At 42.1% G+C, this 143,169-nt stretch overlaps 6 protein-coding genes, 1 long non-coding RNA gene and 1 pseudogene across 8 annotated transcripts in view; 4 read left to right on the top strand and 4 right to left on the bottom strand.

The window, feature by feature from the left end:
- The window catches only part of MARCOL (MARCO like), a 20,536-nt gene extending 10,596 nt beyond the window's left edge, over nucleotides 1-9,940 (top strand). Inside the window, exons 4-5 of the mRNA XM_059416372.1 lie at nucleotides 3,872-3,909; nucleotides 9,831-9,940. Coding sequence (XP_059272355.1) covers nucleotides 3,872-3,909; nucleotides 9,831-9,940 — 148 coding nt within the window. The remainder of the gene's footprint in view (nucleotides 1-3,871; nucleotides 3,910-9,830) is intronic.
- A 9,021-nt stretch (nucleotides 9,941-18,961) lies between these two features.
- Nucleotides 18,962-19,409, bottom strand: LOC132027907 (large ribosomal subunit protein uL15-like; annotated as a pseudogene).
- Nucleotides 19,410-32,933: 13,524 nt separating this feature from the next.
- Nucleotides 32,934-41,897, top strand: GZMA (granzyme A). The gene is made up of 5 exons (XM_059416619.1): nucleotides 32,934-33,055; nucleotides 35,811-35,949; nucleotides 38,296-38,437; nucleotides 38,638-38,907; nucleotides 41,558-41,897. Exons 1-5 carry the CDS (start codon nucleotides 32,986-32,988, stop codon nucleotides 41,717-41,719), a joined length of 783 nt encoding a protein of 260 aa, XP_059272602.1. The 5' UTR covers nucleotides 32,934-32,985; the 3' UTR covers nucleotides 41,720-41,897.
- Nucleotides 41,898-45,672: 3,775 nt separating this feature from the next.
- Nucleotides 45,673-89,230, bottom strand: CDC20B (cell division cycle 20B). The gene is made up of 12 exons (XM_059416373.1): nucleotides 89,168-89,230; nucleotides 88,840-88,902; nucleotides 70,461-70,689; nucleotides 69,351-69,478; nucleotides 64,433-64,526; nucleotides 62,165-62,281; nucleotides 57,736-57,932; nucleotides 56,281-56,375; nucleotides 53,184-53,409; nucleotides 51,196-51,321; nucleotides 50,615-50,732; nucleotides 45,673-45,788 (listed from the first exon to the last, which is right to left on the bottom strand). The coding sequence occupies exons 1-12, from the start codon at nucleotides 89,228-89,230 to the stop codon at nucleotides 45,673-45,675; spliced, it is 1,572 nt and encodes a 523-aa protein (XP_059272356.1).
- On the top strand, nucleotides 76,805-82,167 carry GPX8 (glutathione peroxidase 8 (putative)). 2 transcript variants are annotated; one of them, XM_059416621.1, is made up of 3 exons: nucleotides 76,805-77,026; nucleotides 77,576-77,837; nucleotides 81,539-82,167. In XM_059416621.1, the coding sequence occupies exons 1-3, from the start codon at nucleotides 76,823-76,825 to the stop codon at nucleotides 81,700-81,702; spliced, it is 630 nt and encodes a 209-aa protein (XP_059272604.1). In that variant the 5' UTR covers nucleotides 76,805-76,822; the 3' UTR covers nucleotides 81,703-82,167. The 2 variants fall into 2 exon arrangements, with proteins under 2 accessions (XP_059272604.1, XP_059272605.1); XM_059416622.1 differs by lacking the exon at nucleotides 77,576-77,837 and having other exon boundaries at nucleotides 81,539-81,707.
- A 30,943-nt stretch (nucleotides 89,231-120,173) lies between the features above and the next one.
- MCIDAS (multiciliate differentiation and DNA synthesis associated cell cycle protein) lies at nucleotides 120,174-126,675 on the bottom strand. Its single transcript, XM_059416623.1, has 7 exons — nucleotides 126,559-126,675; nucleotides 126,375-126,471; nucleotides 126,104-126,195; nucleotides 122,813-122,885; nucleotides 122,020-122,243; nucleotides 121,101-121,211; nucleotides 120,174-120,851 (listed from the first exon to the last, which is right to left on the bottom strand). Exons 1-7 carry the CDS (start codon nucleotides 126,673-126,675, stop codon nucleotides 120,411-120,413), a joined length of 1,155 nt encoding a protein of 384 aa, XP_059272606.1. The 3' UTR covers nucleotides 120,174-120,410.
- Nucleotides 126,676-131,037: 4,362 nt separating this feature from the next.
- CCNO (cyclin O) lies at nucleotides 131,038-133,643 on the bottom strand. Its single transcript, XM_059416624.1, has 3 exons — nucleotides 132,990-133,643; nucleotides 132,186-132,371; nucleotides 131,038-131,719 (listed from the first exon to the last, which is right to left on the bottom strand). Exons 1-3 carry the CDS (start codon nucleotides 133,374-133,376, stop codon nucleotides 131,234-131,236), a joined length of 1,059 nt encoding a protein of 352 aa, XP_059272607.1. The 5' UTR covers nucleotides 133,377-133,643; the 3' UTR covers nucleotides 131,038-131,233.
- Nucleotides 133,644-133,776: 133 nt separating this feature from the next.
- Nucleotides 133,777-143,169, top strand: part of LOC132028645 (uncharacterized) — a 41,760-nt gene continuing 32,367 nt past the window's right edge. The window contains exons 1-2 of the long non-coding RNA XR_009407489.1: nucleotides 133,777-133,892; nucleotides 136,580-136,647. This is a non-coding gene — a long non-coding RNA (uncharacterized LOC132028645). The remainder of the gene's footprint in view (nucleotides 133,893-136,579; nucleotides 136,648-143,169) is intronic.

A 143,169-nucleotide genomic window follows, 5' to 3' on the forward strand; every position in this document is an offset into this window, starting at 1 on the left:
TGGGGCAGCGGCACTGAGGCACTTCTCATTTTTTAGAAGTGGCACTTTTCATTTTTTTCCTTCCTTCTCTCTTAATATCTCTATTATTTGAAAGATGCAGTCTTCTTATCTTTCCTCTGAGGCAAGTTGAATAATATCTTCATTTTTTTCTTCATGAAACTTTCATCTCACACATGTAAACACTCATGCTGAATAATTTAAAAAACAGAGAATAAAAATGCATGTGGCCAGCTGGGATTCATAGGCTGCCTCTCCTGCTCGTAGACTCTACTGGTGAGAACAAACAAGAGAAGTCTAGGGTGGGAACTATGGAGGGCTTCTCAGTAATTTCAACTCGAGACTTCAGTTTTCTTCCTCAAACGTCCTGCATCAGAAGAACTGATCTACTACAGAAGCCTCTGATGGTGTCTGTCAATAATTCCAAGAGTTCCTCTAGGAATAATATTCACTGAACTAGAATAATGAAGCGCTTTCTGCACACAACAGATTTTGTATTCTTCCATAAAATTGGAGTTGAATGGTGCTACCCTCCAAGTTTCCCACCTGAGTCCTAGCTGTTCCCACTGCTGGTCAAAGGCAAGTTACATTAGGGCGGCAAAGGTAAGCCCACCACTCAACTGTGAATGCAAACCGCATTTCTATTTTATCCCTGACATCTAAGACACAGGAATTGTTATGCCCACATTTAAAATAAAGAAGTTACATTAGAATATCGAAAGATTGTGTCAATATGTCACTCAGTGGTAGATGAGACTCGAAGTCAAGTCTTTCAATTGCTGAAACTCCAGATATCAGACTGTAAAGGAGGTTAGTTAATTAGGGAGACATAGACTGATGATACCGTACCCTCCTTCAAAGTCTCTAATGTCACCCGCTTATTTAACTTAAGACATTGCCCCATGTGGTCTCAGTCTCGTTTCTGTGAGTCTTCTTTAGTTTTTTCCAGGTTTATTGAGATGGAATTGACATATAACATTCTGTAAATTACAGCCATACAGCGTGATGATTGGATGCACATACGTATCAAGGAAGGATTAACACTATGAGTTGGTCTCTCTCGTGCCTACTATCCTTTAGGCTAGGTTCCAAAGTTGGCTACGCTGATACCCACCTGGGAGTTTTTCCAACATACCACTACCCAGTCTTTGTGTACAAACCACTGATGCACAATCTTGGTAATGAGAGCAGACACGAACCAGAGGTCTCCGCTCATAGCAATTCCTGGCTGGGAATTTGCCCTCTAGTTTTTTTGTTTTTGTTTTTGTTTTTGTTTTTAAGATATTTATTTATTTATTTATTTGACAGACAGAGATCACAAGTAGGCAGAGAAGCAGGCAGAGAGAGAGGAGGAAGCAGGCTCCCTGCTGAGCAGAAAGCCGGATGTGAGGCTCGATCCCAGGACCCTGAGATCACAATCCAAGCTGAAGGCAGAGGCTTTAACCCACTGAGCCACCCAGGCGCCCCTGCCCTCCAGTTTTACAAGATGCTCCCAGTGGGAGAAACTGGCTCAGGGATGCCGGACAGCTCTGTGTCATTTCTTAGAACTACACTGAACCTATAATTATCTCAAAACAAAAAGTTGACATTGAAACTGTAAGGAGAGTTTCAATCTAAAACAAATCTCCGATTGAGTCTCTGCTCTGGCGTTGTGAAGCCCAGGGTCTAGGCCTGTCTCTAATTACACTTCAGCGAACTGCTCTTCTTGGCTGGTTTTGATTCTCTTGTCCTTTCCAACTCAATAGCTTGGAAAGCTTACATACATTTTCCCTATCTTAGGATCTATAGTTACCCTGATTACTCTCTTCCATCTCATTCTTCTGTACTCATCGGATCAAATTGTCCCCAGCCTCCCCCTGACAGAAAAACTGGGACGTCTTTTCCACACATAGCACACGATACCTCAGCTTCTTGTCTGCTGCCGATCATCTGTTTTGTGCCGTCAGGCTCCCCACTGATAGGCCAATAAAGGAGGCACCTCTGCTGGGTGGGAGTGACCAAGAGAGACAGATGAGCAAAACAGACGGAGTCAGTCCCTAAAGCTGAAGGCCTCACTCTCTCCACTGCCATCTCTGTCTCAGGTCAGTGAGGAGGACTGTCACAAAGGTGGCCCTGGCACAGAGCATCACTGTGAGGACTGCTCAAGGTCACTCCTTCCAGAAATAACCATTTCTGTGTTCTGTGGCAAAACGGGGCCTCCAAAAGGCCTATTTCCTTCTGTGCAGCCAGGCTCCTTGTGAGCTGTGCCAAGCCTGGGAGAATGAGCAGCTCCTTCTTGAATGTGCTGAGAGGACTTATCCTGGGATTACTCTCACATCTCTAGGAGCCCTTTTGTTCATATATATGTCCTATTGAATCTGAGAGCTGAGGGAAGAAAAATGAGAATACGTGGTCTACCTTAATTAGTTATCTGTTAAGCACTCTAGGATTTGGGACTTTGCCAGTCAAAAACCCTCATGTGGAAACAGAAAATTTGTACATGTGCCATGTGTTCTAAACACACCAAAATTTCTTTCCACAGACTTGATAAAATGTCTCTCCTTTCGTCGTGGATCAAAACTATTTTCATCATTGCCTTGGTGTTTCCTCTTTATTCTGGTGAGTAAGTTTTCCAGTTCAAGGTGAGATATTTCCTGTCCAAGGCGAAATATATCTTAGAACATGCAGGAAGCCACTGCAGCAATCCAGGAGGGAGGAGCTCCTTTGCAGCTTCTAAACTGGTAAAGTGATAAGAGGCATAGTATGGGTATATTTAAGATTTATTTATTTGTTTTAATGGAGAGAGAACAAAAGAGCATGCCTGAGCTGGGGGAGAGGAGCCCGGGGCGGGGGGTGGGGGGTATCTTAAGCAGACTCCCAGCTGAATGGGGAGTCTGACACAGGGCTCAATCCCAGGACCCTAAGATCTGACCTGAGCTGAAATCAAGAGTCAGTTGCTTAACTGACTGAGCCACTCAGGTGCCCTACAAATGTCTTTTTAAAATTGCATCAGTGGATTGCTTTTTCTCGTTTCCTTTTTTGGACAAGTGGAGACAGAGCAGTGGGTTAGAATGGGCAGCAGAACTTGGTTGTTTGTCCATCTGTGACTAAAGAACATTACTTAAATCCCCCGCCCTTTTTTTTTTCCTCCCCCTTTTTGGAGGTCAGATCCATTGTTGTTAAATACAAACCATGGGGAGGAATGATCTCTTCTGGGTCTGCTGTTGGTTAATATTCTGGCTGCTTGATCACCCAGTGAGGTCCCAAAAACAGGCCTCGAAGGAGAGACACATTGACTCCTCTGACAAAAGTTATCTTTCTTAGAGCTGAAGGGGGACCATGAACTGCAGAATAAGTCATCTGCATCGTATTGGATAGACGTTCCCATTTAGATTAGGGAACTGATTCTCATTGATTTCTTCATATGTAAGCAACGTGCTCAAAAGCATGGTCTTCTCAGTTTTAGATGTCTCACCTACAAAAAGAAGGAGAAAAAAAGAGCCTATCTTCAAAGAAGGGCATTAGGGATGATTAAAAATTATACATCAAATTATATTTCACAGAGTGAGAATAATTGGGATTTCAAAAGATTTCCAAATTTGATAGTATTCAGTGAGTGTTTGGTTTTGTTAATGACACAAAGCCCCACCTCATTACTTGCCAAGTGTTGAGGAACAATTCCCATAGGTTTATTAAGAGATGGGTTCTATTTACCAAAAAGACCATTTTTCCTACTCCTCCCTATCCTACTCCTTTTCTTCGTCTCTCATCTCCTCCCTCATCCCTCCCCCTCTTCCTCCTCCTCCTCCTTCTTTCTTCCTTTCTCTCCTTCTTCTTCTCCTCCTCCTCTTCCTCATCTTCACTTTTAATGATTACATCAATCTGTTGGTTGCAGAGACAGCTTTCGGACCTCCGACTACAACCGATCCTCCGGTAAGTCAATAATGATGGAAGTTGGAAAAAATAAAATACTTGGCTTATTTTATTGTAAATTTTAACAGTGGAATTTACCAAACAAATGTACAACGGAGAAATCTTTCAAAAATTACAACAAAGCAGTGGTATTCTTACACTAAAGTCAAGGAATAGAAACATAGCAGCCTTAAAAAACCATTTGTCATTATCTAGACAACATAAAAATGTACATATCCCATTACACAAAAATGTAGTTAAAGGGCACAAATATGTCATACAAGCATCTGAGAGAGGTCAAATGGTGTTTATAGTGTTCATTTTAGCAAAACAAAAGGAAAAGTGAACCAACAGAAATACACACTTCAAGGATGGATGGAATACGATCATTTCCATATATACACAGAGAGGTATAAATTAAAGTACCTATTTGAGTATCTGAATAAACAGAGTCACAGGGAAATTTCAGAAGCAGATAATATAAGCATGCATACATATTATTTATGAAGATTACCAACACTGTCAACACCAAACAAATTGCATTTATATCTATATGCTTATACTCACACACACACACATATACATTGTGAAATTATCAGGAAAGCTAAGGGAATGATAAACAGAAAAACTTCAGCTTTATAATTTCTTCTCAAGTTTGGAAGTAGAAAGATGTGAAGGGAAGTGAGGATGGTGGTATCAAATTAGAAAAACACAGCTAGTTCTGTGACCTTTTACAAAGTAATAGCAGGTTTGTAAAGACATTTTTATGTCTTATTTTTTAAGGGATATATGAGTTCATTTTCTAGGTGTTAGTGTTATATATATTACCTTTTACAACTACATATAGACTATGTTTCTCCAGTTTGACACGTAGCATTTCAGAGGGAGATTCAAGAAAATTCTAGAGTTACATTCCCTGACGAATTTTGTTGTCTCTCTGTTGAGACGGTGGACTGTACACGATTTCCTCCTGGGAATAAGTTCTGCACCAGAGAATGGGATCCAGTCTGTGCAAGCAATGGAAGAACTTATAGCAACCCATGTACTTTCTGCAGGGGAAGGGGGTAAGCACACAACAGTCTATTTTTATTCTTCAAGAGTATGAGAAACTATCACAAAGTGATGGCAAAATCTGTGTTATAGATAACCTCAGCACAATAGATGGTAATGGTAAGATGTCTGTAAAAACTTAGGGGCCACACTTGCACCTTTCCCCAAAGTTCCTGTTTCTGAAAGTTGTTTTGTGTTTGCACTCTCACTATAATTTTGCTTGATACTGTGCAAAGGCAGAAATCAATTCATTGAACTTAATTGTGAATTACTAAGGGCAGACTAGCAACCAGTGTGACATAATGCCTAAGCCCTGATGCAGAATGATAGTTCTCCATGGTGGCCATGATCCTGACCCCGGCAGACCTCTGTTTGCAGAGGGCCTACTCATGTGTGAACCTGAACTGACCTTTGCAATTTGAAATCCATCATAATGGGCCCATTCATGCTAGAAAGGAACTCCTCTGATAGTCCAGTTTGTCTCATAACATCCATGACAGTCTCCAGATATCCTCCGTGGGCAGTAGGGCATTCTTGAGTACTCCCATCAAATCTCCCTTCCCCTGTCCCCTTCACTCTGAAGGAGTTTGTAGTCTAACTCTTTGGCCAGCCTTCCCACCTCCTTCCTCATTTTCTCTCACAGGTGTTTCCTTTCACAAATCCTTGCACATTGAATCCCCCAAATTGGCCTCTGTTTACAGAGAGCCATTAAGACCATCTCCAATAACTCCTCTCTCAGACTGGGGTGCGTCCCAAGACTGAGTCAGAACTGAGCATGTGGGAAGAGTCATGTAGCCTAATAGGGGACGAGCACAGCACAAGGACATAAGCCACACCCGAGGAGCAAGCTGAGCCCAACTGCTTCCATAGTGGAGGACAGCCTCCCCACCATGCGCCACCTTCAGATCCTCCCTGTTGAGAAGCGCTTTAATATCATCATGTATCTATCCAAATTGTATTCTCCATGCATACTATCTACGTTTCTGCACCACAGAAATGGATCCAATCTGTGCAGCCAACGATCAAATTTATAGCAGTGAATTTACTGTCTACAGTGAGATGAGCCAGGGGTTTAAAAGATCACGTTTTTAAATAAAATTTTTATTTTTAAGATAACTTTGACTTTCAGAAAATCTTAAGAGATAGTACCAATTCTCCGTGTCCTTTATCCAGTTTGCGCTAAGGTTATCACCTTATAGTACTCTGGCACATATCTCAAACCTAAAAAATTAACATTGGTATGTTAACTAACCTATAGAATTCATTTGGATTTCACCGAGTTTTCAACTAACATCTTTCTTAGCTTTTTTTTAAATGTAGCAAACTTTATTTCTTCCCTATAACTCTTTAATTTCCTTTTCTCTCTCTCTCTCTTGCTTTCTTTACAGGGCTCATATATATTTTTCACATTTTGGTACTTGTTGAATATTGATCGAACAGCCCTTCATATGAATGTGTCATCGTATTTTGTAGAAGAGCCCACAGACAATTAGAATATTCTCGATCAGAGCCTGAAATTCATAGATGGCCAGGTACATCCTATGAACAGAAGACAAAATATAGAGAATTTGAAAATTTTTTTCCAACTCGAATTTCCTGTGATTTCAGGTTTTTTAATTCTCTATGTTCAATTATTCAATGGTAATTTGAAACACTAATGTCTTGATTGCATGTTTGATAACATGAAAAGTAATGTGATTTAAATAATAAATATTTCATTCATTAAAATGTTAAATTGTTGTCATCTTTATCAAAATACCCTTTCTTTAACTGGATAGTGAGTTAAGAGATGTGCATACTTTGGGAGAGGATAATCAAAGCAATATATTCAGAAGCAAACAAGTAATATGTTACTGGGGTGTTTAACAAAAGTGCAGATTCTTGGGTCTGCTCCATCCTAAACAATCAAATTTTCCAAGGAAAGGGGTGCGGGAAACTGAATTTTGGAAGTACCCAAGACTAATGTGATAATCATGAAAGCAAGGCAATAAGAACTTAATGAAGTAGTTTATTAGTAAGAGCTTAAATTTTATAATGGAATGAATTAAAGAATGTATTCAAAGATACTGTAAGATTTCAAAGGCTTGGGAAATATTTATTGTATTATTTATTTTCTCACAAATAAGTCAAGAGGTAAGTGGGTGATCTAATGGCAGGTGACAGTAGGATATCTATTTGTGATGAAAGTCTGATGCTCTTCCATTTCTTCCCATTTCCCAACTAACAAGAAGCAGCTTTTAGCTGAGTGGCCAAATGTTCATTTAAAGCTCAATTTTAATGACAGAAATGTAGATTGTCTTACCGGAAGGTAAGTATAAATCTGCCATATATAATATATCAAACATGCTCATTTTTGGTTAAAAAAAATTTTCTCCATTTTTATGGAAGTGTGGGATTGATGTAGGGACTATTTCTTTGCATAAAACTTCTACTCTTGATTCTTAATGAAAATATCCATTGGACTATACATTTTTTGGAGTCATACTGTAAAAAAGCATTCAGCCTGTGTCATGACCTTTATCCTTATAGAAATGTTATATTAAAAATGTTCTCAAAAAGCAGATAAAAATCAAAATGAGATATCACCTCACACCCATTCAGATGTCTACTATCAAAGCAGAAAGTAACAAGTTTTGGCAAAGACATGCAGAAATCGGAAATCTGATGCTATGTTGCTGGAATACAAAATGGTAGGGCCAGTATGGAAAACACTATGCTGATTTCTCAAAAACCTAAGAATAGAATTACCATAGGATCCAGCAGTTCCACTTCTGGATATACACACAAAAGAACTGAAAACAGGGACTCAAACAGATACTTGCTTACCCGTGTTGAGAGCAGCATCGTTCACAAGAGCCAAAAGGTAGGAGCAACCCAAGGAAACACCAATGGACGAAATGAGAAGGGAAATGTGGTATAAGCAGATCAAGGGATATTATTGAGGATGGAAGGTCTGACAGCAGCTACCAAATGGATAATCACTGAAAACAGTAAGCTGAGTGAAATGAGCAAAATTTGTTCGTGATGGAACAAATACTGTGCGATTCCACTTATATGAAGTACCTAGAGTAGTCAGATTCATCAAGACAGAAGGTAGAATGCTCTTTTCCAGAGGCTGAGTGAGGGAGGAATGGGGACTCATTATGCTTAATGAGTATGGAGTTCCAGTTTGGAAAGACAGAAGAAGTCCTGAAGATGGATATTCGTGAAAGTTGCACAACAATGTGAATGTATTTATTACCGCTGAATTGTACACTTAAAAATGGTTGTAATGGCCAAATTTACGCTACATATATTTTCATTTACTGCAATGAAAAAAATCCTGCAATATTTTTCAAATTTTTAAAAATAAAGGAAAGAGGGGCACCTGGGTGGCTCAGTGGGTTGAAGCCTCTGCCTTCGGCTCAGGTCATGATCCCAGGACCCTGGGATCGAGCCCCGCATCGGGCTCTCTGCTCAGCAGGGAGCCTGCTTCCCTTCCTCTCTCTGCCTGCCTCTCTGCCTACCTGTGATCTCTTTCTGTCAAATACATAAATAAAATCTTTAAAAAATAAACAAATAAAGGAAAGAAATCCTGTCCCATGCAACAACATGGATGAATTTTTTCTGAAAAATGTTGTCCATTACGTTGCTCAACGTCCACCCTGCTGTGCAGACTTCGTTACTGGAAAGTAGCATCTAGAACCTGTGAAAACATTTTAGCAATAGCCATCTGGGGATGCCAGTGTTCCCCCCATCCTTCCTCTAAGCTGGCCCACACCCAAGGTCTTCCTCATGCCAGAAGAAAGACAGTGTTAGATCCAAAGAATGGAAAACTTTTGCTTTAGTTCTTCCTCTAAGAAACAGTTCACTTGCAGTTACTTGTTTCTTGTGTTTGTGAAAGGAGTCCACTTAAAAAACCAGGCCTTTCAATGTCCAGAAAGAGTTGGCAGTCTAGGTTTGCCAAGGGTGTTTGTGTTGAGGGTTGGTTCACCAGCCCTTTCCAGAGTGGTTATCAGAATCCATTCAGGAAACCATCAAGGAAGGGAGTCTTCAAGTTGGTCTTTTGACTGACTTCTCTCCTTGGCAGGGTCCCATGGACTCCAGAACCAGAGGTGGTTTGGATCCCTAACTCCTTTTCTCAGTAGTACTAATTGAGGCAAGATTTAGGCCTGATGCTGTCTTCCACATGCCTTATTCTTGAAGGTATGGAGGTGGGGGTGAGAGAAAACTCTTCCATTTGTACCCAGTAACCTCATGTTCCCTGGCCAAACCAAACAGCTTGCTATTCCCCCAAACACTTTCCGCTTTCCCACCTCCCCACTTTGATGCTGGAGGCTTCCTTCCTTCGTGCTCTCTCTCCAATCCCTGCACGTCCAAATCCAACCGTCTCCCCCATGATTCCTTACCTGACCTTCACAGTTGCAGGTACTTTCTTCCTCTTCCAGAACCTGATAGTGTTTAGCAAATGCCATTTTTTGCACTTAGCATTTCCTCCTTGTATTTTAGGTATTGACATTTCTATCTTATCTCCTTTTGTAAACTCCTTCCAAAAAAGGTCTCTTTCTAATATGCTTTGGTACCCACTCCAGCCCCATAGAATGTGAGGTCGGTGTCTTTCTCATCATGGGAAAGTCAGTAAATAGCTCACAAATGAATGAATACATGAATAAACCAATGAATGGATGCGTGAAATCCTGCAAGAGAAGCCCAGCAAGACTGGGAAAAAACTGTGCCTCCAACCATTCGTTTTCAAATGCTTCTGGCCCTGCGCCTGTCACCTCTGCGGGAAAGAGAGGCTATCACGGGAGGATATGTCATCAACTTTAAATCCCAGTCTCTATCCCTTGAGCCTTGGAAGCAATAAGAAGGTCCATGGCCCCTCTCTGAACATCCATCCCCATGCCTTCCAGTCACTTCAAACATGAAAGTCCGGATTCCACCAGTGAAGGAGCCTGAATATGGATCACAACTTTTCCAGGTCCCTGGGGCCCTGTGGTTCCAGAAGGTGAAGAGACTATGAAGAGGAAACTGGGATGGCAAGGTCTTGGAAACACACACACACACACACACACACACTCCCGCACGCCACAGATGCTGGAATCCAAAGGACTAAAGTTCTGTGTCTTTCGCAAAACAAACACTAGATGTCTCCGTCACCCGGAGCTATCAGCCATACCCAGCCTCAGAAGCTCTGTCAAGTGCCCTCCCTCAGGGTAATTAGCCCAGGAGGTCCATCGTTGTCACTCTGCATGAAACTCCCCTACAAACCAGTCTACTGGCCAGTTTCCCCACAAGACAGAAAGTCAGGCTACTCACGGCTCTCCAACCTCAGGCAGCTGCTAGCCAGTTGCCTCAAGCAGTTCCTCCCTGTCCCTGTGCCCCGGATCCCCTCCACACTTTCTCAGAGATCCCTTCACTACGACCAGAACAAAGTCCCCAAGAAAATAGTGGTCAGTATATATTTGCCCCAAACTACATTTCAAAGTTAATTTTGCAAGGCATTCTCCTAGCCTCTGAGGTGGTACAAGTACTTTAATTCTAACTATTCTCTTACCTAAGAGACAGAAATAGTAGCTGCCAAGGAAAATAAATGCATCACAGGGGGGCAATCCCCAGGGACTGGGAGAGTCAGGGCTGGAGTCCAGACTCTGCAGCTCTCTGCCCACCAAACTCGGCTAATGGTGGTTAACCAGCTCTTTCGTTAGAGGGACATAGTTCCAGACGTCACTGCTGTGTGGACAGGCACTCCCTTATGGACATCACCCTGGCCCAGACTCCACTGTCACGCATCCGTCAGCTTTGCATACACCTCTCTGTGGCATGGATATCCCTGCTACCCCGTGGAGAAGAAAATGGGCTCTGGAGTCCATCTGGATTTGCATTCCAAGTGCACAATTAACAAGGTTTGTCAAGTTCCTTAACCTCCCTAATCATCAGTCTCCCCATGTATAAAACTGGTAGTTGAGAAAATGCTAAGAGATCATCACAGCGGTAGCCTTCTACACATACAGTAGCTTTGTTTTTGTTGTTGTTGTTGTTGTTTAAGATTGACTGATTGATTTCAGAGAGAGAAAGCACTAGCAGGAGGGGCAGGGAGAGAGAGAGAGGGAATCTTAAGCAGACTCCACCCTGAGCGGGATGGGAGGCTTGATCTCACAACCCTGAGCTCATGACCCTGAGCTCATGACCTGAGCAGAAACTGAGAGTCCACCAGTTTAACTGGTGAGCCACCAAGGTGCCTCCATATAGTAAGCCTTGTTAAAGGTGAGTTCTTTCTCACAGCTCAGCTATATGATAACTGCTGTTCCATCTTACTCTTAACAAATAGTGCGATGCTAGAGATGTGCCCATTTCACATCCAAGTAAAACTACCTCATTGGTTATTTTCTCAGCTTCGCTGACATTTTTTCATTTTAACTAAAGACATCTTAATCAAGTCTTTGCATTCATACTTGGTCAGCCTATTGCACACACATACACATACTCACACTCTTCTCCTCCTACTGTGCCCCTGCCCCCTCTGCCCTGAGCACTCTTTCCAGATGTCAGTTAAGGAGAGAAAGAAGTCTCATCCTCCACCCACCCTCAAATACCTCTGGAGAGGTAACTGAATCTAACCTAATAAAGTAGCCTGGTAGACAAAGAAAAAACTATCACCCAAACTGCTTAGTGCCCACAGGAGCCCTGCCCCCCGTAATTAGCTCTATTCCCCACAACAGAAGATGTGGTTTTCAGCCTCCAAACACCTACTCTAGTAAAGTGAGGTGTGCCTAACTTAAAAAGCTGGGGAGCCACCTCTTTCTGCCCAGCAGCTGTGCTTTCAAACAGTCCAGTATACAACCACAGAACTGTGTCTGTCTTGCTCTCTGTAATGCTATAAAAAGTTGGACATACATATAGATTTCTTCAAATTCACGCAGACCAAAACAAAACATAACAAAAAATCAGCTATCTCACAGACGATCAGTAAAACAAATCAAAAAAGGCCAAAGAAAAACCATAAGCATTTAAAATATGCCAAAATGAAATTTAAAGATTTGTTTTTTACATTATAACTCATTGTGATTAGCCAAATCCTTTTGCGATGTTCATATGTGCTAGTTGTTCTCTGGTCAAGTTCAACAATCTGATGGTAAGAATATACCACCAGGTCACTCTTCTGCCAAGGTACAAGTAACACAGACAGCACAGTAAAGCCATCAAGGACTCTAGTTTTGAAAGTCCCCACATGTAGAGAATACTAGGCTGAATGTATACTCTGGGAATGGGTCCATCACCCAGCCCCTTCACCAATTATCAAATTTTGCTAATTCAAGGACTTTTGCAGAGTAGATTTATGTCTTATACCATCACCTACAGTGTGTGTATTCACAGCAACAACGTGGCATTTGGCAGTCATGAGGCAGAGGAAAGACAAGACTGGGTCTCAGAGGACTGAGCGGAGGGCACTCTCTAATCAGGCCAAGTGTAAACTGCAGGAAATGTTTTGTCTTGAGCTGAAGTTGCTAGTGGTGGTGGGGGGTTGCTGAGCTGAGAGAAGCTGGTGAGAAAGGATTCTCCAGTTATACCCTTCCCCTTACACTCCCCAGTATGAGCCTGGGGCAGCTGTAGCCCATCCCACCTCCCCTCAGACTCACTCTCAGGGGACCTTCTTCCTCCTGTCAACACCCACTCTCCCCTCTCCCTCCCCATCTCTAATAAAGAGGAAACCAGCCTTCCCTTTAGGGCTGCATCTGCCAAGACTGTGATTTGGTGGCGATTCCAGGTAGGTACAGGGGGCCTACGAACATTTGCTAAGTGCCTGTTATGGGGGGGGGGGGGGGGTCCACTTCACAGCGGCAATTCTCTGTCCTCACTGGGGTTTTATAACTACCTGGGAAGCTGGGGGAGAAATGCCTGCCATCACCCCAGACCGAGTAGTTCAGTCGTTCATAGAAGCAACCCCTTACAGCAGTCCTTTCGACAGCCCCCTGACTCCCCACACCACTGTGCTCAGACACCGTGCACGTGGTCAGTGTCAGGCACAGGATTTAGAGGCAGGGCTGTCGCACTTCCAAAGCCCTGTCTGTCTTCCCACTGGCCAGAGCCCCAGTGTCTCCTGGGTCTATTTAGGCCACTAGATCCCTTGTGGCCCTGCCTCCCAGATCTAGCCCATAGTGGGTAATTTCTAAGTATCTTAAGTTGAATGGATAAGGGGAGGAATATAGCAGCTTCTAGAAATTTAATTAGAGAGGTAAATATGTCCAGGTAGCTCAGATTAGTGAAATAATCAGATTGCAAATGTCATCTCAGTCTGCTGAAGAAAAGAGCAGTCTTACATGCTTTCAGGAGGGATAAAAGGCTCACCCTATTATCGTTGCCAATGTTTCTTCTGCCACCCTGTCCCTCTCTTCTAACGGAGATTCCATTTTATGATGGTGAGTTCGGTATTGTCCCACAGCTCTTGGATGATCTGCTCTGGCTTTCTTAGTTCCATCCATCCTTCCTTCCATCTTTTCTTCTTTGTCTTTGTGCTTCAGTCTGGACAATTACTGCTGACCCATCTCTAAGTTTCCTGTTGAATAAAGTCCCCTGATGAGCCATTCAAGTTATTAGTCTTTCACTATGGTTTTCATCTCTAGCATTTCTATTTGGTCCCTTCTAGTAGTTTCTGTATATCTGCTGATATCCTTCATAGGGTCATGCCTGTTGTCTGTCTTTTCCACTAGAGATTTTAACATAGTTATCATAATTATTTAAGTTCTCTTTCTGAGGATTCTGACATTTTAGGCATCTATGAGCTCAAGTCTATTGAGTGCTTTGTCTCTTGACTGTGTGATGTTTTTCTTTGCTTCTTGTGAGCATCATAATTTTCAAGACAGTAGACATTGAGGTAAATGGTTTCATGTCTGGCTGTGTGAATAACCCTTCATTATCTAGACTTCTACTGGGAGGAATTGAGTCAACCTATTCAGGAGTTAACCTGCTTTTGTATTTATTGTTGCTAGTTACTATCAATATACCTCAGGCTTTAAATTCCCCTGGCATTAGCTTGTACTTAGGGCTGGGGTTGGGTTAGCACAAAAGGTTTCTCAGTGTTCCGATCCACTTCAGCCTTTGGCTTTGCCTGTGAGCCTGAACCTCAATGAGATTCTTTCCCCTCACTTTTGTCTCCTCCTGCCAGAAGTAGACTGCTGTTATTTTTTACTCCATTCTTGCTATCCCAGAGGGGGGAAGTAAAGAGACGCTTTCTGTTGTCCATATTCAGCCCCATCTGAAGGAGGCATTGTGGTCCTTGATTTCAGGTGTGGGGCCATGGCAGTGACCCTGCCCACAATCCCGGGGATTGTAAAATTGTTGCTTAATGGTTACAAAGTTTCTATTTAAAGCAGCTGAAAATTTTTGGAAATAGATACTAGCACAAAACTGTGAATATGATTGATGCCACTGAACTGTGCACCGCAAACAGCTAAAAAGGCAAATTTTATGTGATGTACGTTTTACCACAATTTTAAAAAATTAGTAGTTTTATATAAAAAACCATTGAATTGTACACTTTTTATTTTCATTGTTTGTATTTCATAAGTGACTTTCTTATTTTATAACTGGATGCTTGTACCTCTTAATCCCCTCCACCTATTCACCATCCTCCTAGTTCCCTCCCCTCTGACAACCATCAATTTGTTCCCTGTATTTATGATCCTTTTTAGTTTTTTGTTTGTCTATAATAAAGGTGTATGAGATATGCACACACACACACACACACACACATACAGTGGGATATTCTGCCATCAAAAAGGATGCAATCATGCCATTTGTGACAATATGAATTATACATTTTAAATGGGTGAATTGCATGTTATGCAAATTATATACCTCAGTAAAGTGGTTGTAAAGAAGACAGAAAGAAAATGAGCGGGACTGTCCTAGTGGTAGCTGTAGCTATAATGGCAGCGAGGTAGTTAGTGACCTAGCAGGGTGACATGAGATGCAGAGCCAGGGGTTGGGGAAGTGGGGGAGGACAGTGGTCTGATAGTTTCATTGCCTAGAAAACCCACCACATAGAAAGCTCTGTCCCTCAACCATAACTAACCAACTGAATTATGACCAGAAAGTTGGGGTGAATACCTCATAAAAGTCTCTTCTCATACCAAAGTTCACTCTAAGCCCCAAATTCAGAAAAATCAAAGTTGTTACAATTACCCCTCTCCCAACATGCCCCACTTCAGGGAAACCCTATTCTCCCACTTGTGAGACAGGGGCTGGGGGTGCCCACGTACTGCACCATGGGGCAGTAGAAATGTAGGCACCCACAGCCATCTCTTCTCTCCAATCTTCTCTCCAGCCCCCTCTTCTCTGGCCTTGTCTCTTTGTAGAGAACTCATTATCACAAATAAACTAATTTTTTTAAATAAACTAATTTTAATGCCTCTTATCTGTCCTTCCATTCCATCCCCACAGTTTCAATTAATTCCAACTGGACAAGCATTTCCTAGCCAGTGGCCCTGTCAACTCCCTCCCTCTTCCATCACTGACGGCATTCAGTCTCACACCCCAGCACGAGTTTATGCCAATTTTTTCACATTAAGCACCGCCCCCCCTTCAATAAGCACTCACTCTAGGTAAAAACTGGGTCTTGCTATGGAAACATGACTCCAAGGCAATTTGCAAATCGCCACCTTTCAACAAATTGCTATTTCTTAATCCTTTCATATATAGACATTCTGGAGCTGTCATTAGTAACCCCATTGGTCCCAGAGTGGCGTCTCTTTAATGAGGACAGAATCCTGAGCCTCTTCTGATTAAAACCCTTCACTGACTTCCCATCATCCCTGGCTTAGTCCACATACTTTATCATCGTGCTAAGGTTTCTCCATAAAGTTCCTCTTTACCCTCATCTCCCACCACTTCCACACTCAGATTCCTGAAAATCTGAACTACTAATAGTTCCCTAAGAAATCAAGGTTGTGAGGGCCAGGATTTATTATGCATCTAGCACAGTGCCCAGCATGTAAGAAACAATTAAAGATGTATCCAGTGAACGCGTTTATTAAAATCATACTCTTTATCAATTCCATAGGTTAGGAAAATTATCCCACGTCAGCATCAAATATCCAGGAAGTGCCATATTTATCCTACCATGCCAACTAGGACAATAGCCACTTTTCATGCCTCTTCCAGTTCCTAGAACACAGTGGCCCCTCATTAAATATTAGATGGGTGGATGGATGGGTAGATGGATGGTTGAATGTATGGGTGGATGGAAGGAACTGAAGAACTATGAGAGAAGACAAGTAACATGAGGAGAAGTCCCACTCTGGATGGTTAAGTTCTTGAGTGCTGAGAAGATGTCCTTGTTCATCTCTGCATTTTTCGAGCCAGAGCACGGTTTAATGGAAAGTTTTTGACAAATACATGAAGAATTAGTGAATGTGCAATTACATGAATTATATAAATAGTATTTCCATTGTAGGGGCTTAACGTTTAGAAACACAGTTGAGGGGCGCCTGGGTGGCTCAGTGGGTTACGCTGCTGCCTTCGGCTCAGGTCATGATCTTAGGGTCCTGGGATCGAGCCCTGCATCGGGTTCTCTGCTCAGTGGGGAGCCTGCTTCCTCCTCTCTCTCTGCCTGCCTCTCTGCCTACTTGGATCTCTGTCTGTCAAATAAATAAATAAAATCTTAAAAAAAAAAAATGAAAGAAACACAGTTGAGATAAATGTGTGGAAATCCAATCTTATTTTGCATTGATCTAATTTACAAGACCACTCCCCACCCCGAGTGCCGCTCCCAATTGTTTTGCCTGAGCTCTCAGAGAGGAGAGATTATGTGCTACCACTTTCTTAGAGATCATAATGCTTGAGAAGGGAGTGGGGCTTGTATGGAGGGAGAAGAGGAGTATCAAGGAGAAGTACCAGTGCAAGGGTGCATAGCTGGACTGGAAAACCTCTTGGTAATAAGAGCAGCTGATTGCTCAGACCGTCTTCCAAGAACCCTGGGAATTATGGCTTCAAAGAATACCCCTTGGGAGGAGGACAAAGGAGAATAGACTTTATCCACTGGATTCCATCTCCCACTAATCAATAGATTTCCCAAAAGGCTTGATTTCCCTGAATTTCTGCACCATGAACCTCCTAGGTCTCAGCAGTAGAGAAAGAATTCAGGGATGAGAAACATAAGCTGTATCATGTGAGCATGAGGCAAGGTGCTCTCACATGGTGCCCAGGAAAGACAATCCCACACCATACAGAATGGGTCTCCACAGAGTAGCTGAAGAACAAGTGGCCAACATCCATGGACTTGCTGGAGGCCAAGAGGATCTGTGGTGACACCAACATGTTGTTTGATACAGCAACATTTTGTGATCACTGTTGCCTAGAATAGTTATATAGAAGAATTATAACTTACAAACAATAGCATCCAAAATATGATCCCCATCCACGTACAGATGCCCACATCCCACTCCCTGGAGCCTGTGAATATGTTTACTACGCAAAGGGGGATGGAGGTTGCAGATGAAATTAAAGAATTAAGATCGCTAATCAGCTCACCCTAAAATACAGAGATTATCTGGATGGGGCAATGTAATCACAGGCATTTTTAAATGTGGAAGCAGCTGGCAGATGAGTCCATGTCAGAGCCGTGCACTGTGAGAAAGACCTCACCAGCCGTCATTGGCTTTGGAGTGACCTCTAGAAACCAGAAATGACAAGAAAATCGATTCTCCTCTAGAACTTCCAGAAAGGAATGGAGCCTTGCAGAGTCTTGATTTTAGCCCAGTAGACCCTGCATCAGACTTCTGACCTACAGAGCTACAAAATAAGAAATTTGTGTTGTTTTAAGCCACAATGTTTTTGATAGTTTGTTGCAATAGCAATGGGAAACTCATAGCCTTACTTAATTACTTGGGGGCATTTAGATTACTTGCAACTTTTTCTCATGAGAGGATGAGAAGGCAATGGAACTCCTTATAGCTAAATCTTTCTGCATCTCCACAATTTTTTTAAATTTATAGAAATCATTTGTTGGGTCAAAGATCATGCATAACTTAATAACCCTTACAGTATTGCCTTCCAAAAAGATAGTAACAATTTGAAATAACTGTCAACACATGAGAATTCCCAACAAGAGAAAATACTCTTTCTGTTTTTTAATTTTTAACTGAATCGTACCTAAATGTTTTAAATTGCATTTTTATTATCAATAATTCGTGTGCATGTTTATGCATTCCTCCATAATCTAGGAATATAGCAGCCATCCTTATATTTTCTTTGGAAATTACTTGTTCAGATTCTCCAATCATTTTTTTTTTCAGGTGTTCATTCTCCCTTCGAATTTTGCTTGATGATCACCCAACAACCTCAACAATGAATGCATCACGGATCTAACCTTTCACCACCAGACTAGGCTTAAAGATGTTATTTCCAAACAATTTCTAATGGACACTTGAATGCTCGGCATTCAAGTAAACTCCTATTTGAAAGTAAACTCGTATTTGAAAGTGAAAAAGTTGCCAAAAGAAGAGCAATTTTCTCTCACATGCTCTCAGTTTGTCACACTCTCCATGGCTTCACATTTACCCTTAAAGGTAGGAGAGGTCTAAGCCCAAAGGAAATGACCTTACCTGTGAGACAAATAAGTAACCACACCATCGCTAAAATTAGGTTATGTTTCCTAGTAATAAGACACCGAGATCTTCAGCAGCATTGCAGAGAAAGAAAAAGAAAGAAAAAAAACCACATATTTTGTGTTTCATTATGCATCACAAATGTCAAAACCTGAAATGAAACCGTCTCCCTATGTGGGTAACAGCACCATGAAAATTCCTTTCCTTTCTCTTCCTATTTCCATAGATTTCCAAATTCCTGGAAGGAAGACATACTCTCAAATGCTTTTTAGTTTTACTCAGAGAAAATAAAATTCTGTATTGTTTTCATTCATGTTTAACATAGTGAAGAAAAAAGAAAGAAAGAAACAAAGAAGCCAAAACTTAATTTCCAATAGTCTTGGGTTTGAGGGGTTCTTTTGCTTGTTAGCATACAATGAACCTCCCTCCACATGGCTTCAAGCTACCAGACCACAGGCCCCCCACATGCCCTTAATCCTCTCCTCAGCTCTTCTACTGAAGAATCTGGCCTTCATAATGCCAGATTGTTTGGGGAGAATTCCCTCTCCCAGAACTCTGTAGTACCCCATCACACCCCATCAATGACAGGAGCAGCTCCAGTCCTGTTTTGGGCAGCATGTCCCTGGGTCTGCTCACTGACTGACAAGGGACTACAGTATAACAAGGTTGACAGTTGGGCAGAAGCTCTGGTTCCTCTTTAAGTGTTAATGGCTCATACCAGTTTTTCCAAAGTCACCTGAGTGATCTTTGTCAAAGTTGATCCTGTGGTGATGCATGCCACCAGCATTACCCTGGCCTCTGGGGTGCTTCTTTCTTGCCTAAGTGGCCTTGGCCATGGCTCACGTGACCCCAAAATTTCCAGGTCATCCTCAGTCTAGAGGGCATGCTGGCTGTCCAGATGAAAGAGAGCTGATTTCCAATAGTTTCTAATGTGACCATTTGTCTTTGTTATCGAAAAGGCATATTGACTTTTTAAGATGAGAACACTCCCTTCTTGTCTACAGTAAAATATGAACGCATTAACTCTATCTGGTGACTCTCCGAGATTCAGGCCAGGTCTACAGAGCAAAACCTTTCAGGGAACAATCAACAAAGCCACTAAGTTGAAGATGGATAGATGACTTACTAACTGGACCTCTCAGTTATACAAATACCACTGAATCGTCAGAGCTCTCAGGTAAATCTTTAAGCTTTTGGTTTCAGAATGTGTTTGTGTCTGCTTCCAGTGGTGGGGCTGGTGAAGAAAGCAGTAATATCAGTGATAAATAATCCAGTCCAAATATCCATATATTTGCCAATATTTAATAAAACTTACAATTAGCATGGTAGTATTCTAAATTACTTATATATGTTAATATTTAATCTTGTTATGTACCTTTGTTATCAGCTTCATTTTACACATGAGGATACTAAGAGGCACAGAGAAGTTAATTAAATTTACTGAAGTCATCTACTAGTAGGGCTGGGTTTGAACCCAGAGTTAATGTTCTTGACCACACACTATGCGCTCTTATAGCTCAATTATATCTTCAGAGCTGAAATTCTTAATGTGGGATCCATGAGCTCCTTCAAGGCCATGAATGGACATCAGGAAGTCTGTGAATTTGCCAAAAATAGTATGCAAGTGTTTGGGTGCATATGTGTGTCTCTGCTTCATCAGATTCTCAAATGGCTCTACACTTCAAAAAAAGAAAAAAAGAAAGATGGTAAAGGACCACTACTTTCAGAAAACAGTGTTATTGTGAACATTGAGAAGTCACGCTTCACAATGAAAAGTTAGTGGTTTTTACATGATGTGGAATTGGGTTAGAACCTTGTGTGGCCATCTATTTATTGTATAAACTTGGGCACTTTAATTGCCCAATCTAAACTCCATGGTCCTTATCTCTCCACGAGAATTATAACACCTACCTTGCATTATAGTTAACATTGAAACCAGTGTCTGGAACTCACCAGTGTCTGGAAAATCATAGACAGTGTTATTACTATTGTTTCTATAGTGGTTGATTTTTGTTCTTTAATATAACATACTAAATTATCAGTCCAAATTATAATCTTGCCATGAAATACTGAGAGGTTTTTAACATCAATAACATAGTGTTATTACAACCTGAAAGTGAGACAATGCAGCCCTGGAATAGGAAATGAACAGACTAGGAATGGCCATAGCAGGAGAATGGGATCTTCCCCACTCTGCTCTGTGCGATATAGTCTTTAATCTTCTTGTTTTGTGAGATTTAAGAAAAGAGATTCTATTGCCTGACGCTTCCTTCCTCCCCTGGGTAAGAAGCAGATAGATAATACTTTAAAGGTGCTTTGAATTCTTAGTGAGGAGAAGCACTGCTTAAATTCAAGATTCTGTTATCCAGAGACATCATAGAAAATTGTAAAAGCTAGAAAAAGGTGTACCTGAACAATTAAAGAACAATAGAAACTCAAGTCGGAGCTTAAAAAAAAGAGCACTTTGCGAACAGTTTTCATTTTAAGGAATAGGTGAGTGTCAAGTCTGGATTCCAAAGACACTGAAAGGTGATGAATCATTAATAAGCTCTGTTTACCATTTCTCAGTGAGCCACCTGTGTCAGTCTCATATTGCTCAACTGTCTGCCTTTTACTTACATCTACCTGAACCTGAAGTCTTCTCCCGTCCTGGCTGCTAACGTCTCATCCTTTCAATCTCTTTCAAGAAGGAAATAAGCAAATAGGTCTGCATTCTTTGTGAAGACCTCTCAGGCTCCCTATGGACAGTATCTGCTGTCTCTGAATTCTTTCTATTCCTCATTTCTATTCCCCAGGCACTCAGCACACTGTCTAGCGCTGTGATCATTTGCATGTTTGTCTACAGTGTTGTTTTGTGTCTTCCTACTACTCAGATCTTTAAACGTAAGAACTATGTTTTATTCATCTTTGCAGAACTCCTCCAAAAACATCTATGGAGTAATAGCACAGATAGGAAATGAATGAATGTGTAAATTGCTCAGGAAAAAGGTCCTGCCATAATTTCATACTCTGGAATTAGAAGTACAAGCAAAAAAAAAAAGTGTACTTAACGAATTTGCTATGTGCCCTTCCCTGCTGGGGACTTTAGTCAACATGCGATCCTGGGCTACAACATATATTTTATAGCTGCACCCCTATTTTAGCTCATCTGCCTTGCCTCGTTTTCCATATACATAATAACAAATAAAGGGGAAAGAGAAAAATAAATAAAAGCCACTAAAAACCTTTAGCTTTATTATATACAAGGTGTACCATCGTATTTATGCAGAAACAGATGGTTCTGTGAGCTTGGCTCCCATGAGGTTCAAGAAACCAAGGCAGTGGTTTTTATTTCTTTACAGATCACTCAGGCTCTCCTGGGAGGAAATATGACCTCTCCAGCCGTGTTAGCAACCATGCCCAGGAATCACCTAGAAGGAGGGAGGTGGAGGGAGGAAGAAAAAGAAGGGAAACTGAGTCTCTCCATGAGCCTTCTTTTCCCAGGCAGAATACCCAGGATGTAATCAATCGCCCCAAAGACCACTTTCTCTTCTTCCAGGGGTTAAGATGCAAAGGTCCCTTTATTTACGTGAGTACCTGTGTAACTAATAAGGCATTTTTTCAACTGGAACTGTTAGGGTCCGTGATCAAAGGAGCAAGACTGATACAAAGCGAAGCTTTATTTCACGCCACGCATGGAGAATCAAACCGACCAGTCGGGGCCACCTCTTACAGAGAGAGCGACGCCTCCCAGCCTCACAGACTAACTCAACCTATGCGGTTGAGCCTGGCCACACACAGGTGGCCAATGAGATTGTAAAACACAGAGAAAGTTGCATAGTCATACTAGGTCACAAATGGGTGGCCAATTGAATTACAATTCATCCTATAGTAGCTATTTGAACTAGCCTATCACCTTGGTAAGAATCGGTGTCCAAAAAGCCCAAAAGGGGTCCACATTCTTTAGGGAGATAGTGATTGGATGTCTCCACCGGGTCTGACTCATCCCTGCATTTGGGCTCTGTTATCTCTACCTGACCTGACCTGCCTTTGTATTTGGGCTCTGTTATCAGGGACTGGTCCACCATATTTTACTGGTTTCCCAGACTTGCTTTTAAGTAAGTTCCCCCCCCGGGGGGGGGGGGTGTCAGTTTAAGTTTTACTGCATAAACAACAAACAACAAAGTCACTGTTTAACCCAGATGAAATTGCTCTAAGTAGGCCCTTACAGAACAATGGAAGTAGGCTCTCCCTGACCTAGCTGCTGAATCTGAGGATGAAGAATGGTCCTCATGCAAGCCAAGGAGCAGGAGGTTTGTCTGGGACCAGAGCCAAGTTGTGTGTGTCCTGCCAGGAACGTTGCAGCCCTGCGCTACCCTACTCCAACACTTTAGCTCTGATCACACAGTCCTCCTGGTGATCTCTGCACACCTATGATCAAATGGTGAGCTGGGAAAACGCCCTCTGTTAGGAATGTCAGCACAAAGAGGCAAAAGTAGTTTAACTCACTGCTTTCCAAGACTTGGTCACAGTCTTATAAATTCAGAACTGCTCTGGGGACGAGCTGCATCAGAATCACCTGAAGTGTTTATTTAAATGCAGGTTGCCAAGTTCTCCCTCTAGGACTCTGACCCACTGTCCCTGCAGTGGGCCTGGAAAATCTACCTTTTAAGTAGGCACTCTGAGTGGTTACCCTGACATTAGAGAACCATTCCTTAAAAAAGTAAAAAAAAAAAAAGAGGGGGGGGGACACCTGGGTGGCTCAGTGGGTTAAAGTCTCTGCCTTCAGCTCAGGTCATGATCCCAGGGTCCTGGAATCGAGTCCCGCATTGGGCTTTCTGCTCAGCAGGGAGCCTGCTTCCTCCTCTCTCTTTCTCTCTGCCTGCCTCTCTGCCTACTTGTGACCTCTCTCTGTCTGTCAAATAAATAAAATCTTTAAAAAAAAAAAAAAGAAAAAGAAAAAGAAAGAAAGAAAAAGGAGCATGTCTAGATATTTCTCATTTTTGCCCTAACCATTTCAAAACAAAGATAAATCAATTGAGACATGTGGACAAAAAAATAATTTCAAAGCCTAACATAATAATAGGAAATTCACTTGTAGTAAAACTTAACCGAATATATAGTAAAATTTACCCAAATCATCATAAGAAAACACTAACAAATGTGTGAGCATCACAGAGGGCGGTAATTACTGTCGATAACACCACCACAGAGACAGGTGGGAAGCCTCACGCCATCCACACTGCTTTGACCGTCTCTTTCTGACAGAGTGCCTGTCTATGTACTCGAACCAGGTCATTAAGGCCAACTTGCCCTGCACCACATGTGGCGGGGGGAAGATGGGACTTCATTCTGGATTGCTTTCAGTTTTTCCAGAATCCTGTGCAGGATTACATGAGGAGATGAAATGTCATCTTACGCAAGATGCTACCCAGCTCTAATCAAAGCGCTGGAAATCTGTGTAGGAGATTTAGTCAAAGGAAACTGGCTATTGCCCCCTGCTCACTGTGACCTGTAAGTATTCTGAGCTCCTCTCATTCTCAAGATACTTTGGCCACCGGGGGCGGTTCTGTGAAAAGGACTCTGAAGTCCAAAACCAAAAATAGGGATGGAGAAAAAAGTGAGCGAGCACATTCAGTGTTATGTTCTGTTATAATACTTCTTTATCATATCTCTTTCTTTTAATATCTATAATATACTATATCTTTTAATATTTATGATATCTATAATATTAAAATATTATCTGTATAAGCAAAGACCAGATCCTATAGAATAAGATTGAAATGCATGACCATATTTGCATATTATTTTTAAATGTTTTTTCACTGTAAATAGCAACATTATTAAATTTTTGAAAAACAGGAAAGGTAAAAATAGCACTCATAATGTTGTCAACCCGACACAAGCACTGTTAAGATTTTGGTATATTTTGTTGCAAGTAGGCTTTATTCATAAGCACGGTTAACATAGTCAAGCAAATTATGTGTCCTCTGCGATTGCAAGTGATTCGCTTACTGTAGAATTAGTGTTAGCCCATGCTGCTATGTGTTACATTGAACCATATGAAATTACTGATATTTGACTATTTGATATTAAAAATATAGCCACTTCCTGTGGTCCAAACCAGTGTTTTCCTAATTGTGATTTGAAAGTCAGAATGATTATCATATAGATAGGCTGCTCCTTCTTCTTGGTACCTGCTGTTGGTAATGAGTACCTGTTATTTCCCTGTTCACCTTAGTGTAAATTGCATGCATAAAAGAAGGACATAAAGACTAGCTCTCACAAGAAGATCCAACAGATTTGCATTATATTGTTGTGCTGAATGAGAATTAATCAAGTAGGAACAATGTACATTGTAAATGAAGCTAGCCACTGGCATGCTTAATTAATAGGCCCACTTGCTTGGAAAGTGTGCCCAGCAAATCAAGAAAAGTTTGCGCCCGCCTTTCCCAGACTATCCATCAGTAGGTTCACAAACTAGACTCCCAGCTAGCCCTCTTTGCTTGTTGACTTCTGCTGTGTCTGTGTATGTGTGCGCATACGCGTATGTGGCTGTATGCATGTGTTTGTTTTAGATTTAGCTTTAAAATGCACTGTAAAATCAAAGATGCATTTCCGTAAGTCTACCTATGAAAAGCTTGACTCTTGTCAATCTTTGCCACGTTTAAATGTTAAAGCGAGTTACACAGTTTCCCTGAAGCACAGAAAAGCAAAGCGGTTACTTCCACTCTAGTTCTTGGGTTTAGTGTCTTGGTTTTGGGGTTTGGTTTCTTCCTTTAGGTGTTTATTCCACAAATCCAAAGCAGGTGGAGGTACCCACGGCCTCTCTGTCTGGTGCTGTCTGGTCAGCGCCCAAGCATACCTCTCCAGGCCTTTGACACTAAATACTCTTGGCTTTGCCAGAGCCTGGGATTCCGGGATTCCCTTCTGGGTGCTTCTTCCATGAAACAATGGGAAATAGAAGCAATTTGTGGTAACACACATTGTGGGAGTTTTAGGTAAACAAAATACCAAAAGAAAACCCTATAAATTCTCCTGTCTCTCTGTGCTTGTTTATAAATAGGTAGCCCTCTGAAAGAACTGATCAGATTTGAATAAATTAAGTTCATGGCTTAATTTCCTCCAGTCTCTGACATAAATGATATGTTGTCCTTTCTTCCAAGAAGGGCAAACCTTGAGTTTTTCTTGGGGACTACCCCAATGTCCCATAAAGAGAAACATGACCAAATATTTTCCTTTAAAAAGGCAGTTTCTGGGGCACCTGGGTGGCTCAGTGGCTTTAACCTCTGTCTTCAGCTCCAGTCATGATCTCAGGGTCCTGGGATCGAGCCCCGTGAGGGGCTCTCTGCTCAGCAGGGAGCCTGCTTCCTCCTCTCTCTCTGCCTGCCTCTCTGCCTACTTGTGATCTCTGTCTGTCAAATAAATAAATAAATAAAAATCTAAAAAAAAAAAAAAGGCCATTTCTTTTTTTTTTTTTTTTAAAGATTTTATTTGTTTATTTGACAGACAGAGATCACAAATAGAGAGGCAGGCAGAGAGAGAGGGGGAAGCAGGCTCCCCGCTGAGCAGAGAGCCCGATGCGGGACCCGATCCCAGGACTCTGGGATCACGACCTGAGCCGAAGGCAGCGGCCCAACCCACTGAGCCACCCAGGCGCCATAAATAAATGCATGAGAGAGTGAGTCAATGAACGAATGGCAATTTCCCATCCATGCTGTGACCCACAACCAGTTGAAGTGATCTACAACTCTTTCCAGTAAATATATTTTTTTCTTTTTTCTGTTTTTTTTTTAAGATTTTATTTATTTATTTGACAGAGAGAAATCACAAGCAGGCAGAGAGGCAGGCAGAGAGAGAGAGGAGGAAGCAGGCTCCCCGCTGAGCAGAGAGCCCGATGCAGGACTCCATCCCAGGACCCTGAGATCATGACCCAAGCCGAAGGCAGAGGCTTAACCCACTGAGACAACAGGTGCCCCAAGTATGTTTTTTTCAATAGCAATTTTACTTTGGTCAGCTTAAGCTGAAACTAGTTTTTACACAAAAGTCCTCACAGCCAAAGTTGGCCAGTGTCGGTATAGGTAAGGAGGACAGCTGTGACCCAGCACTCTTGCCTCAGATGTTCTCAGCAAATACTGAGAAAAGTCCTAGTGTGAGAGGACCTAGCACTCCCAAGCGCTGAACTCCCCTGCAGTCAGACCAGACTTAGCTAACTGAAGTTCACTCAGCAAGGGAGACTGTACACCTAGGACCCACAGAACAGCTCGGTAAGTGTGTGTTGGATGGGTCTTATGGGATTTAGGCTTGTGTCAGCAGTATTCGGGGAGGATTCAAAGAGCAGGAGTTTGCCCTGACCTGAGTGTTGTCAAGAAGTGGGGTGATTACTGGGCATCCTAATGGATCTCACTTACCTAGAAGGCAGAAAGAATAGAGAGACCATGTTTAAGCAGCAGCAGTGACTAAGCGGTGACAGCCAGTAGGGGGTGTTTGGTCACTTTTGGGGTGCATTCAATGACCTTGTTTTTGCCTTTGCTCAGACATGACTGCAGAGTGGACTTGGTTTGCTCCCCTTGTTTGATACTGGTGACCTTTGAAGTATTTATGATCAACAGGAAAAATCAGGGTCCAGCTGTGAGTGCCAGTCTGCTTTTTTCTTTCTCAGAAGAGAGAGTCCTCAGATCCAGCCCTAAAGGCACTTCCAGGCTAGTGAGAGATAAAGAAGTCCACAGCCCTGATTTTCTTCTCTTTTTTATAAGGAGGTGGGATGGAATAGGGGAGGCGAGGGGTTTGTGTTCTCACAATAAAGTCAGAAAACTCCATCTCCTCTCTGCCACCTCTGTGGCCAGCAGGGTGATGTTGCTCAAGAAACCACAAAGGAGGTGAGAGGACTTCAACATGGTTAACCTTCCAGGGTTCAGTGTAGTGGTGTGCTCAGTGCCGTTCTGTGTGCTTGTGCGTAAGAGAGCTTGAGAGGACTGTGCCTTACACACACAGGCTCCCCAGACTCCAGGTATAATCCATTCATTAAGATCAAAATCCCGGGACGCCTGGGTGGCTCAGTTGGTTAAGCGGCTGCCTTCGGCTCAGGTCATGATCCCAGCGTCCTGGGATCGAGTCCCACAGCGGGCTCCTTGCTTGGCAGGGAGCCTGCTTCTCCCTCTGCCTCTGCCTGCCACTCTGTCTGCCTGTGCTTGCTCTCGCTTCTCTCTCTATGACAAATAAATAAATAAAATCTTTAAAAAAAAAAATCAAAATCCCTTTAAGGGTTCTCCTTCCTCCTTGTCCATCCAACCAGATAACAGGCATGAAGACTGGGAGAAAGCAAGAGCAGGAGAGAAGAAAGGAAGGTGTGCGTGGGCATGTGTGACTCTGTGTTCTATGGAAAAGCTCGCCCTTGTGACCATTTCAGCTTCTAAATCTTAGCAAGGTGAGGGCTGGGAGCATCAGCTACTCAGAGGAGCCTCTGAAGAAGGGGGGACAGTCAAAGGTGAGAACGTGAGGGCTGAAAACAATGCAGGGATAGGCAAGTGACAGCGGCCACTACTGTTGTGTCCTTTGTTTTTAGAAGATCCATAAGACCAAGACCCTCTGCAGTTTCAAACTGAGCTTAAGGCAACATGAAAAGAAAGCACTAGAATTGTCTCCCTCTACTACTGTGTATTCAACCTTGAGCACACTCCCTACTTTCCTTGCCTTGACTTTTTGAAAAGAGAGCAAGGTGGTTAGCCTAGAAGAGGCCTGGGGAAAGAAAGAGAAGAGCAGAGTGTGGGCAAGCCTCAAAGGCAGGTGAGAGCCTCAGGCTGGTTTGCACATGCTCAGAAGTGGGGAAACCACATTTCCACTGAGGTGGCTAATGAAGACTCTGGCCCCACTTCCGCCCAGCCCCACCGCTGGGGAAAACCTGGAACCCTGGTTTCCTTCCACCTGTCCATTCACAGACCTAAGACCATCTGAATAATGACTGAGTTCTCCACTGCAGCTTTTCAAACACAGAACTGTCATCCACCACCAATATAATTTTATCACTGACAGGCCAATGGAACTAAAGTTAACCTAGACTTGCGTAACAGTACAGGCCTATAAACGTATGCTGTGACTTTTTAGAAATCAGTTGCTGAAAACAGATGTATAAAGGAGAAAGGGGGGAAAATGAGAGGGAGGCACACCAAAAGACACTCTTTTAACTGTAGAAAACAAACTGAGGGGTGCTGGGGAGAGGTGGGGTGGAGGATGGATTAAATGGGTGATGGGCATTAAGGAGGGCTCTTGTTAGGATGAGCCCTGGGTATTATATCTAAGTGATGAATCACTGAATTCTCCTGAAACTAATATTACACCATATGTTTACTAACTGAAGTTTAAGTAAAAATTTGAGACATTGAAAAAATAATCAGTTGCTGATTGTCAATTATCAGAATATGTCTTCAGCCAAGTCCTTCGTTAGAGCATACTAAATAAACAAGACATATATTTTAATCAGAGCTGCTTTCTGGGTTGTGTTATTGTTGTCCTTGACTAAAACTGTGTTTCCCATTTTCTAACTGGAAGGTAAAGCTGCTATAAAACTGTGGGAATACTTAAGCTACAAAAAATAGGAGGAAATGGCACACCCCACGCCAGGTATCAAGCGGCAGGATGGGCAAGCACCAAAAAGGACTCGTGAACAATTTCAAATACCTTGAGAGAAGTCAGTGTCGCTGTAATAGACTGAAAAATACGCAAGTGACACAGACCACATTCTAGAAAAGGAAGAAAAATGATGAATCATTTCTGAGTGTCAATTATTGCAAGGATGGCTGATTCTGGGGACCGATTCCATTCCTTTGATAAAGACACCAATAGATTAGAAAGGGAAAATCTCACTATAAGGAATTGTGACTTCAATTCAGAGTGAGAGTAAGGAGAGTTATATATTCTTGTGTAATCAGTAATCTTCTACCTGTAAATTAATGTGCTCTTTGAGATGAAAGAGGATGTGATTTCTTAGATATGACAACAACTACACGAGGCAAAAGAGGTTGGTGAACTGGGCTTCATCAAAATTTAAAACTTCTCTGCTTTGAAAAACACCATCAAGAAAAATAAAAGACAACCCCAAGACTAGGAGACAATGTTGTGCCTGAGTTTTCGCGTCCGAGAGACCACTACAGAGCCAACACCGATGCAATCACACGAGGGTTTATTCGACAAGCTTAAGCTTGAGCCCAAGTATACCTGACACAGCAGAGTAGGGACTTGGACCCCGAGCTTAGTTAAGGCAGGGGTATTTATGGGTTCCTGTTACTAAAGCAGGCTGGGGGTCTCTGGAACCAAAGTAGGGTGGGGGTCTTTAGAACTAAAGTAGGGTGGGGCTTCTTAGAACTAAAGTAAAGTAGGGGAAAGTTCAGCCCTTGGGCACAGGGGTCTGAGATGGCTGTACTTCTGCTAAGGCTAAACCTGAGGTGGGATGGCCTTGATTTTTCTCAGCCTCCACAAGAGTATTTGCAAATCATGTATCTGATAAGGGAATAATATCCAGGATATATAAAAAGCACTTACAACTCAATAATAAAAAGATAAATAACCCCATTTTTTAGAAGGCAAAATATTTGAATAAACATTTCTCCAACAAAGAGAGATAAATGGCTCCTAAGCATTTGAAAAGAAGCTCCTAGCTAGTCATTCATAAACTGCTAATGGGATACTACTTCATACCCTCTAGAATAGCAATTACCAAACAACAGCAGCAACAACAAGAAGTAGTGGCAATGATGTAGAAACCGCCTATAGTGTTGAAGAGTGGAACTTTCATACAATGTTGATGGCAATGTAAAATAGTGCAATCACTTTGGAAAACAGTTTAGAAGTTCCTCAAAATGTTAAACACATAATTAGCATACAACCCAGTAACCTGGGCCTTATGGGAATTCTAACGGGTTATATGGTGACTACTAATGGGTACAAATCTTCTTTGGGAATGATGAACATGACCTATAATTATTTATGGTGATAGTTGCACAACTCAGTAAATATACTGAAAACCATTCAATTATAAACTTCAGATGGGTAAAATTAATGGTATGTAAAATATATTTCATAAAGCTCTTAAGAGTCAACACGAGGGACGCCTGGGTGGCTCAGTTGGTTAAGCAGCTGCCTTCAGCTCAGGTCATGATCCCAGCGTCCTGGGATTGAGTCCCATGTAGGGCTCCTTGCTTGGCAGGGAGCCTGCTTCTCCCTCTGCCTGCCATTCTGTCTGCCTGTGTTCGCTCTCTCTCCCTCTCTCTCTCTGACAAATAAATAAAATCTTAAAAAAAAAAAAAAAAGAGTCAACACGAAATGAGGAAATACCAACAATATTCACATTAAAAAAAAACAAAAAAAAAAAACAAAAAAAACAGCAGAATTGTCACTGTTTCCATTAGGAAATTTTTAGTAGCCATAGTCAGTAAAGACTTGACTTTAAGTTTGCACTAAAATTACTTGTCAGAACTAGAGACTGGTATCCCACTGCTATTTACTGAAAATGATTAACTTTTGATGCATTAGTAATATCTAGGGAAAAGGAAACATAGGGGTCTCAGTAGGGTTCCCTTAGAAGGTCATGTGATTTCTGAGAAACAAACCACTAGGTCTGAAGTTGTCAGTATGTTAACTCTGGGGATGGTTGGTGTAACACCAAACATCCTGAAAGAACATATGATCATGTGTATTAAGACCACATCCTCAGCTCAGAAAGGATCATAAAACAGTTCTAATAGAGAGTGTACTGAATATTGTTCCTTGACGGACCGAGGTTCATCTGTCTTATACAAAGAAGTTTCTCAATATTAGAACAAAATAGCCATGTCTGACTACATTTTCCTTCTTTAGCTAAATCCAGAAAGAAGGAAGAAAGGAAAGGAGACAGTGGGTGGGGGGAGGAAAGGAGAGAGGAGAGCATGAAGGGGCGGGGAGGGGAAACTCAGTATCTTTCCTGTATCTCAAGGTGTATAATCAACTACACCTGTCTGTGGAAACCCCGACAGCCAACACTCCCTATCCCCACTCCCTCTGTCTTCACACCTGCCACAGACTTCAGGTAGGAGCACAATAAATAATCTTCCACAAAGTGGGGAAGGAAAAATCTAGGCAGGAGCTTACTAATAAATAAGACTTCCTTCTGCATTTCCACTTGCCCTATTAGTCCTTAGATTGTAAGGACCTATTTTACTGTCCCTGCTCCACTCCCCCCCCCCCAGGGGAGCCTTCACACCCAGCTCCAGGTGTGAAGGCCAAGAAAAACAAGGCTGTACCCACCTCGAGTCTAGCCCTGACATAAGTACAGCCATCTTGGCAAAGCAAAAGCTGGCACCTTGCACTGTAAGAGTGGGTTAGCATAAGAATGGCCATCCTGAAGGCTGGGAAGCCATTTTACTGAGCGTCCCTAACCAGCCCACACTGCGAACGTAACGAGTTAAGAGAAAGTAGCTAAAACCTGGAAAAACAACTTAATCATATACCACCAGGGTGGTTAGGTGGTGGTGCCACAGGGACCAAATGTTAGAGAAAAGCAAATAGTTAACTTGCAGAGATCACAATCCTGCAAGACAGGAATCTCCCTTGGTTTGCAAATGTCCTGGTAATTTACAACAAAAAGGGCTATCTCTTCAATGGCCCAATTTCCAGAGACAAATGGCTCAGTTCCTCAAGACCTAAGGTCACACCATAAAACTGAAGGAGGCTAAGGCAGAAGGAAATGTAAATAAAGTTAAATTTCTTCTAAACTTAAATCTCACTTAAGTGCCAGGATGGCTCCAGGGTGACGCCGGGGTGGAAAAAGGTTAAACAAAGTTAAACTGTCAAAGTGGGGTGCAAGATATGTATGTAGCTATGAAGAAGTGCCTTGAAAATACTATATAAACCCTTGGCTTTGAGTGCTCGGGGTCCTTGTTGAAACCCGCTGTGCCAGGCGGATACTTGGACCCCAGCTAGCTGGAAATAAACCTCGCTGTGTGACTTGCATTATCGAGAGTGTTCTCTGTCTAATTGAGGGGTGGTCGACTTCGTACCCTAACAATATAACCCAAGGAGATAACCAGGAAAAAATTTGGTTGCTGACCAATTTTTTTCAAAGCTCTAATTTAAGTCTTAATAGATTCCATTAGTGGAAGCAGAAGATAGTATTGCTGCTGATGAGAACTAGAATCCTCCAAATTCCTGTGAAAACACATTAGAGTCTCCCCTTTTGTACTACGTTCTGAGGGCAACAGGGTCCTCTCATCCCCACCCACACTATCGAGTTGCCCTCCCCTCCCTCAGCAGTCCTAGCAAAGGAAAGCATGACCACTCGTAATGAGTAATTGTTCACTGTTCTCACTTGGGTTTCAGTTCTGAATGTTCAAGTTTGAACTTGGAAAGAGAGAAAACCACATCCTTTGTACTCTCAATATATAGATGGAGTCAGTCAAGAGCTAACACAGATTTTCGTGCCGATTGATGTGGGTACAGGACAGCAGCCACAATGAGGATCTCCTGTATGTTTCTGGCATCCTCTCTCTCAATTGCCGTTTTTCTCCTGCTGATTCCTGGAGGTAAGACTGCTTCTCATCATTTCCAGCATAACCATTAAGCAAATGGAGCAGACTTTCAGCAAACTTTTGGCAAGATTAGCTATGTATAAGAGGAGATATTTGTTCCCCATGCTTTAATACTCTCCCTTGAATTCTATGTCTTTATTTTATTTTATTTTATTTTATTTTATTTTATTTTATTTTTTTAAAGATTTTATTTATTTATTTGACAGAGAACACAAGTAGGTAGAGAGGCAGGCAGAGAGAGAGAGAGAGAAGCAGGCTCTGCACTGAGCAGAGAGCCTGATGCGAGGCTCAATCCCAGGGTCCTGGGATCATGACCTGGGCCGAAGGCAGAGGCTTTAACCCACTGAGCCACCCAGGCGCCCCGTATGTCTTTATTTTAGAAGGAAAAACATCCTTTCTTCCTCTTTAAAATTTCCTCACAAAAAATAATGGAACCACCAGTGTTTATTTCTGCCAATTTATAAATTTTCAAATTTATAAATGGATAAACAAAATAAGTGAATAAACAAAGATGCTTGAGTTAGGAAAATAAATAGTATCTTTCAGGAAGGGAATAGTGGTGTTCAGCCTTTCTTGCTGCAGAAAGTACATGGATGGTTTTAAATGGAAGTTTAAAAAAAAAACCCTGATTTTGTCACCCAAAACAGATCAGGAATGACTTGAATTTATATCATTTCTCTAGTGTGTCCCTAGGAATGTCCCCACATTGACTGGGGGTATTGAGTGACTTCTCTGGCATTCCAAGTAGTAACCAACATGACTGGTTTTATATGAGCTGCATGGGCATCAGTTTCAAATGCTATGAAGCTCATGGCATTATCACAAGACAGGTTATACCCCCTGAGGGGCTTTAGACTTTTCCTTGAAAACCTTCAGGAGAGTGAGGACTGGTCTAGGACTGCCTCAAGTATGTTGACAGGTAGGCACTAGCCATGGCTCTAGCCCAAGGTCTGTCAGCTTTTGTACACGGGAGCAGTGGCCAGGGGCTGATGCAAAAACCTGTCTTGCCAGGAATCCGCAAGGAAGTTTATCTTGCACCTAAAAATGAGAAGAAATTTTTAAAATAACAAGGTTGCTACACTTATGGGTCAAAAGCGTGGGCAGACCATCAGCCTGGCATAGTAGGACTGTGTTCAGGCATGTTAGAGCCTCTGTAACATTGAAAACAGAGCAGATATTAAAAAAAAAAAAAAAAAAAAAAAAATCCAGTGATATCTTTCCTTCAAAGGAAACAACAGAGAGGCTTGCTCCACTCTTCTTTGTTGCCTGTGGTCAGAGAGAGCAATGTGGGCACATAAAGGGAACAGATAAAGTAAAGCAAGACTTGATGCTCTGGACCAGTGGTCTTAACTGTCCTACACATTAGAATACTCTGAAGGGCTTTTTAAACAGTGCTTGTATCCAGCCCCAACTCCCAAGATTCGGATTTATTTTGATTCTGGGGAGGGATCAAGAATTGCTAGGTTCCAGAAGCTTCTCACCTGCTCTAAACTCTACCCCTGACCCTTTTAGGAGTGGTTGGTTGCAGATGTTGACTTTTTTTTTTTTTTTTTTTTTTTTTTGGGCTGTTTTTTTCCCCTGCCCCTTTTTGGTTTTTTTGGTTACAAATGTTGTTTTTTTTTTTTTTTTTTTTTTTTTTTGGAAGCTGTGTCTGTGCTCACCAAACAGATGATTTTGAAAAATAAAAATGAAGTTATTCTGCTGAGTTTATGATTTCTGCAGCTCAGAAGGTTCAAAGACATACCGTTGGGATCTTTACATACACGACTCACCCAAGGAAAATTTGAGATGGGGGTGAAATTGTCAGCGTTTCTCTAAATTCCTTATCTTCTAACTTCTAGAGTCTAGTATATCCACTTCCCAACACACTTCTGGAAATGAGAGCCCTTAGAACCACTCTCTTCCCCTTCCCTCACTTTCACCATCTGCATCTGATTGTGAACTTGGCAGCAAGTTGGCTCTATTAAAGGGGAAACGGGTACTCTGCCCTAAAGGAGAAACCACTGAATCTCAGCCAGTGGTCAGAAGTATTTTAGAAGAGTCCAACAGCATCTGGCACAGGGGTGGAGGACTGAAAGCGTATCACAAAGGCAAAGGCACAAGATGGCTAAACCAGCATGAATGGGGTTTCTTGTGCGTAAGACTATTTTCTGTAATCATGAAACCCTACTCCTGCTCTGTCATCATGGAAATTTGATTAAGGCAGAGCTCTTTCCTTCCTTCTCCTACCTCTTTGGAAAAGGCCTTTGGTTTGACCATGCGTTTCAGTCCTCCGGTTGAAAGGGAGCTTCAGGTGCAACAGATACTCTTCCGTCCACTTAGGAACAAGGAGAATACCAGTGTCAATTAAACAGAAGTCTGACCAAAGAACTCATAGGTGGGACACAGCTAAAAGGCACTCTATCAGTTTATAAGCCCTGTGTTTTGGCAAGGACGGAAGGGCAATCTCAGGCTTCTGAAAGCAGCTCTGCTTCCCCAGATCAGTACTTAGCCAGAAGGGAGGAGGGTGGAGTGCCCTCAAGGTGGTCATCATCACTAGCATCTCTTGGAGCAACGGAGACCTACCCGATGGAGTGGGATTTACATTCCAATATCCAAACATCTCCATGGAGGGCGAGGGCTTGGGGGGGACCTGTCACCTAGGTTTCCTCTCCCAAGAGGGAAAACCATGTTTGGTCTCAGGAACATGGCTTTAGGGAGAGCTCTTTGGGGTGGGAGCTGAGAGGATTTGTCTTTTTCTTTTTAACAGATTTCTGTGTAGAAATTATTGGAGGAAATCAAGTGACTCCTCATTCAAGACCCTACATGGTGCTACTTAAAGGAAAAAAAGTCTGTGCTGGGGCTCTGGTTGCAAAAGACTGGGTATTGACTGCAGCTCACTGTGTCCTGTAAGTGCTCGGGTTCTATAAATGTTTGTACAGATGTTCTTATTTGGGGGAATATTAATAAAGAGAATAAATATTCACTAAAACACAGGAAGCTCACATTAGTATCTTCACATCACTTAAGTCTCTGGGAAATTGCTTTAACCCAGCAGGGAGTTTAGCCCAGACTCAGCCCCAAAGGATCAGACCCAGGCGGGATCCACACTGGGCACCCACATGCTTGCTGTCATACTCGGCTAGAGCTTCCGGCTCTGAGTGCTGCAAGGCTTTGCTTCTGGTCTTGACTTCATGACTAGAGAGAATTAACCACAGTATGAAAAGGTAAAACTAAAGTGTCCCCTTGGGAGCCTGAGCTCAACAGTCAAGTAGAAATCTTGTTTCTTTTTTTCTTTGTATATTTTTAAATAACATTTAGCATATTATTTTTTTTCAGGGGTACAGGTCTATGAATCATCAGTCTTACACAATTCATAGCATTCACCATAGCACATACCCTCCCCAATGTCCATCACCCAACCACCCCTCCCCTCTTACCCCCATCCCTCCAGCAACCCTCAGTTTTTTTTCCTGATATTAAGCGTCTCTTATGGTTTGTCTCCATCTCTGGCTTCATTTTGTTCCATTTTTCCCACCCTTCCCATATGATCCTGTCTTGTTTCTTGAATTCCTCATATCAGTGAGATCATATGATAATTGTCTTGCTTTGATTGACTTATTTTGCTCAGCATAATACCCTCTAGTTCCATCCACTTTGTTGCAAATGGCAAGATTTCATTTCTTTTGATGGCTGCATAGTATTCCATTATATATATATGCCACACCTTCTTTATCCATTCATCTGTTGATGGACATCTAGGCTCTTTCCATAGTTTGGCTATTGTGGACATTGCTGCTATAAACATTCGGGTGCCTGTGCCCCTTCGGATCACTACATTTGTATCTTTGGGTTAAATACCCAGTAGTGTGATTGCTGGGTCATAGGGTAGCTCTATTTTCAACTTTTTGAGGAACCTCCATACTATTTCCCAGAGTGCCTGCACCAGCTTGCATTCCCACCAACAGTGTAGGAGGGTTCCCCTTTCTCTGCATCTTTGCCATCTGTCGTTTCTGGACTTGTTCATTTTAGCCATTCTGACTGGTGTGAGGTGGTATCTCATTGAGGCTTTGATTTGTAGAGAAAGTTTGCTCCTAATACTTTCCCTCTTCCTTTTCTGACCATCTCTCACATCACAGCCATCTCTTAACCCCCACTGACTACTACCTTCAGAGCTCTTCCAGGCCTGGTCTTTCCTCCATTCTCATAATCGAGCCTCTAAACTTGGGCTGTCCAATATGGTAGCCACTGTCATATGGTTACATGAATTTACATGTGGATCTATGAATTTTAATTAAAGCTCAATAAAATTACAAATTTATTTCCTTGGTGGCATTAGCCACATTTCAGGTCCTTGCTAGCCACAGGTGGCTAGTGGCTACCATTTTGAATGAGGCAGATGTATAGAACATTTCATCATTCAGTTGTGCTCTACTGAAACCAGTTCTAGTTTCTTAAGTGATACTCACATCAACTGATGTAATGGAAAAATGACAGTGAGACCATCTGGTTGGTTTCATTTAGACTACGCTGTGAATGATGATAACCTTAATCATTAATACACCAGAGAGCATTTTTTTAAGTAGGACCAGTCCCCACAAGGGGCTTGAGTTTATACTCAAGGGGAGTATAAGGGGCACAGGCTCTACTGAACCAGCCAGGCGCCTCCTGGGTATTTTGATTTTATGAATCAAAATGAACCTTTTGCAGGGAGTAAAAAAACAGAAAGGATCCTGGGTCCCTGCTTCAGATCACCATCCCTGCAATATACACACACTCAGTGCCATGCAAATAGGGTTCATGGAACAATCTATTCTGAAAGTTTTCCCTTTTAATTTTGTTGTTCTCTTACAAAGATCCCTTCAGTGCATTCCTCTACAATTACTGAGTGCCTTTTGCTTCCATCTCTAGACCCCTGAGATCTTTGTTTTCCAGCATTCCGCAACCTGATTCTGCAACTTGATTCTCTACCACAGCTCAAGGAGGGTGAGGGGGCACTAAAACCCTAACCCCTAAGATCCCAAGCCTTGGCTTAGCTGCTGTGGAGTTCTCTTGTTGTTTTTCAGCAGACCTAGTTTAGTGTGTTGCAAAGAAGCTGGTGATGATGATGACAGATTCATAAACAATTTTTGCACACACACAAGTATTGCCACAGAAAGTAGATTGACAAATGAGACAGTTAAGCGGATCATATGATATGCTGAGCTCCTAATAGAAAGAGTAAACCCAGTTAACAGTGTCGTGTCTGTTTCCAGGAACAAAAATTCCCAGGTCATTCTTGGAGCCCACTCAATAACCAAGAGGGAGTCAGAAAAACAGATAATGTATATTAAGAAAGAGTTTCCTTATCCGTGCTTTGACCCGCACACACATGAGGGGGATCTGAAACTTTTACAGGTATGTACCTCTGATAGACTTCACAGTCACAGAACATCCCACCATCTGGCTGACTTCATGGAAGTTTTTTCCTTGGTGCTCTGTGGCTATAGACAAGAGTTACATAATGGGGTCCTTGAAGGTGGGGCTAGAATTTAAGTAAAAATAGGACCATTTAAATTATCTTATTTTGTTAAGTCTTCATGCTTGTCTTCTAACAGCTGAACAAAAAAGCAAAAATTAATAAAAATGTGAGGATCCTCCCTCTCCCTAAGAAGGGGGATGATGTCAAACCCGAAACCACGTGTCAAGTTGCAGGCTGGGGGAGCATCCGCAATAACTCCCCTCAGTCTGACACCCTCAGAGAAGTCAATATCACCGTCATAAATCGAAGAATCTGCAATGATGAAAAGCACTATAATTATAATCCTGTGATTGGACTGAATATGATCTGTGCTGGCAGCCTCAAAGGTGGAAAAGACTCGTGCAATGTAAGTAAAATAAGGTCCCACGTGTTAGTTGTTGGAGTAAGTCCCGCAGATAGAGAACCTGTAACATCAGGCTTTGTCTTGTCATGGCGTTGGCTTCTGCAAGGTCCTAGTGTTTTGTTTTGTTTTGTTTTGTTTTGTTTTTAAACAGAAATTTGATAAAATCCCAAATAAATTAATGTAAGCTCATGTAAGTCATTCATCAGAGACTTGTTCTCATTTTTCATATAAACATATTCAGTTCTCAATTCGAAAATATGTAATATCCAGGAAAGCTGAAGTCAGGGCTCCTCTAAGGACTTCAATGCCCTTTTTCCCCACCTCAGTCCTCCCCCCACCAAAATTTGCTGTCACTTAACCTAGCAAGTCTGACATGCCTGTCCTTTCCAAGCCTGACTAAGGATCTCTGGCCAGACTCTGCTGCTTTCTGGAGTCAAGCTGAGTCCCCAGGAAGCAAATTCCAAATGTGACCCATACAGAGACTGTGCAAGTCTCCATCCCAGAGTCCCCTGAGAGGCAGTGGGACAGGGCTCTGCTTAAAGATATAAGTAGCAGAGACACCTTAGAAAGTTTTAAGCTCTGAGTTTATCATTTCTCACTTTTCCCAAAGACCCTGTAGAACCTCCTCTGAAGAGAAGCAGTTGCAGTGTAGGTGGTCTGGGAGTTTGAATCAGAGACTGAAAGATCCAGGTGTCTCCGTTCTTTCCAGAAGCTTGGCTAAACATCTAAAGAATCTGAATGGCTTCATTTTGGGACCATGGCTAGGCACATCCCAGGAAGAGATGACATTGGCCCTCTGCTCTTTTCCACTTTCTCTCCTTTGCTCTCTCTCCTCTCCTCCCCTCATCCACCATCTTGGCAATCCAGAAACCCAGAACCTTCCCACCCTTGGAAACACATGCAGAATCCTGAGGCCACAGCCATGTCCCAGCGTGCCTGTCCTCTCTCCACTGCCACCCTAGGGTCAAAGCTTAACCATCCTTTTGCCTTTCTCTTAGTGCCCAAGACTCTTTAGAATTGGCTATGATGGACTCATGATGAAAATTTCAGACCCTATGTGAAATATACCTGTCCAGGAGGAGTCCCAGGCTCTCACACACTTCCCTTAGTTCATGTACTCATAAGCCCAGTTTTTGCCTGAAAAGGAGGGATCATTGATGCCTTCACTTGGCTGGGAAGGTGTTGAGCACTCAGAGCCTGGCGTTTACAGAGCCCTATACACATGCCTCTGTGGCTTTCTGTCTAGCACTGAAATGCCAATTGAATATTACCCCCACCTTAAAAGACCACCAGAGACGTGAGTCAAAGCCAATCAGCAAGGGTCGTTTATTGCAGGTTCGAACCTGGACCTCTGCAGCGCTCGTTGCCGATAACGCCGAGAGGTCCAGAGCTGGGTTGGTGCAGGGTTTTTATAGACAGGTACAAACAAGTTTCGGGTGGGGCTGAGCTGACTGATTGACAGTTTGAACAGGCATACTTGGCGTCAGTGAATTGGGTAACTTCTTTGTTGTAAATCTCAAGGACATTTGCAAACCAAGGGAGACTCCTACCTTGCAGGACTGTGATCTCTGCAAGTTAACTATTTATCGTTTTATGGCAGTCAGGGGTGCCTGAGGAATGCTACACCTATGGAGGGGAGCGGGTGAAGGGGGGGGTGCAAGGCGCCAGCTTTTGCTTTGTCCTCAGCCAGCCTCCTGCTCCTTCAGCGCCAACTCTCCCTAAAGCAAGAGTAGTGAATTGACCACTTCAGGCTCTAGACCTCAATACATTTAAATATGCTGATTCTAGATTTCCATGAGAGAATATAGGGTCATACACTGGGTAGCACAGTCAGGAGGCATAAAGCAGTGACCTCAGCTAACTAAAGCCTCTCTGTTGGCAGAGTTCATTAACTTTGAAGTGTGACCACTGGTTTCTGGGATTTCCCATCTAGTGTCAGATGCTCCAAAGAGACTTGAGGGAGCAATTTCTGTCTATTTGACAGGGCGAAGGGGAAAGTTGCTTTGGTTTTGTTCCTTTAGGAAAACAGTTACATGCTAGAGAATCTAGAAGATATGATGCCTTATAAAACTAGAAGATATGATGCCTCTTTGCCTCAATATCCCGTCTGCATTTGACTGTTTTGCCCTTTGCGTTATTAAGCATTTTAAGAAAATGACAAACAGGAGGGCTTCCCTTCTAAAGCAGAATCAGTCTTAAAATTGGTGGATAACATGAGCAGTAATACAAGTTTTATTGCATGTTCACTGGTTTATAAATAAATTGAACGAGCCAATTTAAAAATATTGAAACATTTCCAAACATTTGGGACTTTTTAAAAAAAATTTTTTAAAGATTTTAGATTTGACAGAGAGAGAGAGGGAACACAAGCAGAGGGAGTGGGAGAGGGAGAAGCAGGCCTCCCGCCAAGCAGAGAGCCGGACGCAGGGCTTGATCCTAGGACCCTGGGACCATGCCCTGAGCTGAAGGCATATGTTTAACAACTGAGCCACCCAGGTGCCCCAACATTTAGGACTTTTAAGCACAAATTTTCATTTAAGTCAAGATTGGTCTTAACTTCACATTGAATGTTCCGCATTGAATGGAATTTTTTCCATCTCACTAGTGAACATATTCCATGCTGATCCCCATTACCTTTCTTGTTTTCCTCCAGGGAGACTCTGGAAGCCCTTTGATATGTGAGGGTATTTTTAGAGGCATTACTGCCTTTGGCCTTCCAGGAAAATGTGGAGACCCTCGAGGACCTGGCGTCTATACTCTTCTCTCACAGAAGCATCTCAACTGGACAATTGCGACTATGAAGGGGTTTGTTTAGCTAATTGTACTTCAGTGCATTTGTTGTCACTTCTTTTTTCATTGTTTGTTTCGAAGTAGTTAACATATAGTGTAGTATTGGTTTCAGGAGTGGAATTATGTGATTCACCATTTATGGGGTGGGCACTTGCTGTGACTTCTTAATCTTATCATAAATAAAATCAATTTGTGGAACTGTATCCATTTCTCCTATACCTTCAGTGAGCAGATCTGCACTGGCAAGGGGAAAGAGAGGAATATGACAACCTTACAGATATTGCAACAGAGAGGAGAGAGCCAAGGTCACCAGGGTCAACCATGAGTCAAGTGACATACATACTTTCCTCGAATTATCCACTGTCTAAATGGGGCCCAGCAGGAGTGACAATAAGGTCAGGTCTGTCTAGTGACAGGCTCAGCAATTCTACAGGAAACAGGAACAGCCAGTGGAGCATTTGGGTTTAAAAGGAAATGCTTTTGGCCTTCTAAGGCCATTGCTCCACATCAACACATGCTATCTATCAATCTATCCATCTCTCTGCAAGAACCTGAGTCCAAGAAAGAAGTAGAAGGGGCAGTGTCTCACCGTGTTTTCCAAAGGCAGGTGAGAAATAGAAAATAAAATTCAATGGGCAGAAATGATGCACTTGGCAGACAAGAAAAGTATACAACAGAGAGTCAGCCTCCTCTCTCATGGGTTTGCATAGAAGCCTTTGATTATCTAGGTGATTTCTTGGTTCTCCTTAACCCTGAGCCTGGGCGGATCCAGCCAACACAATGGTTACAGGAGCTGCCATCACATACTAGGCAGTAAGTGCTCAAAGTCTTCCTTGAAAAACCCCTATGTTGTTATTTAGCACATTGAACTCACTGGGGAGTCGTCAGTTCAACAGCCACTTCAAAATGTGATTATGTGAATGGATTCCTGCAATTTCCATCAGTTCCTTTAGAAGTGTACATGCACATGCACACACACACAATGTATACCCAAGCCAAGAACATACATCAACACCAAGAGTTGTCTCTTTTTTTTTTTTTTTTTTTAAGATTTTATTTATTTATTTGACAGAGAGAGATCACAAGTAGGCAGAGAGGCAGGCAGAGAGACAGAGAGAGGAGGAAGCAGGCTCCCTGCTGAGCAGAGAGCCTGATGCGGGACTCGATCCCAGGACCCTGAGATCATGACCTGAGCCGAAGGCAGCGGCTTAACCCACTGAGGCACCCAGGCGCCCCAAGAGACAGTCTCTTAAAACAAAGAAGGAGCATAGCTCAATTACAAATCCTTAGCCCCACCTCTAGAAATTTTTATTTAATTGCATTCAATGAGACCAAGGACATAATATTCTTTATATAATCTCCCCAGTGATTTCAATATACAGCTGGTGATGGGAGGCCTTATACTAAAAAATGAAGTCTGGTGCTAACATCTAAAACAGGGCTCTAAGAGAGTCCCTAGGATGATATTGCAGATGCCTGCTATAATCCCTAATTCATAGTTAGAATTTTAATAGCAATAAGAGGATAGACTCTTCCCTACTGGCAACATTATAGATTTCGAAGTCCAATTAAAAAGTAGTTGCATAGAACCCTCAGTCATTACTGATGGAAGCGTAAACTGATACTTCTTAGGCAAGTTGGTAGTGACTACTTAAAACTCAATATCCTCGATGCCTTCGGCTCAGGTCATGATCTCAGGGTCCTGGGATCGAGTCCCGCATCGGGCTCTCTGCTCAGCAGGGAGCCTGCTTCCTTCTCTCTCTCTCTGCCTGCCTCTCAGTGTACTTGTAATTTCTCTCTGCCAAATAAATAAATAAAATCTAAAAAAAAAAAAAAAAAAAAAACTCAATATCCTATGACCAAGCAGTTCCACACCTGGGTATATGCCGAACAGAAATGTGTGCTTTTGTCCACCAAAGAATGATTAAGAGTGTGCATAGTAACTTTATTCTTTTTCTAAAAAATTTATTTATTTTTAGAGGACACATGAGCAGGGGGAGGGGCAAAGGGACACTCTCAAACAGACTCCCAACTGAGTACAGGGCCTGACAAAGGGCTTGATTTCACGACCTTGAGATCATAACCTGAGCCAAAATCAACAGTCAGATGCTTAACCAACTGAGCCACCCAGGTGCCCCAAACTTTATTCTTAAAGTCAAAATGGAAAATAGCTCAAATATTTATCCACAGTAAGATGGATTGACGATTGTCATACATTTATATGTGAGAATATTACACAGCAATGAAAAAGAAAATCCTACAGTTACATGTAACAACATGAATTAATATTATAAGCTTAGTAGCGAGTGAAAGAAGTCAAAAAGAATATAAAAGATGTGATTCCATTTATCTGCAGAATGGCATAAAACAAAAGTATAGTGCAGAGGTCAGAATAATGGAAAGGTGTTGACAAAGAGTAGGTACAGGGAAGTGTTTAGGGTACAAGAAATGTTCAAGTGGATGGTATAGACTGATGCCAAGAATTCAAACCCAAGTAACATCATCTCAAAACACTTCCTAGAGAGGTTAAGACTTTGATGAACAAAGAAAAGGAAGAGAGTAGTAGAAATTCCAGACTAGAAGAAAAGCTCTGACAAAAGCACAAAGGCAGGAAATCAAAATACCTAGCCCAGGGTTAACACGGGAAATGAGCAAGGATTAACATTAAAAGATGGGGCACCTGGGTGGCTCAGAGGGTTAAGCCTCTGCCTTCGGCTCAGGTCATGATCTCAGGGTCCTGGGATTGAGCACCGCTTCGGGCTCTCTGCTCAGCAGGGAGCCTGCTTCCCTTCCTCTCTCTCTGCCTGCCTCTCTGCCTACTTGTGATCTCTCTCTGTCAAATAAATAAATTAAATCTTTTTTTAAAAAGTTTTTTAAAGAACATGTGCGCTGGGTGGCCCAGTCCATTAAGAGTCTGACTCTTGATCTCAGTTCTGGTTTTGATCTCAAAGTTGTGGAGTTCAGGCCCCACATTGTGTTCCACACTGGGCATGGAGCCTACTTTAAAAAAGAGAGAGAGAGAACAGTGGCCTGATCGAGACTTAAAAAAAACTTAGCAATTATCAAATCCAAAGTCCTATTCTTGTAAGTGTTATGACCACATGCAAGTTTGCTCAGTAGGTCTATGGCAGTTCTAGGGCTCAGGACCCTAAGGTTGAGGTGAGGGCTCTATGTAATAGGGAGTCATTGGGAGTTTCTGAGCAGGGGCTGAGAAGATCACCACCATACTTTTAGAAATGTAGCCTAACTGTGTGGTGGAGACCCATGAAGAATAAAGAGAGAAAAACAGAAGGAATTACAATGAAGTGGTCATCAGGTATTCAGGACATGACTAGAATGAAACAGAAGAGAACAAGGTGTGAGCAGATTAAGCATGGAATGGAATAATCAGGAGGTTCCCTGGATGATGGGTTGACCAAGATAGGGATGAGAGCAGGGAGAGGGACAAGGGAGTTATACAGGGGATCTCATTTTGAGAGGAAATAATGGGCATGCTTAACATACTGCTTAGCATATAGTGGGATTTTAACCATATTTTTCAAGTGAATAAGGGATATTTTTAATGTATTTGGTTTAAGCTAAAACAGAAAAGGATCTCAGAAAGGAAATATCCAGAGTCAGAAAGAAATATGAGACTGGAGATTGGGAGAAAAGTCAAGAGGGGAAAAGGTGTTTGGAAATCTCTGCTGTAGAAATCTCTGCTATCACAGTGGAAATGCATCCCTAACCAGGAAGAGATAGAAAACAAGAAAAAGAAGGAAGAAGAAGAGGAGAATGAGGGAGGGGAAAATAGAGAAGAGGCAAAGATAGTATCAGGGAATGGAACAGGAGGAAGCAGAGCAAATAAGCCTGAGAAGAAAGGTCACGAGAACATTCACCTCAGGAAAAGCACGTCATCCCGTTTGATAGTCACAACAAACCCGTGGAGAAGAGAAGGCCACTGTCATTATTCCCACTTTGAAGTGAGGAAGCTGGAGCTCATGGAGTTGCTGAGTGACAGCAGCTCCATACACAGGCTGTGCCATCTGCTGAAGCAGAAACCACTCGGGTCTGGTCTGGACTCAAAGCCAGGTGCAGCACTCTGCCTCTGTGGCCTGTGGGGAGAAGGGAAGACAGCTCATGTCCCACATTACAAGGGCTGTTGCTGAGGTGGAGGGCCCCGTATCCCCTCCCAGGATGAAGGCTTCCCTGAAACCTGCCATATATGAAGCTGGCACTCCCACTGTGCCTTTGCTGTGGTAAACACCAGTCCGAGCTAACTGTAGGCAGCAACCTCAGGTGGCTGAGGTTTTGCTTCACTGGGTTTCCCTTTCAGAGCTCTCCCCCACTTTATTATTTTCCTAGGGCTGCCATAACAAATTACCACACACTGCTGGAAATAAGACAAATTTATGTTCTCATAGCTCTGGTGACCAGAGGTCCAGAATCAAGGTGTCGGCTGGACTGGTTCCCTCTGGAGGTTCTGGGGGAGCTTCCAACCCTTGCCCCCTATCTTTGATTTGTGGCCATATCACTCTGTTCTCTGCTTCTGTGGTCACATGGCCCTTTGTTCCATGTGCCTGTTCTCTTCTGTGTGTCTCTTTGAAGGATACTTGTCATTGGATTTAGGGTTCATCCAGGATGATCTCATCTCACAATCCTTGACTTAATTTCATCAGTTTTTTGCTAAAGAAAATCACAATCACAGCTTCCAGGGATTTGACAAGCGGCGGGATCATTTCTAGCCCACCACGCCCCTCATGCCCCAAACCATTGTCAGCTCTATCTTCTCTACTCCACAAGCACCCAGGAATTGCTACTGCTGTGCTCCAGCCACCCATCCCATCCTCCTGATCCCCGCCAAAAAGCCATCCTTTGGGACCTAAGTTTCAAGGAGATAATCAAATAAATTGAGGCAGATTAATAGGAAAGGACCCAAAAAGCTCTACCCCAAAACAAACTTGAGTCGTAGTTATGTAATTCTGGAGACAATCCACCTTTTTCTGTTATCTACCTGATCGTCTCCCAAAGAACATTTTGTGGAACAGTAATTCCATATGAAGTTGGTTAATAGGTATTAAAAAAGAAAACAGTGTTTCATGTTCACATTAGTTTGGGATCTCCAGGTTAAAAAAAAATTAAACAGGATTCCTTATTTCAAGACTACTTTATTTGGGAGAAGAGATTATAATAAGCAGCATTTCTGAAACTTAGTTGACCAAAGTCATGTCCTTTTTTTTTTTTTTTTAAGATTTTATTTATTTGACAGACAGAAATCACAAGTAGGCAGGAAGGCAGGCAGAGAGAGAGAGGAGGAAGCAGGCTCCCCACTGAGCAGAGAGCCCGATATGGGGCTTGATCCCAGGACCCTGGGATCATGACCCAAGCTAAAGGCAGAGGCTTTAACCCACTGAGCCACCCAGGCACCCCAGTCATGTCCTTTTGACATGAACTTCTCACGTAGCTCATGTTTCTTGGAAAATACTTGGCAAAATCTATCCTAACCCAACAGTGACGGCTAACAATCAAACGTTTAGGCCAAAGCAGACAAAACTGACTCCATGAAAGAAGGCTGGGGCCAGGAGGATGGAGGGAAGGAAAGAGGTTGTGTAAGTTTTTGGCTGAGGAGGTATTTGCGGACACACATAAAATATAGGTAGGTTGGTAGTCATCTCATAGAACTAGTACAGTTTTCAATTCAAATGAGATCTGGAATTTCAGAAATAATCTTGTGTTCTGACATCAGATTCTCAGGAGCAAAGAGTATGTATATATATTCCACTGTTGAAGGAGACATTTCTTAGACATGGGAATTTTTTTATCCACACACATCATGCCCAATGGTCTCCTGGATGCTCACGCACACGTACACACACGGGCACAGGCACCCATGCCCCCCAAAGAGACGTGGGTTTGACTCTGGGTGTGTGAGTGCATTAAAAAAAAATCTAGATTCATAGATACAAAGCAGCTCCCTTATTTTATAGATGAAAAAAAAATCCCGTAACATCAACTGCCTTGTCCCAGGTCACAGAGCTAATTGATGGCAGAGCCAGAACTAGAATCGAATTCAGTGCTTTAACCCTTTAGCCCATTCTCCAGTCCCACAGCAAAGAAGAATCTCTTTTCCTAGAGAATACCACTGCTCCTTATTTTTTAATTAAACATTTATAAATTAAAGCAATATAAATGAAAACCACTTAATTTAGTTAGGATAAATATAGACTATTACATGAATGTTTTTAAATTAAACTTAAGAAAAGTGAATTCAATAAATACAGTAGGTGATAAATATGCCTTCATTTTTTTATTACAATGTGTTGAGATGAAGAGAAAGAAAGGGAAAAAAGTAGAAAAGGAGTAATAAAGAAAAAAAAATCCAAATCTTTTCCAAAGCAGGTTTTGAAAAATGTCTTTACTTTTAAAAAAAATGGAGAACTGCTTCCAAAATTTGTTAGGAAAATGGAGTTTGGATTAGAAGCAGAAGCATTCTTTTTTTTTTTTTTTTTTAACATACCCTCTAGTTCCATCCACATTGTCACAAATGGCAGGATTTCATTTCTTTTGATGGCTACATAGTATTCCATAGTATATATTATATTCCATATATATATATGTATATATATATTCCATAGTGTATACACACACACACACACACACACACTACATCTTCTTTATCCATTCATCTGTTGATGGACATCTAGGCTCTTTCCATAGTTTGGCTATTATGGACATTGCTGCTATAAACATTCAGGTGCACATGCCCCTTCAGATCACTACATTTGTATCTTTAAGGTAAATACCCAGTAGTGCTGGGTCGTGGCTCTATTTTCAACTTTTTGAGGAGCCTCCATAGTTGCACCAGCTTGCATCCCCACCAACAGTGTAGGAGTGTTCCCCTTTCTCCGAATCCTCACCAGCAAGAAGCAGAAGCATTCTTGAAACACTTCTCTCCTATTAGTGAAAATCTTAATTTACTAGATTTAGTGGGAAATGCCATCTTTACCTCAGACCAAGGCCATCCTTTAGGATTCACATCCCTAAATTCCAAGAGTATTATCACTGAAAGGATTTTGTTTGAAAGTTTTGTGTTCTTCATGCAACAATCATTATAAAGGAGACCACCTATCAATGCCTGTGCTAAGGACTATGAAACCAAATCAAAGGCCAGACCTCACCTACAGGTTAGAAAGTTACATATTGCTGCTTCAAAGCTTGTAAATTACAACTTTTGGAAGGTGATGGGAAGAATGATCTTAAGTTATCTTCCTTCTCCAGTTAGATGGGGAAAACCTCTTTAATAGAATTCTTCCCCCAGAGAATCATGAGTGTGGTTAACAGGGTGAGACAAAGGAAAGGCGTGGCCGTAATCTAGAATAGTTTTTTTCTAAGCTTTATGACCACAATCCACCTTTCAAAACTACATTTTATGTTGCCACCCCATATTTAAACACGCATATGGTATTGAACAACTGTAACAAAAGTTTCACAAAATAATGCCTTCTTCTACATTGTTTCCATTCTCTGCTATTCTATTTCACCTGTTTAATGCTAACCACCTGATGTATGTTTATATAACAATCACCCTGCTAAACACTGGGAAATATGCCCGTGGGAGAGACTACTGGGTCAGAGATGAGCATTAGTGTCTGAAAGCTGGAAAGTAACTGCATCTTCTTTAATCATAAACACTAAGGGAAGAAAAGGTTAAATGTACTCTTTGGAATTTTGTCTAATATCAATGAAAAAAAGCACAAGACATGACGACTGAAGAATTCATAACTCGTCAAGGCTAGAAAAGAAAGAAAATGTACCAGTTAAGTTCATTCTTTATTGCCAGTATCAACAAATTGACTCCAGGATCTTTCAGAGGTCCCTACCTCACTGAAAGATCTAACTATCTACTGGAATTGCAGTTTTGTAAAGAACCAGGTTTAAGGCTTCATTAAAAATATTTCTCTAGGGCGCCTGGGAGAGCTCAGTCAGTTGAGCATCTGCCTTCGGCTTAGATCATGATCTCAGGGTCCTGGGATCAAGTCCCATGTCGGCCTCCCTGCTCAGCGGGGAGTCTGCTTCTCCCTGTCCCTCTGCCCCTCCCCACCTCTCATGCTTTCTCTCAAATAAGTAGAATCTTTAAAAAAATAAAATAAAATAATTTCCCTAATCAGAAAACATATCCCATGAATTACATATCTTATGATTTAAAATATACAAAGGATCAATTCATGTCCTTCGTACATTCAGGCATGGCCACCCAGGTAGCTCTGTCAAGAGCTGTCTACATTTTTATTTACCAAATCACACAGTCTAACAGCTTAAGGATATCAAAGTCGTTCTGAGGTCAGACAGGCCAGCAGAAGCAGGAAGTCTTTCTGTTAAGTGTGTTTTGTTGTTGCCAAATAACATTCTCACAATCTACAAAGAGAGTCACGGTATTATCACTATGGAACTCTGTATACATTTGGTGTTTTCAGTCTGTTTCTTCCCACTAAAGTATGGGCTCCCTGAGGGCAAAGATGATGTCTGTCTTGTTTACATGTATGTCCTCCCCACCCCCAAAAGTGCTTCACACACGGTAGATGTGTATTGAATAAACCCACGCATTGTAGCACTCCTGGGTTTTCTGCAAAATAAGGAAAGATGAGTTATGATGCTAACTCCAGAGTTCAAAAAGCATTTGGAAACTCTCCCTGACCATCACTCTTCACCCATGCATGTATGCAAGAAGGAGAAGACAGGACCATTGTAAGCAATGAACAGTCTGAGTCAAATTCAGAAATACTCATCTATGGACACCCTGAGGTGGGGTGGATGTAGGTCTTTTTTCCTGATAAAATAAATACTTTAAAAAGCCAGAAGAGACCTTTTACTCAGGGCTTTTCCTGCCAGTGACAGCTCACTTAGCAATGGGAACATGCATTTTAGTCATCTGTGTGCTTACCCAAAAATCCACGTGACCTGGTCAGACCAGGACAGGCCCACACAGTCACATCATTCTTGGGACTACCTTGGCCGCTTGCAATCTCCCTTGTCTTAGGTAGCCATATTAGGGAACAAATCTGTAATAATGGCCAAAAAAAAAAAAATACAGAATTATGGCAATGTCTGATGCATTATGAATATATTTCAAATGGATACCAGGTGATATGTTCTGTCCACATCCCTCCTCCAGTCCACAGCTGGGGTTCAGGTGTGAGAGGAACTATTTTAGTTTTAGGAAAGTTGATCCCAAGCCAACAGAAGACTAAGCATACAAATAGGTTTGGGTGCAATGAACCTACGAATTTGAGCACAGTCAAAGCAGGGCTGAGAAAGAAGGAAAGTGTGGGAAATAGAGGGGGAAGGAAAAGACACACACATCAACCCATAGAGAAAGGTTCTACAAAAACAAACTGCCAAGAACTGAAGTCTTTAGACTCACAAGTACAGAGAGATGTGTTTGGGTCCTATGCTCTAACAGCAATCATTTTCACACAGGTCTAGAAGATCAAAGAGAAGGCAGACTCCAGCAGAGATATTTACCTGTGAGTCTGTGCTTGGGGTCTGGATGCTTTGCCCAGTATTTATGTCCAAGACACGTAAGTGTCCATCTTCCATGCCGCCTCCAACAGCAAGGACTGCAGACTGCCAGGGACACCAATCCATGGCCTTGAAAGTTCAAATAATCACACAGGCTGCTCAGGCTTGGAGGAAGTGAACTTGTGAAGGTGACACACTTCACACCATATACCACGGCTCTCCTGGAGCTCTGATCTAAAGGCAGGAGCAAAGGCACTCTCTAGAGATTACTTCTAAGGGACTGGAAATCACCTATTAGGTGCCTTCCTCAAATTTTGAGAACAATTTGTCAATATTTTAAAAAAAGAAAAATCACCCAATAATATATTTTAAAAACTACACTCAACGTGTCCTATGGGGTAAGAATCTGCTGTTGGAATAGGTGACATGTGCCCCCTGGAATCTGATGACGAAATGAATTTTTCTCTCATTTGTCTACCTGTGTCTTTAGGTTCTAGGTCAGAGAAGAAAGGACAAAATGGAGCCACACATGATTGCTTGCACCCCCAAAACTTTCATGCATTTCAGTTCCTAATACATTTCAGAAAGGAAAATTGCTGTTGATTTACTTCCTTATAAATGACTACAGGTAATCCTGAAAAATAAGGTTCAGTATTGCATATTTATGCTAACAATTGAAATGATGAATAGCACTAATTTTAAAGGACAGTCTAATAAATATTTCCATTGTATTTATCCATGTATCCTTATCTGTGCGGCCATCCTGCCATTAGCTGCCCAAGGCTTGGCTCGCTCAGACTTCAGAGGCTCTTGGTTCAATTTGCTGTACTTCTGACAAGGCACATAAGAAAGTAACTTGTTTTGCTTGTCTTGGGTTTTTCACACGTTGGGTTTTTGGTTTTTTGGGTGTTTTGTTTTGCTGTTTTTTGTTTGTTTGCTTTATTTGGTTTTTGTATTTTGTTCTCAGAGCATTTTATATACATTTTCCCTAGATTTCTCTCAAATCATTAAAGATGGAAATTTGGACCTTAAATCATTCTTAATGTCCTGTGGATATTAAAACCATAAGCCAGAGTACTGAGCCACTACCATGCGTTAGCAGCTGGTAGGACGCATTACACCCTGTATCAGGAAACTCTGTGTTAACTTGGTAAGTTCTCATTCTAACAAATTTGTTCATAGGTAATAAAGTAAAACAATTTCTTTGTTCTGTGAGTGATAAATATTCTGGGACAATGTCGAGGTCAAGACATATATCTATGATGCCAAAGGAATGAAAGTATAGGGTTTTTTTTTTTTTTACTAGAAGTAAGAATTTAAAATACAGAGAAATAAAAAATATATTATGCTTGATGAAATATTGGTTTAACTCTGAAGCACCTTTTCTCCTCCTCCTTTTCACAGTGGGTTCCTTTCAGGAGTGTGAGTTCAGGTAGGTCTGGACAGCCAGTGTGCCCATCTGTCTGACCACAGTTACTGCTGAGAGATGAGAAGGTGCCCAAAATCACACCAGAGTTCTGGGACTTTTCTATCAGAGTAACAAGGAACCAGAGTTTCTTAATCAGTTCCATCTGGGAGGATCTGAATTTGAAGCTGCTAAGAGCCATCTTGCCCACAAAATGTCTGAATGAAGAATGAAACTCAGCAGAGAAAGGCAGAGCCAAGAGCCAAAGAGAAAGAGTTTTAATGACATCATTTAAGGCCTTAGGTCTGGACGGTATTGAAAGCAGCTGTATGTACCCAGGACTCCTCTGTCGAAAGAGAAAATATATTTACATTTGTTTGCAGAAGCTCTCTCTTACCTCTGGTTTCACAAAATCAGACACATGGGGGGTATAAATAAGGTTGTCTTTCAAGAGAATGATGGCAAAATCCAAAACTAATTCCAGGGGAAGAAAAATCTCAGAGCATTAGCTTAATGGCTTTGTTCTCAGGTGTGAAGGATGCATCTCTGAGTGGACAGCAACCTGGAAAGCTATTGGATGTCTTACCTTGACTGCTGTAGGTTGGGCTATGACTTTCAGGGGTTGAACCTGGGCTTTTGCACCGGGATCATGGGGCCATATCGTCAGCAGTCCATCACTACAGCCACTGGAAAGCAGCCTGCCATCAGGGGACCACTTGAGAGCACAGACAGCTTGCTTGTGGTGAAGCGTTCCAACGTGATGCTGGGTGACCCGAACGTCATGATGATAAACACAGCCCAGCCTCGACCCGCTGCACAGAGGTAAAGGGGCAGGTTCCTGACAGAAAACTCAAGCCCTGTTGCTAATAAGCATTTGAAAACATGAAGGAAAGCATAGTTCAAACCACCAAAAGACCCCACAAGACAGATTCGAGACCCAGTTGTTGAACATTCGTTGGGTTAATAAGGATAGAGTATTCTGCCTGGGTGACTATTCACACAAGCGAAAAATATTTCTGTGGCAAAGTTTCAAATGTGGATAATGAGGTGCTATCCTTTGAGAGATACTTCCTTTTTTTTTTTTTAAGATTTTATTTGTTTGTTTATTTGATTGTTTGAGAGAAAATGAGAACGCAAGCAAGTAAGAGAATGGGGTTGGCAGGGGCCGAGGAAGAGGGAGAAGCAGGCTCCCCACTGAGCCGGGACCCTGATATGGGGCTCGATCCTAGGGTTCCTTGATCATGACCTGAGCCAGAGGCAGGTCACCCAAGCACCGACTGAGCCACCCAGGCACCCCATTTTGACAGATATTTCTAATGACTTCAATATGATGCAGGCAGCTATGGAAATGATAAATTTTGAAGATTTCCATATTTCCCCAGGGGGTTCTTTATGTACTGAACATACGAAATATGTTTCTGGAATTCAGAATATTTCATATTATCTCAATGCAATATATATTTATAGTGAAATGTCAGAGATAGAAATGTATTATTTCCTTTTTCTGTTAAGCTACAAGTCACTATTAATTTTGTTAATGCCACTCATGTTGAAAAAGAGTATAAACTCTCTGAATGTCATAGCAAACTGCAGTGTGATTCAGAATCAGGAGATAATGTCTACTTACTGGTAGCGATTTGGATCCAAAGAATGATAAAGATTATATCACTTTATCAAAGATAATGAACTCCTCCCAGACTAATTTAATTTTCTCCAAGGAATAAGTAAACAACTACCTACAATTATTTCTGAAATTTCTCAAAATCCAGTGTCGTCTTTTTATTTATTTATTTATTTATTTATTTATTTATTTTAAAGAGTTTTGTTTATTTGACAAAGAGAGCACAGGTAGGCAGCGAGGCAGGCAGAGGGAAAGAGCGGGAAGCAGGCTCCCTGTTGAGCAGAGAGCCCAATACGGGGCTTGATTCCAGGACCCTGAGACCATGACCTGAGCTGAAGGCAGAGGCTTTAACCCGCTGAGCCACCCAGGCGCCCCAGTGTCATCTTTTTTTTTTTTTTAAAGATTTTATTTCTTTATTTGACAGAGGTCACAAGTAAGCAGAGAGGCAGGCGGGGGAGTTGGGGGGTTCGATGTGGGGGAAGCAGGCTCCCCACTGAGCAGAGAGCCCTATGCAGTGCTCAATTCCAGGACCCTGAGATCATGACCTGAGCCGAAGGCAGAGGCTTAACCCACCGAGCCACCCAGACACCCCCAGAGTTGTCTTTTTAAAAATGATCAGGCACCACACTGAACAGCCTTCTGATGAACAATATGGGCTCTGTGGCCAGACCACCTGGGTTCAAAGCCCGACTCTGCCCCTTTTACTAACCATGTGACCTCAGGCTAGTGTCTCAGTTGATTCAGCAACAGGTTGGTTGGAGATTAGAAACAACTCGACACAGAGTTACTGCAGGGATTAAAACACAATTATCCACACAAAGAGTATAGCAAGCCTGGCACACATTACTCCAAAAATATTAGCTGCTATTATAAGAAAGGATCTGTTCATGGATAATAAAACCAAATTTAAACAACACAGACTATAAAAGGAATTTAAATAGAGAACTGACCTCACTATAACAACTTTGCACAGTAAATAATTAGCCCTTTACCTGGTATTTTGTTTAAGCAGCTTTAAGTTTTACCTATAATCACAAGGTACTGAAATCTTAAGTTTATATCTCAGGTACCTAAAGAAATTGTAAAAGACCTTGGAATTTATTTAATTTAAACCTACCTTAAGAACTACAGTATAAAAATGAATGGCAGTGGTGGGGCACCTGGTTGGCTCAGTTGGTTAAGCCTCTGCCTTTGGCTCAGGTCATGATGTCAGGGTCTTGGGATCCAGTCCCGCATGGGGCTCCTAGCTCAACGAAGAGTCTGCTTTTCCCTCTCCCTCTGCTGCTCCCCCTGCTTGTGCTCTCTTTCTCTCAAATAAAAAGTAAAATCTTTTTAAAAAGTGAATAGCAATTGTTAAAGTAAATATGTAAGATCATACGAACAAGTCACTTAAACTTTCTGGTTAGTTAGACTAAATGAGTAGTTCTCAAAAGTGATGAAGCATGAGCATCACTGCAGAAATTAGAAATGCAAATTATCAGAGCCCCTCCAGACCTACTGAATCAGAAGTTCCTGGAGATGGACCAGCAATCTGTGTTGTAAGGAGCCCTTCAGGGATTGTTGATGGGTCCTCAAATTTGAGAACTGTGGAACCGGCTGATCTATGAGGTTCCTTCCAGCTCTAGCATCTGTGGATCTATGAATGGGAAATGTGCCCCAGAAAGCTTACCATATTCCAAATTATTGATCCTGACAGCATTAAATATGTGTTTTCAACAAAATTATCCTCCTGGTAGATATTACTTGGCACAGAGAAACTTTTTGCTTAAACAGAGCTTTACCTTTTGTCTGAACAATTTAGTGGATCCTGAACCTCACTTTCCAGTACCAGCACATGGTGCAGGCACATAGCAACATGGTGCCTGTGGCCAATGGACCACTTACATCACCAGAGGAGCTGGATATTCAAGAAGGTAGGATCATAACTGCCTAACTAATATCCTGTTTGGCTGCGGTTGGTTTTGCTTTTGCTTCTGGTTTTAAATATTATAGTTCTGTTCACTCAGCCCCCATGATCCCTCGGTGAGACAAATATAATTCATTCCATTAAGATGCTTCTTACCTGCTGAGAATACAGTCATTCCAGCTCAGAGCCCCAACCACCGACAAATGACCAAGCATATTTCTCAGCCGCTTTTTAGTTACCACATCCCATAACTGAAAACAAAAAATGAATAAACAGTTACATAGCTTTGTCTTTGTCACAGTCCACTGTCTTCTTAAAGGCCTGATAGCAATTAATGTTGCTACCGCCAGCCCTTATACTAAGGGAAAGCTCAGCTCCTTTAACCCTGGGCAGCATTTCTCAACGCTGTCTGTATATGACATCACCGATGGGGCTCGCCATTCATGCTAGCCATTCTGATTTAATAACGGAGGTAGAATCTGTGGATACAGGGTTTATTTTATGACATTTGCTTTAAAGCTCCCCAGGTGAATTCAATGGGCAGCCACAGCTTGAGAAGAGCTCTCACATTTCTAGTTTCATATCTGGAAATCCACTGACAGGCTAAGAGATTCCTTTCCTGCCCTCTATATACGATACTCTGACCAATATGAGAAATGAGAACTTTGGTGTGAGAAGAAATCGTAATATAACCTTCATAGCGTCCAGTATCACTGTAGAGATGAGAAAGCAGTGAGAGCCATCTTGTGACCCTCCAAAGTCACACTGAACACATGAGCAATATTGTTTACAGTATTGTTAGTAATAATAATACATGAGAAGTTAAATAGATTGATGGAAACTGGGTAAATTTCCATTTTAGAGAGTCTATCAGAAAAAAAAATTATTCATTTTAAGTAACTCTACTCCTGATCATAGATTGAGGTGAAAAAGGAGAGCTGAAGGTTATCTTCCTCTCTCTGAAGTCCTAACCCTGGGGATTCTACAAACCCAACTTTAATACAAGAGAAAAGACTTTTAGGTGCACCTGACTGGTTCGATCAGAGGAGCATGCCACTCTTGATCTCAGAGTTGTGAGTTCAAGCTCCACATTTGGTGTAGAGATTACTTAAAAAAAAATAAAATCTTTGGGGGAAAAAAGACTTTTAAAAAGGTAAATATAGGGGCGCCTGGGTGGCTCAGTGGGTTAAAGCCTCTCCCTTCCGGTCTGGTTATGATCTCAAGGTCCTGGGATCAAGTGCCGCATCGGGCTCTCTGCTCAGCGGGGAGCCTGCTTCCCCCTCTCTGTCTCTGTCTGCCTCTCTGCTTACTTGTGATCTCTGTGTGTCAAATAAATAAATAAAAATCTTGAATAAAAAAAGGTAAATACAGCAGAAGGACATTGTGTGAAGAAAAAAAGAAACAAAAGCTAGGTTGAATATCCTTAAGTCCTTATAAAATGTCAATCAGAAAAGAACCAGAATCCCATATCTTCTCACTCCCCATAGCTTCAAGCACCACAACTAATATAGAGTCTCTATTGTATATTAATTTGTTATTAAAGGTCAGCTTTAGTTATCTAGAAATTACATAGAGCACATTTTGAGGGGGGAAAAAAAACCTGCCCATTACCTGTACTTCTCCCTCACTGGTGCCAACTGCCAGGCAGGTTCCGTCTTTTACCCAGGACACAGAAGATACATAGTTACAATTGATAGGTAGATCTATATTTTCAGTCACATTGTAGTTTTCCCCATTCCAGATGAATGCAGAGGATCCAAGAGCTATAGCAACTAGATTTTGAAAATTCCAATCTAGAGTATTCAGATCTATAAGAAAAGCATTTCATATTAGAGTGATAATTTTAGCCAAATAAAAAATATTTTCAACTAACCAACTTTTTTTACAGATAGATAAATTAATACCTTTCCCATGATCAACTGGGAAATAGAATCACATAGGTAAACAGATCATTAGAAGTTCAAAAATAAAAACTAGAATTCTGTATCAAGAGTCACAGTCTAATGAATAATAATTTTACTATTCATACTCAAATGTATTTATTTAGAGTCATTTCAAGAACTTGGAACTTTCATCTACCATTATTAGTACACATGGATTTTTCTAACAGATCACTAAAAATTAAAAGCACATTTTTTTATTGAAATTATCTGGACTTTTTTAAAAAATTTTAATTCCAGTATACTTAATATACAGTGTTATATTAGTTTCAGGTATACAAAATAGTGATTCAACAATTTTATTTTATTTTATTTTATATTTTTATTCGAGGGATAGGGACAAGCAGACTCCCCACTGAGTGTGGAGCCTGAGGTGGGGCTCAATCCCAGGACCCCTAGATCATGACCTGAGCTAAAGTCAGACATTTAATAACTGAGCCTCCCAGGCACCCCCATACCACATCTTCTTTATCCATTCATCTATCAATGGACACTTAGGCTGCTTCCATAATTTGGTTATTATAAATAATACTGCAATAACCATAGGGGGAAAACACCTAACCCTTACAGAGACATCCTTGAAGCTAGAGTATCCATATGAAAGATGCCACCATCATTTCAAACCAAAAATACCACCCAACTACAGTCTATCTAGAAGTGATCACTAGCTTATAAGTGATACCTGGAAACTCCTAGCTGTACTCTCCAGTTTCTACTGTTAGAACTCTTTGCCAAAAAAAGCCATATTTGTAAGACCACATATTAAAATGTATCCTATCTTATTTCTTGTTTGAATTGAGATATAGTTGACATATAACCCTTTCTTATTTCTTATAAGACAAAAATTCTTCTCCTCATTGATACATATCAATACAAGACTATGAGGCACAGCCGCTCCACTACAGTGGCCTAAGCCAACCATGACTCACCTCTCCCACTGATGACAACTATAAACTCTGAACAAAATATTAAAAAAAACAAAACAAAACAAAAAAAAACCTCCCTCAGAACTGGAAAATTAGCAAATGCAGTTAACTAAGTAAGGGAGTCAAAACCAGAAGAAGCAACCTGCCCAGGGGTGAGTTTCTCACTTTTTTTCTTACATGGTTTTGCCAGAGGGTGGGCCCCAGTCACAGAACAGCACCAGCAGCTAAAGCTCTGGTAGGAAGCTCACCATCTTTCTGGTGAGAGGAGCCAGCCTGAGGTGGCCAAAATGTGTGGAGAAAGTCCTGGAGGGGAGAGAGCCACACAACTCTAGTTGTGAATGTAGGAACCCATGCACATTTCAGCCTAACCCTGAAATCATGTATTTTAGGGAAAACTCAGATCAGCTTAGCAAAGGCTTTGAGAATCGAACTGAGTGAAGCATCTATTTAGGACTCAGCCTAGACTCCCTATATATGAGGGAAAGACCCAAACCAGCATAGTCAAGGCAGAAGAAACTGATCTGAGACTCAAAACACCACCCACAAAAGGCAAGACCAAACTTAAGGTATAATGTAACTAAGACAGGGGTATCTGGGTGGTTCAGTTGATAAAATATCTGTCTTCAGCTCAGGTCATGATCTCAGGGCCCTGGGATCCAGCCCCACATCAGGCTCCCTGCTCAGTGGGGAGCCTGCTTCTCCCTCTTCCTCTGCCCCTCCCCCTGCTTGTGAGCACACACACACTCTCTCTCCCTTTCTCTGTCAAATAAATAAATAAAATCTTTTTTAAAAAATAAAAAATAAATTTAAATTAAAAGTAAGACAAAAATGGCAACATTCTCTGCAGGAGCCTGAGTTAATACCACATAAAATCCACAACGTTTAGCACACGATTCAAGATTACTGGACACAAGGAAAACATTATTAATAGATGAAAACCCTAAGATGAATTAAGTATGGGAATTATCAGACAAAGGTGCTAAAGCATTCTAATAGAACATGCACACAGAATAGAAAAGAATATTCTTCATGAGGTAAAGAAAAAACATACTTGAATGAAAAGAGAAAATATCAGCAGAGGAATAAAAAAATAGGAACTGTTCTATATACAAAGATAATAGAAACTATAAAAATAAAACTGAATTAGAAGCCATACGGGGTGCCTTGGCTCAGTGGGTTAGGGCCTCTGACTTCAGCTCAAGTCATGATCCCAGAGTCCTGGGATTGGGCCCTGCATTGGGCTCTCTGCTCAGCAGGGAGCCTGCTTCCCCGCCCCCGCCCCTGCCTGCCTCTCTGCCTACTAATGATCTCTGTCTGTCAAATAAATAAATAAATAATCTTAAAAAATAATAATAATAAGAAGAAACCATATGAACAGTAAAGTGGAGGGGCACCTGAGTGGCTCAGTGGGTTAAGTCTCTGCCTTCGGCTCTGGTCATGATCCCAGGATCCTAGGATGGAGCCCCATCCCAGCATTGGGCTCTCTGCTCAGCAGGAAGCCTGCTTCCTCCTCTCTCCCTGCCTGCCTCTCTACCTGCTTGTGATCTCTGTCTGTTAAATAAATAAATAAAATCTTAAAAAAAATAATAAACAGTAAAGTGGAAATTTTGAAACTGAAAATTACAATATCTGAAAAATCTTCTGGATGGGCTCAGTTGCAGAATGGAAATGACAGAGGAGTCACTGAATTTGAATATCAATCAACAGAAATTATCTTATCTGAAGAACATGTAGAAAAAATTGAAAAAGAAATGAGCAAACTTCAGGGACCTTTGGAATAATATCCAAAGATCTCATATGTGTAATTAGATTCAGGTCTTGAAGCAAAAGAATAAGTCTTCAAATTACCTTAGAACTCTCACCAGAAACTATGGAGGCCAGAAGTCCTTATAATATCTTTAAAATGCTGACAGAAAAAATCTAGTGACCCAGAATTCTACATGCACCAAAAATATCATAAAACAGAATATAAAAAGTGTACCAGAAGTCTTAACAACTGACCTGATCTGAAAGATGCTAACAGAAGCTTTCAGGCTAAAGAAAATTATATGAGAGGGAAATCTGGATCATCAGGAATGAAAGAGAAGCATGGAATTGCTATATATTTGGATAAATATGAAGACAGTTTTTCTTCTTTCATTTAAAATACATAAATGTATGGCTTCTTGGAGTAAAATTTATAACAATGGTAGAGTTTTCAATGTACGTAGATGTAAAATATATGACAACTGCCATAACCTAAAAAAAGTTAAGGGGGTTAAGGGGACCTGGGTGACTACAAAATTTGCATCTACCTACCTATTTGCCAGTCCCCCACTGTATCCTCTCCATTGCCATTATCATTAATTACCAACAGCCTGCCCTTGCTCACGTTGTTAACATTGCTAAAAATGCTCCATCTTCTCTCCCCCATCCCTCCAAAACCTACCCATTTTTCAAGACCCAGCTCAAAGCTCAATATCTCCACAAAGTCTTTTCAGAAAAAGATGCAAAGATCACTGAACTACTTATAATCATTATAGCTCCTTTTACTCCACAATTCATTACTTCTATTCTATACTAACATGTTGGTAGAAGTTCCATCGAGTTAGTCCTGTCTTCCCAGGGGACCTGGGTGGCTCAGTTGGTTGAGTGTCTGCCTTCAGTTTGGGTCATGATCTCAGGGTCCCAGGATCCAGCCCCACACCAGGTTCCCTGCCCAGAAGGGAGTCTGCCTTCTCCTCCCTCTCCCTCTGGTCCTCCTTCTGCTCATGTTATCTCTCTCACTCACTCTCTCTCTCAAATAATTAAAATATTTAAAAAAAAAAAAGTCCTTTCCTCCCAACTAGATTATAAATAACAAGAAGACCCAATGTGGTTGTTTGACTGATTAGATTTATCCATGTTTAAAATATATGTCTAAGAATAGGCTCCCATTCTCACAGTTCATTCTAATATAGTAAAAAAAAAAAAAAAAGTCTATTTCTCATATCCCACCAACACCAAAAATACCCATTCCACACATGAAATCTGCACAAGGAAAAGCCAAACTACATTAACTATATTTGGGTAGTAGAGCTTTGGGACATGAAGAATCCAGTGACCCTTCCAGAAGCAAATTTCAAGTTTATGCTACAGTACAGGATACATTTTGTCACTCCAACTTTTCAATTCATGGTCTAAACAATAACTTACAATAGTCATTTCGAAGACCAGTAAGATGAATCTTCACTTCTGGTTGGAGTATGGAATAGTCTAGATTCTTGAATCTTTTAAGATAGAAGGATTCATCTCTGACTCCATCTCTGCAGCCTATAAAGAACAAACAGTTCCATGTATCTTTATGATCCCATAAGCATAGTATCCATGCAGGTATTAAGACATAACAAAGTGAAAAAGAAAGTAGTCATCATAATAAAACTGAATTACAAGTTGCAGGAGAAGGGAAGGAGAACAAATTCTTCAGTATTAATTTAAACAGAAATTTAAAAAATAATTCATGGCAATTTTTAATAAAAAAACACATGAGTGCCAGACCTAAGTGTAATATAACTTGTGGGAAGCACACAGAAACACTATAGTATCCTGAATATTTATTTATTCTGTCACTTGAGATCTTAAAATCACAATAATTTTTGCGTATCCATTTGTCTAGCACATCAACAATTAGCTGAGAGACATAAGCCTTACTCTGAGTCTTTGTCAGTAGTTATCTATTGATTCATTTATTTTGACTCTTTGTCTCACTGTTTCTGAACCAGAGCACACAGGTATTTCTGGCTAGTTTTACCCATAATGATCTGAGGTCAGGGTCCTATCTTGGGTTCAGTTTTAGTTCTTTTTAAGGACCCACATAAGTTTAAACCACAGGCCACCAACGTTTCATCGGTCCCACCACTTGGCTTGTGATCAAACTGAGAACAACATAAATTGATAAACACTGAGCCCACCCAGGTAATTTGTGGTCTTTACAACCACATGCCTTCTGATAAAAGGCCTAAGAGCTTCACAACGCTATACCAAGTAGATCATTACTGCCTTGGTGTTAGCCACAAAGACCTGCATTTGTGTGCAAAACTTAAAGTTTACTAGAAACACTCAAGCACCTCCAATAAAGGTTTTTAAAAAAATAAGTACAAGCTTCCAGTTACAAACTAAGTAATAGGGATGTAATGTAAAACATAGCAATTCTAGTTAGTAATACTGGACTGCATATTTGAAAATTAGTAAGAGTAGATCGTAAAACTTCTCACCACAAGAAAAAAAATTCTGTAACAATGAATGGTGATGAATGTTAACTGGACTTACTGTGGTGATCATTTTGCAATATATACAAATATCAAATCATTGTTTTACTCCTGAAGCTGATGCTGATGGGCTTTGAACAGCATGGGTTTGAACCACATGGGTCCACTTACATGTGGATTTTTTTTTAAGATTTTATTTATTTATTTGACAGAGATCACAAGTAGGCAGAGAGGCAGGCAGAGAGAGAGGGGAAGCAGGCTCCCCGCTTAGCAGAGAACCCAATGCGGGACTCGATCCCAGGACCCTGGGATCATGACCTGAGCCGAAGGCAGAGGCTTAACCCACTGAGCCACGCAGGCACCCACATGTGGATTTTTTAAATAAATACCCCACAGCACTGTAAATGTATCTTCTCTTCCTTATAATTTGCCTAATAACATTTTTTTCTAGTTTAGCTTGTTTTAAGAATATAGTATATAATACATATGAGATACAAAATATGTGTTAATTGACTGTTTATCTTATTGTTAAGACCTCCAGTCAACAGTAGGCTATGAGCAGTTAAGTTTTGGGGGAGTCAAAGTTAGATACAGATTTTCACCCATGTGAGGGGTTACCTTTTGGAAATGTGATCTAAGTAGACTGAAAGAGGTGAATGAAACAGGACAACTAAGTTCTTACCCACTATGCTAGAAAGTTACGATAAAGTCTAAAATATCAAGAAAGAGCAGTTTACAAAGACTGCTTAGCAAATAGATGCAGGGCGCCTGGGTGGCTCAGTTGGTCAAGCAACTGCCTTCAGCTCAGGTCATGATCCTTGTGTCCCGGAATCGAGTCCCGCGTCCTGCTCCCTGCTCAGCAGGAGGTCTGTTTCTCCCTCTGGCTCTCCCCCTCTCATGCTTGCTCTCTCTCTTTCTCTCTCTCAAATAAATAAATAAAATCTTAAAAAAAAAAAAAAGAAAATGGATGTAAATAGTAGTGGGAAGAGCTGGAAGAGCTAAAGGTCATTGCCTTTAGGAAATGAGACTTGGGGATGGGACAGGCAAGGCAGAGAATTAGGAGAATTATTGAAATTTTATAATTATATTGATTAGTCTAATAAATATAACATATTCTAATAACATACTCTAAGGTAAGGAAGAAATAAAGGAGGCAGGGAGAGAGAAGGGTAGGAGGGTAGATAAGAAGAACAAACAGAAAATCTTTGGCCCATACCTTTCCAGGCACACTGGGATTGTTCACAGAGCTGCATTTGCCCACTAAGCCACCGAGCCACCTTCTGGGTCGAAAATAGCTGGTTTAGGCATTTCTGAAAGCAAGCAAAGAAATACTTCTCTAGAAATGTGCATATACACCTCACATGTTATGCATGATAGAGTGTTAAAACTGATAATTTGCTAGGAAGTTCGAGGTTTCCACATTAGCACACCGAAGGCTACGACTGGTGTTATTTACTACCTAACCACTGTGTAGTGAACACAGTGCTGAGCATTCGCCTGTATCGTTTCTAATCTCCCCGGCAACTCCATAGGCAAGTATTCCTCAGCTAGAATAAAATCTTCTTTCAGTCTTCTAACCGAAAAATCCTTTTAGCCCACAAACCAGCTAAAGGCCAGTGATAGCATCAAAGCCTGCAAGAACTGAAATGTTATGATAGTTCTAGTACAGAGTGAAATTGAAAGACCTCCCCAAGACAACAAAATTGAACATTAGTAAGGCTAATTTTTTTTTAAGATTTTATTTATTTATTTGACAGACAGAGATCACAAGTAGGCAGAGAGGCAGGCAGAGAGAGAGGAGGAAGCAGGCTCCCTGCTGAGCAGAGAGCCCGATGCAGGACTCGATCCCAGGACCCCGAGACCACAACCCAAGCCGAAGGCAGCGGCTTAACCCACTGAGCCACCCAGGCGCCCCAGTAAGGCTAATTTTTAAGGAAGGTTTCTTTCAAGGGGGCCTCTCAGCATTCAACCTAGAGGTGTTCTTTTACTCTGTTACGTAGATTTTTCTCTGGGACTTAGTTTTCTTCATCTGTAGTATGTCAGGATTGAACTCATCATTTTAAAGATCCTTTTCCATTAACACCTTTTCCTATTAGAACATCAAATCACAGAGATCTTAAATAACTTGTCTCAGTTTCCATGAATAAAAATATCAGATGATTGCTGTCTCTTTGGGCCAGTATATAAAAAGCAATTCTGACATTCTTACACCCAACTTCAACCAAAAACAGATAAGAAAATTAGTAGTGGGTGCCTGGGTGGCTCAGTTGTTAAGCATCTGCCTTCGGCTCAGGTCATGATCCCAGAGTCCTGGGATCGAGGCCCACGTCAGGCTCTCGGCTCCACTGAAGCCTGCTTCTCCTTCTCCTGCCGCCCACCCCACACCCGCTTGTGTCCTCTGTCTGTCTCTCTGTCTCTCTGTGTCAAATAAATAAAATCTTTTTTAAAAAAAGAAAAGAGGGGCACCTGGGTGGCTCAGGGGGTTAAGCCTCTGCCTTTGGCTCAGGTCATGATCTCAGGGTCCTGGGATCAAGCCCCACATGGGGCGCTCTGCTCAGCAGGGAGACTGCTTCCCCCCTCTCTCTCTGCCTGCCTCTCTGCCTACTTGTGATCTCTCTCTCTGTCAAAGAAATAAATAAAAAATATATTAAAAAAATAATAATAAATAAAATTTAAAAAGAAAAGAAAAGAAAATTAGTAGGAAGTGTAAAGAAACTTACTGGAATTTTCTAAAAACATTTTAATGAACAGTTAAAGTAGAGACAATTCCTTATTTTCTCCATGATAATTTATCTGATTATTCATGTAAAACAATCATTGGATCACCATAATTTTTACATAAGTCTCTCTTACTGGCATCGTTTTGAGATTTTGGTTTTCTTCCCAGATATTACATCATTGCCAGTCAGTGAATAGTGAATTTTTAAGTATTCAAATTAGAACAATCAAGTATAAAACAGGGTTTCCCATTTTTAGCACCACTGGCACTTGGCAGCAGATAATTCATTATTGTGGGAGCTGTTCTGTGCATTATAGGACGTTTAGCAATATCTCAGACTGTCTACTAGAGGCCTTCCCCTAGGTTGCGATGAATAAAAATGTCTTCAGACATTGTCAGAGGAGCCCTGGGGATGAAAATCATACCCAACTGAGAACAGCTAATATAAAATAACATCCCTAAAATCAGTGTAACTCTTCATAGAGTCCCCTCTTCAGAATCCCATAGTTCCCACAAAGTTGACTGAGGCACTGCCCAGACAGGGCACTTCTGTCCCACGCACCCAAGGGTGCTCTTCCCTCAGTAAGAGCTACTTAATACTTTAAGGAACAGGTTGGCATAGAGCTGACTGTATATAATAACTGTGAGCATCACCAGAGCTATCCTGATCCTTGTCATAGAAATACCCTCCATGTGACCTCTGAGGACCACTCGAAGACACACATTTCCTGTCATTGTGAGAGACCTCACGATGCATCTGCACCACTCCTGATGCCATCTGACTTCTAACTGGTCAGGATAACAAATGCTTGATATGAAGTATTGAAATGGTTTCCATTATCACCTTCCCAACTTCTTCAGTGACACTGGGACTCTCATGAAGTTGTGAGGGCAAAGCAGTAAAAACTGCAGTCTGCAAGACGTAGAGTGTGGAAAAGCTGCGGTGCTAATAACCTGGCCTGGGCGTAAGGTCAACCTGCACCAATGATATAGAACTTCCTGGCCATCTGCACCTCCAAACCCTTAACCAACAAGAAAGCACTCGGCAAAAGACCCGCCGCCCTAAGATGTTTGTTTTCAATTGGCATATTCACAATATTGTTCCTCTAGCAAGATATACATGCCAAACACCGGAAGCACATACTAAATGAGTAACTTTGCCCAAAATGAGAATTTATGACTTTCCTAGTTTAAAGTTCTAAATGAAACCGTGATTCCTTCAGAAGGTCTTCACTGGGTTTGATAAATCTGAAAACATGCTAGTGATATTTAATGTATCAAAGATTTAGATCAGACTCCTCTAAGATCTTAGAACCATAGTAAATAAGATACTTAAAGGAACTAAATTAACTTGGTCAAGACACAAAAACACAACAATAACAATAACTTAAGGGGAATTTTTAAAAGACCATCTTATAGGGACCCCTGGCTCAGTTGGTTAAGTGTCTGACTCTTGATTTCCATTCAGATCATGATCTTGGGGTCCTGGGATGGATCCCCACCTAGAGTCCTGCCTCGAGTTCCACAGGCTCTGTGTTTGGTGGGGAGTCTGCTTGGGATTCTAGCTCTCCCTCTCCCTCTGCCCCTCATCCCACTAGCACTTTATCTCTCCCTAAAATAAATAAATAGTAAGTCTTTAAGGAAAAAAAAAAAAGACCATCTTACAGAGAAAGAATTTAACTTATCTTGAGAGACCCAGGGGTGGGGGGCAGATCAAGTCACCGAATAGTTGGAAATGATTATATAAAAAAATTTTGGGCTGTAGGGGTGCATACCATAATATGTATAATTTCATTATATTTTTAATCTTTCCATCTTTAGAAAAATATTTAATTCAAGTATAATTAACATACAGTTTTATAAGAGTTTCAGATGTACAATAGGATGATTCGGCAATTCTATACATTAAACAATGCTCAACACTGTGAATTTTCTGTAACTTTCTTTGGATTTTTTGATGGTTTTCTTCACTGTGCAAAAGCTTTTTATTTTGGTATAGTCCCAGTAATTTGACTTTGCTTTTGTTTCCCTTGCCAAAGGAGGGACTATATTTTAAAAAATGTTTCTACAGCTGATGTCAAAGAGATTACTGCCTATGTTTTCTTCTAGGAATTTTATGGTTTCAGAGATCACACTTAATGGGTCTTTAACCCATTTTGTGATTCTTCTGTGTATGGTGTTCAAAAGTGGTCCAGTTTGCTTTTTCTGCATGTAGCTGTCCAGTTTTCCCAACACCCTTTGTTGAAAGAGTTTTCTTTCTCCCATTGCATATTCTTACCTCCTCTGTAGTTCTATACAAATTTTAAGATTGTTCTAGCTCTATGAAAAATGCTATTGATCTTTTGATAGGGGTTGCATTAAATCTGGAAATTGCTATGGGTAGTACAGACATTTGACAAGATTTGTTCTTTCAATCCATCAGCATGGAATATCTTTTTATTTGTTTGTGTTTAAATTCTTTCATCAGTGCTTTATACTTTTCAAAGTACAGGCCTTTTACCTCCTTGGTTAAGTTTATTCCTAGGTATCTTACTGTTTGGGGTACAACTATAAATGGGATTGTTTAATTTCTCTTTCTCATATATATAATGCAACAGATACCTGTATACTTATTTTGTATACTGCTTCTTTACTTAATTCATTTATTATCAGTTCTGTAGTCTTTTTTTTTTTTTTAGATTATTTATTTATTTATTTATTTGACAGAGAGAAATCACAAGTAGATGGAGAGGCAGGCAGAGAGAGAGAGAGGGAAGCAGGCTCCCTGCCGAGCAGAGAGCCCAGTGCGGGACTCGATCCCAGGATCCTGAGATCACGACCTGAGCCGAAGGCAGCGGCTTAACCCACTGAGCCACCCAGGTGCCCCTCTAGTCTTTTTTTAATCTTCTTTTTTTTCAAATGAACATATAATGTATTATTTGCCCCAGGGTACAGGTCTGTGAATCATCGGGCTTACACATTTCACAGCCCTCACCATAGCACATACCACCCCCTCCAGTGTACATACTCTAACCACCCTATCCCTACCCCCCACCCCTCAGCAACCCTCAGTTTGTTTCATAAGTTAAGAGTCTCTTATGGTTTGTCTCCCTCCTGATCCCATCTTGTTCTGGTAGTCTTTTGATGGAGTCTTTAGGGTTTTCTTTATAATATCATGTCATCTGAATCTTCACCTTTTTTATGTTTCATTTCCATTTTTTTTGATTGATACTAACTAAATTTGTATATTTGTTGGGTATTAATTTCTTTTTAACAAAGTGCCGCTATTCATGTCCATAACTCATTTTTCCTGTCAAGAACCCATCATTTTCTTCCTGATTTGTAAGAGCAGCTGAGCCAGTTCCTTCCTCACATTTGGGACCCATTTGTCAGAGCTTCTCAGGATATGAGATGTCAGTTTTCTCCCTTTACCTACCCGGCCTTTTGAGGCAACGGTTTCATTCCAGTCTCTGTCCGTCGCATGAGCTTCCTTGCAAAAATGGAAAGAGTTACTTGTTTCGAAAATCCCTTTGATGGGTATCTGGAGTGGTTCTTGGTAGGATCCTGCAAGAAAGACATTTAGCTTTTAATTTGTTTTTAAAAAAGATAATCACTTAGGTTGGTGACCAATCCATTATGTCTTTCACAATAGAAAGTGAAGCCACAGACCCCCATCTCTCCAAAATCCTGGCAGAGGTGGGAAAAGAAAAAGGGTCAGCACAGGGCCTGATCCAGAATGCCAAGGTCATAAGTGAACACTGCCTCAGCGGCCTCTGTAGGAAATGCCAAGATAAAGACCTGACTCCCACCACAGCCGCAGCAGAAATGCTTTGTCTCTGCTCGGAAAGAACATATTCGCACATTTGAAGAATAGATACAAACAGTTCCCTAGTTTAAGATGATGGAGGAAAGGTGTCTGGTCTGCCCAGGCTAAGCTCCTCCTGCCGGGAAATCATTGTCGGGTGCTTACTTCCCTAATCATTGGCATCTACTCTACGATCATGAGCAAATCACTTTGCCTCCCCCGCTCCCTTTTATAGAAAGATGCTGTAAGTATAATTTGAGATGACGTCAGTGAGATACTTTCTAAATTAAAGTAATAATAGTCAATGTTATTTGTATCATTATTATTCATACTGTTTCTCTTCTCAAGACTGAGAAAGCCCTTTACCAGACTTTTAACTGTACAGAAAACCCTGTCCTGTCACCCTCTAAAGCTGTCTCTTTTATGTCCATTCATACCACTTGTTCTGCAGAGGGTCCAAGGGACCACTGAAAAATCTTATATACATAATTATAATCTTTACAAAAGAAATCATATACCAGTACAAATCTCAGAAATCATCTAAAACTCTGCATATTGTCTTTTGGTTTTGTTTCATTTCCCACTCCTCTCCCCCACCACCTTGAAAATTTCTTATTCAAAGGAAGAAAAGGAAAGCACTTGATGAATGCGATACTAGATAGTTCTACAAGACAGAGTCTCTCAGGAATATCTATTTCATTAACATTTTTTAAATAGCCTCTGAAATTTCTATTACCTCACCTAGAATCAAAGTCTCTTTCTCAGGCGTTATCTTCAGCACGGATCCAGAATCTTCTGGGAGGTAAGTGGTAGAAAGCTCTTCCCCAAAGGAACAGGCTGCCAGATCCCTGGTTTGGCTTTGCCGCCATCTAGTGGTAATTGGGCTACTGGCAATGGGACCCTCCACTGACAGCCTCTTCACAAAGTTGCTCTTGAAGCTAGAATATGTGGGCTTAACTTCATCAAACACCTATTTAACAACAACAACAACAACAAAAAAGGCTGTAATTTATAGGAGCCTCAATGATGCAAAAGTAGGGATTCCTTAAAGGAGAATTATAAACAACTCATCTAGGACAAAACAAACTATATATAAGATTTTAATTTTGTGACCTGAGAACATTATTTTATATTTATAAATATATACGTGTGTGTGCATGTGTATACTTAGAGCCTCTGTTTAAGGGTCTGAAGACATATAAAAGCAGCTTAGGAAATAATTATGTTTACAGTTATTACAATTACACATCAATATAAAATACGAAGTTAAAATAACCCTATATATTGAACTGACAAAATTTTTATATAAAATCACAAAATTGCAAATCTGGAAATAAACAGCAATTTTCTAGTTCAAACTTTCATTTCACAGATGAGAGAACTGAGGCCTAATTTGCTCAACATTCATCTCATTCCCACCAAGAAACCCCAGGAGTTTGGTATTTCCAGATCCTATAATGGTGAAACACGCCATGTTATCTACATGAAATTCAAATGCAAATGACAAACTGGAAGTATATTTTTACTTTTTTATTTATTTTTAAAATATATTATTTACTTATTTGGCAAGAAGAGAGACCAAGAGCACAAGCAGAGGGAGAAGCATGTTTCCTGCTGAGCAAGGAGCCAATGCAGGACTGGATCCCAGTAGCCTGGGATCATGACCTAAACCCAAGGCAGACGGCTAACCTACTAAACCACCCAGACACCCCTCATTGTCTGGGATTAGGTTAAACCTTAACCAACTAAGCCACCCAGGCACTGCAGAAGTATATTCTTAATAAAATGCCAGGCATGTTAGATTTGTGTAATGTCCTATTGTGTAATGGACTATTTGTGTAAAGGACTCTTAGAGAAAGTTAGACAAATTTGCAAGCCAAATAGAAAAAAATAGGGCATAAGACCTAAAAAGACAATTCACAAAAGAATATAAATGCCCCCAAAATATTCAACCTCACTAGTAATCAAAAAAATGCTAATTTAAAACAATAACAAGATGCTAGCAATGATTTTCTTTTTTAATAACAAGCCCCAAGAGTGAAGGTTCCAGAAACAAACACTGGCATACATTGCTGGTGGAGCATAAATTAGTATTTGGAAAAGACAATTTGGCAACATGTGTCAAAAGCCTTCAAATATGTGTATAATCTCTACTAACCCAGAAACATCACCACTAAAAATGTAAGGAAGAAATTTAAAAAATGAGCAAATATCAGTAAAACCAAAATCTATTGAGTGCTTGCCACAATATGAACCCATATGTTAAAGAGATCTAAACACATTCCTATTTAATCTTCAGAAACACCTGTAAAGCAGGTCTGTTATTTATTCCCCTTCTACCAATGAAGAAACTGAGGTTTAGAGGGTAAGTGAATTGCTTAAACCCACACAGTGAGTCAGTGGAGATGCTATACCCTAATCTCCGCTGTCTGATTCCATGGTCCACCCTTCCAGCAGGGAATAGGCAGTGGTTACTGCAGTGTGTATGGTTAGAGGGAAAAACAATGGGAAGGACGCCGTGGAGAACTGACAAGATAGGCATCCTTAGACTATTCTGTAACCATTAGAAATTAGAAAATATAGGGGCGCCTGGATGACTCAGTCGTTAAGCATCTGCCTTTGACTCAGGTCATAATCCCAGCGTGCTGGGATTGAGCCCCGCATCAGGCTCCATGCTCAGCAGGAAGCCTGCTTCTTCCTCTCCCTCTCCCCCTACATATTGTGTTACCTCTCTCACTGTGTCTCTTTCAATCAAATAAATAAAATCTAAAAAAAAAAAAAAAAAAAAAAAAAAAGAATTAAATGTCTGTACTCTTCATTTTGGCTCAGGTCATGTACTCAGGGTTGTGAGGTCGAATTCCATGTCAGGCTCCATGATTCTCTTTCTCCCTCTCCTTCTGCCCCTCCCTAACCCTCTCCCTCTTTTTCTTTCTAAATTTTTTTTTTTTAAATCTTCCCTTCTAAAAATATATATATGAGTAAAATAAATGAATCAATTTGAACCAAAATGCTAAGTAACTAACAAACAGTACACATGGCAAAAACACAGAGGTGGTATGCAAATGACTCTAGGTTAGGGAATCGCTGCATTTTTTTTGTTGTGATATTTCATCTTTGGTGTTTTTAAACTTTTATTCCAGGATCTATCTCTTGCTGAGGAAATGACTGTCATATAGTTCTAAACATCTCGAGTAGATAGTAGGAAAGAGGAAGAGAAGAAAACTAAGACAAAGTACGATAAAGGGGAAAAGGATGAATGACTCAGTACTCTAAGCACATCAGTTTGGCTTGTTTACCTTTTATTTTTATTTATTTTTTGGAATGAGGGGCCGAGAAAGAGGGAGATAGAGAGAATCTCAAGCAGGCTCCACACCCAAGACAGAGCCCACGCAGGGTTCCATCTCACCACCATGAGATCATCACACCTGAGCCAAAATCAGAGGTTTAACTGAGTCACTCAGGCACCCCATAATGTCCATCACCTTATTTTTGAACCTCCAGTGTCTACTCATACTGGTGGGCAAAAACTTTTGAGATCATTTTCGGATACATTTTATTTAGTTCCCCACTGCCCCTAGGGGCTCCCAAGTATCTTGAGTATCGATCCCTTCTCTTCCCTTACGTTGACCAAAGCGGCCTTCCTTAAGGCACCCTCACCTCTCATCTTCTCTGCAGACTCTATGGCCCCTTCCAGATTACCCAGAAATATATACAGAGAAAGACTGTATATATCAAAATATATACAGAGAAAGACTCTGACAAATGAAAAGAAAGACTCTAAAAAATGAAGAAAAAAGAAATGCCTAAGGGCCAAAATCTATCAGTGTTCAGTAATATCTAGGCTGGGAGTTACCCAAGCTGTCCTCCTGAATGTCTGATTAATGGGCCTAAATGGATATTTACAGATCATTCATATACAAAAAACATACAAGGTTTAAAACCACATATATATGCTTTTTTAGATATGTGGGTGTATGTATGTATAGATACATACATGTGCACACACATATATGCACACACACACTCAATCTTTCCATCTCCACCACAGTACTCTGAGTTGCTGCTGTCGTCTCCACCCACCTGCAGTGGTGGTCGTGCGAAACTGCTCCAGCTTCCTGATCAAGAGAAACAAGCAGACACACAACACGGAGCCCAATAACCTGAAGGCTCGCAACTCCTTCTGCTACAACCTGCTGATTTACCGCAAGACTGTGAGGCTTAGACCCGGTGCCCCCATGGCACGGCTATAGCGATGGTCATGAAATGGAGATCCAGCCAGTGAAAACCCGCCACCTCCTACGTGCAGACCACCATCAACAAGAATGCCCGGGCCCCCCTCAGCAGCATCAGACACGTGACATGCAAGAACAGGGACTGCCCGGATCTGCGCATGCCTGCCTATTGCAGAATCCCCGCGCTATCCGATTCAACCTGGACCGGGGGGATGCTGAGGAGGAAGCAGGCCGCCGCCTCCAAGGGCCGCTGAACAACTTTACCCCAGCCCCAAAGCAATAAGCGTGTCAAACACCTCAAAAAAAGTCGTATCTAGAATACTTTTAAACCATAAGAGTCATAAACTGTAATCAGTCACAAACTGATTTCAGCCCTGATGAGATTTATTGAAGTTTTCCAAGTAGTTTTCTTATTGGGGGAATCTTCTGGACAAACGAATGTGCGACATCAAACTGGCACAGATGTTCTATTTCTGGTTACTAACTGACATGTGGGCTTGTACAGAATCTCTTGTAAGTTTATACAGCAAAACTTTGATATTCTCAAAGGCCAAGCTCTGCAGTTGATGGGAGTTTCTGTACTTACAAAACAATGAACTAGAAATTATCCTAATGATTTTATCGAGGTAATACCACCCTATGGGACCCAGCCTGGGGTCTAGTCAGCCAGCATCTTCCCAGAGGTAACCCTTTGTCCTCTCCCTCAAATCACCCTTATAACGGGAGGGGTTTACATGGTTCAAATTACAGCAGATGTTCTATGAATTAACTTTTTTTTAAATTAACTTTGGGAACTCAAGTTCCTGAGCCATTTCCTTGAACAGCCTGAGGAGCAAATCAAGTACCCAGTGTAGACATACAGTCATGAAACCTGTCTACAATGGAAGACAAGCAGAAACCAAAAAACCTCGTTACTATGAAATTTAAAAAAAAAAAAAAAAAAGATCGAGGTCTAAAGTTTCTCAAATTTAAATGCACACTTGAGTCATGAGCTGGTCTTATAAAAATGCAGATTTGGGTTCAGGAACTCTGAGATGGGGCTCGAGCCACTGTGTATCCAACAAGCACCTGGCAATGGCTCCACACTTGGAGCCCAAGGACCTTGCGCTTGGAGTAGGGAGGTCACAGCATTTAAGTCCAGGTGTCCCATAAACTTTGACTTCATCAGTAACTCAGCTAGCGAGCACCCAAGGAATGCTATCATAGTTAAGAGGCAATACAACATGTTTTGTGTACATTTTTGTTCTTTACCAGAAATTACGTTTACAGGAGAAGACTTTTCTTTTGTGTCCATTCTTATCAGGCTCCGTGACTGGGAATAACGTGGTTTATCAGTCTCTGACAGGTTGTACATGGCTAAGCTGTGGATTCGGCTCATCTACCCCCAAGAGCACACACCACAGACGCAGGCTAGAGGCAGAGCTGCCAGCCTCCTGAGCACATCCTCTAAAGCGCAAAGATCTGTGGTGGGAAAGGGCACTCCCATGGTTTTTCAGATCATTCCATGCACTTTTTCCTAGCATTTTTTAAAAAGATTTTATTCGTCAGAAAGACAGAGAGAGAGCGTGCACAAGCAGGTACAGTGGCAGGCAGAGGCAGAGAAGCAGGCTGCCCCCTGAGCGAGAAGCCTGATGCTAGACTCAATGCCAGGACCTTGAGATCATGACCTGAGCCTAAGGCAGCAGCTTAACCCACTGAGCCACCCAGGCATTCCTTTCCTAGTGTTTTCAATAAACACACCAAGACCCCAAGAGTCAGGCACGTAGTATGAAGCACCTTCATTTGAAAATTCCTGTGTGTCATAGAGAAGAGGCTAAGATGACTCAAGGATGGCAGCCCTCAATTTCTCATCTATTCCTACCCCTGAAATTTTCAACAGTAAAGTTAGGCCTCCTGTAAGAGGCAACAGCCACAGGAAAAACAAAGACGAAAAAAGAAGAAAAAGAAGAAGAAACTAGATGATGCACCCAAGGAGAAGTGGATTCGGGGGGTTTCCTTGTTGGTTTTGCCTTCTTGATAGAATTGTCTAATTTAATTTTTAAATTCCTGATTTATTATAAAGTTCAGTATTTTTTCTGTCTACAGGCTGCAGCCCCTTAAATCACTGTCATGGGTTGGAACCAGACTGTTTTAAAACTGCCACAGGCATATCAGCATTCCAAGGGGAAGTATTGTTTAATGAAACTTCTCAGTTGCATATGTCTGCGTACTGAGTTCAATTGTAAAGTGCATTTCTTAGTGGGGATCCTGATCAAAAATTTGAAAAACACTGGACAATAGTTTGCTTTTTGATAGTGGAGTGTTCTTTAAAGCCTTCGTTGTGTTTGCTTTATTTTTACTATATTCACCTGGCATTGCCTAAATTAGATGAGTTCAGGGTAAGCAGCCCCTTCACATATTTCTCTGCCACTGTAAATTCCTAGAACTCATGTAGCAAGCTCATATTTTATATGTATAATACGTATAATATTAAATTCCTCCAGACTATCCATCATGTTAACAGGCCACATTTAATCCACCTCTGAACTATTCTGGGTGGTCTTTACTGCCCTACATTTAACCCACTACTGGGAGTGCTCAATCCACAGCTTCTGCCTTACAAGGCAAAAGAGTTAAAGAGTTATCAAAGAGTTACCCAAAAAGTCCTGATTTTTCTAGCAAAGATTGCAGTGGGCACCATAAATACATTAAAATTCTTTAGCACTCCTTATTTTATGCAGGACTTTCACTCCTTTCCCCGTGTGAGAAGGGTCTTTCTATTTCTCAGCAGTAGTCTGTCCTACTTGGTTTTCCGTTAAACAGAGCTGGTGTCAAGTTTCAGCTCCTCCTTGAATTCCAGCCTGCTGAGACGTCCCTCTAGAATCATCCAAAATGGAGCCGCTTACAGCATACCCTTTAAGATGTTCAGGGTCGAAAGCAAAGGTATTTGCAGTTTTACTGTCTATGGTTCTATGCACAGTAATGTTATTTCTTCTACAACTAAAATTCCTAAAACCTAAAATCAACAGCTTTTATACCTTCGAAGTGAAAGATGCAAAAGGAAGAACGGTTTCTCTGGAAAAGTTTAAAGGCAAAGTAAGTTGCATCTTCTGATTTTTTTTTCCATTGTTCATTCATGTTCTCTGTTTAATGAAATCAATTTTTCATTGTTAAAGGGTCGTAAGTTATACTTTCATCTTCAAAGTAATGTTACTTGTGTATCATTTTAGCCATCAAAGTTCTGATAGTGTATCTACTTCTAATTGATAAACTCTGTCCTGTCTTCAGAGGCATGCTGAAATAATCCTTTAGGTTGTTTAGGAAATTCTTATAGTTAGTAATGTGACTATGGAGACATTAAAAAACATTAATTCCATAATCTAGCAACATTAAAAACCACTCTTATCGATGTTACTATCTTTTATTTAAAAATAAGCTATTGTATCCGATGCTTTTTTAACGGTGGTGATCTTTCAGTCTTGATTCATGCATCCAGGTTACAATTTTCAATAAAATTGGGTATATCTAAAAATATGAAATAACTATCTGCCTCAAAATGGTTTGGGATTTTAACTACTTGCAGACTTTTTTTTTAATCTTTTATTTGCTTCACTTTCCGGTTGGATTTTTTTCTTTTTCCGGGAGGTTGCCCTAGTTGTAAACGTGGCTAGTGACTGCCAACTCACAGACAGAAATTACTTAGCACTGCAGGAACTACACAAAGAGTTCGGACCATTCCACTTCAGCGTCTTGGCCTTCCCATGCAATCAGTTTGGAGAATCGGAGCCCCGCCCAAGCAAGGAAGTAGTATCTTTTGCAAGAAGTAACTACGGAGTGACATTCCCCATCTTCCACAAGATTAAGATTCTAGGATCTGAAGCAGACCCTGCATTTAGATTTCTTGTTGGTAAATATCTATCTTGCCTCGCCAGTTTAATGTTTTTAATTGCTTTTCCTTTTTAAAACAAAAGAGACCAGGACCATACTTCTCCATTTCATTTGAAATGTTTTAGTGGGAAAGTTTGATAAAATACCAAAGAGCCAGAATCTCGTGTTTTGTAATTTTCTAGAAGTTATGCTTCCCTGAAGTCAATGTTTCAACCTCTTGAATGGCAAAATGAGTCTACTCTCCTTATCATCATTTTCCTGAAGAATTTATCTGAAGTGTGGTCATGGCTATCATCACAAAATATCTTCACAAAATAGCTCTTGGGGAAATGTTCCTCCCCATCTATGTCTCATGAATATTGACAGGCATTATTAGTAGACATATCTTTGTGGTTAATTTTATGTTGTTTTACTTGTCTGAGATACTATCTTTAAGGATGAATAATGTCTCAGTTTACCAGGTTTTTGCTAAAATTTATAACAGAATATAAGGATTTTTTTGGAGGCGGGTATATTAGGCTATGTCTAAAATTAGACGAGCTACAGAAATCTGTTTAAAGATTTTCCTGGGTCAAAGGTAGTGAGATATAGTGACTAAGGGCATTGGTTTTAGCTTCATTCTCTGGCTTCAAACCCCTACTCTGTTGCTTTTGCTGTGTGGCTTCAGGTACATGAGATAACTCCTCTGCGCCTTCTTCCTCATTTGTGAAAGGAGACTATTAATACTATCTACTGCCTGACATTGTTTGTATTCCTAAGTATATTACTAGCAAAAAGCAAAGTATTTAGATGCCACTTTACCTTGCCAAACATTACTCTAATGGATATTCAGCTAATGTCCTCTCATCTGACTTATACAGATGATATCCTCAGCCCTACTTTTACAGATAATTTGAGTTTTCATAAAACAGTGACCTCCATCAGATAATCAAGTTTCAAGTCCAGGAAGTCAGCTAATGATACTCTATAAAATTTAAGTGTGAAATCAGAATCTTTTAAAAACATATTTAATTTCAGGACGCCTGGGTGGCTCAGTTGGTTAAGCAGCTGCCTTCAGCTCAGGTCATGATCCCAGTGTCCTGGGATCAAGTCCCACATCGGGCTCCTTGCTCGGCAGGGAGCCTGCTTCTCCCTCTGCCTCTGCCTGCCATTCTGTCAGCCTGTGCTCGCTCTCTCTCCCTCTTCTCTCTGACAAATAAATAAAATCTTTACCAAAAAAAAAAAAAAAAAACATATTTAATTTCTAGGGGAAATTAGCACAATGCTTAACACCTTGCATATATAATCAGAGTGATATCTTCATTCCTTTTATTTCCAGGATACACTGAGGAAAGACAAGCCAGAGCACATATCCTTGTAATCATGTTCAGTTATAGCAGCCAAATATGTGGGCATCATAGCTCCTGAGTTCTCCCCGTTTGTCACTAAAAAAGCTTCTGAAACTCCACCGACCCCTTGTAACCAAAAAAAGTAACAGTGACTTAAGGTTTCACTGAAGTTAGATGAAGCTCCAGAGACAAAGACTCTGAGATCGTAGTCAAATGAAAATTACATCTTTTTAAAACAAGCCAAAATGGACTGTAACTGGTCACATGGTCACAAACAGGCCCATTCTGCCCGTGTGTACAGTTGTCACTAGACAGGGCATCTGGACACGGAGGCTCATGGGGACTGAAGCTCGACCACAGCAAGGCGTGTGTTGAGGGGGCTGTACCCATCTGGAAAGGTGTCTTTTCTTAATTCACATCAAGATGTTAGGTCAGCTAGAAAGAGCTCTGCCCTAACATGTAGTATCGTTAGAGAAACATTTTTCATTACAGAAAAGGACAATTTTTCAAAATGATTTTGAGACAGTTTTCATGTGGTAAAGTGATACGCTGAGTCACTGATGTTTGCTGTATCAGAAATATTTTTCTCTAATAATGAAATAAATTGAACTGCTTGGCACAGTGCACAAAGTAAAGCGCATTTAAGTAATCAGGCTACTTTTTATTTCTTATTTTTAACCTATGCTCCCTCGTTGGTTCTTTCTCCTAGCACAAAGTATTGTACACCTTAAAACTATAGGCAACGTGTTCCTTCTACCTATTTAATCTCGATTTCTGAAAAAATAATTAACACTTGTTGCCTCTGCTTCCCTGTCTCCGTTTCCTTCTTAGATCACTGTGTCTGGCTTCTTGCCAGGATCTCCTGAACCTTGACTCCTACTGAGTCAAGGAGTCACTGAACCAGTGACTCCTACTCTGGCCCCTTCCCTTTCTTGTTTTCAGGTTCCTCCTTTCCATCAACCCTTAATTCTGCTGAGCCTCGGAATTCTGCCACAATCCACTGGGGCTCTTATTCTATCCCCTTTCCCTGAGTGAGCTCTCTCTCCTAAGATCCAAAGCCATATAGTCAATGGCCTCCTCTGACTGGATGACCCACAGACACCTGAATCCCCTCACATACAAAAACAAATTTGTCATCATTGTCCTAAAATCTGCTTGCTTTTCCATAGGAGTAGGAAGGTCTGTGTATCAGTCCTGGTTCTACCACTTACTAGCCATGAGACCTTGAGTCTAGGACTCCATTTTTCTCATCTGCAAAATGGGCTTAATAATAATACCCACCTCACGGGGTTGCTGTAAAGATTAAATGGAAGGATCCATTTAGAGCAATGAGCACACATTCCTAGGTACATAGTGAACAAGTTATTTATATTTTTTCTTTTTTTTTCTTAAGATTTTTATTTATTTATTTGACAGACAGAGATCACAAGCAGGCAGAGAGGCAGGCAGAGAGAGAGAGAGGGGAGGAAGCAGGCTCCCTGTTGGCAGAGAGCCCGATGCGGGGCTCGATCCCAGGACCCTGATATCATGACCTGAGCCGAAGGCAGAGGCCCTAACCCACTGAGCCACCCAGGCACCCCTATTTATATTTTTTTCTATGTTAGTCAATGCACATCAATTCTGGGTAGTGTAAGTGGAAAAAAATCTACATTTCTTACATAAATTTAAATCTATCAAAAGGACAGCATAATTTCTCAATATGATTTAACACTATATGTTAACTGGAATTAAATAAACACTTAAAAAATAATGCGATAAAGAATTCCTTTCCAGGGGTGCCTGGGTGGCTCAGTGGGTTAAAGCCTCTGCCTTCGGCTCAGGTCATGATCTCAGGTCCTGGGATCGAGTCCCGCATCGGGCTCTCTGCTCAGCGGGGAGCCTGCTTCCCCCACCCCCCGCCTGCATCTCTGCCTACTTGTGATCTCTGTCTGTCAAATAAGTAAATAAAATCTTAAAAAGAATAAAAAGAATTCCTTTCCATTTTTGTCTACATTACATGTAACGATATTAAAACCATAGATAACATTTAATATGAAAATAATTCCATACATGCCATTACCAAGGACCATTGGAACATCATTTTATCTCTAAAAATGTTAGGAAACTGAAAATTTTGAGTGACAAAGTAAATTTTTTTTTGTTTAGATCTGATGCAAAATAAACCACTTTGTTTCACGATTCCAGATCAGTAGAATCATCAGTGAAGTCACCAAATATACAGAAATATGGTTACTCATGAGTTTTGCTTTATTTGAGTGTTTTGCTTTTTGTTTTGTTTTTGACATTGCTAGAACTTGATTCTAATGTTGTCACTTACGTAGATACTAATAGGAATGACAATCTTAGCAAAAGAATAAAATTGTGCTCATGAAAATATATTCTGGTATTTTAGATTCTTCAAAGAAGGAACCAAGGTGGAATTTTTGGAAGTATCTGGTCAACCCTGAGGGCCAAGTTGTGAAGTACTGGAGGCCAGAGGAACCCATTGAAGTCATCAGGCCTGAGATAGCAGCTCTGATTAGACAAATGATCTTAAGAAAGAAAGAGGACCTGTGAACATGGCAGTGAGTCATTCAGACACAGTAATCGGAATATGGACATGTCAGGGCGGGGGTGGGTGGGTTTCATCTGAAGACTCTTGACAATAAAATGTGGCCCTGAAGGATGGGGTGTTTTATTTTTAGGATACCTTGCTGGTGAGTGGTAATGATTGTCCCCGGGTCAGAGATATTACCTAAAGCAAAAATAAAGAGTAGCTAAAAAATCAAAATGCAATATATTAAATATTTCATCTGACCACACTAAATAATTCAGAATACAGAGTCACCAATGTGCATCAATATCCTGTTGTTCACCTTGACATTTTCCAGGATTGTATTTGATGGAAATGCCAACACACAGTGGTCCACACTGTTTGAATTCAAGGCACTATATGTGACTGAAATTTCGGGAGTAACTAAATGTAAATGGCTATTTTTATGTAATGAAATACAAAATAAACATTGAAAAATGTGAAATAGATTCAAATCTCTATATACTTCTGTTTCATGTACAGGATTTTGTTTCTTGTTTGTTTGTTTGTTTGTTTGTTTGTTTGTTTTTTTAAGTACAGGTTTGTAGTATGTTTTAGTATATCTGCCTGAATAGTAACTGATGAATGACACTATCCTAACACTTGAAAACGCCTTCATCACTTTGTTACTTCTAGGTTATTTTCCAGAAGCAGCTCAAATTTTGTAAATAGAATATTAATAGTTGAATTGCAGGCTTTATTTCTGAATGAAAATCCTAAGTGTAAGAAAAAGACAGTATTTGATGATTTAGCTCAATTCTTGGTATAATAATTTTGGTTGCTCATATATTCATTTGGAAAGAATTCCATGCCACATCATTCTGACAGCTGAAACAGTAAGACAACTCTGAATCTTCAAAGGTCTGAATGTAAACAAAGGAGGTTTGCAGTCACAACAGCCTTAAACATCAGCAGTCACCGAACCCTTTGATAGAGCCACAAAATGCTTCGTCTCCCAAAGTCATTAACTTTTATGTTGTCAGTCTTATAATTATTGACTAACAGAGCAACCCGCCAAGTTGGTGAAGACTAGATATTCATTTCATATCTAGGTAGATATTCATTTCATGAATTCAATAGGAAGACTAGGGCAGAAGAAAAAAAGGGAAAGGCAATCATGTAAAATTTGGCTAAGAAGGAAGACCCAATCTCAATAGCCATGGCTCCCAAATTCTGACCTGATTAATGAAAGTGAAGAGGGTTTTTTATGGTGAAGTCAGTAATGCCACCTCAGTATATAGTTCTGTACAAGTGTTTAAAGTTCTTGGAGAAACCAAAAATTTATTTCTTGGATCACCTTCTGCTTCAAAGTATATGTCCAAATACCCACAGTTGGGGGTACAGTTTCTATTAGAGGTCAAGAAGATTTACAAGGATAGATTCAAAAATGGCAGGTTAGTATGTCAGCAGACCTGCTTGTCCCCTTCACCAGTCATATGATCTTGGGCAAGTCACTAGACTACTTTTAGATTTGCTCAGCCATAAGTTGAGGTCAGACTGAACAAAGAGTTCCTTCCAGTTCCACCAGTCAAGAACCATGCTTAACAAGGTGTCTTCAGTGATCAGGAATGGCATCAGTACTGATCTGAATAGTTTTTGAAGAAATAGAAGCCCTCAAACAAGCCTATCTGTATTTTGCGATTTTGCCCCCAAGAGTGTAGAAGCAGTTTGAATTCTGAGCCTCTCAGCAAAACTTTGTTCAGGGCAAACTCTCCAAGTGTTGCTCCCAGAGCACTCTTGCCCTGGGACAAGTGCCACAGGGCTGCTTCAGTGTTTTGTGTGCTCATGTTAGGGTATGAGTAGAAGTGTATACGCTAGCCCTATGCAGGCTGTGTAGACACCCCACTGTCTGATGCTAATAATGCTGCCCTGGGGACCAACCAGGACTGTCCTGGTAAATGCAGTTGAGATGTCCATCCTGCCCAAAGTAACTTGTTCTCCAAAGCCATATAAAGTGGGTTTTCAGTTACAGATCTCCAATCCTGGTTGCTTTATTCAACCTACGGTATCTACTATAGTCAGTGCTTGATTCTCTCCCCTTGTCCTTTGGGTATGCAGAGAAGGCAGGTGGGGATTTGAAAGTGTGTCAAGTGGGTGTCCATTCAAGGTTCTGTAACGATGAGGCTGTCTGTGCTAAAAGAGGGTGTGGAGCTATTTGCTGATGTCCTGCTACCCATAACTCCAATGTCTTATGTGAATTCCACCAGGTACACACATACAGAGGGGGAAAATGTAGCTTTCGTGAACTGAACAGATCTTCCCTGTCTTGGCATCAAAAAGCCTGAGACACAGACTCCTATCTAAATTGAGGAGTATAACAGAAAACAGCTGGCACCCCATCAAGGGTATTCAGTGGCCATTATGACAAAGGGACAAAATCAAATGCATTTAATTGTGATAATGCATAGGCTTGAAGTTTGGCTTATTGGGAAGGTGGGAAGGAGTACTTCATTCTAACTCCCAGTCTTCATCTCATGGCACATATAGCCATGGTGTTGGAGACTGGAATAAATATGAATTTTCCTGAGATGTATCCTGAAAGTCAGACTTCATTTTTTAAAATACTTACTAATTAATATCCATAGTATGTATAGAGGTAGCTATATACAGTTCCTAGTAATTATGGAATAGATAGCATATACCCAGTGGCTGACAACCATCACATCTCTGGAAGAGGGGTCCCAATTTGCAGCACTTGCCAGTTTCCATGGTTTAAATGCTCCCACGTGGCCAACTTCCATCTACCAATGGCTTAATAACTAGCATGCCAAATTTCTGAAAATTTAACAATCATTTCTCACAACCCACTATCAGTGGGCTCTAGGACACCAAAATTCTTAAAAATCAGACTTGTTAGGTTATCATAAGGATCTCCTAAGAGATGTATCTAGAGCAAAAACTTATTATATATTATTTATTTTTATTATGTACTATTTATGTAGGCTATATGAATATGTGGAAATACAGTTACTGAAATATGAAAAGCTTTTAACAATATGCTAATGACAGTAAAATCTAATGACTTCACTGGATCTTCTTTAGGTAACCTCAAGTAGGAAAATACTACAGTAAAAAAAAAATGTAAACAAGGCCTCAGAAGGAAAAAAAAACCTGGTTTTTTGTGTGTTTCAACACGTTTACTGTTTCAGAAGACTACCTTGAACAAGGTAAAAAGTCTTGAGTGATCCCTATACAAAATATTATGTCCTTTGTGGTGTTCCTTTGAAAGAAAAATGGTATATTTAGGTGGAGACAATATGTGGACACTATGTCCGTGTTTATTCCTTACCTGGATTTCATCTTTCCCACAGAATAATAAAATTCTAATAACTGTCATGCCTAGAAACTAACACCCCATACTGTTCCCCACTCTTCTCTTCCTCCCCTTTGCTGAACTGCTAACACTTGGGGGGAATGAAGAGTAGCTTTGATGTCCCAAGTATGGATCCCTCTCTTTCCCTCGTATTCCTATGAAAACATTCTTCTTTTGAATTTACATAGTCATTCTCCTCCTTACCCACGGATCTCCTTAATTTCTCTTTATTGTGTTCCAGTCTTTCCCTTCTTTCTCATCATCTCAATAATATGGAATGGAAGAACAGCTTTAAATATGTATTGATCATTGAGTATGATGTTGGCATTTTATGTCTTGTTCTTTAGTTAAAAAAAATTAAAACACAAAGGCCAAGCCTTCTTAATTTAGTAGGTTTTATTTTTATCAACAGGTCAAAGACTTTCCATAAAAAAGAACACACTGAAATTTAACCTTTTAAGAAAAAAGAAAATGAAAATAATATTTATGTAGAAAGGATCCTTTAAAAATGCTGAAACTAAAATGATAATGGGCAACAATGAAAAGAGAATAGATGTGAAAGTAGCAAAATGCATAAAGAATCCAATTATAGGCATCTATCTCCCATGATTTACATGTTTAAACTTAAAATAAGAATTAAAATTGTAATTATAATTGTAATTTATAATCCAGTAGAGTAGATTGTAATATAGGTCTTTTTTTTTAATATTTTATTTACTTATTTGACAGAGATCACAAGTAGGCAGAGAGAGAGGAGGAAGCAGGCTCCCCGCTGAGCAGAGAGCCAGATGCGGGGCTCGATCCCAGGACCCTGGGATCATGACCTGAGCTGAAAGTAGAGGCTTTAGCCCACTGAGCCACCCAGGCGCCCCTGTAATATATTTCTTACATCTCACTTAGAATATGACTAATTGACCAGACCACCTAAGTCAGTTCCATGAACTTGCTGCATATGTCCACATGAGGACACATATGTCACTGTCTGGGACCCAGCACATACTTGACATTGTTGCATGAGCCAGTTGCATGGGCCCCCAAAGGAATCAGAAAATATTTAAAAGCATATTATACAGTCAATTCTTCCCGCTTCACAAGCTAAATTTCATGTACTACTCCAAATATTTTATGAGTCTGTGACTTCACAGAAGATGAAGTGAATAACTGAAGCAAATCCTACAACTATTAAACTCCATCCCCACCCCAAAACTTCCAATTTTCTTGGTACTTCAAGTGAAAATGTTGGAGTTGACTGACTCATCTTGAAAGTTACCCCAATTCTCCATTCAGCTGGTATATACACATGGTTTTAAAGACCTGCTCTGAGGTCGTATTAAGAAACTGATTATCGGGGCGCCTGCGTGCCTCAGTGTGTTAAAGCCTCTGCCTTCGGCTCGGGTCACGATCCCAGGGTCGCAGGATTGAGCCCGCATCCAGTTCTCTGCTCAGTGGGGAGCCTGCTTCCTCCTCTCTCTCTCTCTCTCTGCCTGCCTCTCTGCCTACTTGTGATCTCTGTCTGTTAAATAAACAAAATCTTTAAAAAGAAAAAAAAAAAGAAAGAAACCGATTATGTAGAGAGAATACTAAAGATTCAGTTGAAAACTTGGGAAAACATTTTAGGCTTTCCATTTCAAACTGTCATTGTATTCTAAGTCTTATATTAAAAATATATACACCACATCACAAGTACTTTCATACTGTGTACCCAGACCTCCAAAAATATTACCTGGGAAATTTTTTTTAAAGATTTTTATTTATTTAGTTGAGAGAGAGACAGTGAGAGAGAGCATGAGAAGTGAGAAGGTCAGAGGGAGAAGCAGACTCCCCATGGAGCTGGGAGCCTGATGCGGGACTCGATCCCGGGACTCGATCCCGGGACTCCGGGACCGTGACCTGAGCCGAAGGCAGTTGCCCAACCAACTGAGCCACCCAGGAGCCCCTTACCTGGGAAATTTTTAAAGAATTAATTGTATTGATTTCTTCATTATTTATAAAGCTTTCTACTGTATTATTATTGAGTAACGGAATAGCAATTATGAGTATTATGGTAACTAGTGTCCTGTTTCATAGCAAAAAGTATACACATACACGCATACACATACACTAATTACAGAATTAATTATATGCTGATGTCCATTGTATATGCAATAAGAGAGCAGTTGCATGTTAGCTGATGCCATTCATATATTCAACCAGCTAACAATACACTGCCAACCCATCACACACAGGTAACTAGTACAGCTTGTTAACGAGAAGGATTTATCCAGAAGCAAGTGGCAGGGTAGTTGTGGCTGCCGTACTGACCCAAAGCAGCCAGCTAACAACACACTGCCTACCTGACTCAGGTCACTCCTGCTTGTCATAGCCCATGACATCACTGAAGCTAATTTGCAACGTGAAACACTGGCACAATGGTAATCTTAAGAGTCCCATAAAAGAAAATTTATAAACAAAACTTGTTCCTCCAAAACAGTTATAAAATATAAAAACATTATTTTTAAATCATAAAAACTTAAAAAGGAAAACTCTCAGAATACTTGCATTTAGTTATTCTCAAGTAAATGTTTGGATATCAAACTATGGTACATGTGAAATAACCAAGTTATACTTAACTGTAGCTTTTCCAATTATTTCTATTTAACGACCTAAAGACCAGTTGTCCGTATTAAGCAGCAAAATATTTAGTAGGAGTCCTGGCAATACATAAGCTGGGCAAAAAAACAAAACTGCAGCTGTTTTAGAAGGGGAAAAATCAATATTAAAGTATTTAGGGAATGTAAGGACTTAAAACTGTCGTTCATCATCTCCCACTATAAATAACATTAGTCATTGCATTCTTAAAGAGCCATTTTGTGTTTGATTTATTGTAACACCACTGAAATACTGAAATTTTTAAATTATAAGAAAAATCTGTTAAAAAGGTTGATGGGTTTGAAACTAGAATCTATGAGGAAAGTCTAAAGGAATAAGAACAATTTGGGGTAGAGAGAAGGCAAGGTGAATGGTGATAGTGAGAGATTTAAAGCTTATGAGGGGGTGCCTGGGTGGCTCAGTGGGTTAAAGCCTCTGCCTTCGGCTCAGGTCATGATCCCAAGGCCCTGGGATCGAGCCCCACATCGGGCTCTCTGCTCAGAGGGGAGCCTGTTCCCCCCCCCCCCCCGCCTGCCTTCCTCTCTGCCTACTTGTGATCTGTCAAATAAATAAAATATTTTTTAAAAATATTAAAAATAAATAAAGCATATGAGGGCTGTTTATGTGGGGAAAAGAAGAAAAACTCACATGGACTTGTTTTATTTTTACGCTGATTACACGAGAAGTTACAGGCCTTTGGCTTCAGACTTTCAAGGAGAAAAAGTACTATATTGGATCAACTTTAAATTGCTAAGGGAAGGACAGACCATCAATTAGGCCACTTCTCCGGTTATCCACAAGATGGCACCATTTCCCCTTTTTTGGGAGGCAAGCTTAACTGCAACAATGGCAAGTGCAACAAGCAACTGTTAAAATTAACAGCCAGCTAGCAATGCACTGCCTACCTGATACATTCATGCTTTCCTGTTGAGGCAAAAACTAGAAAGCACCAGCGGTATACAAATGATTACCACTTCCAGGGATCTTCAACATCTTACAGAAATAGGGGGCAGGGGAGTGTATAATTAGACTCTGTAGTTAGTGATATCTTAGGACATTGATTTTTTAAAATTTTCATATCTTCAGACCACGCCGTACTTCCAACAAATATCTTCTTTAGGAAAAGTTATTTTGTTCAAGATCAGAATTAAAGGAACTAGAGCAAGCCCTAGATACTCACCTTGGAAGAACGTGGATTTCTCTTCTCTTTCAGGTCTTTGGCAAACACCCGCATGACATTCTCCTTCGAAAATACAGACAACATATAGAGAGAAAAATTATTTTTAAAAATCATAATGCTAGGCGTGGGATGTTTATACATCCTCAGCTTGTCCGGCTGCATTTACTTTTTTCTTTTGCAAGCAAGCACCTCCGGTATACAACTAAACTACAGATCGCAAAATGCAGGATCAGGGTTTAGAGTTTTATGCTACATCTTGGCCCTAAATAGGTATTATAAACAGTGCCTTCGACGAGAAGTCCCTGGGAAATAAAAAGACATCACTCACCCACAGCACCTCTTCTTCTGTCCGGACCCTCCGCGGGGCGGTGCGCTCCAGTTTCCACTCCATCTCCGCAGAACTTCCCCCTACATAGAGTTTGGCTTCCCCCGCCCGATCGGCTCTGGTTTCCCCCCCAGCTCTAAGTCGGTCTTGACGCCTAATCGTCAAACATCTAGAGTCTCACCACCCCCTCCTCCCCCCAGGGACCATCATTTTTCACCCTTAATTTTCATTTCCCCCATTCCTCCCACTGCTCCTAGACGGCATTCCCCAGAGTACCGTTTAAAAAGCCGGCTGGGCGGTAGCCGGAGCGGGAATCCCCCCCGTCCCGCTTCTCATTGGCCAGCGCTGCGGTGACGTAAAAATGCGGAAGGGATTCCCCCGGCGCGCGGCGTTGCCCGCCTCCACCTCCCGGCTGGCCGCCCCGCGCCGCCGCCGCCTGCTCTTTGTCCGCAGACGCGCGCACAGAAGCGCCAAGCTTTGCCGCGAGCGGTGGCGGGCCTGATCTGGGCCAGGCGCCCAGGGCCGTCACACCAGCAGGAGAGGAGAGGGTTGGCGGGCGAAGAAGCGGGTTCTGTGAGTTCACGTTCTTTCCATTTTCAAGGTGGGGGAAAAAAAGGTTCGTTATAACGGGGCCTCCTCTGCATTGGTAATAATATTCACCGTTTGTGTAAACCACTGATCTTAGACGTGTTCCCCCAACGTGTTTATCAGCTCTCGCTCCATTTTTCAAAGAGGCAGGAAAACGTGGCAAGATTTCTGTGCTCATGAGAAAGGGGAGCCATCACATTGGTTCAATAAGGTCTCTGCTGTTGCCATTTGGAAGGGGCCAGGTTCTCTCACTTGTGCTTCTCAGCTCTCTTCCCTAACGAGGTTGGTGAGCGAGATGAAGGCATAGGTGAAGGCTGGCGACAGGGAGCGCCTCAGGAGGATTGCAGAGCCAGCAGGAAAGCTGAACAGACTGGGGGCTAAATCAGGAAGGAGAGGATGATTTGGGGGGTTTAGGGAGGGGTTTCGAGGGAAATGACAAGGAGCCAGATGGGCTGTGCAGCCTCAGCAGCCCCACCTAAGCTGCCAAGGGAGGCTGGCTGTGCCATATGGCAGGAGGGGAAACTGGGGAACCTCTGACAGACTGGCAACCAGCTTCTCCCTTCCAGTAACCTCCTCCCTGCCTTCTCCCATTTGACACTGGATTCCTTTCCCTTTAATGCAACCTGTGGGTCTGGGCATTTTCCTGGAAAGGATTCAAAGACATCAGATACTCAAAAGGGTCAATGATTTAAAAATAAATAAATAAATTCACTCTCTTGTTTCCTTCTTACGGAAAGCAAGGAAAATTGACATCAAGGCTGAGACCCAATCTTGAACCAGTTTTCCGTCTGCAATGATAAAGGTTAGGGAAAGTGCTGCACAGGGTAACAATCAGATGAGATTTATCAAAATGCTTGGTAGTCAAATAACCCATGGACTGAAAGATCTGTAAGTTCACCCACAAGAATTTTACCTTCCTTATAGTCTATTCAACTTCCAGTAAATCCTTTCAGCAAACATTGAGGCTAAATAAAGTGAAATATTGGCTGAGAGTCAAATGTATTGTTAATTTAAAGAACAGTTTTGCAAATGCCAGCTAAAATTAGCAGCATATTGGAAATAATATGGGAGACTTTTTGTTCTACTGCTAAGTATCATTTTACGTGTACCACTTATGAGAATGGGCATAAACACAGGAGTAATAAAAGCCAATTTATGATCTTGTAAACCCAGGTAAACTATGATTTTAGAATCCATCTCCTTACAAGTACTAAAAATAGTGAAATACTCTTTTAAAATTCATTTTATCTGTAATGCAATTTATAAATTCCATTTTAGCTGCTAGTTCCACAACATATCACACAGCCTCCAAATGCTTTTTCCCCCTAGGTTAAAACAGAAAAGTAAAAGCCAAGTATTTTCCTTTAAGAAGTTATTGTGCATTTAAATATTCATATTAAAATTTAACAGGAGTGATGGAAATAGAAAAATCACCATTGGCAAACACCACAGTACTAACTGTGGCGGTTGAGAACCATGAATAGTAAAACTGGTGTACATATGATGAGGGGGTTGCCTCCTGTGATCCAATTCGAAAAGGAAAATTACAACTTTTCATTGGACAAATCTGGCAGCCTCCACCTCAACCAAGTAATAAGTTAACCTCACCATTAATGACACATTGACATCCTGTGCCTCCTGATAGGACACATTGGGAAGGGCACAACATAACTTCCGTGACATCCTTGCCAAATTAATTAACAATAACATGCATTTAACAATGAGAAAATGCTAAACAAACCAAATGAAAGAATATTCACAAAATAAATGGCCAGTAGTACTCTTCAAAAGTGTCATCATGAAAAAAAAATATATTACAGATCAGAAGTATCTATCTAAACATGACACATGCATTGTAAGATCCTGGACTGAAACCTGGACCAAAGTGGGGAAACAGGCATTTGTTGGATGATTGCAGAAAGTAAAACTTCCTAAGTAAAACTTAGGAATGAGAAGCAATATGTGGTCATATGAATAGAAATGATAGAATGAATAGAAATTAGTACGGCATAAGTTTTTAGGAGAAAATAGAAACATCCTGTAAACATTTTATCTTAATTTTTATCAAATACAGTTTAGGAGTAATGCCTAATTCATCGGTTTATGTGTCTGTAATGTACCATCTTCAAGACGTTTGCTCTTTGTGAATACGTTTTGCAGATCTGTGATAAGAACGGGGCTGTGAAGAAGATTCCTCTGCGAAGGCCAAGGTCAATTCAAAGGATTTGGAATAAGAAGTTGAGGAGGAAAAGAGATGAGGCAGGGAGAAGGGAGAAGAGGCTAACGTGAAAACACTTTTCTTGACTCCTATCTTGCGGGTGCTTTGAGAGTCTGAGCAGTTCCCTACCGATGGGAAGCAAGAAGATATCCAAAGCTTCCCAAATGCAGATATTTTTTCAATTACATGATCACATTTTCCAAATAATAATGTTACATATCTCAAAAATACACAATGTACAAAGTCAGCTCCCTTCATCCACCCTCCCAGCTTACTCCTTTCCCCCAGAGCTGCTATCAGACCATATCCAATGCATTTACATACAGAAATGTATGTAAATGAGATTTGGGCGCTGTGAACCTTCCAATGTAAATGCGATCTCACTACACTTAATCGTTTTGCAACTTGCTTTTTCTGCTTCACCGCATTCAGTTGCAAACCGGAGAGCTTCCCCATCCCCAACTCCCCAACTGTCGGTTTTCATGCCCCCTAGCATCGCGGCTTCTCCGGGTGGGCTCGCGCCCCGACCTGGCGCGCTCCAGCCCGCCTCCGACTCGCGCCCCACCTCCCGCGCGGGCCAGACCCGCGCCGGCGCCCGCCTACTGGACAAAAGGGACCGTTGCTGGGCTCTGCAACCGCCCCTGGGGCACGTGCCGGCCAGGCAGGACTTGGGGGAGAGCGCCACTCCTGGCGGGATCAATACAGCTCCAGTCACGTGGGACAGGGGGAAGACCGGGTGCGGTGGGAGAGTCGGACGTTGGCCATGAAGTTTGGGGAAAGGAAGGGAAGGAGAGCATCGTGTTCTGGACTGATACTCTGTCTGAGCATGTCTCCCCACCACCCCCCCCCCAATATATATAGCTCAAAATACCGCTTGGGAAGGAAGGAATGACTCCCTTATAATACCAGCAGGGCTCGAAAGACAACTTGTGAAGGTTTTAGTGAGTAAAAGCCTCAATCAGAAGAATAAATACCACCTCACCTCTGGTTACATTGACTTATTACTTTAGGTACATGCATATTTTTCCGTTACTACCTCGTTTCTAAATACAGGGTCTGTCCTTTAAAATGTGTATCTTTAAAATATATTCCTCCATCTATTTTTACCTAAGGTGAAGGGTAAAATTTGCCCAGCTTGGGCGCTTGGGTGGCTCAGTGGGTTGAGCCACTGCCTTCGGCTCAGGTCATGATCTCAGGGTCCTGGGATTGAGTCCCGCATGGGGCTCTCTGCTCAGTGGAGAGCCTGCTTCTCTCTCTCTCTCTCTCTCTCTCTCTCTCTGCCTGCCTCTCCGTCTACTTGTGATTTTTCTGTGTCAAATAAATAAATAAAATCTTTTTTAAAAATATAAAATAAAATAAAATTTGCCCAGCTTAAAGCATGAAATCAGAAGATCACTTCACCTCCAACTACCTAGCTGCTTTAATGCATTTCCCCCTTCTGTTGCTGCTTAGGGTAGCTCTCGCATAGGCTGCTAAGGTATTTACCCCCACAATTTTATGGGATGAAAGGAAAATATCAACCTGATTTCAGTACAAATCTGTATAAAACCAGGGATGAAGTCAAGCATATGAACATGGTGCCGCCTCAAGAAATAAAGGCTCGTGAATGCGTGCAAATCCTTTTACTAGATCTCTTACCAGCACTTGAGGCACAACATAATCCAAAACAGAATTGAGATTTTTCTTATTCCTCTTCTCCCTAAACCATGTTTTCCCCCCTTCAACCAGCCTGTTCCCAATATCCCCCACCTTCCCGGTGGAACAGAATTAAAGTCAGCCTTCTTTAACACTTCCCCTCCCCATAAGCCCAAACCCAGATATCAAAGGCAGTCATTTTCACTTCAGCACTGATTGCATCTGCCTCTTCTTGATCTATTACAGTAACCTAATCGATAATTCCATATCAACTGAGTCCATTCCTTTAACATGTTTATTTGCACAGTGCAAGTTCCATGCACTCTGTAAAGCAGTGAAAATCCAGTGATAAAGCTGTAAAAAGCTATTACGCATTATCTTTAGCTAATTGCATTTCTGCCCTGCTCAAATCCCTGCAAGAATCTTTCCTACACAGAATTCAGTCCCAAACCTTCTAGGTCACATACAAGCCCTCTTCAGTTTAACTTCAGCCTTTCTTGCATCACCTGCCACAATACCAGTATCTTCTTCTGCCAGTATCTTCTGTTCCCCACAGTGTAGATGAAGGCCAGCACTCTCCTGCTTTCAGGCTACCTTGCTTTTTATTGTTTGCTTTTAAGGAATCTCTACACCCAGTAAGGGTCTCATGCTAAAACAACTGAGCCCCTAAGGCATCGTCCCTGCCCCCAGGCTACCTTACTCTTGAGGACTTTTTTTTCCTATCTTCTAACAACCTTATCCTTGAAATTTCAGTTCCTTGTTCCAAAACCCTTCTCAAATCTCCTGAATTCTTGTTTTTTCTCTCCCTTGTGTTCCCATAGCATTTTGTTTGTATCTTTACTCAGCTGAATTCCAGCTTATATATTTGTGTGCAGTATATTGAAAGCTCCAGGAATACAAGGATCTTGTCTTTTTCATCTCTGTGTCCTCCAGAGAATGTCTCAGTGCTTTACGCATAGTTAAGCTTTATACATAGTTTCTATTCAATGTCTGTTTGCTGAATTGATTTGTAGATGATTAGGCCCTTCCCCCCCAATCATGGAATGAGGATTATAGAGTCCGAAAATAAAGGCCTTAATGTGGCTATGCTTAGAAGGTGATAAACCCAAGTGTAAGAAAATTATGAGTAAAAGGGTGAAGTGGAAAGTGAAGGTGCATGGAGTAAGGTAGATCTGGGTCTTCCTAGGCCTGCCACTTGCTAATTGTGTGCCTTGAAGCGTGTTAGTTCATCCCTTTAAGTCTCAGGCTCCTTTCTGTAAAGTATGGTAATTAGTATCCTCTATACTGATTCATGATGAGGATCAAGAGAGATAATATAAGACCCCTGAAAGTATAAATTCTTTCCTTTGAGATGAAGTAATAACACTTAGATGGCTAATTTAAAAGAGTATTCAGATAATAAATATGTCTCTATAAAGCACTTGTCCAGAGGCTAGTATCCTTAGGTCCAGGGCCTACACACAGTAGGTGTCTGACACCTAGCAGGTGGTCAAGAAATATAAGTGAACAAATTCTAAACTCCAATCCCATTCTCTAAATAGTAATACACTAAATCAAGGGGAATCCATATGTCCACTCTAGTTTGAGGGTTATGTCACTAGAGAATATATATTTAAATGTGTTCCAATTTTGGGCTCACCAAGCAACAACTTTTTTTTTTTTTTTTTGAAGATTTTATTTATTTGTCAGAGAGAGAGCTCACCAGGAGGCAGAGAGAGGCAGGCAGAGGCAGAGAGGAAAGCAGGCTCCCTGCTGAGCCCAATACAGGACTCAATCCCACCCAGGACCCTGAGATCATGGCCTGAGCTGAAGGCAGTGGCTTAACGCACTGAGCCACTCCGGCGACGCAAGCAACCAACTTCTTGATTCATGACTTAAGCTTAAGTCCAGACAGTCTTACCCCTGAAATGAAAATGATCTTACTCTGGACAGTTACATATCTACGATTGTAAGCGAATGGGATTCTTGTTTATCCCCCTAGATGGGAGCTTGTACGTCAGTACCACATAATCGCTATGACTTGTGGGTGATTCTGGAGACGTGAACAAAGAGCTGTGGAATTCCACTCTGCCCTTCACTTACCCTGTGATTTTGGTCAGGTTACTCCTTACCATAAAAAGTCTGACTGCAAAATGAGGAGAGAGTAGCCTGAGGGAATGCTAACCTATTTCTCTCCTCTGTATCATAAAGTTCACAAATTACCCACCAAAGTGACCTCCACTTTGTACCCCCCCAACTGGGAAACTCTGCCTGAAATCAGAGCCATTCACTCTTTCACTGTCTGATCACAGCCATCCTGAAGCCCCCGGAAACCATTCCCACCTGTACATGAGAAGTTAACTCTCTAGAGATTAACACGAAAGGAAGCAGAATACCACCAACAGCAGTTTGGGGCCTTAAGCCCTAAAACCAGGGCTTCTTTTTATAAAGCCAAAGAGTCAAGTGTTGTGGAGGGGGCAGTTTAGATAAACCTATGCAAAAAGTTGACTAATTTAAAAATCAGGGGGCGCCTGGGTGGCTCAGTTGGTTAAGCGTCTGCCTTAGGCTCAGCTCATGATCCCAGGGTCCTGGGATCAGGCCCTGCATGGGGCTCCCTGCTCAGCAAGAAGCCTATTTCTCCCTCCCTCTTTCCACCTGCTCCTGCTATCTCTCTCTCTCTCGCTCGCTCGCTCGCTTACTCTCAAATTTTTAAAAATCTTTTTTAAAAATCAGTACTTGTTCCTTCTTACCTCTCTTAAGATTGCTTGTTCTTATACCTTCTTTTTTCAAACTTTCCAGGGGCCACTGGTAATTTAAATACAACCTTTTAGGTCTAGAGTTTGATTTTATCCTATTTACCATCTAGGAAGTTAGTTAGTCTCTTGTTGGTTCATAGATGCTGGTAGAAGACACAAGACTGCTGGGTCAGAGAAAAAGAACTTTATTACTCACAACGTGGCAAACAGCAAGAGCATCATATTTACATCAATTCGTCATGCCTCCAAATCCCAGAGGGGCAATGCAGAGGGCCCGTTGGCTGGCCCCACCATGAATTGCGTAAGAGGAGAGGAACGCTTAGCTTGGGGAATCCACTGCTTTTATAGAAAGCAGAAGCAAACCTGTCCTTTTTTCCCAGATGGACAGGTTAGCTCATCCCTCAAATCTGCTTGTGCAAATCAGTTCTGATAGACTAGATAAAAAGTCGTCCAGACTTTGGATCCTTAGTATATTTAACAAACATGCAGGAATATGGGAGACCCATCTTGGAGTTTCTGCTCCTAATCCAATTTGATTTTTTTTGTTGTTAATTTTATAAAGTCTTTAAAGTCAGAATGACACAAAATGTTTTTCATCTTGTCTTTTTGCTCCTCTTTGGCATAGAGTTGTGAAAAGTTCATAGACTTTGGAGCCAGAAGTTTTGCTTTTGGAACCTTCATAAGGCCTAAAATTCCCCAGATGATCTAGCCTCTGCCCTTCTCACCAGTCTTAACCTGGAACCAGCTGCCTCTTTGGATTCTTTTTGTAAAGACTTTTCTTTAAAGAAGCCATACTTCTTCACCTTGAGATCTGTGTATATAGTTAACCCTTGAGCAATGCAGGGCTTAAGGGTGCCAGCCTCCAAAATGGTCAAAAATCTTTGTATTACTTTGATCCCCCCAAAACTCAACTTCTAGTAGATTACTATTGACCAGAAGCCTTACTGATAACATAAACAGTTGATTAATACATATTTTGTATGCTGTAAGAGTGATAGGCTATATTCTTATAATAAAGTAAGCAAGGAAGAGAAAATGTTAAGAAAATCATAAGGAAAATACATTTATGTTACTGTAATGATTTTATAGAAAAAAATTGTGTATAAGTGAATGCATATAGTTTAAACCATGTTTTTCAAGGGTCAACTGTCTTTTAGTCTTCCTTTTTTTTTTTTTTTTTTTTTTAAAGATTTTATTTATTTACTTGACAGAGAGAAATCACAAGTAGATGGAGAGGCAGGCAGAGAGAGCGAGGGAAGCAGGCTCCCTGCTGAGCAGAGAGCCCGATGCGGGCCTCGATCCCAGGACCCTGAGATCATGACCTGAGCCGAAGGCAGCGGCTTAACCCACTGAGCCACCCAGGCGCCCGTCTTTTAGTCTTCCTATTGCTCCTCCTTGATCTAGTTAATTTCTGTTCTTATTCCAGATTTTAATTGAAACATTACTTCTTTTATTTAACTTTTCAGGCCATATCCCACCACTAAATTATTTGCTCTCCTAGAATCCTGTTTTTTGTTTTGCTTTGTTTTTTTAACAATTAGGATTTATCATGATTCACCTCACCCCAAAACAGGTAGTAAACTATATGTGATTCTACTACAAGAAATCTTGGAGTGATTTAACTTCTCTTATCCTCACTTTCCCCTGCTACAGAACTGAAAGCCTGAATTCAAATCTCTCCTTTCTCTGCACTGCTCTGATTTCTATTATTTCAAGTAAAGATGATTCCAGGAGGTAGTAGAGTGTAGATATTAAGAACGTGGGCTCTTTTTTTTTTGTATGGAGTCTATACAAACTTGGTTTGACTATCCCCTCTTTCATTTACTAGCTCTGATATTTGGGGCAATTATTTGATCTCCTGGCTTTAGTTTCCAGGTAAAAACACAAGTGATCTTGGAACTTTTCCTGGAAGGTTTATCAGCCCCTAGTATGAGCCAGGCACATGGTATGTGCTTAGTAAATCTGTCATGGGCGCTGCTGCCACACTAATTTGTATGCCCTAGAAAGCATAGCCCAATAGGAATATAATGCAAGCTATATATATAATTTTAAACTTTCTGGTATAGACATAATTTATTTTATTTTTTTAAGATTATATTTATTTATTTGACAGAGACAGAGACAGTGAGAGGGGCAATACAAGCAGAGGCAGTGGGAGAGGGAGAAGCATGCTTCCCACTGAGCAGAGAGCCCAATGTGGGGCCTTGGGATCATGACCTGAGCCAAAGGCAGACAATAACTGAGCTGCCCCAGGCACCCCTGGTAGACATATTTTAAAAAGTAAAAATAAGTAGGTGAGATTAAATATTTCATTTAACCTAATATATACAAAACATTTCTACATGAAATCTATATAAAAATGAGAAATTTGATTTTTTTTGTATTGTCTTCAAAATGCTTTGTATATTCTACACTTATAGCACATCTCAATTCCTAGTATCCACATCTGCGTTTCAAGTCCCCAGTAGCTAGTGGCTACCATATTAGTTAGCCCTAGACAGTTCTAGTAGCTCTAGGAGCTTTCCCCCTTATCTTGTCTCAGGTTGTTAATCTGACCTACTTCAGCTTCTTCAACCAAGTATTCATGGAGTGAGTACCATTTTAAGTACTAGAAGTAAATGCTTAGTTCTAGTTTTTATGCAATATAGAGTATTTCCTTCTGAAACTGGTTAAAGGAACAAAATAACAAGGGAACTGTTAAGTCTCTTGGTGATAATATAAGAACTGCATGACTGATGTATTATGATCTAAGTATGATGTTCCAAAAGAAAATGAATTAGAGATCATATGCATTCATTTCTAATCCATTTTTTTAAATTTCCCACATCAAAATTTAAAAGCTCACAGAGTGGTCTTCTGCATTGAACACAGCCAGGTAGAAAGCATCAGAGTAGACATTCTTATGATAACCGATTAAACTAAAGCATACATTTTCTATAGTATGCCCCATCTTTAGGTGCTTGATTTAGCTCAATCCAGTAAGAATGCATTTGGACTAAATTAAGGAAACTTCTTTCTCCTGAAGGTGGCGCTGTGAACAAGGAAGAGTAATTAGCAGTGTTCAGTATGGAATTTATTCAGGAGCTATAGGACTATATTATTAGACTTAAATACAATATAGCATGCATTTTGGTTATTCTGATGCCTTTCATAGTCCTAATTGCTGTTTTTCTTTCATTTTGATTGTTGCCCCTTCTTTTTGAGATCAAAATTATTGTCTATTGTCACTGGGCCCATTACTTTGTGAATTTTTATGTTAAGATACTGGGGTTTTGTTTTTTGTTTTTTGTTTTTTACAAAAAACTAATAGCTATAACTTCTTGAATGCTAGCTGTATTTAGCCACACTCACTTCAAATTCATTATAAGCACTTTTATACAAACCTTGGCAGGGGAATAAAGAAAGAAGGTATTTTAAAAGAGTATTTAATGGACCATAATTCCAACATACTCAATTTTGCTGGGAAATAGCTTATGAACTTGTTTTTCTGCTTTAGGGGGTGGATAATATATAAGGAGATAAGATATGATGTTTGTCTTTATTAATCAGAGACTTGACTATATAAGAGACTTTGTTTTGTTACCTGCCACCAGAAGAAGAAAGAAGATCTCATTAAGAATATTTGTGGGGGGGCACCTGAGTGGCTCAGTGGCTCAGTCGGTTAAGCATCTACCTTGGGCTCAGGTCATGATGCTAGGTTCTGGGATGGGGGAGACTGTTTCTTCCTCTCTTGCCTATCTCTGTCTCAGTCTCTCAAACAAAATCTTTAAAAAAAAAAAAAAATTGGTTTCCTGTTAACAAACCCCAACCAACCCTCACAAGAATCAGACCTAGTTTAGTATGGCAAAAGCCACTTAAATTATTTTATCATCAAATATGATAAATTGTGATTCAAACAACCTGAAAATTTACAGTTACCTTATTGCTCAAGAACCTAGCAAAATTTGACAACTGCCAGTTTGAGATCATGTAATTTAAATACATATGTGGATTGACCATCAGCTGTGGCTGCTACCGCTCTGAATTTTTCTATAGAAATTCCCCAGCTTTATGCTCAGATACTTAGTCCAAAAGTGCCCCGAAAACCTAAACTGTAAAACTCTTCAGGAGAATGCGCCCTTCTGCTGCACCATAAGACGGTCAGATCATCACACTTAAATGAAACACTTCCAACTGATGCTTATCCAGTAGGCAAACATACCTGTGTAAATACAGAAGCATTTGGTTAACATTTCATACAGTTCAAATTAGCAAGTGGGTCAGAATTTCAACACGACTGTGTTTACATTTCAGTAATTTCATATGCAAGGGCCTGATTTACTAGAGTAAGGCAGTGGGGCAAAGCTCTTCTTCTTCGTGGAAGTGAGGAGCACACAGTAGCAAACCAGTGATGTTTACAGAGATGTATGGCTGGTAATTTCTTTAGAAGTTTATGGAAATTAGGAAAGTGGCTGTGGGCAAGACAGAAGTATCTACACTCTCTCTTCCTTTGAGATATCATAATGGTGCTCAACTCCCATTCAACAGACATTTACTCTTCGAAAAGCACACACTACAGGGTAAATAGAGAGTGAAAGGAAATCATGCCTCTGGTACTCTCAGGCTAGAAGTGCAGACATACACAACAATGATTCTAATACTGGTAGACTGTGAATGTAGCATAATGAAAATGCAAGGGGCTATGGGATATTCTTTCTATATAAATAAGTATGTAGTCCTCTGTAATTGTTTTCTATCTAGGGTTAAATAATTTCAATTCTTATTTCTCAATGCTTTGTTTACTCCTCCTCTGAATCCTCAGGTTTCAATATTTATCTTTGATTATAAAACTCCAAACTGTACCACCATCATAAAGGCCCCAGAGGCTAAAGATTGGAAGAAATCTCTTACTTCCCCTAATTTCCTAGCATTTTGTTTATTTTTGAAATAACTGTAGAATGTTCATGATTCCATGCATACTTGTTAATATCCAGCCACAGAGTATTGGTTACATAAATCCTTCCACCTCTACATAATGAAATGGAGTCATTGAAGTATTTCAGAAATATGGGGCACCTGGCTGGCTCAGTCAGTAGAACATGTGATTTTTGCTGTTGTTGTTGTATTTCACCATAATATTTTTTTTCAAGTTTTTATTTAAATTCTAGTTAGTTAACATACAGTATAATATTAGTGTCAGGTGTAGAATTTAGTGATCCATCACTTACGTACAATACCCAGGGCTCACCCCAACAAATCCCCTCCTTAAAAACCAGTTAGCCCATCCTTCATACCCACCTCCCCACCAGCCACTCTGTTTCTCTATTGTTAACAGTCTGTTTGTTGGTTTGCCTCTCTTTTCTTCCCCATTTTCATCCATTTTGTTTCTTAAATTCCAAATATGAGGGAGACCATATGGTATCTTTCTCTGACTGCCTTATTTCACTTAGCTCCATCCACATCGTTGCAAATGGCAAGATTTCATTCTTCTTGATGGCTGAGTAATATTCCATTCCATGATGTATATGTCTGTCATCAGTCAATGGACATTTGGACTCTTTCTGTAGTATGGCTATTGTTGATAACACTACTATGAACATCTGGGTGCATGTATCCCTTCAAATCACTATTTTATTTTTTATCCTCTGGGTAAATACCCAATAGTGCAATTGCTGGGCCCTAGCGTAGTTCTCTTTTTAACTTTTTGAGGACCCTCCATACTGTTCTCCAAAGTGGCTGCACCAGTTGCATTCCCACCAATAGTGTAAGAAGTTTCCCCTCTCTCCACATCCTCTCCAATATCTGTTTTTCCTGTGCTGTTAACTTTAGCCATTCTGATTGGTGTGAGGTGATATCTCCTTGTAGTTTTAATTTGCATTTCCCTGATGATGGGTGATGTTGAGCATCTTTTCATGTGTCTGTTAGCCATCTGGATATCATCTTTGGAAGAATGTCTTCTGTCCCATTTTTTAACTGGATTATTTTTAGTGGTTCAGTTTCATAGGTGCCTTATATATTTTGGATACTAACCATTTATCTGAGATGTCATTTGCAAATATCTTCTCCCATTCCAAAGTCTGCCTTTTAGTTTTGTTGTTTCCTTTGCTGTGCAGAAGCTTTTTATCTGGAAGTCCCTACAGTTTCTTTTTGCTTTTGTTTTCCTTTCCTCAGAAGACCTAACTGATAAGTTGTTATCATTATGTCAAAGAGGTTACTACCTTTATTCTCCTCTAGGATTTTGATTATTTCTTGTCTCACATTTAGGTCTTCAATCCATTTTGAATTTACTTCTGTGTTTGGTGGTTCCATACACGTTTTAGGATTGTTTGTTCTAGCTCTGTGAAAAATACTGTTGGTATTTTGATAAGGATTGCATTAAATGTGTAGATGGTTTTGGGTAGTATGGACATTTTAACAATATTTGTTTTTCCAATCCACTAGCATGGAACATTTGTCCATTTCTTTGTGTCTTCTACAATACAGAATGCAGAGCTTTTTCCTCTTTGTGTAAGGCTTATGCTTAGGTATCTTACTGTTTTTGGTGCAGTTGTAAATGGGATTGAGTCCTTCATTTCTCTTTCTGCTGCCACATTATTGATGTGCAGAAATGCAACAAATTTTGGTATGTTAATTTTTATCCTGCAACTTTACTGAATCCATAGATCAGTTCCAGCAATTTTTTGGTGGTCTTTTGCATTTTCTGTATAGAGTATCATGTCATCTGCTGAGGCTAGGACTTCTAGCAGTGGTGAGAACAGACATCCTTGTCTTGTTCCTGACTGTAAAGGAAAAGCTCTCAGTTTTCCCCCATTGAGGATGGTATTAACTGTGGGTATTTTATTTGTAGCCTATTTAATTGGGAGGTTTTTGTTTTGTTTTGTTTTTTTTAAATCATGAATACATGTTGTACTTTGTCAAATGACTTTTCTGCATCTATTGAGAGAATTATATGGTTCTTAGAACATGTGATTGATTCTTAATGTCCAGGTTATGAGTTTGAGCCCTACAATGGGTATAGAGTTTACTTTTTAAAAAAATATTTCAGAAATATGGGTGCGTAGGTGGCTCAATGGGTTGAAGCCTCTGCCTTTGGCTTGGATCATGATCCAGGGGTCCTGGGATGGAGCCCTGCAACGGGCTCTCTGCTCAGCAGGGAGCCTGCTTCCTCCTCTGTCTCTCTGCCTGCCTCTCTGCCTGCTTGTGATCTCTGTCTGTTGAATAAATAAATAAAATCTTTAAAAAAATTTTTCAGAAATAAAAATTGTAAAATAATTTGTATATATATATACAAAAATGGAAGTTGCCATCAAAGCAGGAGGAACATGGGTGTTACTTTTTTTTGTTTACAGTCATTGCTTTTGTAATAAAAAAAATAAGATGCTTCATTTTGTAATAAAATTCTCAAAGGAAATTTTAGAATCTTAGTTTATTAGTATGAGGCCTAACAAATCTAAAGAAAAGAAGTAGAAATTGTATATATGAGAGAATTTTTATATTTTTAAGACTTTTTTTTTTAAAGATCTTATTTATTTGAGAGAGAAACAGAGAGCACGAGCAGTGGGGAGGGTCAGAGGTTGAGTGAAAAGAAGACTCCCCACTAAGCATGGAGCCCAACACAGGACTTAATCACAGGCCCCCGAGACCATGACCTGAGCCAAAGTCAGAAGCTTACCTGACTGAGCCACCCAAGAGCCCCTGAAGACTTTTCAGCCTATTTTTTTTTTTAAGATTTTATTGTTAAGTAATATCTACACCCAACATGGGACTCTAACTCACAGTCCTGAGATGTACTGACTTAGCCAGTCAGGCACCCCTTGGCCAATTTTAAAATAGACAAAATTCATAGATTAAATCACAGGCTGTTCATTAGATCACAAAAATCAGATCCCAGTATAGAGTGGGCAGGTCAGGCTGGCTCCCTAATGATACATAATTATACATAAGGATACAATTGGAGAGTTGCCTTTTCTTTAGATTCTCAAGTTCCTTTGATTTTAAGATTTCTCTTTTAATACAAAAGTTTCCTTGGCTGGGTCATATTATTCAGCGTTATTTCTTGACACCTTAGCAGAAATTAGGTAAAAGCAAGAATGAAATAGGAATCCATCCTGGGCATTGTGGAATAAAGGAGGGGCAAGAGAGTGTGACAGACATCAAGAGTTCCCAGTGCCAAAAACAAACGCTCAAATTTTACTGAGGCAGAAGGAATGTAAATTTCCCGAGTACTTGTGTTATCAATCGAGAAAAAGTTTGTAAGAGTACTTTAAAAGTGTTAGAGTTCTCTACAAATAATAGCTAACATTTATTGAACTCTAATGTGATCACTGTACTTGTTCCCCTTAACATTCAATTATGCAAAATCCTATGGGCAGCCACTTCTGAGTGAAGGAGGCCCTGCCAGGATCTCCCATTTTCCAGATAGGAAACTGAGTCATGCAGAGGTTAAATAACATGCTGGATCCCACAGCTAGTTAAGTGGTTGAGCTAGGATTTAGACCCAGAGGGTGACTCCAAAACCACTCTTAATATTTTAACTGAAATGTAGGTGCTAAGGTTTTCTGGTTGCTTTCTTCATAGGCACTAGGGTGTTTTTTGTTTGTTTGTTTGTTTGTTTTAATGGCTTTATTGAGATGTAATTCACATACAGAAAATTCACCCTTTTAAAGTGTACATAACAGGGGCACCTGGGTGGCTCAGTGGTTTAAAGCCTCTGCCTTCGGCTCAGGTCATGATTCCAGGGTCCTGGGATCGAGCCCCACATCAGACTCTCTGCTCAGCAGGAAGCCTGCTTCCTCCTCTCTCTGCCTGTCTCTCAGCCTACTTGTGATCTCTGTCAAATAAATAAAAGAGTACATAACAGTGGTTTTTAGAATATTCACAGAATCATGCAGGCATCACCAGAGTCAATTTTAGACCATTTTGATGAACCCAAAAGAAATTCCTGACCCTTTAATAGTTTCCCCATTCCCTCCTTCCCCAGCCCTAGGCAACCACTAATCTATTTTCTGTGTCTATGCCAATTCTGGACATTTCCTAAAAATAGACTTATGGTCTTCTGTGGCTGGCTTCCTTCATTTAGCAGAATGCTTACCAAATTTATCCCATTTTACAGCATGTGTTAGTTCTTTATTCTTTTTTATTGCTGGACAATATTCTGTTGCATGGACATACGTTTTATTTACCAGATGATAGACATTGGGCTGTTTACACCTTTTGATTATATGAATAATGGTGCTATGAACATTCATGCAAAAATTTTTGTATGGACGTGTTTCACTTTTCTTGGGTAGGTATCTAAAAGTAGAATTGTTGGGTCATATTGTACCTCTAAGTTGAACCTTTAAGGAACTGCCAAACTGTTTTCCAGAGTGGCTGTGCCAGTTTACATTTCCACCAGCATTATATGAGGATTCTAATTTTTCATATTCTCACCAACACTTTTTTTAAAAAGATTTTATTTATTTATTTGACAGAGAGAGATCACAAGTAGGCAGAGAGGCGGGCCAAGAGAGAGGGAGAAGCAGGCTCCCTGCTGAGCAGAGAGCCCCACGTGGGGCTCCATCCCAGGACCCCGAGATCATGACCTAAGCCGAAGGCAAAGGCTTTAACCCACTGAGACACCCAGGCGCCCCTCACCAACACTTTTTATCTGTCTTTTTTTATTATAGCAATCTCAGTGAGTGTGAAGTTGTATCTACCTCATTGTGGTTTTGATTTGTATTTCCCTAATGGTTAATGATGTTAAGTACCTTTCCATAGTATGCCAATGATTTAATTATTTCTAAAACTTAGAAAATCAAGACTTCAACCAACGGTAATATGGGAAAGTCACTAACCTGCAAAAGATCAGGCTCCTAGCCACAGGATCCAGGTTTCATTCATCTTGGAGACTTTCAGCGCCAAACACCATTCTTTACAGAGTAGAGGTGTTCCACAAGTGTTTGCTGAATTGCAGTCTAGATGTTCTTTTGTTAAGTCAATTGCACTTCCCTGCGGAACTAATTTTAAATGGTATTAACTTCACAAATTAATCCAGAAAAATCTTTTTAACCTTTAACCTTTAACCTTTAAGGTAGCAAAACCGTGATATTAATACAAGCCTGAGCTCTAGGTCCTGCTAATGGAGTGACCTAGTACATTAGAGAACAGGACAAACAGATCTTTCCTAAACCTGTTTTGCTGTGAGCAAAGGACCAGGCCCAGGGGGGCGGGGGACGGGCATGGAAGGGGAGACACTTTTACTTTTTTACTGATACGAAACACACGTACAGTGCGATCATCTTAAATAAATAACGTGATGACTTTTTTATATGAATACACCTGTGTAACCAACAGCCAGATTAAGAAACAGAACATTTCCACCACTCTAGTGTCCCGCATTTTGTTTTCCCTATCGGTCCTGTCACTATAGGTACCACTTCTCTGACTTCAAAACCCTCCGTTTTACCTAGAAAAACTTTTTATTTAGAATTTATCTCTGGCACCCTCCCACCTCCAATTCTAGATCCTGTTTTCTGATTACCAAGGGGGGTGAAATTATCATGCTTTTCACAGCTCTGCCCTGAAGTACTTTAGTTTCCTAAAGTACTCTTGAGTCCAAGAGACATGTTTCTCTTCCCTTTAATCAAACTCTCCTTCCTTTGTTAACTCAGCTTTTCCCAAGTGGACTGTGAACTCCTCAGTGATAAGGACTCTATTTTCTATATGGGAGATGTTCAATCTGCCTGACAAAAACATCTGACCTTCTCATATGTCATACCTATACCATATATATATGGGTATATAGGAAGGGAAAAACAAACTCAGTATAACAAAATTGCAGTAATTCATGGATGCTGTACAGTTTGATGTTCCTTCTAGAGAAAGTGGAAGAAGCTGCTTAGTCATGGAAGTTGGGGGAAGCTTACAATAAATACTGGAACAGAGGAGTCAAAATGCTATAGATTGATCACAACTCTGAGGAAAATAAAACCAATGGTCATAAAAAAACTAGAATGAAATTCACCAAAATATGAACAGTGATTACATTTGGAAGGTGAAACTAGAGGTTATTTCTTTATTTTCTGAAACTGAATAACACCTGCTACTGTTATAATGGGGCGGATCATATTATTTAATGAGACTACTTAATAACCCAAAACAATGGGCGCCTGGGTGGCTCAGTGGGTTAAGCCGCTGCCTTTGGCTCAGGTCATGATTTCAGGGTTCTGGGATCGAGTCCCGCATCGGGCTCTCTGCTCAGCAGGGAGCCTGCTTCCTCCTCTCTCTCTGCCTACTTGTGATCTCTCTCTGTCAAGTAAATAAATAAAATCTTTAAAAAAAAAAATAACCCAAAACAATCTTTAATCAGAGAAAAGTCAGGCCATCTAAGGGAAATGAAAAGATTTGTGAGGAACTGTGTTGGGGCAGAGCAGGAGGTCTTTCCTGGCGTGGGGTCAGTTCTACTAAATTAAACCTGCTTTGTATATTCCTTCCCCAACTCCATTTCTGAATCTAAAACTTTTCCCTAAAACGCCCACCTGTTTCTGCCTATAAAAGCATTTTTTTTAAGATTTTATTTATTTATTTGAGGGGCGCCTGGGTGGCTCAGTGGGTTAAGCCTCCTCCTTCAGCCCAGGTCATGATCCCAGGGTCCTGGGATGGAGTCTCATCAGTCTCTCTGCTCAGCAGGGAGCCTGCTTCCTCCTCTCTCTGCCTGCCTCTCTGCCTAGTTGTGATCTCTCTCACCGTCAAATAAAATATTTTTTAAAAAGATTTTATTTATTTGAGAGCAATAAAGAGAGAACATGTGTGCAAATGAGCAGGGGGAGAAACAGACTCCCCAAGAAGGAGGGAGCCCCACTCGTGCTCAATCCCAGAACCATGAGATCATGACAGGAGCTTGAGGGAGCTGCCCAGCCCACTGAGCTACCCAGGCACATGGCAATAGTAAACAGCCTTAAGATAAAAGCAAGATAACTAAGTGTTTTTAAATGTCTTTCTACTTACCTATTAGTTTCATCTGAAGTAACAAGGAAATGTTTTCTGCCTCCCAATAACCTTACCGTCCTTTAAATTATTAAAGATTTTTTGTGGATTTTTGATGACCATGGAAGATTAAAGCCGATAAGGGGCCAGCCTGTTTTTATCTTTTCAGATCAGGAAGAAAGAAACCCAAAGGAGTTTATCCAAGTACATTATCTCCTAAACAATGAAAAAGAATATTTCAGGTGTTTGAGCCTGGAAGCTTTTTTCTTTCTCTGCTAAAGCCAAGGCAATTCATAAAATCTCTTCTCATGCAGCAAGTGTTAATATACTAGGAATTATTTCACAAGAGGTTTATGCAAGTATTAAGATTTTCCAAGTAGAATATATTTGAATTAAGGGAATATCACACCACCTTAATTTCATGGATCACATCAATTGACATAAATAGGAAATGAGATTAGAAATAGCCAGTACCACAGAGTGTAAGTAATAGAGTCTCTATGGTTGTGGTGGAAAGTTTGTGTTTGCAGGACTAAACTTAAGGGGTTCCTGGGTGGCAAAATCAGTTAAACATCTGGCTTTCGATTTCAGCTCAGGTCATGATCCCAAGGTCTTGGGATAAAGCCCTAGTCAGGCATCCTGCTCAGTGGGGAGTTGGCTTCTCCCTCTTCCTCTCCCCCAACCCCCCCCCCCCACTGGTTCTCTCTCTTTCGTATAAGTAAATAAAATCTTTTTAAAAATAAAAAATGAAAAAAAAATAAATAAAAATAAAAAATGTGGGGCACCTAGGTGGCTCAGTGGGTTAAGCCACTGCCTTCGGCTCAGGTCATGATCTCGGGTTTCTGGGATCGAGCCCCACATGGGGCTCTCTGCTCAGCAGGGAGTCTGCTTCCCCCTCTCTTTCTGCCTGCCTCTCTGCCTACTTGTGATCTCTCTCTCTCTGTCAAATAAATAAATAAAATCTTTTTAAAAATAAATAATAAAAAACAAAACAATGAACAAACAACAACCAAAGAGATAAACAGAGAACAAACTAGTGGTTACCAGGGACGCCTGGGTGGCTCAGTTGGTTGAGCAGCTGCCTTCGGCTTGGGTCATGATCCCAGCGTCCTGGGATCAAGTCCCACATTGGGCTCCTTGCCCCGCAGGGAGCCTGCCTCTCCCTCTGACTCTGCCTGCCACTCTGCCTGTGCACTCGCTCTCTCTCTCTCTGACAAATAAATAAATAAATCTTTAAAAACAAAAAACAAAAAATTAATGGTTACCAAAGGGGAAAGGGGGGCAGGGAAAGGGTGAAATGGGGAGGAGAGTAAGAGGTATAGATTTCCAGTTATAAACAAGTCACAGGGATGGAAAGTACAATGTAGGGACATAATCAATAATATTGTAATACACTTACTGTGGTACGCATTTCATGATGTATATGATTGTCAAATCACTATGTTGTAGACCTGAAACTAATTAAACATGTGTCAACCATATTTCAATTTTTTTAAGATCTTATTTATTTGAGTGAGAGTGAGCAAGAGAGAAAGAGCATGAGTGGGGTTGAGGGGCAGAGGGAGAGGGAGAAGCAGGCTCTCCACCGAGCAGGGAGCCCATTGCAGGGCTCGATCCCAGGACCCTGAGATCACGACCTGAGCCGAAGGCAGACGCTTAACCAACTGAACCATCCAGGCACCCCAACTATACTTCAATTTTAAATAAAGAGAATCTCTTCAAATATTTTTTAAAAGATTTTATTTATTTATTTGACAGAGAGAGAGAGATCACAACAGGCAGAGAGGCAGACAGAGAGAGATAGGGAAGCAGGCTCCACACTGAGCAGAGAGCACGATGCGGGGCTCAATCCCAGGACCCTGAAACCATGACTTGAGCTGATGGCAGAGGCTTAACCCACTGAGACACCCAGGCACCCCTCTTCATATATTTTTAAGGAGAAGCATTCTAAATGAGTAGAGCCAATAAACTATTCATAGATACCATACAAGACAATATCTTATACTCAGCCAAAATCTTCTCATTGTAACTGTACCTCCAAAATAGTGTGTGTGTGTGTAATTCACAGGTCAAGAAACATGGAGAGACTTTACCATACTCGAAAGCTGATAATTTAGCTAGATCACAAGTAGATGGTGAGGCAGGCAGAGAGAGAGAGAGGAGGAAGCAGGCTCCCCGCTGAGCAGAGAGCCCAATACGGGGCTCAATCCCAAGACCCTGGGATCATGACCTGAGCCGAAGGCAGAGGCTTAACCCACTGAGCCACCCAGGCGCTCCCAGAAGAGAAAATATTTCTTGAGTACATAATTTTTAAACTAAACTCAGAAAAAAAGCCATTCTTCTGTTATAGATATGACTTTTAGATGTTCAAATTTCTTTATGCCACAATGATATAAATATTTTTCTGTAACATAGCTGTTCTCATCATTCATTGAGCAATTTTGAATTCATTTCAAAATTCCCATAAAAGTAAGCCTGATACATAACCCCATTCCCTTAGCCTGTCTCTCTTGCCAAGCTCTTCTCCACTTACTTCTCCTTTCCATTCCCCTCACGTAGCAGAGCTCTCCATTCCTGGTATACATGGATTATGGTTAAGCCACTTACTGTGGAGTGTTTACTTTTAAGAATAGGTATCAGCAAAACTTTCTAAATTTAAATGCAAACATGTCACGTTCAGTCGAGAAACAAAAGAACCTAAAGCTAAAGTTTCTCTAAGTAGTAGCACCTGTAAGTTCTTTATTTGTTGTTGAATTTGCAGTTTTACATTTTGTTTGTTCAATACTGGCCTTCATCGTGTTGTCATGGTAATGTTCTGATTTTACTTTTTAGTTTTTGCTAATTGATGGTTTCCTAAACATTGCAGAAAAACTTAGCTTTAATTTCTCCCCTCCAGTCTAATATGTTTAAAGTTTATTATTCAAAGACAGGGAAACGTTGAATTGGAGGAACAAAGTTAAGAAAAAAATGGGAAGGATTTTTTCTTTGAAGTCTTAAAATTTACAAAGAGATTCATTTAACAAGACTCATTGAAGTGGGAGCAAAGCTAGGAATCAATTGTAGAGGCATTCATTCATTGATCTGCCTTGATCCATTTTTTCCTTCATCTGTAATAATAGTAATTAGCCTATATGCTGAACTATTACAAAAATAATAATAGGGTATAGAGGATGTCATTGTAAAGCTTTAGGCAAAAGCCAAATATTAGTAAAATGAAACCAAACATAATGAACATTATTCTGCTCAGTTATGTTTGGGCATAGATAAAAAGAAGACATGCCCCAGAGAAAGACATATACTATATGATTTCACTCATATGTGGAATTTAAGAAACAAAGGGAAAAAAGATAAAGAAACCAAAAAAAAAAAACCAAAAACCAGACTCTTACCTATAGAGAACAGAGGGTTACCAGAGGGGAGGTAGGTAGGGGATGGGTAAGGGTGATTAAAAGTACAGTAATACCTTGATGAGCACTGAGCAATATACGGAATTGTTGAAAGCTCTATTGGACACCTGAAATTAATGCAGCACTGTATGTTAACTACACTGGAACTTAAAAATAAATGATTGTTAAAAAGACATAACCAGCTTAGATTTAGAAATAATATTGGGTCTCACAGAGGAAGATAATTTTTTACTATTTTCTTTGTTTAACTTAGAGTTGATAGGATGGATGGATGGATGGTTGGGTGGAAAAACAGTGACAGAATTAAGATAGAAATGTTATGGAGAAAAGAGACAAATCTCTCATGCAGAAAAACTCCAAATAATTTGTATAGATGCTCTACCCCAAGGAGGGACAATACACCTCCCCGTTTCTTTCTTTTTTTTTTTTTTAAAGATATGTATTTATTGGAGGGGAGGGGAGGAACAGAGGGAGAGGGACAGAGAATCTTCAGCAGACTTCATGCTCAGTGTGGGGCTGACCCATGGCTCAATCTCACAACACTGAGATCAAAACCTGAGCCAAAAACAAGGGTCAGCGCTTAACAAACTGTGCCATTCAGCCACCTCCACAACTCATTTGTTTTTTCTTAAAATTTTATATATTTATTAAGAGAAAGAGACAGAGAGCATGAGCAGGGGAAGGGGCAGGGAGAGAGGGAGAAGCAGATTTCCCTGCTGAGCAGAGAGCCAGATGTGGGGCTTGGTCGCAGAGCCTGGAGATCATGACCTGAGCCAAGGCAGACCCAGGCACCCCCAACTCTCCATTTCTTAAGGGTAGGCTCCATTTACTAGTTGCACAGGGATAAAAGGAAGAAAGAGTAACTTTATAGTGAAGGAAACTGATGAACATTTCATGGTCAGGTAACACTCAACAGTCATAAATTACATTGACAAAATGTACACTTGGCATAGTGTGATGAAAATGGAACTTTTCCTACATAACCTTCTACCCCTCTAATCATGATAAAAACATTAGATACATTTCAGTAGTGGGGGGCATTTTATAATATATGTGACTGGGCGCCTGAGTGGCTCAGTGGGTTAAAGCCTCTGCCTTCGGCTCAGGTCATTATCCCAAGGTCCTGGAATCGAGCCCCGCATCGGAGTCTTTGCTCAGCAGTGAGCCTGCTTCCTCCTCTCTCTCTGCCTGCCTCTCTGCCTACTTGGGATCTCTGTCTGCCAAATAAATAAATAAAATCTTTTAAAAATATATTTTAAAAATAAATAAAATAAAATATACCTGACCAGCACTTCTCAAAACTGCCAAGGACAACAAAAACAAAAAGTGTTAGAAACTGCCACAGACAAGGTAAATGTAAGGAGTCATGACAACTATTTTGGGTGGGATCCTAGAATAGAAAAAAAGACATTAGGTAAAAACTGAGGAAATTTGAATAAAATATGAACTTTTGTTTATAATAATGTATCACCATGGCTCATTAAATGTTACCAAATGTATTATATTAACATGTTAATATGGAAGCTGTATGCCAGGGGATATATGGGAACTCTGTAGATCTTCTTAATTTTTCTATAAATCTAAAACTACTCTAGAAAAGTTTATTTAGAAATACATATAAATGTTATATATATCAAATCAAACCAAATTACATCAAAATATCATAGTCTAAATTCAACAGATAATTTAAGTTTTGTTTGTTTGTTTGTTTGACAGAGAGATCACAAGTAGGCAGAGAAGCAGGCAGAGCGTGGTGGGGGTGGAGAACAGGCTCCCCGCTGAGCAGAGAGCCCCATGTGGGGCTCGATCCCAGGACCCTGGGATCATGACCTGAGCCGAAGGCAGAGGCTTTAACCCACTGAGCCACTCAGGCGCCCCTCAACAGATAATTTCTACCTCTTCCACTCATTTATGCCTGCATCTTGTTGATACCAAAGTAAAGAAAATTAAAGTAAAACATTAAGTTAACTAAGTCATATGCAGGGTATGTACTAAACATATGAATGACTGACTTCTCTTTTTAAGTTTTCAGAAGATTTAATATTGTTTCTGGAGAAGTTAGCTTAGCTGCAGTAAAAGTGAAATTATATTCACTGGTTTTACTTCTCCCTTTCTGATCCTTGTGACTTTTCTTTTCCTTGAATTATTAAACTGGCTAGAACTTCTAGTATACTGTTAGCTAAAAATGAGCTTGTTCACAGATGAGAACATTTATGGGGGAGAGACATTGTATTGTTAGCTTTATAGTGTATATTGATGATATGTTTATAACAGTAGCAGAAGGATAAGGAGATGATCAACAGAATGATACTTTCAGAGTTTTGGAAGTTTCACTTGAAGTCACTCACAACATTCATTTTTAGTAATAAACTGAAGAGGCACATTTTAATCCCTTGATTAGCAACCCCTTATAGAAAAGATACAAACAGGGGTGCCTGGGTGGTTCAGTGGGTTAAGCCTCTGCCTTTGGCTTGGGTCATGATCTTGGGTCCTGGGATCGAGCCCCACATCTGGCTCTCTGCTCAGGGGGAGCCTGCTTCTCCCTCTCTCTGCCTGCCTCTCCACCTACTGGTGATCTCTCTCTCTCTCTCTCTGTGAAATAAATAAATTAAATATTAAAAAAAAAAAAGAAAGAAAGAAAAAGAAAAGATGCAAACAGATGCCTGAGTAGCCCCGTTGTTAAGCCTCTGCCTTTGGCTCACGTCATGATCCCAGGATCCTGGGATTGAGCCCCACATCAGGCTCCCTGCTTCTTAGGAAGCCTGTTCTCCCTCTACCACTCTCTCTGCTTGTGTTCCCTCTCTCGTTGCAAAAAAATAAAATCTTTAAAAAAAAATGCAAACAGATACAACTAAAAGACCACCAGGGAAGTTAAAATGGAATACTAAAAATTTTATTAAGTGAAGGCAAGTAAGAAGAAATAGAGGAACAAAAAAAAAGTGTATATAAGACAAATAAAAAGCAAATGGCAAAATGGTGGACCAACTGTAACAATAATTTCATTAAATGTAAATGAACTAAACACTACATATAAAAGACTGATATTGTCAGACTGGATAAAAAAGCAAGAAGCTTGAATATGTTCTCTATATATCCTGAATTTAAAGATAAGAAATAGGGGCACTTAGGTGGCTCAGTAGGTTAAAGCCTCTGCCTTCAGCTCAGGTCATGATCCCAAGGTCCTGGGATCAAGCCCTGCATCAGGCTCTCTGCTCAGCAGGGAGCCTGCTTCCTCCTCTCTCTCTGCCTGCTTCTCTGCCTGCTTGTGATCTCTGTCTGTCAAATAAATAAATAAAATTTTTGAAAAAAATAAAATAAAGATAAGAAATAGGGCGCCTGGGTGGCTCAGTGGGTTAAGCCTCTACCTTCAGCTCGGGTCATGATCTCAGGGTCCTGGGATCGAGGCCTGTATCAGGCTCTCTGCTCCATAGGAACCTGCTTTCCCCTCTTTCTCTGCCTCTCTGCCTACTTGTGATCACTCTCTGTGTCAAATAAATAAAATCTTAAAAAAAAAAAGATAAGAAATAAATTGCAAATAAAACAAAAGAAAAAATATTCTAAGGGCGCCTGGCTGGCTCAGTCATAAGAGCATTTGATTCTTGATCTCTGAGTTGTGAGTTTGAGCCCCATGTTGAGTATAGAGATCGTGTAAATAAAAACTTTTAAAATTCCATATATATAGAAGAGTAGGAGCAACTATGTTGATCCAGGCAAAATACATTTTAAGACAAATATATGACCATAGAAACTCTCCATAATAATAGAAAAGGCCAATACCTTAAAATATATATAATAATTATAAATACATGTACCTTAATATGTGTGCCTAATAAACTTCACAGTATGTAAAGCAAAAGTTGACAGAATGAAAGGGAAAAATAGACAATTTCAAAATTAGAGTTGAGTATTTTAATAGGATTTGAATAGACAGAAAAAACAAAAATCAGTAAGGATATAGATGATCTGAACAAAAATATCAACCGCCTAATCTAATTGACATTTAAAGTACACTACACTCAGTAAATTAAGAATTCACATTCTTTTCAAATCATGTTATATGTACCAATTTATTTTTTTTAAAGATTTTATTTATTTGACAGACAGAGATCACAAGTAGGCAGAGAGGCAGGCAGAGAGAGAGGGGAGGAAGCAGGCTCCCCACGGAGCAGAGAGCCCTATGTGGGGCTCGATCCCAGGACCCTGGGACCATGACCTGAGCTGAAGGGAGAGGCTTTAACCCACTGAGCCACCCATGTGCCCCTATGTACCAATTTAGAACATAAACATGCCAGTAAACAAATCTCAGTGATTTCAAAACATCAAAATCTTAATATTTTCTTTAACTGAAGCAGAACTAAATATTGATGCTGTCGCAATGAGTTAAAGTAGAACCTTTGCAGGTAAGGCTCACATGTTTTGTACTGTTTCCAGACCTCTCCAGGTAATTCTAACAGTGAGCTGGTGTTAAAAACCAGTGATTTGGGGATATGGCAGCAACTAGCAAGGGAAAGAGCTGAAAGAGACCTTTTTAAAAATGGTTGCGTCTGGTGAGTACATTGACAATGGGAGATGCAGATCATTACTTCATTTAAGTTATTTTTTTAAAGATTTTATTTATTTGACAGATCACAAGTAGGCAGAGAGGCAGGCAGAGAGAGAGGGGGAAGCAGGCTCCCTGCTGATCAGAGAGCCAGTGAGATCTCCATCTCAATCCCAGGACCTGATCATGACCTGAGCTAAAGGCAGAGGCTTAACCCACTGACCCAGGCGCCCCCTGTTATTTTATTTCTTAACCGTGCGTGTATTGCTTTGATAAAATTTCAAATTTACTACTTAAAATTTCTTCCCGTAAGGCGAAGTCCCCGGGTTCCCTTATGTAAATGGATTTTCCACTGTTTTTCTCTATCTCTGATAGGTACCTCTCCCAATTTTAAATTACAGATTTATGTGTTTGCAGGTTATTATTTGTCTCATTCCCTAGCTTCCTACACCTGCTGTATTTACCAACGTATACCCAACACCTAGCACACAGGAAGTATCCAGTATACACTGATTAAATTGGTGAATTATTAAATGGGAGATTTATTTTTCATTTCTACAACAAATATGTATCACTGCTATGGTATAATATATACTGTTACAAAGGGAAAATAATGTACTTTTAATGTAAATATATAAATGAGAATGGAATGTGGTATCCACATTCACGCTTGCTTAAATTCCTTTCCTGGTTCAGCCGTTAGAGATTAAAGAAATACAAACAATTTTCAAGGCTCATTTTACATTAATTACATCAGGCTTTCTTGTTTTCTGAGATCTTATGCTCTTATTTTACACATTCTTATATAAATATTTTTGTAAAATCTAAAGATTTGTAGGGAATGGGATGCCTGGGTGGCTCAGTCCTTAAGCATCTGCCCATCTGCCTTGGGCTCAGGTCATGATCTCAGGGTCCTGGGATGGAGCCCCACATCATGCTCCCTGCTCAGCGGGAAGCCTGCTTCTCCCTCTACCACCCCCCTACCCCCACCCCCGCTTGTGTTCCCTCTCTGGCTGTGCGTCTGTCAAATAAATAAAATATTTTATAAATAAATAAATAGTAAATAATAAATAAATAAATGTATGTATGTATGTTTGTAGGGAAGATGGAGACACTAAGATTAAACCTTTTTGGGGCACTGCAGTGGCTCCGTCAGTTAAGCGTCCGGCTCTTGATTTGGGCTCAGGTCAGGATCCTGGTCCTGGTCCTCCACACTCATTGGGGAACCTGCTTGAGGATTCTCTCTCTCCTGCTCCCTCTGGCCCCCACCCCTGCTCTCTCTGTTTCTCACTCTCTAAAATAAAAATAAATAAATCTTTTTAAAAAGATCAAACCTTTCTGTTTAGAAGTAACTCTTTATGTGTATTACTTTGGAATAGATGATTTGCTAATTTAGGGAAAGATTAAATTCTCTCTCACTCCCTTCTCTGTTCTATTCTATGTACTCTAACCTCCAGTGACACTAAATTGACCTAGGTTTGTGAGGAAGATGACAGCTATGACATCTAGTGACATTTAGAAACATCTCCCTCCCACCAATTCCTGCCACCTAGTACAGTGAATGGTGAAAGCCAGTCTACAGTAGGTTTTTTCTTATTATATTTTTTCAAATGTTATTAATATTCACAAGGAGAAGATGCCTTAATTTCGATCATAGCTTTATGACCTTTTATTCACACCAAATTATGAGCATGAGGCATCAAAGGATGTATTGGACTAGTTTTGACTTTGCAGCAAGTATGCAAGTCCCCGCCACTGTGATGATGGGCACACGTTTACCATCTATACTGTATGTCAAACCAAATAGCATATTCATCTGTTAACAAAAGCCACACTGTGTTCTGTTTTAAAAATTGAGCAATAATATTATTTCCTTTGGAATTAACTGAAATTTAAGATTTGCAATAGGTTGATGAGATTCACTTACATAAAAGTAATATTTACAAAGATTAATAGCAATTTAATCTATCATAGTGTTTAAAGTTTTTCATTTCCTCAAAAAAATAACTCCAAAAAAAAAAGAAAAGGAAAAAGGAAAAATTTTACGAGACCAGTGCTCTAACCCCTGAGCTACAGAGCCCTGCTGGAAAAAGGAAAAATTTTAAAACTACAGTATAATAAGGTTATAGCATCCATCACAAGGCCTCTGACTCTTGTATTTTTTTTTTAAAGATTTTATTTATTTAACAGAGACAGAAAGAGAAAGCACAAGCAGGGAGAGTGGCAGGCAGAGGAAGAGGGAGAAGCAGCTTCCCCGCTGAGCAGAGAGCCCAATGCTCTACTCTGGGCTCAATCCCAGAACCCTGGGATCATGACCTGATCGAAAGGCAGACACCTAACTGAGCCACCCAGGCACACCTCTTGTAAGTATATTTTTAGAAGAGCTTATACTGCAGGAGTTACTGCCTTCCGTGCAAATAGAAACTACTGTTGGTTTCCCCCACAGCTTTGAGATTAATGAAGAGTTATATCCCTCAGGCACCAACCCCTTGACTTTCAGCCCTAACCCAAAAAGTCTCCGTTGTCCGTGTATTGGGAAAAAAGGAGAGGGGCTGCCTGCTTGTCATTTGTCAGTCTCTTTCTGTGGATTGTTGCTCAGGACAAGTTAAGGGTCTTTGTTTGTTTGTTGTTTTTGGTTTTTTTGAGCCTGAACTTCAGTAATTTTATATATAAGCTGATGAAAATAATTTTCAACTGTTCAGTGTACTTTTAGTCAATTTGTTAGACAAAATATGAGGAAATGTGGTCTATTTTATCACTTTTTTTTCTCCTAAATACAGATAACAGTACATAGGACAAACTGGAGGAGCGGGTTCTGCCACCCTGCCCAGCTCCCCTGTTACCTGATATCACCACTTAGATGGCAGAACGAGCAATGTGAGGTAACAGGCTTGGAAACTTGCCCACGCTGAGGACACAGAAAGAAATAACTCTTGTGTTGAGAAATGGGAAGGTTGGGAAAAATCACTATTTGACATATATATGCCAGTCACATAATTTCACAATAGACTAGAAAACACACACACACACACACACACACACACACACAAAAGGAAAGAGAAAAAAAGTCAAAGTGAAGGCACTAAATAATGTGTAAGTTTTTCTTAGAAGATCAGCCGTAGAAATATATGACATGAATGTGCACCACAGTTTTATCTATGGAATTCAAATAGGTTTACCAATATTTCCACACTTTGTTTCTGGTACATGTGCATGTGCACCTGCACATGCTCGCATGCACAGACACGCACACATGCGCACACACACACACACACATAAAAATATATATTCTTTTTCATGTGAAACATGCCATTTTCTTAAAACTTATATTTTTTATTAACCAAGTTTGCTTTCTGTGTGATTCTTCTGTTCAGACATATAAACTATAATTAATATAAATGTATGCCATAAATCTTACAAAATTATATGAATGATCATTACAAACAAATGTATTTAGTACCTATTTTGTAGATAGCCCATTTCCTCTGAGCGTCTACATTTTTCTCTACTTTGTTGCCCGAAAGCAAGTATGTTGGCTTCTCTCCTAACTTTTTATTCTTCCAGCCAGAACAAAAGCTTTCAAAAGTAAGATAATTAAGGGTCCTTAGGACCAGAGAAAGTTGCGTGATGTAATGAAGCATTCACTCAGAAACCTGGCTTCTGGACCTACGATCTTTAAATAACTAGTGAGAAAGACTGGAAATTCCCAATAAATGCTGCTGCTTATGGAAAATTACTTAATCTCTTCGAGCCTACTTTTCCTTCTTATAAAAGTAGGGGATTATATAATTATAAAATAGCTAAGTACATTTTAAGTCCTTCTCGTTCTAAAAGTCTATCATTCAAAGCTCTTAAAAATAACCTTGAAAATTGATATTATGTGTGTTTACACACACACACACACACACACACGTTTACACACACACACACACACACACACACACACACACACACAGTGAAAGGGGAAGGAATATACAGTATTTTATACCAGGACTTCACAAGTACATCATTATCTAGACCTTTTTTTGGTTCCTGAAAAGTTTCAGAGTGGCGTTCGCCCAGCAGGGGGAGCTCTTCTGAGAAGCCAGGTTCAGGAAAACGTTGCAGCTACTCCCACTTAACCTTCAGGCGCTTCAGTTCGGATACAGGGCAGTGTTTGGGGCCACCACAACCCAGCTCAACTGGGGACCCAGCGGAATTTGTAACCCCCGTTGGCTGTCCGAATGGTGAAGGCATTGCCCTGGGGGAAAGCGAGGGTGCGGATGGTGCTGTGGCTGCGGATGGGAGTGCTGAAGGAGCCGCCTTCTTCCAACTCACTGTGGCTCAAGTTGAGCGCGCTCCGGCTGCAGTCTGTGCGCAACCCCCGGAAGCTGCCGTGCAGGTGCCCCGGCTTGCCTTCGCTCTTCGCGGGCTCCGGCTGTAGCCGGAGGCGCTTGGGGTCGCGGCTCTGCAGCGCTTCATCGCAGCGCTCGGAAATCTCCCTCAGGATGGCGTCCACTTCCGCGCAATCCTGCCCGGTAGCACTGAACAACTCCTCCAGGCTCCTTTTGGCTGTCGCCTTGAGCAGGAAGGGCTCGGCTGTCGTTCCACGATCCCGGGACTGCGTGATCATCAGCTTCTACAAAAGATGGGGAGGAGAGCCAAGCTGGGGCCGGCTGGACTCCCCGCGCACTGGGCGTGCAAAGCAGACCCGGGCTCCTCTCGAACTCCGCGGGCTTAGATGCCGGCTGCAGGTGGCTCAGCGAGCTCTCAGCAGCCACCGTCCTTCTCTCAACGGCCCTGGGTCCCAATTCTGGGAACAGGGTGGGAGCTTCATAGGAACATTTCCGACGTCCCGCAGTGTCCCACACGCCCGCACCCCACTTACATCCAGCACCGAGGCCAGGTGCCGGGTCCGACTGGCAAGTTCCTTCAGTTGCACGTTCCGCTCTTTGAGCGAGGCGATCTCCTCCTGTTTCTGGGTCAGTGTCACGTGCAGCTGCAGAAGGAGACCCAAACGTTATGAGGTAGGCCACCGTGGTCGGTCTCATCTGTATACTTGCATGAGTTATACCAGGATCCTAATATCTAATCTGGAACTGGAGACCCAAGGGCACTTGCAATGGTGGGAATAACAACGTTTGTTTGGTTGCCCTTTGTTTTTACAAATCACTTAGACAAAACGTATCTCAATCTTCAGTGTAGCATGGTGGTGAAGAGTACGGACTTGGGCAAGAAGCAGATACAGGGTCTGCCTCTGAAGTTCAATCTTCCTATACCTCAGTTTCATAACCTGTAACATGGGGTAGTAAGGGTATCTTATTCAGTGGTTGTAAGTATTAGAAGAAAAAGTAAATCGATAAGCACAATACCAGGCGTATAAAGCCTTCGGTAAATACTGGTGTCCTTATTAAAAATCAATCTGGGGACGCCTGGGTGGCTCAGTTGGTTAAGCGGCTGCCTTCGGCTCAGGTCATGATCTCAGCGTCTTCGGATCGAGTCCCGCATCGGACTCCTTGCTTAGCGGGAAGCCTGCTTCTCCCTCTGCCTCTGCCTTCCACTCTGCCTGTTCTCTCTTTCTCTCTCTCTGACAAAATAAAATAAAAAATCAATCTGGTCGGGCAGGATTATTCCCACTTACTAAGGCTGTAAACAGGAGAGCCACTGGAGTACGTGAAGCACTGGTCTGTCCACTGGTTGGGACTTACACCCGGGCACAATCCCGCTCCGGCAACCCCCATTTCCACCCAGAGCTCCATACCCTATCCCCAACCCAGGATTCTTGGCGGCCAGCCCAGTGCCCCTACTTGGTTATTCTCAACGAGTGCGTCCCCCAATGCCCTCTGGTTCTGGTCGGCCACCTCCTTCCAGTACTGCTCAGGCGGGGGCACGTCCGGAGGGCGCAGCGGCGGTGACTGCAGGGCCCTTGGGTCCAGCGGCGGAGAGAGACAGGGCCCAAATGGCAATACGTCGCAAGGAGAGAAGGGGAAGTCTCCACCGGCCAGAGGAGGCGACATCAAAGAGGATGAGTCTGAGGAAGAGTGGGAGCTAGGTTTGCCGCCTCAGACTCGTGCCTGGCTAGCTACAGAGACCCAATGCCACGCCTGCCTCGCCGGGTGTAGGGTTTACGTAAAGACTTAAGGGAAGCACCCCTCACTCTGCAATCCCTACTTTTTCCCAGGCTCTTTTTGATATCTTCTTCATACACAGCAGGCGCTCCATATATGCCTATCGAGTTTATCTGAATTCAGACTCCATGGCGGCCTCGGCAAGCCTGCCCCAAGTCACACAGCTCCGCCGTTCTTTACACGCCCGTCCCCCAACCTCTCCTTGACAGCATCACAGAGTAGGGCTCCCTCTCGGAGAACTCAAAGCGTTAGACTGGGAAAGCGCTATAAATTTAGCGATTCATCTCCATTAGAAAGGGTGTTGTCTCATATTTATGGAAGAGCCGGACCCACTGGCGAGTTACTGACGATGTTGACAGGTGCTGCGTTTACCACCTACGCGACCACGAAATCGAAGTCTGAACTAGTTTGATTTGCGGAGTGGGGAACGTCCCCGCCTCCCTTTACTTAACTGCAAGGAGACAGCACTTGCCTGCAATGAGACTGTCCACTGTGTCTCTGAAATCCTGCAGATCGAAGTCCGCTGCCGTCTGCAGAGAATGGTTCTGAAATAAGCCAGAGGTGTAAAATAGTTAACGTCGAGTCCAACAGGTCTGAAGCGCTCCCCAGGCCGACGGTCGCCCTCCCGGGCCTGGCAGCAGGTGTGCACACACCGTAGTTCCGCAACCGAGCCTCCTACCTGAAAATCAAAGCCCCATCCCAGGCTTGGAACCCAGCAGGCTTGCATTGCAATGGTGAGGAGCGGAACAGTCGTAGCAAGGGCCGGGTCCCCGGCGATCCCGAAGAGCGCCGAAACTGTGCGGAGCTGTGTTTGCGGCGGGAGTCCTCCTGCGCTCAGCGTAGTGGCCGGGCGCCCGGCAGCCGGCCGCCCGCAGTCCCCGCGCCGCCTCATTGGCCCGCCACCAGCCAACCAGCTGCCTCCTCACGTGAAGCCCGAGGCGTTCCTCCAGCTCCCGCTGAACCTCTCGTTCAACTTACCTCCAACACGCCAAAGCCGTGCCCTAAGGTAAGGGAACAGGTGTGCGCCCGCTCGGATTTCCCTCCCAAGACCTGACGGCGTGCAGGGGCGTCCAAAGAAATAACGTAAGACCGTGTATCCGGCCGAGGCTCAGTCGCAGCCAAGCCACCTTCTCCCCAAACAGGGAGGGAAAGGGTAGGCTATGATGAGGGAGCAGGCGTGCTATGGAAAGTGCTTCTGTTCAGTGGGCAGCAAGCGTGGACCCTTATTGCTCTTCTGTTTCTCAGCAAGTCAGAGTCCACTTTTTCGGTACGGTGGGAGGCACCTCCCATCTCTTGAACTGGACGCTCTTCCTAGGTTCCCGCAGTGTGCCTGGCTGTGTGATGCCGAGGGAGACAGTGGGAGGCCCTCGTATTCTCTTAATTCGTGGACATTTAGAGTTGACAAAACTCTTTTACGCAGAGTTCCTATGTTAATTCTCACCCAATGTAGGAAGCACGGAGGGCCCAGGAAGTGATCCCTCCCCGTTTGATGAAGAATCTGAAGCTTAGAGAAAGTGAATTGCCTAAAGTCACCCAACTAAGAATTGGGGCTCCTAGAAGGATGGTGACTATTTCAATCTTCTTTCCTCCATACCTCATTGCCTCTAGCGTTTATCTCTTTTTTAAGGAAAGCCCGTCTTCCAATGAAGACAGCACTGGGGAAGAGGAAAGAAATTTCTCGAGGCATATGGTGTGGGGGAATGCATCCAATATGCCCATCAGAAATGCCTATTCTACTGCTTCCACTATTGTTGATTCCTTTGTGTTACTCATACTTATTTCCCCGAAGCCCTTCTCCACTTTTCAAATATTGCTGAGAAGAGGAACTTACTCTGACCCTAACCTTGAAGAAAGTACACGTATTAGCTTTCCTGGAGCTTCAGTCTAGGAGGCCTCAAGCACTAGTTGGGAACTGAGGGTATAAGGGTGGAAGGAGCTTAGAAAGGGCCAAAGCAAATTCTGAAGCACAAGTTCTGCCCTGGTTGAAGGACCCAGAAACAAGACTCATTTTCCAAGGGCTGAAAAGTCTTCCTCTTAATAGAGATTCAGCCAAAGCCCTTACCATGAGGAGGCTTGAGGCTAAGTCAGGAACTGGGGCCCAGGAAATGCTTCCTCCCATGCTATCCCAGGTCCTTGGCTCATTCTGGACCTCAAAAGAACACTTCTCAAGTGCTTCCTCTGGGCTCATCTTACCCAGCAGGAAGGAGGCTAGGAAATTTGACCTGAGCGCACACTGGTCAGGGATCTTCCTCTAAGGGATGTCTTTCCCTTTCTACCAGCTGTGTCTCTCCCCAGGAAAAGTCCTGGACCTCTTGGGCCATCTCACATGAGCTCTATGCTTTGAATCCTAAACTTTGAATCCTACCTTCCCAATTAGATTTAAAAATCTGGGATTTTTCCAAACCACAATGGCAGCCAAAAAAGGGGGGGGGGGGGCTAATACAGAACATGATGTGAAATTTAATTTCTAAATTCTTGAGCAAAAATTCAAGAAAAGCCTGCATGGTTTTCATGACTTGTAAAATAAACATGTTGGAGTAAGACAGTGAATGGGCCTCTGGGTCGGTTGAAAGATGCTCAAGCACTGTCTTTCCTTATTTGAGCATCCAGATCTAAAGAGAAAAACAAACCAGCCTCTACAGGGCAATGCCCACTCTCATCCCTTGCCTTACCCACTCTCTGCTTTCTGTGGCCACCTCCCCTGACTCCATCTGGGCTCTTACCCAATTCTAAAGGCACTTGGGGGAACTCTGGTAGGCGGTGTTCTTCCACCAATCTCAGTTCTCCGAGGTGGTCATATCTTCTGGAGTCTTCAGTGCTGGACGTTTCCCCCATGGACCCATGCCCCCCAGGACCTCCTGCCAGGAAGCTGGAACTGTCACTCCTCCTGTAGGTTGCATCTAGCTAAGACCTCCTGTCCTTCTGGGCACTTCACGTCCAATCAATGGCCATCGATTGCCAGGCAGGCTTCTGGCAACCCAGACACCAATGCTGGGAGGTTCCTTCATCAACCTGGGGAGTGTCAGCCCTTGCAAGTGGTATAAGTGGGGTGGGAGTAGGGAAATCAGCTTTTAAGGAAAAGAAAAAGTCAAATACCTCTTTGCCCCATGAGGGTAAGTGACATGAACCTTTGCAGGGGGAGAAAATGACTTTTTTAAAGTGCCCAAATGCTGAAGAGCCATCTCTGCAGAGAGGAACGTTTGCTGTCAGATCTCTTCCAGAGTTCTTTGTCCTTCGTCCCTCTTCCTCTAAATGTAAACGCTATTCGTCTTTTCCAGTCTTCATGGAGTAGTTACCCGTCGATCTTCACACTCCTTTGATACCAGGGAATGAAAATTGTTAGTGAACGGCCGGGCAGGGATGTTGGGAGCAGGACAAGTAGCAGGTGCCCTGCGCTCCATTTTGCTCCCACCTACTGGCCTGGCTCCTCCGTGCTCAGTCTCCAGATTGCTTTGTCACAGCTCCAGGAAATAGAGGGGGGGGGAGGGAACCGGAGACCCCTTCCCTGGAGGAAAATCCTCCTGGTGAGCCCCTCTGTCCCAAATTGGTCAGAACAGCTCTGAGAATACCGCTGACGCCACAGACCAGGAGGGAAGAAGTTCCGATCCTCAGGGCTGAGATTCCGGCACGACGTCTGCCCCCACTAGCTAAATCTGCCTGCGCGCCAGCCCAAGATGAGCCTCTGCGGAAAGGAACCCCGGAGTCCCCAGTCGGAATTTGGGCTGTTGGAGGCAGCCGGGCTCCGGGAGTTAGGGGGAGATACCTGCGAATCGGTCAAGTCACCACTAGGCGGCGCGTCGGACCCGAGTAGCGAGGAGCAGTCGGCGAGGTCCTGCAGGTCTATGGTGGTGAGGGCTGCGCGGGGAGAACCGGAGACACGCAGGAGGCGGGCCCTGAGTCTCTCCGCCAGAGCTCGCCACTGGCCTCCCGTCAGGACATTGGAGCCCCGGGGAAAAAAGTTCATCTGAGCCGCGCGTGCGCTACCCACCCGGCGCCGGGAACCCGAGGGATCGCGCGGGAGCCGCCAGGCTCACCTGGCAGCGCCGCGGGCTCCGCGTCCCGGGGATCTTCGTATATCGCCACTGGGCTGCTGCCGCTGCAACCAGGAAAGAACTTCCGCGGAGGGGCGAACTAGCCGAACACAAAAACCGTGAGCATGGGTCAGCCTTCGGGCCCCGGAGCGTGCGGACCCTGCCTGGCACCGGCGCGCGGCCCCACCTTCCTCTCTAGCTTCCCGGGCTTGACGAAAGGCCGGCCCCCCAGCTCCAGCATCCTGTTGGGGCAGATGCGGTCGAAGGCTCGGCGTCCCGCCGCGGCGCCTCCGCACGGCTGCATCCTGCCTCCCCGCCGGCTTCGGCCCAGGAACGCGGTGCTGGTTCTGCGGCGGCAGTGGCCGCGGCCGGAATAGCGACCCACAGTCAGCGCCTCGCCTGGCGCCTGCAGGGGTAAGCGCGTGGTCCGGGTGGAGGCGAGGGGGTGGCTGTAGGGGTGCGGAGGGAGGGCCAAGAGGAGAGGGAAGACTGCCGCGAGGGAGGGGCGGCTCGCGCCTGAGCGCCGGAGGTGGCGCCTTCAGCCCCGGACAATCTGCGCGCGGGCGGAGGCGTTAAACCCAACCTGGCAACGCGGCTTCCCCCGGGAGCGGCGAGCGCGGGACCCGGGCCCGCGAGCGCCCTTTTGGGGAGGGTTGGCGCCGCTGCCTCCAGGCAGCACCAGAGTGGGGGAGGAGTGGACGAGCCCCACTGGTCCCTAATACCGCCTTTCCCGTTTCGGATAGCAGGGATGGGAAAGTTAACAACTCTTTCTTCATTTTCTTACCACCCCCAGCCGTAAGGCGCGAAAGAAACGCGGAGTGACACTCGCCAAAGCCCGACTCCGGCATTTCACCGCCCTGTAGGATTTGGTGCGGAGGTAGAATAAGATCGGGGACCGCCGCAGAACTGCCCCCAGATTACAGAAGACCCTTACGCAAGGCTGGTGGTGCACTTCTGGTCTTGACTCACGACTTGCCTTTGGTTTCTCTTTGCCTGATGCCTAGAAGCGCTCCCCGTACCCCTAGCCCCGCACTTCCCCGGGCAGCTACTCCTGCATGTAGCCTTTAAAAGAGAGTCAGTTAAGAAAAAGCGACATCTAAAAATGCTCCTCCCCTTTCGGAAAACGCCTCACTGCATGGTCCCAAATCCCCTAAAACCCCAGTCTCTTTCTCTCCCGAAAGCCTCATTTGGCCACCGCAGCATTTGGCCACTCTGTACACAGCTGGCCTTGGTCGCTCTGAGGAAGTTTTGGCTGCCCTTCCCAAGACCAGGGCCTCTCCCAAGAAGGAGCATCTCTAAATCCCTGGGTGAGGGGATCCCTCAGACCACTCTTAGATATAGCGAATTTGAATAGTCATCTGCAGTTACCTTGGTAACTTCCTATTGGTCACCTTGTTTGTGTCTTATACCAAGTAGTGGTAATGAAAATCCTCTTTTAAAGTGATATGACCCCTTTTTATTTCTCCTTGTTATCTGGATTAATAAAGGCACCTCTTAACAGTGTTGGAGACTGTTCTACAATAGTAGAGCTAGAATAAACTTAGAGATTTTTGGATACATCTATAAATGGGGAGGCCTGGTTGAGGTGAGGTCAGGCAGCTAGAATTGGTGTGGTATCACTGATTGATACCACAATCAATGGGGGGTATCAATGATACCCTCAGTGAGGGGCTCTGACTTTAGGGTCAGAGTACCTGAGGATTGGAACCAGGTGCTCCACCAGATCTTTAGGAAAAGCATAAAATTGGGGCACGTAGCTGGCTCAGTTGGTGGAGCACGTGACTCTTGATCTCAGGATTGTGAGTTCGAACCTCACCTTGGGTATGGAGATTCCTTTTTTTTTTTTTTTTCTTAAAACTGTATTTGAGAGAGAGCACAAGCAGGGGAGAGGGGCCAAGAGGAAGAAGCAGATTCCCCACCAAGGAGGGAGCCCGATGTGGGACCCAGCCTCAGGATTTTGGGATCATGACCGGAGCCAAACAGATGTCCAACTGACTGAGTCACCCAGTCATCCCTGGATGACTATAAAAAATTAAGTTTTTAAGAAAAGAAAATCATAACGCTAACTTCAGTAGAGGTGCTATTAAAATGAGGTTATGTAATGCAACTGGTGCTTGGTGTGGATAAATTGATGTTGTTGATGTTTTAAGGAGGCTTTTCAGTGCTCCTCCAGCCTCCCACAACCTATTCTTGGCTTAGTTCTGATTCCTGAGTAGCCTAGTAACTAGCCAGTCCTCCATCCCTACCTATCTTCCCAGTCTGTAAAAGGAGTAGGGGAGCTCTTAGTTGAGTTTTGGGAACATCTCTCACCTGAGTCCATTCCTGATTTTACAGAATAGGCTCCTTTTTCATCAGTGAATTCCAAAATGCAGAAATATAGGGACATTGTACATAAAAATGTGGCAAAAGGAGCTGGAATAGCTTGATTATAGGACTCCTAATCTGGATGATTCTGGAACCAACTCACCCATATCAGTCTTGGCTGAGTGATGGAGTAAATGTTGGTGAAAACAACTTCTCCCCCAAGTCACACTTTTGTAGAAGAGCCAGTGGTCCTGAGGGCTCTAGATACTTGGGGACTTGGGTCATGAAGATACAAATTTTCCTTTTCCTTTTCATCATCACAGACCAGCTTTTTCCTCAAACAGCTTGGGGATCACTATTTCCCCATCCCTGAGCCCAAGTCTAAAAATTTCCTGGAGAGCTTAACACATTAACATAAGGGGAGAGAAGGGATCTGAGGGCCTCAAAGTGGTGCTCCTGGTGCTGGAGAGTACCTAGAGGGTACTTGTGAGGAAAGGTGTAAGGAAGAGTCTCTAAATTTGGTTTGAGTTTGTTTGCTTTTCATTTATGCATATTTGTCCTACATTTAAATTGATTCTAAATATAGAGGAACATGACAAGGTTGTTCCTCCAAAACTTAAGTTTTTTAAATCTTTCGGAAAATTTGAAAAGACAGTGCAATGAATAACAGGTTTGCTTCCCAATAACTAACGTTATCCCTTATTTGCCTCTATTTCATTCTCCAAGGTTTTCTCTTTTTCTGTGTAAATCCCTCCCCATTATTATACAGGCTGCCAACAGTCTTCACGTTTTGAATATTTGCTATATGCAGGGACCTGTGAAGAGGGATTTGTATGGAACATCTCATGAAACCCATATCTCCGAGGCACCTGGATGGTGCTGTTGGTTAAGCATCCAGACACTTGGTTTTGGCTGAGGTCGTGAACTTAGGGTTGTGAGATGGAGCTCTGCGTCAGAATCTGCGCATCCTCTCTCTCTACCCCCACCCCAGCCCCTCTCCAAGATAAATAAATAAAACTTTAAAAAAATCCATACCTCCATCCTATCAAATAGGTTATTGACCTTCCTAATTCTACAGAAGAGACTCGTGGGTGCGTAGAGATGAGACTTGCTCGAGCACTCCAGAGCCCACTTGTTTCATCATGATTTTTTACTACCTCAGCATCTCCCTTATGCATTACAACAGCTCTGTCAAGATTGTCAGGCTCAGAGAAGTGAAGACATTGGCTGGAGGTGACAGAACTGAAATTCCACGGCAGCCTCACCACAATGAGAATGAAAGTGAGGAGACTGCTGTGGAGTTAACTCCAGCAAGCCTAGGTCTCACTTTTTTTAAATATATATTTTATTTACTTACTACAGACAGATCACAAATAGGCAGAGAGGCAGGGAGAGAGAGTGGAGGAAGCAGGCTCCCTGCTGAGCAGAGATTTCCCCAGTGGGCTGGATCCCAGGACCCTGGGAATCATGACCTGAGCCAAAGGTCTCATTTCTTGACTCAGTTTTCCCACCTGTGTCACGACTGGAGGCAGGGACTGTGCTGGCTCTCCAAATATGTTCTCTATAGTCTCTATTGATTGGAACGCACTGAGTAGATAACGTGTCTCACACCTACCTCAGGAAGAGGGGTTTTTAAAAAGCCTTTCCACAAACCTGTAAGTGGGAGAAGTTGGGCAGTGTGGCTCTGATCACCTGCCTTCAAATCCTGATTGCTCTAGACCCTGTGGTCCAGGGTCCTTCTCTGAAAAATGGTATAACACAGAGTTTTTGGAGGATTGAGACAATGAATGCTGACCACAGCACCTGGGACATTTGAGCACCCAATGATGGCCATGATTACTGTGCCATTGTTCTCCTGGTCTCACCTGCAGCAGGTGTAAGACAAAAGTGAACTGTTGAACCAAGTCATTGCGGGGTATATGGGTTCTATTTGTCATGGCCAAGACAGCCTTCATTTCCAGCATCTGTTAGTTGTCAGATTAGGTCTTGCTTTGCCCTAGCTAGTGGGCATACGTGGTTCCCAAAGCTTCCCAGCTGGGCATCCTGTGTGTCCCCATCCCTCTAGACTGCATAGACCGCTGTGCGTTCTATTCAGGTTCACACCCCACCTTCCCTTTGGACCTCTGGGCATGAGCAGTCCTCAGCCTCCTAAGAGGTCATGGGTAACAGGTCTACAAGTGACCCTCTGGCATCTCAAAGGAGCTGGTGCTCCCGCATGGATACCTAATTACAGGGAGCCAGGTGGGGCAGGACCCCTCTGTTCACTACCTGTATCCCCATCTGCCTTTACCCTCCCTCCCCACAGACAATGCAGGCAACAGCATTCAGACAAACCAAGACTGATAGCCCGTTTATTGGGGAACGACTAAGGTCTGTCAGGTGGGCTTAGTAAAATAAATAGAGGAGGAGGCGCTCTTATTATACACTATTTACAACCTGCAGGATGACCTCGTGACCAGCTGGGAGCCATGAAGTCCTCTAGGGACCAAGACTGCTCTCCTTCACAGCAATGGGAGAGGTCCAGCAGTCGGGCCAGGGTAGACAGACAAATGTGTATTTCATTTCAATTTCGGAGACAGGCTGCACTTCTCTAGGATCTGGAAAGGCAGCATATGAGTCAAGGAGGTCTCATTTATGGCCACTAGTAGCTGCAGCTTGCCCAGGCAGTCCTGCACTGCGGCCTCGGCGTGCCCACCTAGGCCCAAGTCCACGGGGCGCTGGAGCTGTAGCATACGGTCAGCCAGCGCCAGGCAACAGATGGCCAGCAGGGAGGGAGTATAGCTGGTGAAGGCATAGTCGGCCAGGCTCAGCTCTGCCACACCACGCGCCAGGGCTTGTGCCTCCAGGGCTTCTGATACCTCAGCCTGCCCGGCCTCCACACGAGCGTGCGTGAAATGCTCCAGGAAGAAGCTGATGGTTGGCGCGCCCAGGCTGAAGTGGAGTTTGTGCAGCACGATGCACTCGAGGTTGCAGAGTTGTTGCCGAGAGAAGGCGCCGCAGCACAGGGCCAGGAGCTGCTTCACGCGCGGTGGGTGTACCTCCACCTGCAACACAGGAACGCCCAGGCCCACCCCAGTCTCAAACTTGGGAGGAAACCAGGACTCCCCCCATCCCTTCCAGCCAGATAGCTGGGCCTTCTCCTCTCCCTTTCTTCCACTTTAATCGCCTGGAGTGTACTTTCAGCGCAGTTTCTCTAACTGTCCAGCTAAAAAACGTTTGAGAATTTTAAATGCCCCCCCCCCCAGAAGTCTAGAATAGCAGGGCTACAAAGTGCTGTTGGGATTTACTTTTGAGACTGACTCCAGCCTATTTTAGGGGTCCATGAGGGCGCTGTTAGTTGGGGGTGGGGGCCATTACTGAAAAGTTAAAGCTGTGGGATGTATAGATTTGCAAATGTAGGACAGAATAAATTCAGAGCGCCCAGCACTAAATCTTGTGCGCTGGAAAGCCGGGTGGTGGCCAGAGAGTCTCCGTGAGTTTGGCTGTCCCCCAGACCCCACGTGGAGGTACCTGTTTGCAAGCGATGAGCAGGGACGTGACCCCAAGCAGCTGGAAGCAGTCTGCAGCCACAGGCGTGGTGGTAAGAAAGCGGTCCAGAGTGTTCACCGTCAGGCAGAGAGATTCGAAAGAGAGGTGGAACTGGCGGTGCACTGGGATCAGCCAGCTAAGCAGCTTACAGCGGGATTCCGCCGTTACCTGCGGGGAGGGACGTGGGAGGAGGACCCGTTGAGCCTAGGGCAAGGAGGGTCTGCAGAAGGAACCTGCCAAGAAAACTCAGGGAGATTCCCTGGAGGAAGGCACAAAAAGGGAAGATCTAAATGCGGTGGAAACTGGAGACACTGGACGGTGCTGCTGCGCGAAGAGTAATGGTCGGGCCAGGACCAGGAAGCCTTGGATTCGTACCTAGCCCTGTGCCAAATGTGTATACATATTACCCTGTGTAATCCTCTCAGCAATTCAGTGAGGGGAGAGGGCCACCACTTTGCAGATGAGGAAATAAGCTCAGAATTGTTAAATGGCTTGCCCGGGGTCCGGAGGAGTCTAGAACCTAGAAACTGTCTTCGCTCCTCTGCATTCTACCGCGTTTCCACTAACCAGTATGGAAACTTGGGGCAGGTCACTTAAGCCGTCCAGGCCCCAGTTTTCTCCATTTGTAAAATGAGGCTGGAGGCCCGGCCCTGTAAAGCCCCTTCCCGCTAGGGTCGCGAAGCTCCGTGCCCCGGGGCGCGTCGGAGGTTAGACGGAGCAGAAGAGGAAGGAGCCCGAGAGGGGAAGAGGAGCGGGGGTGGGGACCTCGCTCTCCCAACGCCTCACTTGTGGCTGCAGCGCCAGCGACTCCCGCGGGTGGAAGTGGCTCTCCCGCGCCTTGCGGAAGACGTAGCAGCTCTGACCGTAGTCACGGAAGGTCTGTAGATCTAGCTGCGCAAACTGCGGGGCAGGAGCGGGTAGGGGGCTGCAGCCTAGCGCCGCGGATGCTGCGGGACTGTCTGCACCATCAGACCCGGAGCTGGGGGACTCGAACAGGTCGCAAACACCGGAGTCTCCGGGGAGCGAGCACGGGTTCAGCGGCTGCAGCGGCTGTTTTCTCCGGAGACGTGGGCGCCTGCTCTTCTTCACCGGGGCGCGGAGGTTCTGGTCGTGGTCCCGCTTCCCAGCCCGGGCGGCGGGACTCACGAGACTGGTGGGGCAGGGGGTCACCATGGTGCAGCCCGGTGGCCGCTCTACGACTCCTCGCGACAAACCGAAGGCGCGCTCCAGAGTCCGCAGTAGGCTGGCCAGAGCCGCGGCGAGTCCCTAAGTACTCGGCGGGCTCCTTACCCCCACCACACCCCCGGCTTCTCACTGGATGACTACTGAGAGGCACGAGGCCGCGCTTTCCCGGCTAAAGAACCGCTTTAGAGCAAGCTGCTGGCAGGGTGTAGCGTGCGCAGCCTGCGGCGGAGAGGAGGAGCTACGCCCGACGGAGCGTACCCGCCCTGTCCTGCCTTTCCGCGCGCGTCCCGCGTTACCCAGGTAACGGAGCCCGGGGTACGCCGGGAGCTGCGCGCGCCGCCCGGGGTGGGGGTGGGGAGGCGGCGGCTAGGTGGAGTGTGCGCAGAAGCCAGCTGTGGGGCTGGGCTCCTCCCGGGCCAAAAAGATTTTTCTCGCTGCCGTCTCCCGGTCGAGATCCATTTAGTCTTGCAAGTGCTATCACCCCTCAGGCCGGCTGTAATTCAGGTCGGTAATTTGGTAAAGATCAGTTAACGACCTTTCAGGGCTCCAACTAGAACTCTGTTAGGACAGGAGTTTTCCTCGCTGACCCACACACGCAGTTAATTCTAATTCCATTGCTTTTGTAATTTTTGTTTTAGGCCAGATCCTGGGATCCAGTATCCCTACTTGCGCTGGTCTCGGGGAGCAGACCCTCCACACGTTCTCCTGCGCTGTGTATCAGGGAGCTAGTGCAGCCTCCCAGGCAGGCACTCATGCTCAAAACCAAAGACTGCCCCGCGAACATCAGACAGCAGGTCTCAACTCCTCTAACACTTGCTGCACACTTGCCACACCAAACCAAGTAAGCTGGAGCGGTTAAGGACATGACATAGTTGGAGCGTCGGATTACTAGCTTGATCGAATTGCTCACACCTGCCACGGGAGCCTCACGCTTCCTCAGTTTTTCCCTGCTCTCAGTTCTGTTCCTTCAGAAGCTCACAAAAGTAGAGCGGGAGCGGGAGACAGGGGAGCGCCCAGGTAGGAGGGACTGAGGGCACTGCTGGGTTAGAACCTGGCCTCCAGTCTTGGTAGAAGCTGGAGGCCTAAGCCTGAGTGAAAAGGGGCACAAGTACTATGGAGTCAGATTTACAGGGACGTCACGGTGGCAGGAAACCCACTAGACCTTCAGCCTGATGAACTTTCCAGAGGCACTCCCAGAAGTGAGGTTGTTAGGTATCCCAAGAGCAGGTTCAGCCATTCCCACCTCATTTCAAAAGAGAGCTGAGGAATGTATGTCATCAGATTGAAATCCCAGTCCCCAGAACTTGGGGAGTGGGATTTTGTCTCTTAGAGATGCAGGAAAGAGAAAAGAGAAGGATTTGGGGTTGTGGTCAGTTTTACTCCTATTTCCCTGTAACTCTGAGAAAGGTCTTTAGTCTCTCCACCTAAATAGTTTCATTTATCACTTGAGAGATTAGCTAAGAACCACCTTTCTTTCAAAATAGAGGTGCCAGGACTTGCTGTCTCCTCTCAAACTGTTGTTGGGGAACCATTATGGGTTGAGCAGGGAAATCTGTGGAGAGGGGTCAGCTGTCAGACTTTTTCCTTGAGAAGCTTTCTGGATGAGAAGGAAAGACCTAGAAATTCTGATTCTTCTCATCAGCCCAGATGAGCATGTGGTACAGAGCACAAAGTCAGTTCCCAGGGTCAGAATTGTCACTCCCATTTATTGGTCATCATGGTCTAGCTATTTATCTTCTCAGAATCTCTGTTCTTCATTTGTTAAAACTGGTTATTAATACTTGTCTTGAGGACCAAGTGAAATACGTTGAAAGCTCAAAGTCCCTTTAAAATATAAAACAGGGGGTTACATTAAAGCCTCCATTGGGAAGTCAATATTATCATCCTGGAGATATTCTGAAAAAGCAGAAAGATCATTTTATCCACATGGATGTGAGGGTAGTGTCTGTAGTTAGAATTAACTCCCAACAGATGGTCCCTGAGCTTTGTACTGATGGGTTTACTCCTCAGTATTTGTGGTTATGACTGCCAAGCCTGGTCCAAGACCATGATCAAGGCTGCATGGGTCCTGGGGCTCCTGGCTGGCTTTGGTAGAGCATGAGACTCTTGATCCTGGAGTTTGTAAGTTCCAGCCCCAGGTGGGTAGTATAGTTTACTTAAAAAAAAGCACACACACACAAAAACCTTTTTTATGGAGAGCCCAAATAGGCAGAGCAGCAGGTGGAGGGAGAAGCAGAAGCAGGCTCCCTGGGAACATGACCTGAGCTGAGGGCAGATCCTTAACTGACTGAGCCACACAGGTGCTGTCCTTCCCCTGCCCCACTTTGTCCCCCCCCCCCCCCACAAAAAAAACTTTTAAAAAAAAAAGGCTGCATGGGTCCTTCCCTCATAGAGCTGACACTCTAGTGGGGGAAGTTTAAAAAAATGATTTGATTTAAAAAATGATTATGATAGAAGACCTTCTGAATAAAATACAGGATACCCAGTTAAACAAATGTCAGATAAATTTTAGTATGATCATGTCTTAAATAGTGCATGGGACATTGCAGTGTCTTATAGGTACATTAAATGTTTAGAATTTACCTTATGTCATTGAAGAAGCTTTACCAAGATAGAATCTGCCTTTTGGGGGCGCCTGGGTGGCTCAGTGGGTTAAAGCCTCTGCCTTCGGCTCAGGTCATGATCTCAGGGTCCTGGGATCCGGACCTGCATCGGGCTCTCTGCTCAGCAGGGAGCCTGCTTCCTCCTCTCTCTCTACCTGCCTCTCTGCCTACTTCTGATCTCTCTCTGTCAAATAAATAAATAAAATCTTTAAAAAAAAAAAAAAAGAATCTGCCTTTTGTTTTAAAAGATTATTCTGGCCGAGGTTTGAACAATGGATTGTAGGAGACAAGACTGGAGGCTATTTAGGTGCAGTATTTGTGGTATGAACAATCCAGTGCAATTTAAGGCCTTATTTTCCCTATGAAGGGTCTTTAAATTTCTCTTTTCTTGTCTGAGACCTAGGTACAATGCACCTTTAAGGCACTAGGTAAATCTAAAATACTTTAAAGGTGTAGAACTTAATTAAGCCCAGGCTTCTATAATGAAAGCTACTTAACCATGATTTGGCCCTGCTTATTTTCAGGTGTGGTTTTTGAAATCTGCAGGATGGATAATTGAACTGAAGTTATCTTGTTGTTTTCTTCCAGTTTGACATTCCAGCCTCAGTTGAAAGCTCCCACCATCATCCTGCCCCAACTCTTGGACTGTGATGGAGGTAGGAAGAATACATTCGCTAACAGTACCTTGTTTAGCAGAGTAAGAGGGTTGTGCTTGGTATTTAGAGGTGGACAGCTTTGTTAGTGCCTCAAATGGTCGTTAAGCTCACTTTATATTTTAAGTCACTAGAATTTATATGTCACTAAAAATTATATTTACTATATATGTTTTCTATTAATGTTCTTAAGTGCCCAGATTGAGAAGTATTTAAGGTATTAAAAGTCAGACAAGCTTTTCTGGTATTTAGTAAAGAGCAGGAATTTTTTTTCTTTTTTTTTTTTTTTAAGGATCTTATTTATTTGAGAAAGACAGTGTGAGTGCAGAGAGGGAGAGGCAGACTCTCTGCTGAGCACGGAGCCTGATGCAGGGATCCCAAGGACCTGGGATCATGACCTGAACTGAAAGCAGACACTTAACAGACTGAGCCACCCAGGTGCCCCCAAAGCAGAAATTTTCAACACAGGTTTTTTTTTTTTTTTAAGTTTTTATTTATTTGACAGAGAGAGAGAGATCACAAGGAGACAGAGAGGCAGAGAGAGAAGGGAGGGAAGCAGGCTCCCTGCTGAGCAGAGAGCCTGATCCAAGACTCGATCCCAGGATCCTGAGATCATGACCTGAGCTGAAGGCAGAGGCTTTAACCCAATGAGCCACTTGGGCACCCCTCACCAGATTTTATTTTTTATTTATTTATTATTTTTTTAAAAAGATTTATTTATTTATTTATTTGACAGACAGAGATCACAAGTAGGCAGAGAGGCAGGAGAGGGAGGAGGAAGCAGGCTCCTCACTGAGCAGAGAGCCCGATGCGAGGCTCAATCCCAGGACCCTGAGATCATAGACCTGAGCTGAAGGCAGAGGCTTTAACTCACTGAGCCACCCAGGCGCCCCCCTCACCAGGTTTTAAAGCCAGACTTTTGACTTGCACATCTAAATGTCCACTAGTAATTGGCACCACTAGAAAAGACCATCTCTTGGTTTACTGCTTTTCTGCTCTTTTGCCACTTGCCAGTTCATCAAGATTTCTGGGCACATACTCTAGTGCATCGCTCTTCCCTCGTGCACACATGTGCTTTCTCTCCCAACTCACACCCGCCAGTGGCATTCTGCCTGGCACAGGTGATACTGTGTAGTGGTGATGAGCTCCTGCTCTGGAGTCAGCACCTGGCTTGGCATCCCAATTTTGCAACACACAAGCTCTGTATACTTGGGCAAGTCGCTCAACTTTTTTATTCCTCCATTTCCCTGGCTGTTAAAAAATATTAAGAGTCTCCTAGAAAATTGTTGTGAGGATTAAATAAGGCATATAGTGTGTGCATTGAGTGCTCAGTGTGAGTTAGAGGCTGCTCTTAGTACATTTTTCTCTAGCTAAGGCATGGCTATCCAGTGTGGCTAACATAGGACCTGCTATAATTTTGCTGATCGACATAATATATGATCAGAACTGGGCATTGGGAAGAAGTCAAAGAGGAGTCAGCACAGTAGCATTTTGCTGGAGGCCAGTCCAGTCTCCAGCTCTTCTGAAATAGGGGAGACTTAGTGACTTGTTTTAGTGGGCCTTGAAAGAATCTCTTCAAACCAGGATGATAACCTGATGCTCTCTTCACTGCTTTCCCTTTAGGTGGTAGAATTGCCATGTAGATCAGAGGTGTCAGGAGGGAACGGTCCGTATGATAATTCACTCAAAACAAGAAAAACCCAAACTAAAAGCATCATGAGATATTATCTTATATGTAATCTGATAGCAGTCTATACTTTTGATAAAAGGCTGCAGGGAAATAGGGCTCATATGTTTTTGGTGAGAGTAATTTGGTACAGCTGTTTTGGAAGGTAATTTGGCAAGATCTGTAAACATCTAAAATGAATGTAATCTTCAGCTCAGCATTTCTATTCCCAGATGCTTATTCTATATCAATGCAAAATTACTTTATAAAAAGGTATTTATCACAATGTCCGTGTTAAAAGTAAAACATTGATAGTGTGTAATAAGGGACATCTAAAACACAGAATATTATGTGGCCACTAAAAAGAATGAGGTGGATGTTTACAGACTGATGTAGAAGGATTTTCAAAATAGAGTGTTAAATAAAATAAAGCAAGGTGCAAAGCACTATGTCAAATATGTTGCCACTGTGTTAAAAAAAAATATATATATATACACGTATGTCCTTATATCTGCATGGAATTTCCCTGGAAAGATACACAAGAAACTGGTAACACAGGTTGCTTTTGGGAAGAAGATGTGGGGGACAGAAATAGAGAGGGAGGGACTTTTTACTGTACTTTCATTGATCTTCTGAATTTTGAACTCTAGGTATGTGTTTCCTCTTTTTAAAGATAGCATTTTTCATATGCAGATGGCTTGAAAATTAAAAAGCAAGGAACCTAAGTGATTCCTGAAAAATGGTTTTTGCTATTACATGTGAAAATCGGAAGGGCTGGATACACTAGAACAGGGTCTGAGCACTCTGGGAGCAAAGTTACATCACTTCCTAAGTGAGACTATCGTTTTGGAAGTTGGATTACATCAGTGAACAGAATAGACAAACATCCCTGTCTTCCCGGAGCTTCTGGGGGGTGTGGCAGTGCAGGGAGAGACACGATAGAGGGACTGGGATGCTGGAAGTGCCACAGACAGGCTTCATTATTTAATATGGTGGTCAGATAAGTGCATGGGGAAGATTTGGGCAAGAACTCGAGGAGGTAGGGGAGTTGGCCACATGGGCATCTGGGGAGAAAACATCCTAGCCAGAGAAAATAACAGTGAAAAGGCCCTGAGGCATGAGCAGGTCTTCCCTGTGGAGGAAGGAGGACAGTGTGGCTGGAGTAGGAGTGACAAGGAGCAGCAGATGACATCAGAGAGGTAATGGGCCGAAGCACACAGGAACTTGTTACTGCTAGCAGTTGTTGACTCCTTATGCTTTGTCATGGTGCACAATTATTTATCATAGCATTTAACCGTCACCTCAACTGTATGGGATAGGTACAGTTACTGTCCCCAGTTAACATATGAGAGAATCTTGAGCAAGGGTAAGGAACTTGCTTGAAGATACAGAGCTAGTAAGTGGAAAATGGGACTTAAACCCAAGTCTATGATTCTAACCTGGACTTTCACACCTATGCTGTTCTCTGTTTATTAAATGTTAAGAGAGGGCCAAGAAAAGTCTTTGAGGCCCCCCTTGGGCCACTGCTTAGAAAGGAGAGTAAGCTGAGGGGACAGAGTCCTCAGAAGATGGAGGAATGCACAGAGAACTTTCTTAGATAAACCTTGGAGCCTCTGTGGTGTTGTTTAGGCAGAATTCCCTGCCCAAAGTACATGCCAGGAGGTACAAACTGAGCTAGCACTGGGAGTGGGGAGCAGAAGTAAGGCTTGGAGACTGAAAGAAGTGTGAAGCCATTTGGAGTGTGAGGACCACAGACTGTGTCTAATTTCTATGAACCAGTCACCTCTTGGGAGGTGCTTACCTAAGAAAGTGATAAGAAAGTGACAGTTGGCTTAGTTTCTCACAGAGAGCACGAGTTTCAATTGTCTGGAGAGGGCAAGTTCGGTTAACTGGCAGCCTTGCTGGGAGTGCAGAGAAGGTCTCCGAAAGTAGCCTGGCTGGAAGAATGAGGGAAACTGGTGTCTTTGTCCTCAAGTAGTGACTAAATAGATTGTTAAAAGTTCAGCTTTCAGGGCGCCTGGGTGGCCCAGTCGGTTAGGTGTCTGACTCTTGACTTTGGCTCAGGTCATTATCTCAGCCTTGTGAGTTGGAGCCCCGTATCATGCTCCCCACTCATCAGGGAGTCTGCTTGGGTTTCTCTCTTTCTCCCTCTGTCCGTCCCTCCCCCTGTGCTCACACATGCTCTCTCTTTCAAATAAATCTTAAAAAAAAAACAGTTTAGCTTTCTTTCCAACTCCTGTTCCTGGTGTGAACATATATTTCAAAGGAGTAATAAATCTGAGACAAACCAGTAATGGAAGATTTTTTTTAAAAGGCCTCCTGTTACTAGAATTTAACTGTACCCAAATACAGTAGTTATCTGTCTGTCCTCTTCCACAGTCAATATTTGACGAGTGTCCTCTAAGTGCTGGGCACAGCTCTGGGTTCGAAGCAGTGGGTAGGACATACAAGGCCCCTGCTTGCACAGAATGGGGAGGGGAGAGGCTGAACATAAAACCATAAACAAAATATAAACGTTTTCAGACCATGCGTTATAAGTTCTGCACAGAGATTTGAGTGTATTTTTCTGGAGTGTGAGGGGGTGCTTTAAATTGGTTGGTCAGGGATGCCTCTTTGAAGAGCAGTTCTCCTGTGCTGCTTTTGTTCACAAGCAAAAATATATCTGTTTCTTTTACTGTTGTGCAAATCCGTTTCCTAAGCGAGATTTCTCATAATTCTGCTTATGTCGATTTATCATCATTTGGGGATCAGTATTTTCTGGTGGGGTGGGACTCCTACACATGTTTAGATTGTAGTAGTTAAATTCTCCTAAAGTAGGTCTCTTGAGGCGATTTGCAAAGAAGTCAGTGTGAGGATGGCCTCACTGTATACTGTGAATTTTTCCCAATGAAAGAGAGAGTTCATACATCTCTGTGTTTGTTCTTGTTGCTTTTATTATTTTAAATGATGAGGCTGCAGCTTGCACAAAGGTCTTTTATGCCCTGTGTTTAACAGGGGAATCCTCTGTTAAGATAACCTCAGGCTTCTCTGTTAAACTGGGAAGATCTATCGGGTCTTTTTTTTCCTCTATGACACAGAAAACAAAAAGAGCAGCCATTAGTATCTTCAGACTATGGTAAAGTAACCTCCTGTCCCAAATGTAAAACGAAGCTGGTCCTATTGAAAAATAACAAAGGGAAAGGCTGAAGGGCAGTGTGTAATGCACCTGCTCAAATGTCCGATCACAGGGTGCGGATGAAAACAGAGCAGCTGTTGAGGGCAGCCTAGTCAGTCATAGGTTTCTTAGAATTTATAAGAAGAGGCACCAAGGGCCTGCAGTTAACAAAAGCTCTTAGCAAGTAGCAGGCTGCCCTGTTGAGAGGCAGGATCCTCTCTCTCAGAGTGTTCAGCTCTGTGGATTTGGAATGAATGGATGCAGGGGTTGGATTTTTTTTTTCTTCCCATATGGCAAATCTGGATGCTAAAGTTGTATCCATCAAGAACCATGTTTTGGGGGCGCCTGGGTGGCTCAGTGGGTTAAGCCACTGCCTTCGGCTCAGGTCGATCTCAGGGTGCTGGGATCGAGTCCCGCATCGGGCTCTCTGCTCAGCAGGGAGCCTGCTTCCTCCTCTCTCTCTCTGCCTGCCTCTCTGCCTACTTGTGATCTCTCTCTGTCAAATAAATAAATAAAAATCTTTAATAAAAAAAAAAAAAAAAGAACCATGTTTTGGGGCTCCTGGGTGGCTCAGTGGGTTAAAGCCTCTGCCTTCAGCTCAGGTCATGATCCCAGGGTCCTGGGATCGAGTCCCGCATGGGGAGGGGGGTCTCTGCTCAGCGGAGAGTCTACTTCCCTTCCCCTCTCTTTGCCTGCCTCTGCCTACTTGTGATCTCTGTCAAATAAATAAATAAAATCTTTTAAAAAACAAACAAACCACATTTCCTAGTACTTGGAAGAGACCAATAAATGCTCCGTTTTCCCCAACATTATAACCCATATTTCTGTATTATTATTTTATCTGTGGTTTCTATTTCATCTTGGAGGAATATATATGTGAACCATTTAGGAAGCATCTGTATTGTTCTAGCTCTCCTGTATTCTAGATTGTAACATTAGCATTGAACTCAAAGACCAATTGGAGGTTGTATTTCTGGTGGAACGCACAAAACAATTCTAACAGGGAACTGCGAAAATCATTTTCACCAAAGTTAAGCATTTAGACAATGTTCCCGACTGACTTTGGTGAGGTACAATCACTGTAAAATATGTAGGCCTTCTGGGAAGAGCAGTAACAGTCACATGCCCCCTTTGCTCCAATATGGCAATCACAGTACTCATGGTGAGAGTACATTTCATCAACCAGTGTTCATTCAGGGTCTGCCCGAGCCTCGCCTGTTGACTTTTTCATCAGTGACATTTATTGTATAGTCCTAATTAGAAAATTAATCCCTGTTTGTTACAATAAAATTAGAAAATTTTTAAAAAGATTTATTTATTTATTTTTTAAGAGGGTGGTGAGGGGAGGGCAGAGGAAGAGGGAGAGATGTAGACTTCCTGCTGAGCATAGAGCCTGAGACACCGGGTTCTGTCCTGGGATCCTGAGATCATGACCTGGGCAGATATTAAGAGTCAGCCACTTAACCAACTGAGTCACCCAGGAGCCCCCAAATTAGAAATTTTTTATATTGAATAGAGAATTTTAATATTTTTGTAATAGAAAACACTAACATTGTGGTATGTGCTCTTACAGTAGCTGTGTATATATATTTAAACACACACTATATATATAGATATGTATATATATATGTTTTTATGTATACTTTTTAAAAAATTTTATTTTTAGTGATCTCTACACCCAATGTGGGTCTTGAACTCATAACCC

This window comes from Mustela nigripes, chromosome 12 (genome assembly GCF_022355385.1).
Source record: "Mustela nigripes isolate SB6536 chromosome 12, MUSNIG.SB6536, whole genome shotgun sequence".
NCBI classification, from domain to species: Eukaryota; Metazoa; Chordata; class Mammalia; order Carnivora; family Mustelidae; genus Mustela; species Mustela nigripes.

Bases quoted from the DNA above. Each gene is read 5' to 3' on its own strand.
- GZMA (XM_059416619.1), top strand. From the start codon at position 32,986: ATGAGGATCTCCTGTATGTTTCTGGCATCCTCTCTCTCAATTGCCGTT. The intron at 33,056-35,810 runs GTAAGACTGCTT...TCTTTTTAACAG, and splicing joins TCTCCTGCTGATTCCTGGAG to ATTTCTGTGTAGAAATTATT. The intron at 35,950-38,295 runs GTAAGTGCTCGG...GTCTGTTTCCAG, and splicing joins ACTGCAGCTCACTGTGTCCT to GAACAAAAATTCCCAGGTCA.
- GPX8 (XM_059416621.1), top strand. From the start codon at position 76,823: ATGGAGCCGCTTACAGCATACCCTTTAAGATGTTCAGGGTCGAAAGCA. The intron at 77,027-77,575 runs GTAAGTTGCATC...TTTTTCCGGGAG, and splicing joins TGGAAAAGTTTAAAGGCAAA to GTTGCCCTAGTTGTAAACGT. The intron at 77,838-81,538 runs GTAAATATCTAT...CTGGTATTTTAG, and splicing joins TGCATTTAGATTTCTTGTTG to ATTCTTCAAAGAAGGAACCA.
- CDC20B (XM_059416373.1), bottom strand. From the start codon at position 89,230: ATGGAGTGGAAACTGGAGCGCACCGCCCCGCGGAGGGTCCGGACAGAA. The intron at 70,690-88,839 runs GTGAGTATCTAG...GTTGTTAAATAG, and splicing joins GAAATCCACGTTCTTCCAAG to GTGTTTGATGAAGTTAAGCC. The intron at 50,733-51,195 runs GTAAATATCTCT...CCATTATTACAG, and splicing joins CCCCAAGCACAGACTCACAG to ATTTGTTCCCTAATATGGCT.
- MCIDAS (XM_059416623.1), bottom strand. From the start codon at position 126,675: ATGCAGCCGTGCGGAGGCGCCGCGGCGGGACGCCGAGCCTTCGACCGC. The intron at 122,886-126,103 runs GTATCTCCCCCT...GGCTTATTTCAG, and splicing joins GTGACTTGACCGATTCGCAG to AACCATTCTCTGCAGACGGC. The intron at 121,212-122,019 runs GTAGGGGCACTG...CTCCTTCTGCAG, and splicing joins CACTCGTTGAGAATAACCAA to CTGCACGTGACACTGACCCA.
- CCNO (XM_059416624.1), bottom strand. From the start codon at position 133,376: ATGGTGACCCCCTGCCCCACCAGTCTCGTGAGTCCCGCCGCCCGGGCT. The intron at 132,372-132,989 runs GTGAGGCGTTGG...CCCTCCCCGCAG, and splicing joins CGCTGGCGCTGCAGCCACAA to GTAACGGCGGAATCCCGCTG. The intron at 131,720-132,185 runs GTACCTCCACGT...CCTGTGTTGCAG, and splicing joins TGCTCATCGCTTGCAAACAG to GTGGAGGTACACCCACCGCG.